This window comes from Pantherophis guttatus, chromosome 15, assembly GCF_059756535.1.
Source record: "Pantherophis guttatus breed Tessera chromosome 15, ASM5975653v1, whole genome shotgun sequence".
NCBI classification, from domain to species: domain Eukaryota; kingdom Metazoa; phylum Chordata; class Lepidosauria; order Squamata; family Colubridae; genus Pantherophis; species Pantherophis guttatus.
In genome coordinates this window covers 4,782,204-4,923,400 of record NC_142077.1, presented here as the reverse complement: position 1 = coordinate 4,923,400, position 141,197 = coordinate 4,782,204, and the positions used below count along the sequence as shown (strand labels likewise).

The following is a 141,197-nucleotide window of genomic DNA, read 5'->3' as shown; positions in this document are numbered from 1 at the left end:
ATATATATATATATTTACTCTTAGTGAAAAAAAACAAACTTGGTTTCTCAAAACAATGATAACACATCTTCGAATAATCCCTCTCCAACACAAAACCTAGTTTGCTTACAGTTCTCTTCAGTCACACACAGTCCCTCATCAGGAGATCAACCATCAAATAGCACGAGCAGGAGCTCCCGGGCTTCCTGTCTACTTGTATGGCTGCCTGATCATAGCACAGCCAATCATTCTTCTTATATCATTTAAAGTCACAAACATAGTTTTCTGTATTTTATTTTAATTTAATTTTATTTCATTTTTGAATTTGTATACCGCCCTTCTCCCTGAGGACTCAGGGCGGTGTACAGCCAAGTAAAAACATAAACTACAAACATTAAAATACAATTAAAAAGATATATATAAATTTGGCCCCATGGTTAAAAACAATAACAAACCAATTAAAAACATTTTAAAAAGTGTTAGGCCAGCCCGGCTTGCTGGAAAAAGAAGGTTTTAAGGGCACAGCGGAAGGCACCGAGGTCTTGGATTCTCCTTATCTCTGGGGGCAGCTGATTCCAGAGGGTAGGTGCCCCCACAGAGAAGGCCCTCCCCCTGGGGGTCACCAGCCTACATTGTTTGGCTGATGGCACCCCGAGGAGGCCCTCTCTGTGGGAGTGCACAGGTCGATGGGAGGCCGTCGGTAGCAGCAGGCGGTCTCGAAGATAACTAGGTCCTATGCCATGGAGTACTTTAAAGGTGATAACCAACATCTTGAAGCGCACCAGGAAGACCACCGGGAGCCAGTGCAGCTCGCACAGGAGAGGTGTTGTATGGGAGCGCCATGCAGCTCCCGTAACTACCCGCGCGGCCGCATTCTGGACCAGTTGGAGCCTCTGGGTGCCCTTCAAGGAGCCTCCGGGTGCCCTTCAAAATATTACCTACCCAACCGTAGGATAAATATCCAACACCCCACCCCGCCCCAAGCAGCAAGAGTGACCAACTCTCCGTCTCTCCCTCCTCCCTGCTGAAACGGGATCGCTCCTTCAGCTCCTTTTTCCCACGGCCTCCTCCTTGAAGGAAAGGACGGAGCCAAAGGTGCGCGGAGAGCCATGCTATGAAAATCCGAGCAGGGGTCAGGACAGTGGTGAAATCCAATTTTTTTCACGACCGGTTCTGTGGGCATGGCTTAGTGGGCGTGGTGTGGCTTGGTGGGCGTGGCAGGGGAAGGAAACTGCAAAATCTCCATTCCCTCCCCACTCAGGGGAAGGATACTGCAAAATCCCCATTCCCACCCCACTCTGGAGCCAGCCAGAGGTAGCATTTGCCGGTTCTCCAAACTACTCAAAATTTCCACTACCAGTTCTCCAGAACCTGTCGGCACCTGCTGGATTTCACCCCTGGGTCAGGAGGACTCCGATTCCAACCTGTGATTAAGCAAATGGCCTGTTTTGCTTAGGGCCAGGCGGGGGGCAAGGAATCTGGGCTCGATCGGTCCTGTTTAATCCAACCTTCTGTATTTCCTCCCCAAAATAATCATAATCATAATAATCGTGGGCCGCACCCAGCGAATAAACCAGGAAGAAAGTGGCTTTTTTTCACACACACCCCTCAACCCTTTTCTTTTCTTTCTGCGGAGCGAAACATTTTCTCTTCCTCTTTGTCCAGGCCTGTGCCGAAGCTCCCTTGATATTGAATTTTCAGGCGGTGAAAATATTTTTGAGCTTTAGGAAATAAAGGGGGGGCCCCACACAGGGAACCCCCCCCCCTTTGGAGAGCCGGAAAGATGCCGGTGTGATTCTAAAAGAGCTGAAAACGTCATTTATTCCAATCCCGAATGAGTCTTAAAAACAGCTCAAGAAACAGCGGGCTGCTCTCATGAGGCCAGAGAAGAAAGATCCTTGAGCTAATGGGGATTTGGGAAAGGAAAACTTGCGACGTCGATGTTAAGGAGTCCCCTCCAGCAGGTCAAAAAAGTCAAAATGGCAGCCACAATGGTGCAATCTAAGTGATTTGTGTTGTTTTTTTAAACAACTGGTCCAAAATGCGGCCACGCAGGTAGTCACGGGAGCTGCCTGGCGCTCCCATACAACACCTCTCCTGCGCAAGCTGCACTGGCTCCCGGTGGTCTTCTGGGTGCGCTTCAAGGTGTTGGTTATCACCTTTAAAGCGCTCCATGGCATAGGACCTAGTTATCTTCGAGACCGCCTGCTGCTACCGACGGCCTCCCACCGACCCGTGCGCTCCCACAGAGAGGGCCTCCTCGGGGTGCCATCAGCCAAACAATGTAGGCTGGTGACCCCCAGGGGGAGAGCCTTCTCTGTGGGGGCACCTACCCTCTGGAATCAGTTGCCCTCAGAGATAAGAAGAATCCAAGACCTTAGTGCCTTCCGCCGTGCCCTTAAAACTTTCTTTTTCCAGCAAGCCGGGCTGGCCTAACACTTTTTAAAATGTTTTTAATTGGTTTGTTAGTGCTTTTAACCATGGGGCCAAATTTATATATATATATCGTTTTAATTGTATTTTAATGTTTGTAGTTTATGTTTTTACTTGGCTGTACACCGCCCTGAGTCCTCAGGGAGAAGGGCGGTATACAAAGTCAAAAATACAATAAAATAAAATAAATAAATATGTGCATTGCAGGGGAGGTATTCAGCCAGTTCGGACCGGTTTGCCCGAACCGGTAGTGGAAATCGCAGGCGGGCCGGCCCACCTGCCCCGGCTCCATGCCATCCTATTTAGGCTGGACGCATGCGTGGACCAGTAGGGAAAGTGAGTACCACCTCTGGGTGCATTGCATACGTGTCACGCATTTAAAAAACTGGAAGAGCTTTGAATGCACCATTGTGGTGGCTGTTTTGACTTTTTGGAAGCTGCGGACACCCCTAGATGGTCCTTTGGCTGTGGTTCAGGTAGAGGCAGGAGCTTAAATCACCGTTCGCTGGGTTGGATTCCTAGCCATTTCCCTGACAAGCAGAAGGCAAGGAGTTAACCAAATGCAGGAAGCATTGAGCCTTTTTTTTTTCCCTCTCCCCTTGGTTTTGTCCTCCTGGAGGTGAATCATCCCTGTTCAAACAGTAAACCGATCTGTCTTTATTTGGGGGGGGGGAGAAAGAAAGAAAGAAAGAAAGAAAGAAAGAAAGAAAGAAAGAAAGAAAGAAAGAAAGAAAGAAAGGGAAAAGGTCGATCTGTACCAGTGTAAAGGCAGTTTTGAAACAAGGCTGACCCCCCACGTATTCTTCTTGTCTGCTTGCACGCCCACCCCTGCCCCTCACTGTTCGGAAATGGCACTCTCCACGTGGGATAGAGAGCGGTGAAAGGAACCCGGAAGCCCCAAGCCAAACCCTTTGCCCGCATTGGGCCTGTTGTGGTTTTTTTTAAAAGAAAAAAATAGGTTAAGCACCTGGAGGGGTTCAGGTTGCACCCAGTGAATGGGGCCCCCCCCAAACATCTCCCCGAAGCTCAGGTGAAAATGTTGGCAATATTTTTTCTTTATCTGCTAGCTAGGACCTCTTCTCTTCTCTTCTCTTCTCTTCTCTTCTCTTCTCTTCTCTTCTCTTCTCTTCTCTTCTCTTTTCTTCTCCTCTCCTCTCCTCTCCTCTCCTCTCCTCTCCTCTTCTCTCTTCCCCTCCCCTTCCCTCCTCTCCTCTCTTCCAATTTTCTTCCTTTATCTCCTGTTTCTTTTCTTTTTTCTGTTAAGATCTTTTCTTTTTATCTGCTAGGATTCTTTTCTTCTTTTCTCTTCTGTATTCTCTTCTATTTTGTATTCTCTTCTCTTCTATATTCTCTTCTCTTTTCTTCTCTTCTATACTCTCTTCTGTATTCTCTTCTCTTCTAAATTCTCTTCTCTTCTCGTCTCTTCTCTTCTCTTCTATATTCTCCTCTCCTCTCTTCCCCTCCCCTCCCCTCCTCTCCTCTCTTCCAACTTTCTTCCTTTATCTCCTGTTTCTTTTCTTTTTTCTGTTAAGATCTTTTCTTTTTATCTGCTAGGATTCTTCTCTTCTCTTCTCTTCTCTTCTCTTCTCTTCTCTTCTCTTCTCTTCTCTTCTCTTCTCCTCTCCTCTCCTCTCCTCTCCTCTCCTCTCCTCTTCTCTCTTCCCCTCCCCTTCCCTCCTCTCCTTTCTTCCAATTTTCTTCTTTTATCTCCTGTTTCTTTTCTTTTTTCTGTTAAGATCTTTTCTTTTTATCTGCTAGGATTCTTCTCTTCTCTTCTCTTCTCTTCTCTTCTCTTCTCTTCTCTTCTCTTCTCTTCTCCTCTCCTCTCCTCTCCTCTCCTCTCCTCTCCTCTCCTCTCCTCTTCTCTCTTCCCCTCCCCTTCCCTCCTCTCCTTTCTTCCAATTTTCTTCTTTTATCTCCTGTTTCTTTTCTTTTTTCTGTTAAGATCTTTTCTTTTTATCTGCTAGGATTCTTCTCTTCTTTTCTCTTCTGTATTCTCTTCTATTTTGTATTCTCTTCTCTTCTATATTCTCCTCTCCTCTCCTCTCCTCTCCTCTCTTCCCCTCCCCTCCCCTCCCCTCCCCTCCTCTCCTCTCCTCTCTTCCAACTTTCTTCCTTTATCTCCTGTTTCTTTTCTTTTTTCTGTTAAGATATTTTCTTTTTATCTGCTAGGATTCTTCTCTCCTCTCCCCTCCCCTCTCTTCTCCTCTTCTTTTCAAAGGAGCTAAAGCCAAGATCTCTTCCTGTTTGCTTCGGAGACATTGGGAGTTGGGAGGTCAGTCTACGAGATGGGGACTTCCTGGGCATAGCTTTTGATGCGGCTGGCTCAGATTGGATGCGCAGCCTGGAAGCTGAGGTGTCTCCGTGACCATCTGGACCTCGGTTCTCGGCTCCTAGCATTGTGCTCCAAGGGGCTGCAGATAGGCAGTGTTGGAGACCATCGGAAAAAGGATTTGGGGGGTTGGATAGAGTCCTCAGACACAGACACACCACAGGTTAAGGGCAGGGAGTCCATTTCTATTCACCCGGTGAAAGGAGGGAGCAGAGAACACAGAATGGGAAAAAGGAATGAAGGTGATTTTATCCTATGTATTCCTCAAAGAGCAACACAGGATAAAAATAATAAACAAAAAGAATTACTGGTATTCTTGGCAATTCCAGTTCAAGAACCTGGGAATTATTTATTTTTATTTTATTTTATTTATTTTAATTTGATTTATATGCCGCCCTTCTCCGGAGACTCAGGGCGGTTTACAATGCGCTAAGCAATATTAAGGAATTATCTGAGGAATGTTGTAACATTTAACCTAGGCCAGCAAAGTGTGTGTTTTTTTTTTTGTCCTGTAAAATCCATAGTTGCTTTCGCATGATTACGATCCTCTCTGGTTATTGCCGCATCTCCCAAAAGTTTACCCTTTTCAGTTTTCTTTTTCAAGGGATAGCCGGTGTGTTGCCTTCTTAGCTGCAATGGTTTCATTTGCAGAAACCCCATAAACGGTGAACTGGGTTTCTGCCACCTTGTCAGGGTTCTGCTCATTTGGGAACGTTTGGGAAATTATTGCTACTATCATGGTGATTTTGCTTCTCCGGGTCTCCCTGCTGCTTTGGAAGAAATACGCGGGAGAGCAGTTTAAAAACCGGAGTTAAGGAGAGCTGCCTGTCGAGCTGTGAGCTCGATAATATCAACAGGGGTGGGAAGTTAATCATGCACCAAGGTTTGGGTGGGTGAGAAAATTCTTCCATTCCCTGGTAAGGAATTAACTCTCAGTCCAGCCACTTCTAGTTCAAAGAGGGGGGGAAAATCTATGTCTTCCCAGGATTGTTTTTGCCCAACCTGCCATTTCTTTAGAAGGAAAATGTCCCAAGTGATTCCATGATGTAAAAATATAATTACAGTAGCGGCCAAAATTGTGGAAACCTTTCGGGGGAAATGTATTTTTGAGGTTTGATGGCTAATAACACCACTTTTTTTGGGGGGGGAGTAGTACCATAAAATTATATATCAACGGAAAAATAATTTAATCAAGAATGTAATGCTTTTCAACCTTTGTTTGAGAGATAAAAGTGGCTTTTTTTTCGTGGAATTCTAGATTTTAGGCCAAATTCCTGCAGTCTGCGCCGAACAGTCCTTGCACTCAACTTCACATTGCATTGCACCGTTTCATCTTGTATACACCCAGGTAATTTTCTTCCGTCACGTAGGCACAGTCTCCTAATTCTTCTATCATCACTTGCTGTTGTGCACCTTTTCCTGCCTTTACCGGTGAGGTTTTGTAGTGACTGAGTCTCGTTATACCTCTTCAAAAACTTAGAAATGCCACCTTTGGTTAAGTTTCCACCCATTTTTCTTCTAATCTCTTCATAACTGCAGCCTTGTTCACTTAATAATACTATTTTGCATCACTTTCTGGGTGACCAGTCAACTCTTTGTACCATTACTTTAATTTTACTATGTTTTACAAACTTACTAAATGAAAGAACACAAAAAAAACCCAACCAACTTGATAGCGATGACATAACACACTGACCAAATGTCCTCCTGTGAGCTTCAATACATGACATCAATACAGTAGTGGGATTCAGCCAGTTCGCACCACTTCGGGAGAATTGGTTGTTAACTTTCTGAGCAGTTTGGTGAACCGGTTGTTGGAAGAAATCATTAGGACAGAGAACCAGTTGTTAAATTATTTGAATCCCATCACTGCATCAATAACTGAATCCTACTGTGATCTGATTGGATCTCATTGCCAAAGCAAGATGACACCTGATTGGGTCTCTAAATACTCATGCTCATTGGCTATAATCAGATGAAGAAAAGCTACCTGATATCAACCTAAGCAAGTTGTGCTTCCTTTTTCTGGTTATCTGGCTATAACTTTTCATAGAATACAGATAATTGAACACACTTTGTTGCATTACATTCTTGATTAAATTATCTTTCCATTGATATATAATTTTATGGTATTACTCAAAAAAAAGTGGTGTTATTAGCCATCAAACCTCAAAAATACACTTTTCCCAAAAGGTTTCCACAATTTTGGCCACTACTGTATTCCCAAACTGAGTTGACTCCTGATGATCTGTGGAAATTGGGATCGTAGAAACACCCAGGAGCATAGAAGAGTCCAAAGGCAGATGCAAGAATAAATGTGATAAATGTATTTATTCATATAACAAAACATATTAACTATATACAAAGGCTGTCTTAATATCCATTAGGATGGGGGGCACACAGCGTGTGTGACCACCCCTATCAAAGATCATGTCTCATGGAGAACAAACGTAAAAGAGAGCTTGGTGGAAAGGTTAGAGGGGGTTTTATACTCAGTGTAAGCCCCTCCTCTCCACATAGGGGTGGGGGCACTTTCTGCCTCCACTAGTGTCTGTATGATATATGCGCCAATGGCTTGCAAATACTTGACATGATCCCATCAATACAAGTTTCTTGCCTCTGCTTTCTCCAAGGTTATTTGTCATTTATTTTCCAAAATACCAGAAGGCAAGACAAGAAACAATGGATGGAAACACATCAAGGAGAGAAACAACCTGGAATTAAGGAGCAACTTCCTAACAGGGAGGACAATTAACCAGTGGAACAGCTTGCCACCAGAAATTGTGGGCGCTCCGTCACTGGAGGTTTTTAAGAAGAAACTAAACAGCCACTTATCTGAAACAGTATAGGTTCTCCTGCTTGAGCAGGGGGCTGGACTAGAAGACCTCCCAGGTCCCTTCCAACTCTGTTATTCTGTCCTGGTGATGCCCTAGATCAGGGGTCAGCAACCCGCGGCTCTGGAGCCGCATGTGGCTCTTTCATCCCTCTGCTGCATCTCCCTGTTGCTGGTCGGCTCCACAATTGATAGGGCTTTCGGTTAGGATAGGTAGAGGAAAAAGGATGCCACGCTAGGAGGAGACCAGGGGTGAAATCCAGCAGGTTTTGACAGGTTCTGGAGAACCGGTAGCGGAAATTTTGAGCAGTTCAGAGAACCGGCAAATACCACCTCTGGCTGGCCCCAGAGTGCGGTGGGAATGGAGATTTTGCAATGTCCTTCCCCCAGGAGTGGGGAGGGAATGGGGATTTTGTAGTATCCTTCCCTGGTGTGGGGTGGGAATGGAGATTTTGCAGTATCCTTCCCCTGTCATGCCCACCAAGCCACGCCCACCAAGCCATACCATGCCCACCAAGCCACGTCCACAGAACCGGTAGTAAAAAAAAATAGGATTTCCCCACTGGAGGAGTCTCTATGGTAGGGGAACCGGACTTCCGGTCGGCTCCAGAATTGAACCGGGGGGGCTTCCGGTTAGGACCTTTGTGGCTCTTTGAGTGTTTAAGGTTGCCGACCCCTGGCTTAGACAAGAAATGACTACATTCAGCTGTGTTGAGTTCTGAAATATCTCATTAGGAGGCTCTTGACGTGGGTGGGTGTGTATGACAGTAGCTCCTTACAAATAAATATAAATTGAAGGAGGTGGGGGGAGTATTTTTAGAAAAACATTGCTTATAGTAGCAATATCTAGTTTCCCAGAAGTAAATAATAGGAACCTGGTCCCTATCTCTGCTTTTACCTAACTAATCATTTCCCCATAACCCTGGCTCCGTGTTGGACCCAAGCATTAAAATACCCCTGAAACCTTGTGGATTGTCACCAGTTCTGTGGGTGGTTTCCCAGTTTAGTCTGTCTTGGAAGCTGACGCCACCCAGCCTCAGAAAAATCCTTGAGAAGAGGTCTTTTGATACAGGCAGTCCTCTACTTACAACCGCAGTTGCGGTCAGTCGCTGGGCAAGACAGCCGTTAAGTTGAGTTTTGCCCCATTGCACAACCTTTCTTGCCCTCGCTGTTAAGCGACTCCCTGCAAGTTGTTAAGTCAAGGGTTGTTAAGTGAATCTTGGCTTCCCTCTCGACTTCGCTTGTCAGAAGGGGGGGGGGAAATCACATGATCCCCTTCGCACGCCGCAACCGTCATAAATACATGCCAGTTGCCGAGCCTCTGAATTTTGATCAGATGACCCCGTGGGGATCCTGCAAGAGTCGTTAAACTTCGGTGTCGTCGTCACTTCAAAGGGTCACGAAACGAAGGGTTGTAAGCCGAGGGCTGCCTGCCTTGGCAAATGAAAGCCGGCAGAGTCTTCCTTGTTTAAAGATCTCGAAGTTTCAATCACCGGCATGTTTTTTTGAAGACAAACAGTATGTTTGCCTCCTAAGGCCATGTGGTTTGCGTGCTTCCGCTAAGCTAAACATGGTTTGTTTGTCTCCGGTATGGCTTGAATCCCTCCACTGTGGTTTCGAAGCAGCTGGCTTTCAGCCAAGCGTGAGTCTCAGCCCGTTGCGGCGTCTTCGACACTCCACTGTTGAGCAAAACTAGGCCTTTGTTGTGATATCCTGAAGCCAAGTGTGCCTAAACGGACACGGATTTTTGCGTCGTTTGCAACCTGTTGATCTGGCTAACTGAGCAAAAGGCGACAAAGCCAGGTTGGGGGGGGACGACAGGGATGGGAGAGATGGATTTCCACTTTTATTTTTATTTTATTTATTTATTTTAATTTTACAAGCAAGACAGGTGTATGTAGGTATGCTCTAGGGGGAAGGACTACACAGCAAAGCAAATTGGCAAGAGGCGTCGCTGAGGTTAGCCGAGAAAACATTTCGTTCCTAAGAGGCTGCCTCTTTGGGGAACAGCCGGCGAGAAAAACAAATTATGGAAAGAAAAGCAAGGAGGCCAAGATGATGAAACAGGGCCCCCGGCTGGGTGGAAGGAAGGGAGTGTCAGAAGCCGAACTCGGCACTGGAAAGAAAAAACAAACCAACCAGTAGTACTATGTTGGTTTCAGTTCCAAAGATTGCGTTACGTGGGAGGGGGAAAAGAAAGGAAGTTGGAGGCATCATTAAAATGCAACCCCGATTTGGAATCAGCCTTGCATTTTAATGATGGACGGGATGGCTGAACAGCTCCCGAGTTCTCCCATCACGACACGCGAGGACGTTTTCCCCTTTGTTATATATATTCCTCACGCTTTAAGCCCAGCCAACACACGGTTTATAAATACACATGTGAGGATATCAAACAAGGTCCCTGGCACTTGCCAACACCTGTTTGTTTCAAACAGAGCGGCTGAGAATAGAAACTTGGGGGAAAAAATGAAAAGAGCTGTGGAAAATAAAGCTTTGCGGAGAGATTCGGTGGCATCGCAGCCTTCCCAATGCAGAGGACAAAGGAAAGAAAGACGCGTGTTTGTGTCACATTCTGAAATCGGCCCTCCCTCCCACTGCCAAATAGCACAACCAAAAGAATTTAGAAACAGCTTGGGTTTTTTTTTGCTTCCCCCCCCCCCCCGATTGTACACAACATAACAGCCCGAGAGAGAAATAAAAAGAAGCAGATGATTTTTCAAAGAGGTGCCAACGTTGAATATTAAAAGTTGTGGTTCAGTTGGGCCGGCGTCCTCTTAAAATTAAAACCGGAGAGCGGTTGATTTGCTGTCTGTTGCAAGCTACGTTTGCCGCTTTTTCCGACTGCAAGCCACTGTGCCAATTTCAAAATTTGCTCGCCGGTTAGAAATGTGCAATGTGAAAAATGCATTTTAATCACACACAAACAAACAGGATGAAAAGTGATGGGTATGCTTAGTGAAATAGACCTGCTTGTAAATATGCATAAAACGATGTCAAAAGATCTATGCAAATATTCTTGCAAATGTTGGTGCAGTTTCCCATCCTAAAACAGCGGAAATGGGGTGGATCATGATTAATTTCCTTCCTTCCTTCCTTCCTTCCTTCCTTCCTTCCTTCCTTCCTTCCTTTCTTCCTTCCTTTCTTTCTTTCTTTCTTTCTTTCTTTCCCCAATAAGATAAAATGGAAATAAGTGATCTCTACTCTTGCAATGCTTTTGATTTTTTTTAAAAAAAAACTTTGAATAGTAAATTTGATAAGGCCAACTCTCATTTTACCCATGTTAACATTAACGTATCCTGTTTGCAACTTCACCCATGAATCTTTAGTTTAATCAGCTTCCCAAAGGTGGAAATGAATGGGTTTGATCTATCTGCCATGGCGGCATGAGAGACATTTTGGAGAAGACACATCTGGGTTGTTAATCCATTTCCTCTTCATTTCTTGTTGCTCGGTTTCCCGTTCTCTCCTTCCTAAAATCCACTGTGGGAATGATCCCAGGCAATTGTCTTAGTGAATATAATAATGTGACTGACAGAGTCACAGACGCGGCATAGGAGCGAGTGAGTGTGTATGTCCTTGCACTTAAGCTATGGCTAAGCCTGGTTTATCTCTGACTCTGTCCATGAGGAACAGCTGGTTTCCAGAAGTTGTGGGTACTTCATCACTGGAGGTTTTTAAGAAGAGATTGGACCATCATTTTTCTGGAATGGTATAGAGCTTCCTGCTTCAGCAGCAGGGTAGACTAGAAGATCTCCAAGCTCCCTTCCAACTCTGTTATTCTGTTATCCTGCTACCCAGGTGTCTGATAGAAGCATGTCTAATCTCCAAGCTGTGGTTAAGCAGAGGCCTAAATCTAAATGACAGGGACTAGCAGCACAATCCCAGTTTTATCTCGGCAGGGATGGCCCTGTGCGTAGCTTGCAGAAATGTTTTTATCTAACTTGAGATATTTCATAGATCAACCTGAACCCCCATTGGGGAAGCAAATGCCAACTGTCAAACCCTGTTGTGTGTCAAGGCGGTGGGGGATTTGGGCACAGTGAGAGGGTCTCCCCACTTCCTAACCGAGTATCCTCTTTGAAGATCCCGTGAGTCTCCCTGCAGCTCTCAGCTTTCACCAGTCCTGGCCGGAGATGATGGCCATGGGGTGTCCATGCCATGTAGGAAGCTGCAACGTTTACGAGCCTCAAAGCAATGGTCAGATGTTCCACCCAAGCCTTCACCCCTCGCTGGGCCCACTGGATGCCAAGTGGCATCTTTGCCCTACCACCCCTCCATTCTTCCTTGCTGGCATGCACCAGCCAGGGCTTACTTTCTGATATTTATGACTTTTTTTGTTCAAGGTTGTTTTGGAGCCAGTAGTACGATGAGATCAATCCCTTGGAGGTCTTTTAATTGGGCTTCCAGCTAAACTTCCTCCCTCCCTCTCTCCCTCCCTCCCACCCACCACCCCGCCTTCTTCTCAGCCAGCTCTGCCCCCAGGTGCCTCTTCTTCTCTGGCTTCCCCTAGAGCGTGGAAACAAGACTTAGCTGTCAAACAAGTCTTTTTTTCCCCCTCGACCCATAACATCTTGCCCAACGAGCAAATCTCTCAGCAGAAAAAGCAGGTCAGGATGCTAAACCTAGCGGGGAAAGTAGTAATTTGTGCACCAGAAGTATTATAAGAAAGGGGCAACGTCTGTTGGTGTCTAAGGGGTCAGCGTAAGAGATAGGCCTGCTCCGGGGGGGCGGGGGGGACACAGAAGTCTAGGGGACCCCCTAGAGATGGATGAAAACAGGCCCTTACATTGGGATAGGGGGCCATTAGCTCCTGCTTTAGAAGCAGATGATTTCATAGAATAACAGAGTTGGAAGGGACTTTGGAGGTCTTCTAGTCCAACCCCCTGCTTAGGCAGGAAACCCTACACCACTTCAGACAAATGGTTATCCAACATCTTCTTTAAAACCTCCAATGTTGGAGCATTCACAACTTCTGGAGGCAAGTCGTTCCACTGGTTAATTGTTCTCACTGTCAGGAAATTTCTCCTTAGTTCTAAATTGCTTCTCTCCTTGATTGGTTTCCACCCATTGCTTCTTGTCCTGCCCTCAGGTGCTGTGGAGAATAGCTTGACTCCCTCTTCTTTGGGGCAGCCCCTGAGATATTGGAACACTGCTATCATGTCACCCCTAGTCCTTCTTTTCATCAAACTAGACATCCCCAGTTCCTGCAACTGTTCTTCATATGTTTTAGCCTCCAGTCCCCTAATCATCCTTATTGCTCTTCTCTGCACTCTTTCTAGAGTCTCCACATCTTTTTTACATCGTGGCGACCAAAACTGGATGCAGGATTCCAAGTGTGGCCTTATTACCAAGGCCTTATAAAGTGGTCTTAACACTTCACGTGATCTTGATTCTGTCCCTCTGTTTATGCAACCTAGAACTGTTTTGGCTTTTTTGACAGCTGCTGCAAACAGCTGGCTCGTATTTCAGATCCAGAATCCATGAAGGTTTGGGAAGAGTCCCACACTGGACATTCCGGAACCGGAAGGGACCTGCTGGTCATTGGTGGCCATGTTGGATCGATGCCTTCATTTAAACCAGATTTTTATTCAGAAACATAAGCTTCCTTAGGGGACACACACTGCTGATTGGATTGTCCAGAGGTCCCAATTCAGCTAGAGCTGAGAGTGAACTCACCGCTAACATAGACATTAAACTAGGTCAAGGATTGGCTTGCTTTGCACTTGGGGCACCTTCTGATCAAACCCCGCCCTCCCCTCCATTCCAAGCTCCGTATCTGAAGCCTGCCAGCCCCCCTCCCCACTGCCCCACTATTTTGGCCTCCCAAAAACTGGCTTTGTGAAGCTTCTTCCTGGTCCCTTGACCTCTCTTTCCTTCACTCTGTCTGATGCCTGCTTAGCAATCTAAGGATGGCGAATCCACACACACGCCCCCACTCCATCCAGAGACTACTCCCCATTTCAGGAAGGCCCCCTCATCACCAAGCCACCTTCTTCCTCCTCGTCATTCACGGCTCCTCTCCACAGCAGCAGATCCATTTCCTTCATCCGTCATCTTTTCAGAATAACAGGCAGCAGAAGAGCTATTACGCCAGATAGTTGTTTCTTGCCCTTGTCCTGGTCTCCTTATCCTCCCATTGATTTCAACAAAACGATTTGCATCCATGGGAAATCCACCTCTCCTGGAGCAGAGCTCTTGCTGAGACCTGTCTGTTATTCTTGGTCCTCCCCGTAAGGCTCAATCTCACAGCAGGTTTCAGGTTGGGTCGCTTTGGGTTTCAAGGTCCAGGCCAGGTGTGCGACAGCTACCTGACTCACCCCGCCTACTCAAACTGCCAAAACCGGTGAAGATCAACCTTTGGGAGAGCTGAGTCATCTCCACCATCCCTGACGCTGTGACCTTCCCTTTGGCCTTGGGTTTTCCCGAGCGTTTGTTGCAACCACACTCAACGCAGGGGACGTACGGAAGGTGTCCACGGTATCTGATTTTGCCTCACTCTCATCCGACCAAGGTTGGATCCCATACAAGAAATGAATCCGACTAGGCTTGAAGGCCACAGTTGACGGTTTCAGTGGCACCTTGCAAGGAGCACGAGGGGGATTCTTTCCCCCCCCAACCGCTTGTTTAAAAAAGGAAATATGCAGGTCATCCTTAACTTACAACAGTTGGTTTAGTGGCCATTCGAAGTAACAAGGCACCGAAAAAAGTGACCTATGAGCACTTTTCACACTTATGACCGTTGCAGCAGGTAATCAAAATTCTTGGCAACTGACTCGTATTTATGACGGGAGCAGTCTCCCAGGGTCACGTGATCCCCCCTTTCAATATATATTGAAATAGATCTATACTAGTCTCCCTTTATTTCTTTATCAGCAAAATATAAATTTGGTATTATATATATATGTAGAAAGTTAAAATCTCGGGTGTTTCCCGCGTCATTAAAAGTCTGTTAGTTGAAATGCTTAAAATCCTGGCTAAAATCCCAGCTTAAGATCCTCCAAAATCCCAACAAAACACTTTGGAAGGTCTTTTGAAACTCTGGCTAAAATCCTAACCAACACTTTAAAAGTTTTCTTTTTGGCAACGTTTCGACAAGCTCTCTAACTTGTCATCATCGGGCCCCTACTTTCAGTTTAGAAGCTGTGGGTATGCTGCGAGATTGGAGTTGTCGCCTTTCTGTGTTCGCTGCTGCTGACGTATGCTGGTTAGCCTGCAACTCTGTGTCCTGATTGGAGGGCAGCAGTTTTTTCTCCTGCTTCATTATCCTAGCTGCAGCCTGAGTGCGTGTTAAAGGCCCAGCTTTCTCTGGTTCCTTATTACTAACTGTCAACTGCAAAGAAGGAAGGATTCTGGTAGGCATCACAGCACTGCTGATTGCTTGTTGAGATCTCAACCTATCTTCTGGCTCGGTTCTCTCTCTCTCCCTATTGCTAGCTATCAACTGCAAAGAGGGAAGGACTCTGGCAGGCATTACAACACCACTGGTTGCCTATCCTCTGATGTTAAAACTCGAGTTTCCCTCAGTGCAGGTCGCTGGTGGCCGCCTTCAGGTGCGTGGACTTCAACTCCCAGAATTCCCCAGCCAGCAACGCTGAAAGTAGCCAGGTTTGACACACACCGACATAGATAACACTCAACTATGGTGATCCGTCATTGTATCCCGGTGGTGGAAATATTCCAGGTAACCTTTTCTCTCGTTTACTAGTCAGCAAATACAATTTATTTCTATTTGCATATTCCCTCCAATTGAACTTCTGGCAGGAATCCTGACATCGCTGACACTCACGAGTCGAGTTCTCAAGAGCCACGTTGCCCTGGGTTCCAAACAGATCATGCTGGAAAGTTGCAGAAGTATTTTCTTACACACACACACAGACACTGACGCACCCCCAGGAGACCGAAAGGCAAGTTTCTACTAACTGCAGCCAGGGGAGTTTTCAAATTGCTCCTGTTCCTTTGAAGCAGGGACTAGAAGGACATCACCAGAAAGCATACAAAAACACAGCTTCATTTCCAACCACTGCCTGAAACTCTGTTGGAAGAAATGTCCACCTGGGTTCGGTTCCAAGTGGGAAGAAAGACACTGGAAACATGGAGGCTCTTGGAAAGATGGTTTAATGGTGGACAGCAGGACCAGATGGGTTTTTTGGGTCCTGCTGTCCACATGGAGTGGAGAGAGGGATATATTTATACACTCTCTTGGACCCTGCCTTAAAGTTTCCTGTTCCTGTACAAAAAAATGTATCCCATTGGCTGTCAGACTCCCAGGGGGCAGGGGTCTTAGCTAACTTTGTACGCTGTAGGGTAACTTGAGTCCCAGGCCTGGTTGAATCTTGTTGGGTGATGATGTAATGAAAGAGCTTTGGGCAATTCCTATTATGGCTTAATGGCTTTATCCTGGTTTGGATCTTGAGTGAGGGCTAATCCTATCATGCCCTGAGGGCCATATCTTTTGTGTTGTAGATAAACTGGCCCAGCCTTTTGTCTTGGAAATAACCAAAGTATCTGCTGGGGGCAGGGAGCTAGGGCTGAGTTTCTGTCTGTCTTAAGATTTCTATTTCTCTTTTAGGGGAAAATATTCCGCCTTTTTAATATTTCCTAGAATATTTCATTTTTCTTGGAGAGGGGTGGGTGCTAACTTCCTACCACTCGAATCTGCTTCCCCGGGCCAGAGCTGATTTGATTTCCAAATGAATCCAGTTTGCAGCTACCCCGATTTGCATGACGCATGCAAAATAAATTGCTATTTCTTTTTTTTTTTTCTCGTCCTGCAGAGAGTCAACTTGCTTGTACTTTAGTGGGAATCCACACAGACTTTTCTTTCTCTTCCTTCTCTCTCCAGTCCTGGTATTTGCAAAATTAGTAACAAATTCACTCCCTCTCTCTCTCCCTCCCTCCCTCCCTCTCCCTCCCTCTCTCTCTCTTTCTCTCTCTCTCTCTCTCTCTCTCATGCTTTTTTTGCCTGCTTCCAAATGCTGCCTTTGAACAGGGCGGGGCAGTTAAGGGTCAAAAGCCGGTTTAAAAGTTTGTGAAAAATCAACACAGGAACGCACAGATTTTTATAAGGTTAGGGCTTTGCATGAAAAGGCGCTCGAAATATGCATTTTTAAATGCCTTCGGATTTTCGCCCAGGGTGTTTTTAATGCCTTCCTAAAATCCATACCACCACCCGTCTCACGCGTGTGACTCCGGTGGCGCACACGGTTAAAATCACCCCCAAATCAAACCATTTAAAAAAGCAACCATTAAATACGATGAAACAGATAAACCGCCCATAAAACTATAAACAATAAAACAAGAGGAAATCGACATGGATTTGGAAATTAATCCATACTTTTGCGCCCCCGGGAGAAGAGTCTTTCCAGGATCCAGGATCCACAAACTGGGAGTGTGAAAAGGAAAGGAAAGGAAAAAAAATAAATAAAATCAAAGCATCCGTTTGGAAAAGAGTATCGACTTATAAAACATGTCACAAATGTAACCTTTTTCAAATCACTTGAGATTAAAGTCAGGATTTGGCCTTGGGGTTTCAGACGCTTGTAGAGTTACCAGGTGGTGAGGGGTCTATCACCGTTGGAACATTTTGACCGTCTAAAAAGCATCTCCCCAATTAGCCACGTTTTTTAAAAGAGGAATTTTAAATAAGGCCGTGTCTCCTGCAGACCACGTTAAAAAACCCAGGGGGTCATTTTTCACTGGTTAATGGATTATTAAAAAGCTTTTTTTTTTTCCCTTCCCCTCTGCAAGAGCAAGCAGGACACCACTGAGCTCCCTGTACTTTCCTTGTTGGGAAGATTAGCCCTGAGAGGGAGGGTGGACTAGATGACCTCAACAACCCCTTCCCCCCCCCTCTCCCCACCATTCCCCAGCCTGCGGTTGATCCTATGAAAATCTAGAAACTGCATTTCCCAGGCAGCTTCTTTTGACTGCCAATTTTTGCAGCTTGGTCCCTTAACTACAGATAGTCCTCAACGTACGACCAGAATTGAGCCCCAAATCTCTGTTGCTCGGCGAGACAGTTGTTAAGTGAACTTGGCCCCATTTTACAACCACTGTTGCCACAGTTTAACAACCGTCGTAAGCAGTGGTGGGTTGCCCCCCGGTTCGGACCGGTTCTATAGAACCGGTAGTAAAACCAGAGGGAGGCTCCGCCCACTGGCCCTGACGTCATCAGAACGCTTCTGTGCATGCGCGCTCAGCCCCGTTGCAAACCGGTAGTAAAGGTAAGTAGAACCCACCCCTGGTTGTAAGCATGAAAAACTGTCATAGGTCATTTGTGCCACTGGTAACTTTGAATGGTCGCTAAATGATTTACTGTTGTAAATCAAGGACTACCTGTCACATATCCGATCTAGGAAGAATTGAACAGTCAGTCAGCCGCAATTCTTTTAATCGGGCAGTGTCTCTGAGCCTCAAGTCTACCTGTTCTGGCTGTTGTTTTTGAAGTTGATCTAAATGAAAGGGGGGAAGCATTATTTAGATCGTTCTCGACTTACAACGGTTCCTTTAAAGACCGTTTGGAGTTACAACAGCACTGGAAAAAAGTGATTTACGACCATTTTTCACACTCACGACCGTTGCAGCATTCCCCCCCCCCATGGTCACGTGATCAGAATTCGCACTCTTGGCAAACTGATTCATGTTTATGACTGGTCGCAATGTCCCTGGGGGGGTCACGCAATCTTATTTTGCGACCTTCTGACAAGCAAAGTCAACGGGGAAGCCAGATTCACTTAACAAACCAGGTTACGAACTTAAACAACTGCACTGATTCACTTAACGATTGTAGCAGGAAAGGTTGTAAAATGAGGCAAAACTCACTTAACAACTGTCTTGCTTAGCAACTTAAATTTTGGGCTGAATTGTGATCTTCAATCAAGGACTTAACTTGTAAGCAGGTCGCGTGTCCTGTATGGCATTTTATTCTGCTCCGCTAATTTTTTAAAATTTTTATTTTGGTTTTTTTTTTTTAAGTATTATTTCTTTTTTTTTTATTGAAAAAGTTTTTCAAATACAATTTCCCCCCCTTTTTTTCCCCGCTCCTCCCTAACCCCCCTCCCCCTCCCCTCCCCCTGTGACTTCTTCATAATAAAACCCAAATTCATAACAGATTATATAATACTTTACCATCCACTTACTCCATCCCCATATAAGGGGTATTATTAAGTATTATTTCTTTTCTTTCCCTCCTGCCCTCCCCTGTTTTTTTTCGCCCCTCCTGGCTTAAATTTGCAAAGGGAATCCATTCACGGGCGAAAATCCATGAATTCTCAGCTTGCAAATTCTCTCTTGTTTGCTGGCTAAGAAGCAGGTGTAGCGCTCTGCCTTTTGAAAATAGCCCTGCCAATTTATTTATTTTTTTGAGGTGGGAGGCAGTATATTTTAAGAAGCAGCTTTGCTTTGTTCTCCTTCCATTTTATTATTTTTTTTAAAAAAGCTCTCTTTTTTTAAAAGAGTTCATTTAGGGAAAGAAACATATTTGTGCCGTAAATGCAGTCGGGTTGAATTTAGTCAAACAAGCTGCACTGGTCGCATTGTTCTGGGTACACCTGCGCCAGGCAGTTGGTGCTGTTTGCCATCCTGTCCAGCCCTCTTTTCTTTGCCATTTGAGCCCCATAATCTCTCTCTCTCTCTCTACACACACACACATACACACACACACACACAGCAGGCCGGAGAGACAGAAAATTTGTAAATCTGGGAACGTAATCCTTTGGTTACTCCCTGTCTAAGCCTGCTTCTTCAACTTCTTCCTTTTTTTACTTTGGTTGCGAGTTCACAATTTTCAGGCGGTCCGCCTCCAAATCGAAACACCGCTCTGATTCCAAACCAGTTTTATCCGCCACGATGCCCAGCTCCATTTATTTTTGACTACTGGTCCTGTTTTTTGGCACTACTTTTAGATTTTGGCAGGGGTTTGCTCTCCACGCTTGTTTCAATTTAGTTTCTGAACGTTTCGTGACCGGACTAGGTAACGTCATCAGCAGTTGATGTCTTGTCCTATCCCTCTTTAGCTTATATATGTCTTGCGTCAGAGGTGGGTTTCAGGAGGTTTTGACCAGTTCTGGCGAACCGGTAGCGGAAATTTTGAGTAGTTCGGAGAACCGGTAGTAAAAATTCTGACTGGCCCTGCCCCCATCTATTCTCTGCCTCCCGAGTCCCAGCTGAACTGGAGGAAATGGGGATTTTGCAGTAACCTTCCCCTGGAGTAGGGTGAGAATGGAGATTTTGCAGTATCCTTCCCCTGGAGTGGTGTGGGAATGGAGATTTTACAGTATCCTTCCCCTGCCACACCCACCAAGCCACGCCCACCAAGCCACACTCACCGAACCGGTAGTAAAAGTTTTTGAAACCCACCACTGTCTTGTGTGGTGAGTTGGTCATGCGATTGGTTGTTCGTTTGGAGCTATATTTAAATTCTGAGCAGCTGATTGGTTCTCTTCAGAGGTGGTATTCAGCCGGTTCGGTCCAGTTCTGGCAAACTGGTAGCGGAGACTGCGGGTGGGAACATAACGCCGTCCTATTTAGCCACGTTTTTGAGGCCGAGCGCATGTGTGGAAGGCACATACGCGAGCAAAGCCCATGCGCAGAAGGCTGGGCGCATAGCAGAAGGCTCATGCACAAAGTGAGCGTGCGCACGAGGGACGAAACGGTGATAAGAATATGAGAAACCAACCTCTGGTTCTCTTCTGATTTGGTCCTTCAAATGGTCTCGTTTTTTTACATATTCCTATGCTGGCTCTAGAATCAATATGCTTTTTAATTGCTCCTTGGGTAGAATACTAAACTTCCATAAATTCACATGGGTGGCAGGTGTTGGCATGGCCAATGATTTGTGTTCCTTCCCAATCGAACTGGCGCCGCAGAGAATCAATCAGCTGCTCAGAATTTCAACATAGCGCCAAACGAACAACCGATCGCACGACCAATGAACCACGCAAGACATATCCGGACAAGAAAAACCCTGCTGGATGACGTTACCTAGTCCGGTCCCGAAACGTTCAGAAACTAAATTGAAAGGAGCCCCTGCCAAAATCTGAAACCCGAGCTACAAATATTTTCTACTACTTTTATTTCCTGGTTCCCCTGAAGCCCCTTTGTGACGGTTGATCTCTGATACAGAAAAAGGTTGGATTTTAGCTTAAACGGGGGAAATCACAGCCAGCGACCGGAGCATTAGCTGGGCCCTTCACTTCTGCCTGGGCTGCTTCGGAGATACTTACGCCTCCGTGCATCCACCCGCTCGAATAAAACTTTCCCCTAAATAAGTTTTGCCGTTAAAACTTCTTCCTTTTGTAGACACAATGGGCTGTTGGATGGGAAATCAGCTTTCCCTTTTAAAAAAAAAAATTTTTTTTTGCAAATCTTCAGGAAGTATGATCCTTGAATAAAGGGCGTGGATCAAAAAAAAATTCTTTTATTTGTTTGCTGGGATAAGGAGCGACATGTCGCAAGTCCAAAGGGCTGCGTTTCTCAGGGACGAGCCCGAAGGACTGAAAGCCGTGCGGGTTTCAGCTTCAAATTAGGGAAGTCGGTTAGGATCGATGGCCACTTGCCTAAAGTTCATCTCAATCCCATTTGGGAGGGATACCGTAAATGTTGCCAGAAGGTTTGGCTTTAGGAAAGCACTTCCTCTTAAGAGTTCCTAAAAAATATGACTATCTGGAAGAACTGGATAACAAAGATCTTGCAAACGCTTTGAAATTTATTAAGAGAAGAGAAAAAGTCAAAGCCTTTCAATACAATTTGATTGTACCCAGGGGTGAAATCCAGCAGGTTCTGACAGGTTCTGGAGAACCGGTAGCGGAAATTTTGAACAGTTCGGAGAACCGGTAGGGGAAATTTTGAGTAGTTTGGAGAACCGGCAAATACCACCTCTTGCTGGCCTCAGAGTGGGGTGGGAATGGAGATTTTGCAGTATCCTTCCCCCAGGAGTGGGGAGGGAATGGGGATTTTGTAGTATCCTTCCCCTGCCATGCCCACCAAGCCACACCATGCCCACCAAGCCATGCCCACAGAACCGGTAGTAAAAAAATTTGGATTTCACCACTGATTGTACCCCATTCCAGTTTTTTAACTTCCCAACCTAGCCTGCGCCTCTGACATTTCCCAGTGGTCTCTTTTCCAAGTCCAACATATACCTCCAAAACCTACGTATCTTTTTCGTAGCGCAGCCAAAACCATCCAGATGGCCACCACTGCTCCTCCCAGGAACATTGCACCACGTTCTCCTCTGAAAGCGACGTCAAGAAATAATCAATTCCCTTTGGAAAAAATCCTGCAGAACTTCTTTGCTTGACCAAAGGGCAAAAGAATCCTCTGAATTCATCTGGGCTGCAATATTTGCCTCCTCCCATTTCGGGACTCCGTGTTCAAGTCTTGTGGCAGGGAGTTCCAAAGATCTCCTTTACCAACCTATGCCCTGAATTGCTCAGCCCGTCTCTTTCCTTGGACAACCCGCCTCCTCCATACGTAGTCCTTAACTTAACGACCGCAGCTGGGGCCAAAATTTCTGTTGCTAAGCGAGACAGTTTGTTAAGGCGAGTTTTGCCTCATTTTACGACTTTTCTTGCCCCCGTGAAGTGAATAACGGCGGTTGTGAAATGCTTAACCCCGTTGTGAAGTGAACCTGGCTTCCCCATTGACTTTGCTTGGTTGCAAAAGGGGATCGCGTGATCCCGGGACAACTGCGACCGTCATAAATACGAATCAATTGCCAAGCGTCTCAATATTATTCACGTGACCATGGAGATCCTGCAACGGTCCGATTCAGTGGTGCTATTCACTTAACTTTGCTACCGGTTCGCAAATGTGAGCGCTCGCATGCGCAGAGCGTCAAAAACGGGACGTGATGACATCCGGGCGGGTGGTTGGAGTGTCTCACCGCCACCGCTACCGATTCTCCCGAACCGGTTAGAGCCAGCAGAATACCACCACTGATCCGAATTGAAAAATGGCCCCAAGTCCCTTTTTCCACTGCTGTTCTAACTTCGAACGGTCACTAAACGAACTATTGTAAAGAAACAAACGAGGGGAAGACCGACTCCGCCGTGCAAGGCCCGAAGAAGGCCTTCCTCTTGAGTCATTTTCCATCCCTTCCAGCACCCATCAAGCCTGGAGCTGGGACCTTGGAAGGCTTCCCGGGTAGCCGAACCGGTGGGACGACTCTCTCGGCTTCCTCCTTCCTCGCTGCTCGGCCGGCGTTGAGGATAACAGGAAGGGATTTTTATTTTTTTTTGCAGAGTCACGCCGCAACGGTACTCGCTCCCCATCCCCTTTGTCTCGTCCCCCAAAATGTGCCAGACACGCTGATGATGACGACTTTCGGAGAAGCTTTTTTGAGGCTCTCCTGCCCGACCAGATCTTCAAAGATCCTGCAGCCCAGCTGCTGCCAACTTTGGGGGGGGGTGTCCCATCGAGGCCGCTAAAGTGCTTTTTTGGGATGTTCAGAAGCTCCCACTAGATCCCCAGAAGATATTCAGTCCTCCCCAGATCCTCTCCCAAGATCCAGGCCCATTTCAACTTTTTATTTTGTTTTTACATTTTATTTACTGATTCAATTTCTAATTCGATTGTCTCTGGTCTCGTTCGCTCTTCAAATCATCTCGGTTGGTGGCCACCTTCATATCCGATCGGCGGCAAAGCCTCTCGCTTGAGTTATCCGCTCCGATCAGCCTGGCTCAGGGCGATGGGCTCTGTAGTCTGACTGCCGTTTCCCCACGTATGTGGAAGAGAGAGCAGTGCAAAGAAGCCGGGCGTTTTCTTTTCACAGCTTCTTTTTTTTGGGGGGGGGGGAAAGCGGCCTTTTGGATCCAGAAATCCCAGCTTGATTCTTTTATAGAGCCCGCGCCCCACAGGGTTGGATTTGATGGCCTCAAGGGGCCCTTCCACCTCCTTCACCCCTTAACAATGTCGGTTAAGAAGTCAGTTGAGGCCTTTTGTTTAAAAGATTTGAATTTCGGTTAGGTTTAGCAGGCTGTGCTGATTGGGCGGGGCCATCTCCACATGGGCAGGGACTCTCTTGTTGACACAGATTAGGGAGTGGGTTCGAAACAGGTGTCTGGCCTGGGCTAAACTTCAGTGAACTTTCTCTCCCTCCCTCCCTCCCTCCCTCCTTCTCTCCCTCCCTCCTTCTCTCTTTTTTTTTTCTCTCTCTCTTTCCTTCCTTCCCTCCCTCTTCTCTCCCTCTCTCTTTCTCTCTCCCTCTCTCTCACTGCTCCCTCTACCTTTCCCTTTCCCTCTCCACTCTCTCTCTCCTTCTCTCCCTCTCTCCTCCTCTCTCCCTCTCTCTCTCTCCCTCTCTCTCCCTCTCTCCTTCCCTCTTCCTCTCCCTCCCTCTCTCTCCCTCTCTCTCTCTCTTCCTCTCTCTCCCTCTCCCTCTCTCTTCCTCTCTCTCCCTCCCTCTCTCTCTCTTCCTCTTTCTCCCTCTCTCTTTCTCTCTCTCCCTCTCTCCTCTCTCCTTCCCCCTCTCCTTCCCTCTCCCTCTCTCTCACCGCTCCCTCTCTCCCCCCTCTCTTCCTCTCTCCCTCTCTCTTTCTCTCTCTGTCTCTCTCCTCCTTGCTGCTAATCTCTCCCCATCTTTTGTGGTCCGGAAACGGAGCTGAGCTGGCGAGAAGGAAGAGGGTGAAATAAAGAGGTGGAGGTGGGATGTTCTAAGCCAGGCAACACCTGCTCGCAGGTACAGCCTCTGGGGGAGGAACAAAGGCCACTGGGCCTCCAGGAGCGAGTCTGCTCTTGGCACCGCTGCCTTACAGGTTTTGGCGGGTGGGGGGGAGGGGGGAGGCATGGAGGGCAGTAGGTGCCAAGGAGCTGAGTCAAAGCAGAAGCTACCGCAGCTTGTTCACCTTGACTAGGGGAAAGGGCGGCCAGACAGGAGTGGCCCAGGGAATAGGTGTGGAGAGGCTTGGATGGAGCCCAGGGAACTGATGGAGCACCTTCTAGAAAACACCTTCCCTTCCCTCCTTCTCCTTCTCCTTCTCCTTCTCCTTCTCCTTCTCCTTCTCCTTCTCCTTCTCCTTCTCCTTCTCCTTCTCCTTCTCCTTTCCTTCCCTTTCCTTTCCTTTCCTTTCCTTCCCTTCCCTTCCCTTCCCTTCCCTTCCCTTTCCTTTTTCCCTTTCTTTTCTTTTCCTTTCCTTTCCTTCCCTTCCCTTCCCTCCTTCTCCTTCTCCTTCTCCTTTCCTTTCCTTCCCTTCCCTTCCCTTCCCTTCCCTTCCCTTCCTTTCCCTCTTCTCCTTTCCTTTCCTTTCCTTTTCCCCTTCCCTTCCCTCTTTCCTTTCCTTTCCTTCTCTTCCCTCCCCTCTCCTCTCCTTCCCTTCCCTTTTCTCCTTCCCTTCCCTTCTTTCCCTCTTCTTTCCTTTCCTTCCCTTCCCTTCCCTCTTCCTCCTTCCCTTCCCTTCCCTCTTCCTCCTTTCCTTCCCTCCCCTCCTCCCCCCTCCCCTCCCCCTCCCCTCCCCTTCCATCCAACAGTGTGTGTGTTGAGTATTTTTCTCTGTTTGTATGTGTGCATTTTTATTGTTGCTGCATGCCATCGGTTGCCCAGAAACCAGGCCTGAGGGAACTGGAGAAACCAATTTCTTTCCCTTTCGGCAGAGCTGTCTCTTCTAGCCACGATGAGGACTAGCGTCCCTCATCGCTCGAAAGGAAAGCAAAAAAATGGGGGAAGCAATCGAACAATTTTAACTGCTCAGTTCTTGGGCAGGGTGAAATTTCAGGAATTGAAATATATATATATATATACTCCATCGTTTTTCAAATCTTGTCTCGCTCTCTCCTTCCACCCAAGTTGTTTAATGCGCTAAGACACGGGATAACCATCGACGGCAGCTTTGAGTTCTTACCCACCGAGGGCAGGTGCGGCTTGGAGCCGAACTTTGCCCCTATAAAAAACACCGCTAAAGCTTTACTACATCTTAACATCCCAGGGACACAAGCAATAATTCCTGGAAATCCAGAGTAACTCATTTTTGCCCTTTTAGAAAAAGGTGAGCCAGGAGTTCTGGCCCAATGCGCTTTGCCTCAGTGGCTCCTTGCAATGTGCAAACCTTCCCAAATCCTTCCCCCCCCACTCCAGCTTTCATCTCTTATCCCATGCTAGCTCATCCCTGCCTCTCTCCAGGCCTGATCCACCATTGATCCCCTCCAATATCAGTTCCTGGATCTGTGGGTGCCAACTCCTCCGAGGAAATCAACCAGGTCTTCCCCATGGCAAAGAGAGAGAGAGAGAGAGAGAGAGGGAGGGAGGGAGGGAGAGAGAGACGTTTTTTGGTCGTGAGTCAGAGCACCCTGTCATCCCTTCCGAAGGTCAGCGTGACCCGACGTCTTTTTCCCTCCAACAAAGCCAGGCATTTGCTGCCCTAGGCATCACAAGGGGCCCCGAAGCTCTCGGTTCAAAGCATCTCGGTGCCAAAAAGAAACAGGCCAAAGCAGAAAGACCAACCAGGAAAAGCAGAGATGGCCGAGATAAAACCTTGGCATCTCTCCACTGAAAATACTTCCAGAATTCCTTTCGGATGGACTTGATGGTTTTTTTTTCCCGTTCAGAGCATCGTGTTATGAATACAGAATAACAAGAGTTGGAAGCGACCTCGGAAGTCTTGTAGTCTAACCCCCCCCCCCCCCGTTCAAGCGGGAGATCCTACACGAGGATGGGGCAACTAGGCAGCTCAGTGGCGAAATCCAAATCATGTGACTGGTAGAAGTGAGTGACATCGAGTCGGCCACGCCCACCCAGGTTTTGTGGCTCCCGGTGTTTTCTTTTCTGTGGGAAACGGGTCCAAATGGCTCTTTCGAGTATTTAAAGAGTATTTAAAGAGTGGCCTTAATTAAGACCACACTTGGAATCCTGCATTCAGTTCTGTTCACCATAATATATAAAAAAAAAAGATGTGGAGACTCTGGAAAGAGCGCAGAGAAGAGCAACGAAGATGATTAAGGGGCTGGAGGCTAAATTATACAAAGAACGGTTGCAGGAACTGGGTAGGCCTAGTTTGATGAAAAGAAGGACTAGCAGTGTGCCAGTATCTCAGGGGCTGCCCCAAAGAAGAGGGAGTCAAGCTATTCTCCAAAGCACCTGACGTCAGGACAAGAAGCAAAGGGTGGAAACTAACCGAGGAGAGAAGCAACCTAGAAATTTCCTGACAGTGAGAATCATTAATCAGTGGAACAACTTTGCCTCCAGAAGTTGTGGCTGCTCCATCACTGGAGGCTTTCAAAAAGAGAGTGGACAACCATTTGCCTGAAATGCTCTAAGAACTCCTGCTTGAGCAAGGGGTTGGACTAGAAGACCTCCAAGGTCCCTTCCAAATCTAATATTCTATGTTCTGCGGGATGGGCTACTTAATATCCCGCTCGCCTGTTGTTGAAAACCCCCCATGGGCCTAGATCTTCATGTCATCATAAGCAGACGGACAGTGAGTTTATATGACGATGCGCAAAACGTTATGAGCTGTCCCTTGATACCACTAGGCGAGATCGCTAGGGCTCGCTGCCTTAGAAGAGTGAGGAAAATCCTCAGGGACGACTCACACCCTGGTCAGCACTTCTTTACCTTCCTACCATCAGGAAGGAGATGCAGAAGCATCGGCAGCCGCACGAACAGGCTGAAGAACAGTTTTTAATCCGTGGGCTGTCAGACTCCAGAATGCAAAATAACATCGTAACTACGTAGTACGATGGACTTGCAGGGCCGGTGCAACGTGTAACACGCTCACACGGATGCAATATTGATCGCGCGGTTTTGTTCATATGATTTATTGGGTTAGGGATTTTCTGTCTTCACTGTGAGTTGTATTGTGTTGGGGGGGGGTGCACAACCGAGGGAGCTCAACCGATCTCATCGTACGTATGTTGTGCACTGACAATTTGAATGTTGAATTTGAATTTGAAGGCCAGACTGCCGCCGAGTCGCCGTGAGAGCGGCATCCGAGGACCATAGGATAGATAGTAAGCAGCTGTAACGAATTCTTGTGCTAAGAGCTGAGGAATGGAGGATGGATTGATTTGCACACTGGGATCACATAGGAAAATTATCCAAATGGGTAGGGCCGGTGGTGAAATTCAAATTTTTTTACTACCGGTTCTGTGGGCGTGGCTTGGAGGGCGTGGTGTGACTTGGTGGGCGTGGCTTGGGCGTGGCAGGGGAAGGATACTGCAAAATCCCCATTCCCTCCCCACTCTGGGGCCAGCCAGAGGTGGCATTTGCCGGTTCTCCGAACTACTCAAAATTTCCGCTGCTGGTTCTCCAGAACCTGTCAGAACCTGCTGGATTTCACCCCTGGGTAGGGCCATATTACGCAACAAGGCTAATATCCCCAGGTCTGAATTTTCTGGCAATTTTAAATTTCATTTCACCCGCCACGACTCACAGCTTGAGGTTCCGGCGACTTGACTTTCTAACTTGGCTCTCAGCATTTCTGTCTCTCCCCTCTTCTGCAGGAGAGAAAACCAGCAAGGAAAGGGTTGTGGGTTTCGTGGCGGCGCGGTGGTGGCAACTGGGGGTTTACCTCTTCCCGGGTTACATCCTTTGGGAATCTTTTTTTTTTTTTTTCAGATGCCTGGATCTAATTACCGCGATAATTGGTCATTTCATTAAGCGACACCTTGTGCGCAAAGCTGGGGACCCTGTTTTTGGGAAAAACAAGTCTTAAAAAAAACAAAGCTGTTGCACGGAGGCTGTCGTTCCATTGTGGGGTTGGATTTATTGAAAATATAATAAGTCCATTTTGCATTGCTGAATCTGCACTGTAGGCCTGCATTTGCATACGAGTAAAAATAAAATATGTTGGTCCTCACCAACTAACTCTCTCTCTCTCCCACTCCCTCCCTCCCTCCCTCTCTGCCTTTTCTAAAAAGACGATTGTAATTTAAACGAATCCTTCTGATTTATTTTCACAATAATCTTTCATTCGTTGGGGTGAGACTTCAGTCCTTCTTGCCAAATCTATAGGTGTCTCATGAAAAATTCAAGGGAATTCTTTGGGGGGAGGGAAGAAAGGTGGCAATAGAGAAGTCCTACAGCCATGTTGGTTTGCAATGTGGGGGGATTGCGAGCCCCTCAAAAGGCCCGTCAAAGCTTGAAATTTGCTCCAGCATTTGCTGCCGGAGAGGCTACCAGCGCAGTCTCAGGCTCACGATTTCTAATGGCTGGAGACGTTTTGTAGCCTCTACATCCGGCCCGTCTTCCTGCTTTGCTTTGTGACTTTAATGTCTCTTCACAGAGAGACGATCCCAATCGTTCCCGGATCCCTAATTTCTACAAATTAGACCAGACGCCAGAATGCGACCCACTGCAGATTCAACTACCACCCTTTTCTTCATCAGCACATTGCCGCCTATTATGACGCTGGCAAAAAAGCAGAATATATACCTGTTTATTGCGTGAGGTTACCTGTACCTTGGTCTATCCACACACTATTCCTCCGCATGATTTATTTCAGAAGTGTTGCTTGATTTCCAGGCAGTAGACCCAGAAGTGGGTTTCAGCAGGTTCTGACCGGTTCTGGAGAACCGGTAGCGGAAATTTTGAGTAGTTCGGAGAACCGGTAGTAAAAATTCTGACTGGCCCCGCCCCCATCTATTCTCTGCCGCCCGAGTCCCAGCTGATCGGGAGGAAATGGGGATTTTGCAGTAACCTTCCCCTGGATTGGGGAGGGAATGGAGATTTTGCAGTATCCTTCCCCTGGGGAGGCGTGGGAATGGAGATTTTGCAGTATCCTTCCCCTAACACGCCCACCAAGCCAAGCCACGCCCACCAAGCCACACCCACAGAACCAGTAGTAAAAAATTTTGAAACCCACCACTGCCCAAGAAGACCATTTCATTTAGAGACACACCAGGCGGCCTCCTCTAACAACTGAACTGCCTGCGTGCTTCTGTGCTGGTGAACAATGGAAGACAGGTAATCCTCGATTTACGACCACAACGGAGCCCAAATTTTTCTGTTCCTAAGCAAGAAAGTTACTAAAGCGAGTTTGGTCCCATGTCACGACCTTTTTTGCCCCTTTTTAAGTGAATCTCTGCAGTGGTTAAGTTAGTAAGATGGTCGTTAAGTGAATCTGGCTTGGCTTGTCCGAGGGTCGCCAAAGGGGAATCACATGACCCCGGGACCTTGCAACCGTCATAAATATGAGTCAGTTGCCAAGCCTCTGAATTTTGGCCACGTGACCGTGCAAGGGTCGTGAGTGTGAAAAAAAGTCACTTGGACTGCTGTTGTAACTTGGAATGGTCACTAAACGAGCTCTCGTAAGCCGAGGACTGCCTGTCATATCGGAGGGTATAATGCAGAGACGTGACTGAATGACAGGCTCGTCTTGTCAAAGGGGGCAAGACGGGAGGCAAATCCAGAGCAGAAACTCGTGCAGGGAAGAACAGGTTACCTCTCCAAGCTCAGCTCAGCCCTAAAAGAAGCTGCACTCACTCCAGTTATTTTTCTTGCGATCGTAAACGTGGCTCTTTTTCTGCGTTGGGTCGTGGCAGCCCAAGTGGATCTCCTGAAGCATCAGTTCCGCCGTCTGCCTCCTGTGCTCGAAATACCGACACCCACAGTGCCTCTGTGTGTGCGGTGTGTATTTTAAAAAAACCCACACACAAATGGCAGTTGAGACCCCCAACCCTTAGGCCTCCCATCACCACCCTTATGATGGTTGAACTCCAGCAGCCATCTTGCCTTTTCTGACCTCTTTCTCCCCAGAAACCCCCACTGTTTACATTCTGGCCCCCCCCAGCCCCCCCAAAATTATTTCTTGGGCTCCGCCAGCGTTGTCCCACGAACGTTTCAGCATTTCTTGCAATTGACGTCTTAGCAGCCCCTTACTAGCTCTTGAAGGGGCTCCTCTCTCAGCTTGGGGAAAAAGTTTGGCCCAACTGCCTCAAAATGCTATGAAACCAAGGCATCTTCTAGCCTGTTGTAGCCACGGCGGTCCAAGCCGACGCTTTGCAATATCTGGATATTTGCCGTTAAAATGGTACGGCGAGGGCTGCATTCTTCGAAACCGGAATCGACCACGAAACTGTCTTCAGGGAACAGCGGGCGCACCCGCCACTGAATGGATGGCCCCGTTTTTCTACACAGCTTCCAGTTTGCGGCAAGGATGTTGGCTGGCTGGGATGAGAATTTGATTTCTCCCCCACTGCAAAAAAAAAATTAAAAAATGGTTTTGCCCAAAGGTTGCACCCAGGTTGCAAAAAAAAAACCATTTAACCTGCTTTTTTTAAAAAAGCAAATAAAAGGGAATTGCACTTGTGACTCACACGGGATTTGTGGGCACAAAAGTCACCCATTTCGACCCAGGATAAATTTCCTTTTTTTTTTTTTTCCTCCCAGGGCTGGAACAGAGCCCCCTTTGTGGTGGGCAGGTTTCAAAGCCGCCGTAGGGTCCTCCGTTAGATCATATCAGACCCTTCCCCCATCCCAATCCTATCCCAAGATGGCAGGACACACCTGTTTATGGCTAGAGGCAAAGAGATTGGTCGGGCGCGGAAAATCCACCTGCCCAGGGAGGGGTCGAGGAGCTACATGTAAGTGGAGCTGTTAGACTTTCTCTGTCTTTCTCCTATTCCAGCTTAAACAAGCCAGACACGCCAAGCTCCGACAAGCACCCCACGATGCCGCGCCTCTCTTCGCTTATTTTTTTTTTTTTTTTAATTTTTAAAAAATTTATTTATTTTTAAGGATTCGATTTTTCTTTCCTGGTCTGTCGTTTCAAGTCCACCGAGCTCCTTCCACCATCTTGCGGGCTTGGCGAAGGCCCGGCTGTCCCGCCACGACGACGACGATGTGTCCTCCCCACGCTTTCGCGCCCACGAAAACCCCGCATCGGCAGTGTCGCGGAGTGGAAAGCTTCGAAGCCGAAGTCGCTCGCCAGAGGCCTGCCTCGACTCGCTTGGCTCATGTATTTATTGGTTTCCCATGCTTGGGTGGGGGAAAAAATTTTTTTTCCTGTTGCCTGACACCCAAATCATTTCAGTGGCGATGCTGCCTTTGTTAGCGTCTTTCCTGCAAGAAGTCTGCCGTCGTATGTCGGATCAGCATAAAATGGGAGCTTAAGTGGTGTTGCGGTTGGCTGGTACATACATGTCTCATCTAGGTGTGTTGACTTCTTCTCCTTCTTCTTCTTCTTCTTCTTCTTCTTCTTCTTCTTCTTCTTCTTCTTCTTCTTCTTCTTCTTCTTCTCCTTCTCCTTCTCCTTCTCCTTCTCCTTCTCCTTCTCCTTCTCCTCCCTCTTTTCTCCTCTCTTCTTTCTTCTTTCTTTTTTCTTCTTTCTTCCTTCTTCCTTCTTTCTTCGGCTCTTTTCTTTCCCCAGGTTAAACTGGAGGAAGTTCCGTAGAAGCGGATCAGGTTTTTGTCTACTTAGAGATGGGAGGCAGGGTGGGTGAGGGGTAGGCTAAAATTTCATGAATTCAAACATTCACCTTACAACTAGCCAAACCAGTCGGGGCAGGTAGAGGCATAGAAACAGGTAATCCAATCTGAGGCAGCCAATGGGAGAAAAGGTAAGCGTCTCTCTTGATCTCGACAAAGAAGGCAGGTTTGCGGGGATCGCGGGCGAATGCGGGGGGCGAAAAACCATTTGTGGGGGGACAAGGAGGTGACAAGGAAGCCAGAGGCCTGGGTTTGTAACGGTTGTTGGGTTCGAAATGCCTTTTCTTTTTCTCGGATTGCGGCTTTTCCATTCTTGGCTGGTTTTTTTTTTTTTTTTGGTTCGGTCTTTTCCGTAGAAACTCTGTTGGCCTGATCCCCGATTATTGGGAGAAGGGAGTAATTAATCGGGACAATCCTTCTTCCCATCGATACTGGGGTGATCTTGGGGGACTCTCCGAGCTGTAGATCAGAATCTGTAGATGATGGGGAAAAAAATAAAGAGATTTTGGGCGGAACCAATGCCACAAGTGAACCTTTTCCAGGGTTGTGGCAGCCTGGAAGGGGCCATTTTGAACTGATCTTCTCCTTCTTCTCCTTCTTTCTCTCTTGGACCTTTTGCAACTCCTGCTTGGAGGGAACGTAATGGAGGCTCTTCCTTCCTGTTCGCGCTTGGCCGAGAGCCCTTTCTCTGCCAAACTCCACCTGCCTCTGCTTGCGGGATCTGGTTGGCCTCTGAGAAGGAGACCTCGATAGGAGCAGGTTTGAAGCCTCCCCCCCACTCCCCGACCTTCACCCCATCACCAGGTGGGATTTTGAGCTCTTCCCGCTCTTCTGCTCGTCGGGAGGAACGTGGCCGACCAATATGGCCGTTTTCTGGCGGCACCTGAATTTTGGCCTTGGGTCAAGGACCGTTGGGGTTGGGCGAGGGACTAAGCAGGAAGCGGTGGGTTGACTTTAGGAGAAGTTGTCCTTTGCTTAGCCTCCACCTGGCCATAACGTAGTTCCTTGAACATTTTCTCGCTGGTCTTTCCTTTTTTTTTTTTTTTTTTTAAAAAAAGCCATTTTTGTTTCCCTGTTCTGCTGCGTGGGTGGGAGGCTGTGCTTTGCTTCTTTAAAAATTGTTATTTTTTTGGGAATGGGAAGATGCTGTTCGGATGGGGGTTTTGCAACCCTGAAGTGGGCCGACAAATAATTAGAAGAAAAAGGTGTTTTCCACATCATTGGAAACTCTTGAATAAGATTTATCTGTCCTTCTGGCCACTGACTCCACCAACAGAAGCCACAATTGCTGGCACAGTTTTGAGTTAGCGAAGTTTTTGTTAGGGGGACTTGCATTGTGCAGCTGTTCACAAGTCCAGATGTGCCCCCAGCTAGGAGAATTACAGAGGTCAGTATGAGTGGCCTCAAATCACGTCGAGAGCCAAATTTTTCCTCGTTTAAAAAAAAAAGTTAATTTTAATTGCCCTCTTGAGCTTCAGACTCAACATGAATCTGCCTTTCGGATTATTTTTTTTAAAAAAATAACTTTTCTTAAAATAAACAAAAAAAACCCAAGTAAACTCATAAATAAACAGATCTTTCAGACTTCCCCAGTTTACTTAACAAACAGAAAGGCAACTCAGACGCAGGTTGCCGTCTTTTCAAAGCGTTTTGAGAATAGTGGCTGTTAAAAAGAGAAATTAAGCAGAAAAATAAATGTTAGCAATTAAGAGAGGAGGATTGAGGGGCAAAATAAGATTTACAAGACCCTTGAAATTTAATGCTCCTTAGCCAGTCATTTCAGCCAGGCCTCCGAAGTGAACAGTGTTTGTTTGTTTGTTTGATCGAAACGAGAGAGATGTCTGGTTTATGTACCTCCTTACGGGTTTTATGTGCCCTTATGCGCCCTATTTATCGTTTTACTGGGTGATCCGGGACTTTGTGCAACTTATTCAATGGTGGCTTGTAATATTGGTGAACCAGTAAAGATTTGAATGTGTGCCAGGCACGTTTCCATCTTGATGTCTTCCCTTAATTTTTTTTTTTTTTTAATTTGATTTATATGCCGCCCTTCTCCGGAGACTCAGGGTGGCTTACAATGCATTAAGCAATAGCCTTCATCCTTTTGTATATATTTATACAAAGTCAGTTTATTGCCCCCACAAACTGGGTCCTCATTTCACCTACCTTAGAAAGGATGGAAGGCTGAGTCAACCTTGAGCCTTGGCGAGATTCGAACCTGCAGTAATTGCAGGCAGCTGGTCTTAATAACCAGCTTAATAATAGGGTGCCTTAGACCACTGTACTACCAAGGCTCTTAATAATTTTTATCAAGCGGTTTGGATGGTGCCCACACTATTAATTCTCCCTTCCAGATGTTCTCGGCATTTGGAATAAAACTAATATCGAATCCGAACCTCTTGGCTTCTGCGAGGTCTTCAGGACCGTTGAGCGCAGCCACTCCTCCCCAAGCCACCAGAAAGGAGGAAATTCTTCCATATATTCATTGGATTATAAGAATCCTTGGGGTTTTTTTTTTTTCTGTCCTGCCTCTGCTCGTTTCCTTGTTGAAAAAGTTTGAGCAACCTACCCTAAAAATGAGAAGTAAAATTAAGCATGTAAGCCAATCCCTGCAGGATCGGTTGCTGGATGGATTTCGCCCCGTATTTTCTGTATTTAATGGGGAAAATCTTTTTTATCGCCTGGGTTAGATTTGCCCTCCGGGTTCACTTCTCCCAACCAAACAGACAACTTCAGGAAGCTGTTAAAAAAAGCGGCAACTTTTGCCAGGCCGATCCCCATCTTGTTTAGGAGGTTTATGTTTAGGTCCTCTGGCACGAAACCCGGTTTCGTGCCAAGCAGGTGCCGAGGAAAAAATGGCAGGTTTTTTAAGACTCCAAAGCCGAGACTTGCTCTGTTTAAAAAAAAAAAAAAGGAAAACTTACTTTGCCAGTAAGTAAGTCAACCGAGCGGTCGCCATTCAAAAGAAACTTTGAAATGGAATCATAATTTTAAAAAGAGAGAGAGAGGGAGAGAGAGAGAGAGGGAGGCAATGATAAAAAAAAGTCAGTTTTGTCTCCTTGCTGACCAAAGTGCTCCCCAATTGTTTGAAGGGCCGAATGAAGTCTGCGAAAGACCTCTGACGGGCTCCATACGTTGGTTTTAGAACTTTTTCTTCTTAAAGTCCCCAGTCTGTTCCGTGAAGGGCCTTGTTTCATGAAGTTTGAAAGAAGAAGAAGAAAAAAAAAGGCAACCGCCAAGCCCAAATTGGTAGGCTTAAATTTGGAGCCTCACGCTAGACACGGCAGCAAAAGTAGTTAATAAGAAGTTTGGGGAAGAATTTGAGGGATATAGGAAAGCCGCAGGAGTTTTATGATTTTTTTAGGGAGGGGGGGGTTCATCTGTATCTTGTTGATACAAAATACAGAAAAGAAGAGGCTTGGTTTTTTAACCTCTTCAGTGCTCAAGGAGAGTCTCCCAGAAAGGCTTCGAGAGGTCATTGAAATTTCCACCCCTTCCCTTTCTCAATAAAGCTTTTTTTTTTTTGTAAATCTAAACGGGCAAAGATGCTATCACCGAAGCATGCATCAGCAAGGGGGAAAGAGCTTTCAGCTCCCCCCTCAAAACCACAAGCAAACAAGGCCAACCTGTCCCTTTCTACTCCAGAAGCTATTTATTTGATGACGCTTCCAGATAAGAGGTTTCTTTTCTCATTCTTTGTTCTTCTTGGCCTCTTTGGCTATTGATTAAGACTTAGCCGGGCAGGTTAACTAACAAGTTAGAAGTGAGTGGTGAGGTTTTTTTTGTGTGTGTGTTTTTCGTTTCCCTTTCCTAGCCTCTTGGCTCACATTCCTTTCGAGGCCTGGAGCAACCTGGATCAGAAACCAGTAGCACAGCATTCCCAGTTTGGAAGATTATGGATATATGTCTTTGTAAGAGCCACTGGGAACGCGGTGTGTGTGCTACTCCAGAAAAGGGGGCTCAGAACAGGAGGGAGGGAGGAAGGAAGATAGAGAAGGAGGGAGGGAGGGAGGAAATTAGAGAAGGAGGAAGGGGAGAGAGGGAGGAAAGAAGGAGAAAAAGGTAGGGAAGGAAGGAAGGAAGGAAGGAAGGAAGGAAGGAAGGAAGGAAGGAAGGAAGGAAGGAAAATAGAGAAGGAGGGAGGGGAGGGAGGGAGGGAAGAAGGAAGAAAGGCAGGAAAGAGAAAGAAAGAGGGAGGGAGGGAGGGAGGGAGGAAGATAAAGAAGGAGGGAGGGAGGAAATTAGAGAAGGAGGAAGGGGAGAGAGGGAAGAAGGAAGGAGAAAAAGGGAGGGAAGAAGGAACGAACGAAGGAAGGAAGGAAATAGAGAAGGAGGGAGGGGAGGGTGGGAGGAAGGGTGTGAGGGAAGAAGGAAGGAAGAAAGGCAGGAAAGAAAGAAGGAGGGAGGGAGGGAGGGAGGAAGGAAGATAGAGAAGGCGGGAGGAAAATAGAGAAGGAGGAAGGGGACAGAGGAAGGAAGGAAGGAGAAAAAGGGAAGGAAGAAGGAAGGAAGGAAGGCCGGAAAGAAAGAAAGAAAGAAAGAAAGAAAGAAAGAAAGAAAGAAAGAAAGAAAAGGATGGAAGATAGAGAAGGAGGGAGGGAGGAAAATAGAGAAGGAGGAAGGAGAGAGAGGGAGGAAGGAAGGATGGAGAAAAAGGGAGGGAGGAAGGGAGGAGAAAAAATAGAGGAAAATAGAGAAGGAGAAAAAGGGAGGTAAGAAGGAAGGAAGGAAAGAAAGAAAGAAAGAGAAAGAAAGAAAGAAAGAAAAAGAAAGAAAGAAAGAAAGAAAGAAAGAAAGAAAGAAAGAAAGAAAGAGAAGTTACCCCCTCTTCTCAATCTTTTCATTGTCTGCTCCCACTTCCCTTTTGCCTCCTTGCCTCCGGCTCAAGCATTGGCCCAAAGGGGTGATGATTAACCAAAGACTCGTCACCTGGACAACAGTGCAGGTAGATTTGATTCTGTGGCTAACTTAATGTCTGGAAATTATGTGCTTCCAGAACGCTGGCAAAAAAAAGGGGGGGGGGCGTTCTTTGTTGGCTTAAAAAAAAAAGCAAACAAAGACAACCCCCCCCCTTTTTTGTCAACGTTTGTTACCTGCAACAAAGGCAGGGTGCTGTTTCCTTGCCTTGCTGGGGGCGTGATTCCAACCCACCCTTCCTTCCTTCCTTCCTTCCTTCCTTCCTTCCTTCCTTCCTTCCTTCCTTTCTTTCTTTCTTTCTTTTTTCCCCCTTTGCCTCTGCAGAAGGGCCAACTTTAAGAAAGTGGGGCCCCCGTTTGAACTTTAGGAGAAAATTGAGGCCGGAGCATTTCTTAAAGGGGCTCCCCGGTTGCCACTTTGCTTTAAAGAGGGGTTTTTTGTTTTTTTGTTTTTTCTGCCTTCCCACCGGCAGCCCCTTTGAGCAGTAACTATGTGGGTGTTTTTTTTTTAATGGCTCATGAGCCTGTTGGCGGTTCAGGAAACGGCCTCCAGAGTACATGCTTTGGAACGTGGCGTTCCTCCCGCTGGTAATCTCGGCCCAAGAGAGTTGTAACATGGAAAAGCTGGTTTAATGTTCCCTTTGCCCTTGGGGTGGGAGAGTCTGTGGGCCCTGTGGGCAGAAGTTAAGAGAAACAACAATGGCGGAGATCTGAATGATGGGTGGTTTAATAGAAGAACAGAGTTGGGAGGGACCCTGGAGGTCTTCTAGTCCAACCCCCTGCTCAGGCAGGAGGACCTGATACCATTCCAGACATGTGACAATCTCTTCTTATAAAAGCCTCCAGTGATGGAGCATTCACAACTCCCGGAGGCAAGTTGCTCTACTTAGCAACGGAAATTCTGATGGTCGTAAGGCGAGGACTACCTGTGAATGTAGAAGTTGCAGGTCCTTAACTTCTGAAGACAAGTCCTTCCACTGGTTAATAGTTCTAACTGGCAGGAACTTTATTCTTAGTTCTAGGTTGCTTCTCTCCTTGATTGCTTCTTGTCCTGCCTTCAGGTGCTTTGGAGAATAGCTTGACTCCCTCTTCTTTGTGGCCGCCCCTGAGAGATCGGAAGACTGCTATCTTATTTTAACTCAGGCTTACGGGTCCGAATGTGTTGGTAAAGAGGAGGACCCATGTGGGAAGATGGTTGTGGGGTGCTGAAGAGGGATCCAAACAAGCCAATCAAAATACAGAATGATCCCCCCCCCAAAAAAAGATCTTTGAGAAAAGTGATAGAAATGGTGTTGTCATATGGTAGAAGCTGGCTGATTTCTTGTCAAATTGTGCTTTTTGCCACCTGTGGAATGATAAATAGCGGAGGCGTGTTTACTTTGAGCACCCAAATGCTACCTTTTGTGAACTTCCTAATAGCATGTGGCGGAAGGAAGGAAGGAAGGAAGGAAGGAAGGAAGGAAGGAAGGAAGGAAGGAGAGAGGAGGGAGGGAAGAGAAAAGATACAAAGGGAAGAAGTTATAGGGAAGAAGGAAAGAGGGAAGGAAGGGAGGGAGGGAGGGAGAAGGGAGAAGGGAGGGAAGAGAAAAGAAACAAAGGGAAGAAGTTATATGGAAGAAGGAAAGAGGAAAGGAAGGAAGGAAGGAAGGAAGGAAGGAAGGAAGGAAGGAAAAAGGGAGAGAGAAGGAAGAGGAAACAAAGTGAAGAAGTTATAGGGAATAAGGAAAGGGGAAGGAAGGAAGGAAGGTGGGAGGGAGGGAGAGGGAAGAGAAAAGAAACAAAGGGAAGAAGTTATAGGGAAGAAGGAAAGAGGGAAGGAAGGAAGGAAGAAAAAAGGGAGAGAGAGAAGGAAGAGGAAACAAAGTGAAGAAGTTATAGGGAATAAGGAAAGGGGAAGGAAGGAAGGAGGGAGGGAGGGAGAGGGAAGAGAAAAGAAACAAAGGGAAGAAGTTATAGGGAATAAGGAAAGAGGGAAGGAAGGAAGGAAGGAAGGAAGATCACAGTTTACATGGAAATTATTCAAAACCTTTAATATTAATCTCTGCAAATAGAAGTTGGGAGAACTATTCCCCAATCATATTGGCATAGATCGTTTAAAGCCAAACATTATGAAAATTAGCCATCATTTTGTAATCAAAATCGGTAGGAAGTTTGCATCCCAAGCTTTGGATAATCAGCAAAGGTCTTTTTCAAGAGCGAGCAATCCTATAAAACCTCCATCGGCTTTTCCCTTGGATTGAAAGGCAAAAAACTCCTTCCAGCTTATCCAAATCTGAGATTTTTGACTCTTGGCGTCTTTTCCATTTGCCCCATGCAGAAAAAAAGGGGTCCCTTATCTAAGGGGCAAAAGCCTTTTGGATTTGGTCTTTAACTTTTGTTATCCGAAGGCACAAAATCACAACTGAGAACGCAGTCCCAGAGATTTCTCCAGCTCTTGCATTCAGAGCTCAGACTCTTTGATGGAGAAACAAACAAACAAACAAAAAGGCCTTAATTTGGAAAGTAGGGGGGGGTCCTTTCTGCAGCCATGGGGGGACCAGTTTGATGAGAAATGCCCCCCCTCCAAATTGCAAACAGGCCCACCTGCCCAGAAAAGCAACATCTGGGGTAGAGTCAGTTTTCAGAAACAGATTCCCCCCCCACCCCTTCCTTAATGGTATCCCAAATCATTCTGATCTGCTTACTTTAGAAAGGTAGGGGTGTGGCTTAGGGAGAAGGGGTGGAGCTTCCAGGTAACCTTGTCCTCCAGACTCCGCCCTTTGGAAAGGCAAATCCTGGCCCATTCTGCTTAAAAGTCTGGAAACAAAGGCGCCAATTCAGAGATTTAGTCTCTGGCAATGCAATTATTTGCCACCGTCTTCTGGGCTTTGTCTAAATCGTTTTTTGTTTTGTTTTTTTGCTGCTTTCCATTGCAGACTTTCAGAAGATCACTGGCAACAAAAACAAAACAAGCTGTTAAAATAGAGATTTTTTTTTCCTTTTTTTAAAAAAAGCCAGAAAACAGCCATTGGTTTAAACCCCTCATTATTTCTGTTTTTCTTTCTTTTGCAATCCACAAATGCTGGTTTGGCAGGGAACAGTTCAGGCGTGGGAGATAAAAAGGCAACAGTTTATTTTGTATGGATTAAATGAAAGCTTCCTGGTTTGTCAACTGGATTCAATTTCTTTTCTTTCTTTCTTTCTTTCTTTCTTTCTTTCTTTCTTTCTTTCTTTCTTTCTTTCTTCCTTTCTTTCTTTCTTCCTTTCTTCCTTTCTTTTTTTTTGACAGCTACCTAATAATCAGAGGGGAAAGAAGTAGAGATGGCCCCAATTAGTTGTCAGCAAAGAAAATATCCTGGTGGCCAAATAAATGCACAAAGAGAGAATTTCCTTCTTCCTTATGTATCTTAATGTAGGCATTATCTAGACCTCTTTTTAGGATTTGGGAAATGTTTTCTGGATCCCTGCAAATCAAAGGAATAGAGAGGTAAAACCGAGTAGTCACAAAGATTGCAAAGACGGCTTTGCACCTGTCCAAATTTTGCAAACCCCCACCGTGCCGATTTTGAAATGAGCTTCCGAATGCTTGCTTAGAGAGCGAGAGCGAGAGAGAAAGTGCATTTTAAACCCGCTGCTTGGAAAGGAAAGGCATTCAAAATAGAAAATTTACTTGGGTATTTTCATGCAAACGAAGCATTGTTATCATCCTAGGCTCCGGTTTGCCAGAATTGGCTCTCGATCTGAGTTTTGATCTGACATTTATTGAAGCGGTCACGTAAAAAAAGACTGAATGGGTCCCTTTGTATGAAGGTGGGCTGAGAAGAAGAAATGGAACAATCGTGGTTTAGCAACAATAAAAGGAAAATATCGCTAGGCCCCGCTGACATAGAAGGGCTGTTGAGCAATCGCAAAGGAGGCAGTTTAGTTTCCTTTGTCCTTTTTTTTTTCCAGGAAGTAATCTCTATTACTCAGTAGGATTTACACCTTGAAGGGCTCTACTGGTCAACCCAGCAGAGACTTCTGAATAATAGCCACCGCCTAATAATAATTCTTCCCCTAGCACTAAAAGTTCCCATGCCTGAAAGCAACAGATTTGGAAGAATGCTAATTACCCTGTTTCCCCGAAAATAGGACCCAACTGGAAAATAAATCCTAGCATGATTTTTTCCAGGATACTCGTAATATAAGCCCTACCCCCAAAATAAGCCCCAGTTAAGATTGTCAGCTAGATGGGTGCATTTAGTACTGTATTTCCCCCCAAAATAAGACCTAACCAGAAAATAAGTCCTAGCATGATTTTTCAGGATATTCGTAATATAAGCCCTACCCCCAAAATAAGCCCCAGTTAAGATTCAGCCAGATGGATGCATTTAGTACCGTATTTTCCCCCAAATAAGACCAAACCAGAAAATAAGGTTATAATAAGGTCATTTGGAGCAAAAAAATAATAATATAAGAACCCGGTCTTATTTTTGGGAAAACACGGTATGGAATTGGCCCATTTCTCAGGGTTTTTTTTTTTTTTTTTTTGCCAAAGTGGTCAGTCAGCACGCTAGTTGCCGACCAAGGATTTGGTTTCAATTGGAGATCCTGCCCACTTTAATGCTATCAAATGGGGCATCTTTCTTCCTTGGAGGGACCGTATACAAAGAATGATGATGATGATGATGATGATGATAAGAATAGGAATAGGAATAGGAATAGGAATAGGAATAGGAACAACAGCAGTAATGATAATATAAGGAAAGGATCCTTGATGGGCAGCCCAGAGCCAGTTCTCAAATGCAGAATTTTAAGAATTTAGATGCCCCTTGGAAGCATGTGTCCAAATTACATTATTACCAACATTTTACATGTTCAGAGGCAGAGATTGATTGTTCCTGGCTCCCATAGTTGAATAAATTTAGCTTTTGCTAAGTCTTGTAGTTGGAGAGGAAAAAAAAAAAATCTGGCGGATTTTGGTGTCTTTTGAGTTTCGGTTTGTATTTTGGGGTTTCCTGCCCTCTGTCAGGATGAGTCCACGAAGAGCCAAAGGCAGTCCTCGACTTACCACATTTCATCTAGTGACCCTTGTGGAAGTTACAACGGCACTGAAAAAAAATGACCATTTTTCACGCTTAACGACCGTTGCAGCATCCCCCGTAGTCGCGTGATTTACATTGGGATGTTTGACCCCCTGACTCACATTTACGACGGTCGCAGCGTCCCCGAGTCACGCGATCCGGTTTGGCGAAATTCTAACCAGCGAAGTCAAATGGGGAAACCAGATTCACTCAACCACCGGGTTACTCGTTTTAAGAACCGCGGTGATTCGCTTAAGAAATGCGGGGAGAGAAAAGTCGTAAAACGGGGCCAAACTCACCCTTCACCAATTTCTCACTTAACAAACATCAATTTGTGGGGGATCCATTGTGGTTGTAAGCTGAGGATTGCCTGTCATTTGTCGAAATAATTTTCCCTCGGCTGCGGAAGTCTCTTTAATTCCTTTTAAGACAATGCGGGAATTTTTCTCTTGTGATCTGGGTTTCTGAAAGCAAATAGACACTCCTTCAGGCAAACTTTGAAAAAAGTGGAGTTTAATCGCTTAAAAAGAGAGAGAGAGAGAAAACCACCTTTCTTCCTTCCAGTGACTAATCTAGCAGAAGTATTTGTGACCTTAACTAATGTAAAATTAATTTACATTACATTACACACAAACACACACCTGCAAAGGGAGAGAAAAAGGGAGAGAAATATTGGAATCAGACTTCAAAACCTTGCCTGTGTAATTTGTCCACTCGACACGGCAATTTGTTTTTCCAAAAATCTTGCCAAGCGGAGAGAGAAACTTCGTAATGGCTTGGTCTCTGCTCCTTTTTTTTTTTTTTAAAAAGATGGACCTTTAGGCCAATTGCTCTGTTTGATTTTGGGGGTTTTTCCCCTCCTATTTTTCCTTCTACTGGAAGCGAAGACCAGCACTGGCTCCATCAGGAGAGAGCCGGGAAGGAGAAAAGGGAGGGTGGCGAGAGAAACAGAAATTAAAAATTGACCTTGTGTAATAAAGTTAGCAGCGTAAATTCCTATTATTGCAAAGCGCAATTTTTTAACGGGATGAATCTCTTGCGTGGGTTTTCCGTCGATTTGCAACCGGGTTTGCAAATGATGCAGGGTGTGTGTGTGTGTGTGTGTGTGTGTTTGTGGGTTTTTTTCCTCCCCAAAATCGTACGTTTTGCATTTCGAAGAGCGAGCTTTGCTGTGCCAGCTCCGGCTGAAGGAGCCCTCTCTTGCTTTGGCGTTTTTCCCTGGCCTCCAATGCGTGGTAGCGATGGAAATAAAAACCAATAGATTTTCTCCCCCCTCTCCCCCCTCAAAAAAAGAAAAGCTGGCAGTGCTTCATTTGAGCTGAACTGAGTTTTATTGGTCCAGTTTCAAGCTTTTGGCGTAATCAACCTCTCGTTCAGATATCACAATGAACTAGAACGTAGTTTGTTTGTTTTTTCCCCCCCCTCAAAGGCCTGTCTTAGCTCTGGAGCCACTGTAGCTTGTAAATCCTGGTTTAGCAGTTTAACATCTTGGGCTATCTATCCTTTTGGATTTTAAACTAGGATTACGCAAACTCCCATCTGGAAGAGCGCGCAAACCAGGTGTAGTTTAAAAATTCGGGTTTTGGGCTCCGACTACCCAATGAAACCTACATGGCTTGTGATCGAAAAGTAGGATTCCACCCCGAATATTTTCAGGTTTGCTGCCGTTTCTTTCTACTTCCCTACAGCTTCGCTTGGCGCCTACCCTGGTATCAAACCAGGGAGAGGAAGAGGGGGAAATTCCCACCCTCTGGCTGATATTTTGGAAATATTTTCTTCTTGCCTGCCTGCCTTCCTTCCTTCCTTCCTTCCTTCCTTCCTTCCTTCCTTCCAGCCAGCCAGCCAGCCAGCCAGCCAGCCAGCATATCCATTTTGAGAAGCCATTGGCATCTTACTGGGCAGCGTTGGATGTTTTATCTGTTTCTAATACTGCCTGGTAAAGATGTTGATGCCGTCTCGCCTTCAACGTGGACCCCGCTTTGGGAGAGAGAGGAAAAAACGGATCCGTTTGTGGCCAAAACTGGAGAAGAAGGAGAGGAAACAGGCAAGGAAATGGTGCGGATTCAGGAAGAAGAAAAAAATATATTCTTTTCTTTTTCTCTCTAAAGACGTGGTGTTTGGAGCGAGAACGTAATCTTTGAGCCAAGATTTGAAGCTCTCGCCATCTTTAGGATGTAGTCCCTATGAAGAATCCCCTTGGTGGGGTTTACTTCGGTGTAAAGCTGCCCCACACAATTGGCTTTCCTTTCTCAACTCAGGCGGCCAACTGATGCTCTGCACTAGCATGTTAGCAAGCGGAGCAACCCCAAATTTTGGGAACGTGCCTGCATCAGCTGCCTAATAACCACGTTCCCATCCGTATCTTTTCAGCTTAGCTGTGCCCACAAGATATTTCAGTATTATAGGGGTGTTTGCACATACCTGGCAGATACTAAAGAAAGAGGGCTCTTGCTGAAAAGTGGCCCATCTATTTTTATACATATTTGTACCCACAGAACACACACAGATGCACACCCCTTGCTTAAGCTGCTTACTGTTCACAACAGCTTAATTTGGCCAAAAATGTCTCCTGAAATTTTCTCCAGAAACCAGGCCACCTCCCGAACAACCTTGATGGGGAAGATTCGTTAAATGTTGAAACCCACCGCCCCGAATCTGCATTGCAGATTTCGTCTTGATTTTGTTTTCTTCGAAATCCTTCCCTTTGTTACTCGAACCCCGCCTCTCTTGAGTCTTCCACCTGTTCTTCCTTTACTGTCTCGGACGAATCGATATGAATTTTTTTACAGCTGTAAAGGAAGGCGCCGTGGAACGCTGGCGTTTTACGAGCAACTGACTTTTTCCTCTCCAACTCGTTCCTCCGACAACTACCGGATCGTGGTCCTCTGTGGACATCTTACTAGACAGTGCTGGATTTTGTCAGTGTACTCTAACACTGTCTGGTAACGATGTTTAAAGAGCGAGCCAAACTACTTCGTTCCCCGGAAGTCTTCAAAGTGCCAGAATCCGAATCGAGGCTGGCGAAAAAGTAAGATGGGTGTAAATTGGTACAGAGGCTGGCGAGAGGCACGGAGCCTAATTTCTCTGAGGTCGAACTGTTGCTCTAGGCCAGGTGTCAGCAACCTGCGGCTCTGGAGCTGCATGCGGCTCTTTGGGACCTCTGCTGTGGCTCCCTGTTAGGTGATCCCACCACTGGCTGGGCCCGCCCCTCGCCCTCCCCTCACTCCTCGCCTGGCCTGAAAAGGTAAGGGCAACGGCGGGGGATGGAGAAGCGGCTGGGGCAGAGACAGAGAGATACAGAGAGAGCGGGAGAGAGAGACAGAGAGATACAGAGAGAGCGGGAGAGAGAGAGAGACACAGAGATACAGAGAGAGCGGGAGAGAGAGAGAGAGACAGAGAGATACAGAGAGAGCGGGAGAGAGAGAGAGACACAGAGAGATACAGAGAGAGCGGGAGAAAGAGAGACACAGAGAGATATAGAGAGAGCAGGAGAGAGAGACAGAGAGATACAGAGAGAGCGGGAGAGAGAGAGAGACACAGATACAGAGAGAGCGGGAGAGAGAGAGACACACACAGAGATACAGAGAGCGCGGGAGAGAGAGAGAGAGACAGAGATACAGAGAGAGCAGGAGAGAGAGAGAGAGAGATACAGAGAGAGCAGGAGAGAGAGAGAGAGACAGAGAGATACAGAGAGAGCAGGAGAGAGAGACACAGAGATACAGAGAGAGCGGGAGAGAGAGAGACACACACAGAGATACAGAGAGCGCGGGAGAGAGAGAGAGAGACAGAGAGATACAGAGAGAGCAGGAGAGAGAGAGAGAGAGATACAGAGAGAGCGGGAGAGAGAGAGACACACAGAGAGATACAGAGAGAGCGGGAGAGAGAGAGAGAGACAGAGAGATACAGAGAGAGCAGGAGAGAGAGAGAGAGAGATACAGAGAGAGCGGGAGAGAGAGAGACACACAGAGAGAGCAGGAGAGAGAGAGAGAGACAGAGAGATACAGAGAGAGCAGGAGAGAGAGACACAGAGATACAGAGAGAGCGGGAGAGAGAGAGACACACACAGAGATACAGAGAGCGCGGGAGAGAGAGAGAGAGACAGAGAGATACAGAGAGAGCAGGAGAGAGAGAGAGAGAGATACAGAGAGAGCGGGAGAGAGAGAGACACACAGAGAGATACAGAGAGAGCGGGAGAGAGAGAGAGAGACAGAGAGATACAGAGAGAGCAGGAGAGAGAGAGAGAGAGATACAGAGAGAGCGGGAGAGAGAGAGAGACACGGAGATACAGAGAGGGAGTCATGTGACTGGTGGAAGTGAGCGACGTCGAGTTGGCCACGCCCACCCAAGTTTTGTGGCTCCCGGTGTTTTCTTTTCTGTGGGAAACGGGTCCAAATGGCTCTTTGAGCGTTTAAGGCTGCAGAGCCCTGCTCTAGGACAGCCATGGCGAACCTTTTCAGCACCGAGTGCCCAAACAGGGACGTGCGTGCATGTATGCACGCCAGAAACCTGCGCACATGCCTGTTTTGGGGCCATTTTCAGGCCATTTTTCGGGCTGTTTTCCGGCACTCCAGCGCCCCTAAAGACCAGCTGGCCGGTGCAGATGTGCACGCCAGAAACCAGAAGAGCAGCTGCCGACGGCATGCGTGCCCACAGAGCGGGCTCTGCGTGCCACCTCTGGCAGGCGTGCCCTAGGTTCGCCATCGCGGCTCTAGGCGGTGCTTTTCAACCTCGGCAGCATTAAGATGCGTGGACTTCAACTCCCACAATTCCCCAGCCAGCCGGGGAATTCTGGGAGTTGAAGTCCAGGCATCTTTCAATTGCTGTGGTTGATTCTGGGGGGGTAAATAAATTGCATTGCCCATTGGGAGGAGGTGAAGGATAGAATTGGAAAAGGGGCTCAGGGTTGCTGGGTCTTCTTCTTCTTCTTCTTCTTCTTCTTCTTCTTCTTCTTCTCCTTCTCCTTCTCCTTCTCCTTCTCCTTCTCCTTCTCCTTCTCCTTCTCCTTCTCCTTCTTCTTCTTCTTCTTCTTCTTCTTCTTCTTCTTCTTCCCTGGTTTGATATGCAGCTTGGCTCGCTTACGTGAGACGCCTGGTGCCGGGGGAGCTTCAATGCTCTTCCCGCTTGCATTCTCGCCCCATCTTTGACTCATTGAAATGGAGGGAAGGGAATCTGATGCACGGATTCTCCTTCTGGCCCCTCAGAATAGTGGGGGGTGAGGGGTGGGAAGAGATAAAGGGGACTGAATAAAAGACTTTGGGTGAAAAAGAACGTATAAAGATCAAAAGTAAAAGGAATGCCCTCGAGAAGGAGCTCGGCAAAAGGAACGGAAAGTTTTAGGTGGCCAAAACGCCAGCAGGGTCTTAAAACTTGTGGATGATGGGGGAGAAAAATCAGAATTGTTGGTTGGAAGCCACACAGATCGCTGAATTTATATCGAGCTATTATTATATTTATTACCGGGGGTGGGGGGGGAGAAAATCTGGTGTAATCCAATCATCATTCTTGGCTCAGGCAACCTTACAAGGGATTATTTTGAAGATTAAAAAAAAAAAGAAAAGAAATGAGACTCTTCTCTATAGACCCTTGGGTGATGGGTGTTGTTGTTTTGTTGTTTTCCGAGGAACGGAGTCACCGCAATCGCACACATTCTTATAACAATCGTTGACGTTCACCCGGCTTGCCCTGCTGCTGCTCTCCCCCTCAAAGGGAGGGGAGGTTTTGCCCTACCCTTGTTTAATTTTGGAGGCGAAGGGATGACTTGCACGCAGCACCAGCTTGAGCTCAGCGGCCCAGTGAGTCATCTCAGGTCGCGCCCAAGTAGATTTCTCCAGAACTTGGCTCTTTTTCAACCTTTCCACCCTGGAGTTTTCAGAAAGGCTTAGCTTGAATCCGGGTACGGGGTTTCTGGAACAGAGACAGCCGTTTGGGATGGGGCACATGGGCTACGTGCTTCCCGTCCTTGACCTCAGAGCAACATGGCCCATCTCTCTCTCTCTTCCTCTCTCCCTCTTTCTCTCCCTTTCTCTCTCTCTCTCTCTCTCTCTCATTCTTCCTCTCTCTCCCTCTCCCTCTTTCTCTCCCTCTCCCTCTCTCATTCTTCCCCTCTCTCTCTCTTCCTCTCTCCCTCTTTCTCTCCCTTTCTCTCTCCTTCTCCTTCCTTCTTTCTCTTCCTCTCTCTCTCTTTCTCTCCCTTCCTCTCTCTCTCTCACACACACATTCTTCCTCTCTCTCTCCCTCTCCCTCTTTCTCTCTCCCTCTCTCATTCTTCCCCCCCTCTCTCTCTTCCTCTCTCCCTCTTCCTCTCCTTTTCTCTCTCCCTCTCTCATTCTTCCTCTCTCTCTCTTTCTCTCTCCCTATTTCTCTCTCTCTCCCTCTCTCATTCTTCCTCTCTCTCTCTCCCTCTCTCATTCTTCCTCTCTCTTTCTCTCCCTTTTTCTCTCCCTCTCTCATTCTTCCTCTCTCTCTCTCTTCCTCTCTCCCTCTTTCTCTCCCTTTCTCTCTCTCTCCCTCTCTCATTCTTCCTCTCTCTCTCTCTCTCTCTCTCCCTCTCTCCCTTTCTCTCTCTCCCTCTCTCCCCCTCCCTCTCTCTCTCCCCCCCTTTCTCTGCCTCAAAATACAGGGTGGGTGGGTAGTTTTCCACCCTGTCAGATTCAAGCTAAGCCTGGGAGGATCTCAGCCAAGCTTGTCCTGGCCAGACCTAGCCAAGGGGGTTCCCTTTCTCGACCTAGAACACAGAACGTAGAACCTCTTGGTGGGACTTCTTCTCCTGCTTTGGTTTTTTTCCCACCCCGTGGCTGTTTCGTAGAGCCCTCCAACCTTGGGAAGGGATTCTGCATTTCTCATACGTCATTGGGGGGTGATGAAGCCCATCCAGATTGGCTTCACTTTTCATCGGTGGCCCGGTCCAAGAACCAGTGAATGGGGTAAACCAGGCCAAGCCATCCATCCTCCACTTGGACCTTTCCAACTGAAACAGAGTTGAAAGAGCAAGCGGAGAAGATCTAGAACCCCCAGCCCTCCAGCGTTCCGTCATCTAGATTTACAATCTGGATCCCGGTCAATACGACTCGCGTGGCTCCGTTTTGCGTGGCTCCGTTTTGGGGAAACCGCAATATCGATACGCCATTAATTATCAGCAATGATGATGTTCATGATGGTAGCTTTTTCTTCAGAATTATTTGTCGATTGTTTTTACGCTCTGTCTCCCATTGCAGGGAGAACGGCATCGAAAAACGACAATCGTAATCTTTCTCTTTGCTTACGGGGAGGCCGGATCCGGATAAAAGCGTTTGAGGAACTCTTCCCGTTATTGGGGGAGGGGGAAATTCTTCGGTTCCCCCCACCCTTGAGGCTTTTTAAGCGGACGCAAGTCGGAATATTGACGCGAACGCTTGAATGCTCCACGGTTTTGCCGGCCGACCAAAACTGGTTTCCCTCTTCCTCCTTCTTTAGATTTATTATCTCGATCATCACCATTCCAAGGAGTGGGAGACGGGGGATGTGGGGTTACTGATTAACCAGGCAGAAACCCAGTTGAGGAAATGCGGAACGACTCCCCGCCAAAATTGACTTTTGGCGGTGGGGGCTGCGAGTGGGAGCTCCTCAGGCGGAGCAATGTTTGCTTTGGAAAGCGGGTGGGAAATAAAAAAACCCCCAGGCATTGCTATCTTGTACATGTTTGACAAACTAATAAATAAAATAAAATAAAATAAAATAGATTTTGGAGGGGGAGATCTCCTCCTGAGAATCTCTCCTTTTCCTCCTCTCCTGCGCTTGGCGTTTCCTTGCTTTGTCGCTGGGAGTTTGGACGTTCCCAAGCCCAAGGGCCCAGTTCCAATTTTGCACCCGAAAAGTTCATCATCTTAGGGGTCCCGACGTTCCCCAGAGAGTTTGAGCCATGGTGGCGCGGTGGATAGAATGCAGTATTGCAGGCTGATTCTGCCGACTGCCGGCAGTTCGATCCTGAACCCCGGTTCAAGGTTGACTCAGCCTTCCATCCTTCCGAGGTCGGTAAAACGAGGACCCAGATTGTTGGGGGGCAAAAGGCTGACTCCGTAAAACTGTTTAGAGAGGGCTGTAAAAGCACTGCGAAGCGGTATATAAGTCTGAGAGCTATGGCTATTGTCTTCCATGCTGGTGACCAGGCCAGGGGAAAGTTGTATGAATTGGGTGGGGTGGGTGCAGAAGGAGAAGGGGAGGGAGGGAAAGTGACCTTCATTTAAGATTGGCCTTGGAGCTTCAAAGAGCAGAAGAGCCTTCAAGAGGTCCGGTCAGTTGGCAGCCCTATAAAACAGAAAAAAAACCCGTCTCTCTCTTCCCTCTTTCTTTCTTTCTCTCTCTTTCTCTCTCTTTCTCTCCCCCTCTCTCTTTCTCCCCCTCTCCCTTTCCCTCCTTCTCTCTCTCTCTCTCCCCCTCTCTCTTTCTCCTTCCCTCTCTCTCTACCCCTTTCTCTCTTTGTCTTTGTCTTTCTCCCTCTCTCTCTCTTCCTTCCCCCCTCTCTCTCTCCCTCCCTCCCTCTTTCTCTCTTCCTCTTTCTTTCTCTCTTTCTCTTTCTCTCTCCCTCTCCCTTTCCCCCTCTCTCTTTCTCTCTCTTTCTCTCTCCCTCTTTCTGTCTTCCTCTTTCTTTCTCTCTTTTTCTTTCTCTCCCCACTCTCCCTTTCCCCCTCTCTCTTTCTCTCTCTTTCTCTCTCCCTCTTTCTCTCTTCCTCTTTCTTTCTCTCTTTCTCTTTCTCTTTCTCTCCCCACTCTCCCTTTCCCCACTCTCTCTTTCTCTCTCTTTCTCTCCCTCTTTCTCTCTCCCTTTCTCTCTCTTCCCCTCTCTTTCTCCATCCCTCTCTCTCTACCCCTTTCTCTCTTTCTCTCTCTTTCTCTCCCCCTCTCCCTCTCCCCCCTCTCTCTTTCTCTCTCTTTCTCTCTCCCTCTTTCTCTCTCTCCCTTTCTCTCTCTCCCCTCCCTCTCTCTTAAAGATTCTCTTGCAGTTACTGCTAAAACTCACAACCTGCTGAACATTCTGTGTGTGTGTGTGTGTGTGTGTGTGTGTGTGTGTATTGTGCTTCATTAATCAACCATGTTGCCATAGGAATGAACATTTTCATTCAACATTTTCAAGTTGAGCAAAGTTTTGGGCAGAGAAAGGTGTTTTTTTTTTTTTAATGCAGGTTCCAAACACACCAGTCCTGCAAATGCCAGGAATTGAATTGTGGAGAATTGTGGAAATTCTTAATTTTCTGCCATCAAATGATGGCCTCTTTTAACCAGATCCTTCTCACTAAAGCCAGATAAAGTGAGATGAAATTCAGAAGACTCAGCCAGGGGATACATCAGGCAGCCATCCATCCAGCCATCCCCAAAGCAAATTATTTCAACCCTGCTCAAAGCCCTCGGATTCGAGCACCTGCCGTTTTTTATTTTCTAAGAAGGGGCATTTCGCTAAAATAAAACATTTTCCTTTTTCTAACTCTTTTTTTTTTTTAATGAAAACTAAATTGCGTTCAGTGAGCACGTGAGAACCCCTGAACTGAAGTTGTCTTTTGGAGGGGCTCAGAAACACGGGAGGGAGAAGAGAGAAAGGGAATGACCAGGACTTAAGCCGCTAGTCCTTTCCGTCTTTCCCCCCCCCCCCCGTCCCGTCGACGGTTGAGCCAGATGGTGATCCTGCGGGGCCCAGCGCCCGCCTGCCTGCATTCCTGCCTGCCTGCCTACCTGCCGGCCGATCGCTGTCTTACCAGACAAATTTAGATCTTAATCTATCGCTGTCTAATACTGTCTGGTAATGCCGTCGATTTGCACTGGCATTGTCTTCACCCCACGGAGGGGGAAAAAACTCAAAATGGCCTCTCTGCGCTAAAGCCCTAAGGTTCACTGACGGGGCTGGGTATCTGGGGTGCGGCCCGAGCGCCTGTTTGGCTCTATCCGGGTTCAAAGTCTTGCTTTTATCGCCGTGAGGTTGGGCTTAATATAGAGAAGGAATCAACCTTGATAAGCCGCGCGGGTTTAACCACCTGTCCGGATTGCCGCTGCTGTGCCCACGTAACCCTGCAAAATTTAGCTGTGTCAACAACACGGCCACGCTGAGCTTGGTTCCTGGTTTCCTCCTTGGGGACGTTTAAGAGGGATGGCCAACAGCCAAGCAGTCCCTTAACCAAACAGCAAAGCACCTTCTTTTCATGCAGGAGATCTCAGGTGGAACATCCAACATCTCCAAGTAGAGCTGGGAACAAGGGTGAAGGCCATCTGAGGAGGCTTTTATGGGTCAAAAGTAGTGGCCTCGTCGTGGACCATATCTGGCCTACATGGGTAGCACTCGACTGACAAGCATTCATTTAGCGACCACGTTAACCACGGCACTGACAAAAATGACCCGTGACTGTTTTTCACGCTTACGAGCGTTTGCAAGCATCCCCCGCGGCCACAGGCTCAAAATTTGGGTGTTGGCAACCAACGTGTATTTATTTATGATGGTTGCAGCATCTCCATTTCTGACCTTGACCCGGCTGTCTTCCAACGAGAGAGATCAATGGGGTAAACTGGATTTCCTTGGGGTTCACTCAGCTGCAGCCATTCGCTTAACAACCGTGGCAAACAGGGTCATTAAAACCAGGCAGGGCTCACTCAATAACGGAATAACAGAGTCTGAAGGGACCTGGGAGGTCTTCTAGTCCATCCCCGCTGCTCAGGCCTACAGTACCATTTCGGACAGTTTGGCTGTCCAATCTCTTCTTAAAAACCTCCAGCGTTGGAGCATTCACAACTTCTGGAGACAAGTTGCTCCACTTAGCAACGGAAATTCGGGCGCCTCGTGGTGGTCGTAAGGCGAGGACTATCTGTGAATGTAGAAGCCGCAGGTCCTTAACCTAGTGCCATGATGGCGAACCTATGGCACACGTGCCACAGATGGCACGTGAAGCCATATCTGTGGACACGCGAGCGTTAGCCTAGCTCCAGCGTGCACGCATGCACCAGCCACCTGGTTTTCGGGCCTTCCGGACCCACCGGACGTCTGGGAGTGGGCCGTTTCCGGCCTCCAGAGGGCCTCTGGGAGTGGTGGGGAAGGCAGTTTTCACCCTCCCCAGGCGCCAAGAAAGTCTCTGGAGCCTGGGGAGGGCGAAAAACAGGCCTACCGGGCCCACCGCTAACCTTTTTGCCATCGTGTGCCAAAAGTGGTGGGAGCGTGGGGGGGCCACATGCATGCGTGGGGGGATGGGGCACGCCCCCACATGCTCCCCCCGCTTTTGGCACGCAGCGGCAAAAAGATAAGCCATCACTGACCTAGTGGGTCCTGAATGAGCCTTTGGTCTGTTGCCTCATCCACAGAGAACGCAACGGGCCATTTTTAATGCCTGCAACCGTTGGGCTGCCCAACTGTTGAATTGTGAAGTAGTGTGCAGGGCAGGGAAGACGCCTTCCTTCCCTTCCTTCAAATTTAGGTGGAAATTAAAGCCTGTGCCCCCCTCCCTCCCTCCCTCCACTCCAAGCAGGAGCCCATGCAGGAGGGGGAGGCCGAGTTTTGTGATCTTTGCATACAGGTCTCATCCCCGTATACATGGCACATCAGACAAAAGAGACGTCTGCCATTATCCTGGGAACAAAGGCAGCTTGTGAGCCATTTCCCGGCATTTCTCTCTGGGGTGGGGTTGCTTTGGCCTGAGAGAAATGAGTGATTCAAACTTGTCCTGCTTTCTCCCCCCCCATACACACACACCCCACACGCACACTCCCCACTCCCAGGCTAAAACCTCAAGCATTTTTGAGCGTGTATGGGCACCCCAGACAGCGAGGAGCAGCTGAACAAAAGCATGCCATCCCCTGAATGAGAGAGCCAAAAAGGGGTTACTGAAGATCTTTGAAATCAATTCAGGATTGTGTACTTAATCAGGAGGAAGAGGAAAAGAGGGAGGAGACCAGGAGGAGTGACGGAAGGCAGGAAAGAAGAAGGAAAAAGGAGGAGGAAGAGGAGGAGGAGGGATGAAGAAAGACAAGAGAAGGAAAAGAAAGAGGAAGAGGAGGAGCAGGAAGAGACAAGGAGAAGTGATGGAAGGCAGGAAAGAAGAAGGAAAAAGAAGGAAGAGAAGGAGGGATGAAAGAGAAGATAAGGAGGAAGAGGAGAAATAGGAGCAGGAAGAGACAGGAGTGATGGTGGAGGAGGAGGAGGAGATGAGTGACAGGGCAGGAAAGAAGAAGGAAAAAGAAGGAAGAGAAGGAGGGATGAAGAAAGAAGAAAAGAAGGAGGAAGAGGAGAAATAAGAGCAGGAAGAGACAGGAGTGATGGTGGAGGAGGAGGAGATGAGGAGTGACAGAGGGCAGGAAAGAAGAAGGAAAAAGAGAAGGAGGAGGAAGAGGAGGAGGAGGGATGAAGAAAGAAAAGGAAAAGAAGGAAAAGAAGGAGGAAGAGGAGGAGCAGGAAGAGACAAGAGGAGTGATAGTGGTGGAGGAAACATGGAGTGATGGAGGACAGGAAAGAAGAAGGAAAAAGAGGAGGAGGTGAGAGAGGAGGAGGAGGAGGCATGGGAACCATCCAGATTGGACTCCAAATTCCCAGGGCCCATAGTCCCCACTTAGCATGAGAACCATCTAAGTGAAGAAGATAGCAGGAAGTGAGTCAGCAGCTCTTGAACTCAAGCCCCAGAGGCTGGACTGACGTAACACACAAAGCCAAGTCCTCAAAATCATTCTTGGTTCGCCATCGCTGACCTACGTCCTTTGTCACTGTTAAGGAATTCGCAGAGTAACCCTTGAGTAGCAATTGAGAGTAGTTACGAATAAACACAGTCAACACACAGATACACTGAGTTGTGTTTACTTTCAGGAAATAGTAAGGCACAGTCCAATAAACAGTCCAGGTCATACACATATAAAGCAGGAGATAGCCAAAACGACAGTCCAGGGATAATCCAATAACAAAGTCTTCTTACCAGTCGTCATAGTCATTCACAATAATCAGTTCTTCTGGATTTGCAAACAGTAGCATACAGAGATATCAGAGAGCAAGAACAGCAAAGAGAAACAAACCATGTTTCTAGCTCCCTCTTAAGGAGATTGGCTACAGAGCTAACCAATCAGGACACAGTATGATGCAATACAGCAGCCTTAAAGCTACATTGCCAACCCAACAAGGTAGGTAATACTCATTTCCTAACAGTCACTCACACCACTTTGGAAAAGGCCCACATCATTCTCTCTCTCTCACACACACACATACGCACACACACGTACACACACACTTATTTAATCCCTGGGAACCTCTGGAGAAGTTGCTCTGTGGATCCCGGCAAGTAGGGTTTCCTGCCTAAGCAGGGGGCTGGACTAGAAGACCTCCAAGGTCCCTCCCAACGCTTGTTATTCTATCCTATTCTAAATTTGCTGCCTAGCCTAACATTATTTCTTCTCCGTGTGCGTTACCTTAAAGAACCTCCACCGTCCCGGTTCACGCGACGACGACGACGGTGACTCATGAAAACCTTTCTGGCCCAACCAGTTTGGGAAAGTCAGATGGAGGAAGCATTTTGGGATTATTAAAAAAAAAAAAAAATCATGCCTGTTTCCTTTTTGTGTCTTTGCTCACAATTAATTGCCACCCTTCGTATGGATGGCTGCAGCGTGGTGCCACCCAGAGATCCCCGAACAATATTTTACCATCCCTCCTCTGCCAGGCTGCACAAATCAAACATGTCAGCCCCGAATTACATTCCTGGCAGAAATGCGGTAAAATTGTTGGGGTTTTTTTTTTCTTTCTCCCTTCAATCCCCCTCTTCCTCCTCCTCCTCGTCCTCCTCCTCCTCCTCCTCTTCCTCTTCCTCCTCCTCCTCCTCCTCCTCCTCCTCCTCCTCCTCCTCCTCCTCCTCCTCCTCCTCCTTTCTTGATTTAGATCTGCGCGGAAAATGCTCCCGTTTCTTGTTTCTATGATGTTAATAAAAAGACGTGGATTTCTAATTTGGTTCTGAATTATTTATTTATACACATGCAGAACAAACAAACAGGGAAAAATAATAATAATCCTCCGCATAAAAAGCTGTTTTCCTTCTTGTCAGGAGCGTAGAGATGATGACGATTGGCAGAAGTAGCGTAATACAATGCCGTCGGGCGTGTCCGTCCCCATAATTTTTCATTTGTACTTCAGATCACACGTGTTGATGCTTTTTTTTTTTTTAAAGCATTCATGTTCTACCTTTTCTCTCAGAGCTCCAGATATCACATGGGGAGTTCCCTCTTTTTTCCCCTTCGAAACAACAACCCTGTGGGGTAGGCCAGACCAAGAGGTAACGACTTGGCCAGAATTGACCACGGAGGACCCTGCTCGAATGGCAGTTTGAACCTGGGACTTACTGATCTCCTTCTAACTACTGCATCACTGGCCTGGTTTTTCATATAGGTAGTCCTCAACTTATAACGATTTGTTTAGAGACCGCTCGAAGTTTCAACAGCACTGAAAGAAAGTGACATATGACCATTTTTCCCACTTTAGGACCATTATAGCACCCTCTCCTCCCTCCCCCCCCAGTCATGTGAATCAAAATTCAGATGCTTGGCAACTGACTCATATTTATGACAATCACACGATCCCCTTTTGCGACCTTCTGACCAGCAAAGTCAATGGGGGAAGCCAGATTCACTTAACAACCACGTTACTAACTGAACTGCAGTTGTTCATTTAGCAACTGCTGCAAGTAAGGTCGTAAAATGGGGCAAAATTCACTTAACAACTACCTCACTTCTGCAACACCAACCAACTGCGATTGAGACACCCTTGGATTCAAAACCAAGGGGAACCAGAGGAATTTGCAACCCCCTCAAATGGACCGGCCTTCCTGGATCATCCGTGGGCCCCAAAAAAGTTAACCAGGAAGTCGGATTTCAACCCCAGCAGACAACCCCCCCCCCACCTCCCTTGAACTCATCACCATTGTGGCTTCATCCCAATGGCCCTTTTTGTTGTTGTTGTTAGTTGCAAAGTCATGTCCGACCCATCGCGACCCCATGGACCACGTTCCTCCAGGCCTTCCTGTCCTCTACCATCCTCTGGAGTCCATTTAAGCTCACGCCGACTGCTTCAGAGACTCCATCCAGCCACCTCGTTCTCTCTTGTCCCCTTCTTCTTTTGCTCTCCATCGTTCCCAGCATTTGGCTCTCTTCTCCAGGGAGTCCTTCCTTCTCATTAGGTGGCCAAAGGATTTGAGTTTCCTCTTCAGGATCTGGCCTTCTAAAGAGCAGTCAGGGTTGATCTCCTCTAGGACTGACCGGTTGGATCACCTTGCAGTCCAAGGGACTCGCAGGAGTCTTCTCCAGCACCAGAGTTCAAAGGCCTCCATTCTTTGGCGCTCAGCCTTCCTTATGGTCCAACTTTCACAGCCATCCATTGCAACTGGGAAAACCTTCGCCTTGGCTATACGCTCTTTTGTTGGCAGGGTGATGTCTCTGCTTTTTAGTACACTGTCTAGATTTGCCATGGCCCTTGTTTCGTGCCAAACGGAGCGTTCTTTGTCACACTCCGTTCTCCAGGTGCCTTGCCTTGACCTCTGGTGCCCTGATTGCAAACTCTGGGACCTGTCTGTGTGGGAACCTGACCCCTTGAGGCTTCTGCAAACAAAACTGTGATCATGGGTGATGATGATGCCAGCAAATAATTCACACCCAGGTGTTTCCCAGCCTGGCCTGAGATCGAATGGGGGGCGGAGGGGGGGGTTTGCTTGCCCAGAAAAGCGACTCTCATCCATTCCAGGCCGAAATCAAAAACTGGATTATTTCTCCAACAGCAGGTAACTCTCCCTCCCTCCCTGTAGCTTTGCAAAGAATGGTGGCTGCTTTTTGTAAACCGAGATGGGAAGGAAAGTTAAGGGACTTCCCGCTAAAGGCTCCTCAGTGGGAAGAAGGGAAACCAGCCTGGGAAACTGAGACCAGGTCTCCGGGGAGAAACATTAAACCACTGTTACAGGAGAGGTCAGGGAGAGAAGTCTTCGCCAACGCTCCAAGACCTGTTAATTTCATTTACAAGCCAGCCGTCTGCTTTTAAGTCAACACCGGCTGGCAATTAGTTATTAACCACTGAGGACTGTGGGAAACTCTCCATCCTGCTTCAGGACCCAAACCCAAAGGCAGCCCAGAGCTTCAAAGCCCAGCATCCCATCATCCCCAGATCCTTTCCCCTTGCAAGTTTTTCTCTCTCCCTGCCGGTGCAGCGGAAAAGGATTTTTTTAAAAAGCCTCTCTCTGCTGAAGGCCCTTGTTGACGCAGATGGCTCCAGATGGCTGAGCTTACTTTCCCCCCCAAAAAACAGCCCGAGATGAAGTTCGCAAGCAGCGGTCTTTGGCCAAGGGCTTTTCATCGAGAGATTAATAAACCCCGGAGGGGTGGGGGGGAAAAAAACGGGCCATCCCTCTACCTTTCATTCTTTTCCAACGTATCAGTGATGGCCTGCTGGTAATCCAAACTCAGCCGTGCCAATGATTTACTTTAAGGAATGCCAACCGGGCCTTTTTTTAAAGAATGACGCCATTCCTCATCTGCCTCCCTGTTTTCACCTTTGCTATTTAATTCGGCTTTCCGGGCCGACAACGTCTGTGCTAGTTGCATTGGTGGAGATCCGTCTCTCTTTCTTTCTTTTTTTTTTAATTGAAAAAGTTTTTCAAATACAGATTTTTCCCCCTTTTTCCCCCCCTCCCCCCTAGCCCCGCCCTAACCCTAACCCTCCCCTCCCCCCATGGCTTCTTCAAGATAAAATCATTGATATCAAATTAAATAATACTTTACCATCCTTTTACACCACCCCCCACATGCTAACCATTTCTTTCTAGCATTGTTATTATATCCCCCTTATACTATACATTTCAAAGCAACCTTCAGCTATAAAACTATATAATAAATCCTAATATAGCATTTATTCAACTCAAAATCTACCCATTTCCTCCACCCCCATACATATATCTCTTAATTCGAATTTTTTATGTATATTAATATCTGAACCTAACATCCCTTTTCCTAAACTAAACAATCAGTAACCTAACCTAGGTGGAGATCTGCCTCTCTTCGCTTCCACTCGTTTGTTTGTTTTTTTCTCCCCCCCTGTAAATATTTATTTTCTCCTGCTTGCCAACTTCAGAGTTAATGTTGTCAAGATTGCCCCGGTGTTGGCAGATAATAATAACTAACGCTCACAAACTGATCTTGGCTGTTTTAACCGGAGAGCTACCAGAGCCAGGCAAGGCTCTAGATCTCATGATTTGGAACGAAGAAGTGGATAGGATAAGCTGCTGCTTTACATTAGCCTTGTCTGCACCAACTTTTTTTAAATTTTTCTTCCTATGGACCATTTCCTTCTCTCTCTTTCTCCCTCCCACCCTCTTTTCACTTCTGGTTTGTGAATCTATTTCACCTCCAGCAAGTTAAAAATCATGGCATGTGAAAGGGAGGCATTCCCCCTCCCCAAATTCCGTGCCCATCCATTTTCTCTTTCGTGCTGTGCCGTTTCAAGGCTGATCACTGATCGGTGGCAATTGTTTTGGAAAACCACGTTTTAAGCAATGGCCCCCTCCACTTAAACCTTTCCTCCCACACCTCTTTGACTTAACTAGGAAACGTGGTACCTTCCTCAAATAAGACCCTGTCTTATTTTATTTATTTTTTTTGAACCCTGAAGTAAGCGCTTGGCCTTATTACCAGGCGCTCAAAAGCCCGATTGGGCTTATTCTCAGGGGATGTCTTATTTTGAGGGAAACAGGGTAGTAACTGTGAGAGGGATTTTGGAGTCCTGGTGGACAATCACTTAAATATGAGCCAAAAACATGAACAGCTGCCGAAAGAAGCCAACACAGTTCTGGGCTGCATCAACAGAGGGATAGAATCAAGATCACGGGAAGTGTTAATATCACTTTATAAAGCCTTGGTAAGGCCACACTTGGAATACGGCATTCAGTTTTGGTCGCCACGATGTAAAAGAGATGCTGAGACTCTAGAAAGAGTGCAGAGAAGAGCAACCAGGATGATTTTTTTAAAAAAAATTGATTTATATGTCGCCCTTCTCCAGAGACTCAGGGCGGCTTACAATGCGTTAAGCAATAGCCTTCCTACTTTTGTATATTTTATACAAAGTCAGCTTATTGCCCCCACAATCTGGGTCCTCATTTTACCTACCTTAGAAAGGATGGAAGGCTGAGTCAACCTTGAGCCTGGTGAGATTTGAACTTGCAGTAATTGCAGGCAGCTGATGTTAATAACAGTGCTTTAGTCTGCCGCGCCACCAAGGCTCTGTGGGGACTGGATTAGGGGACTGGAGGCTAAAACATACGAAGAACGGTTGCAAGAACTGGGAATGTCTAGTTTAATGAAGAGAAGGAGTAGGGAAGACATGATAGCAGTGTTCTGATATCTCAGGGGCTGCCCCAAAGAAGAGGGAGTCAAGCTATTCTCCAAAGCACCTGAGGGCAGGACAAGAAGCAACGGCTGGAAACGAATCAAGGAGAGAAGCAACCTAGAACTAAGGAGAAACTTCCTGACAGTGAGAACAATTAATCGGTGGAACAACTTGCCTCCAGAAGTTGCGAATGCTCCAACACTGGAAGTTTTTAAGAAGAGGTTAGATAACCATTTGTCTGAAGTGGTGTAGGGTTTCCTGCCTAAGCAGGGGGTTGGACTAGAAGACCTCCAAGGTCCCTTCCAACTCTTGTTATTCTATTCTATATCCCTCAGAAGGGCCAATCCATATTTTCAAATTCAGTCTTCTGGGAGACGAACACACCCACAGCCCAGCCCTACTGCAAAGTCAATAAATGATTCACCGCTCTTATAAACCTCTCTACCCGTTTCTCCCAAAAAAGAACTCCAGTTTCCGCCTTTTGCAAGCAGCTGGACTCTGGGCAGGAACGCAAGCAAGCTCGTGCCCGTTTCTTGGGCTTCTTGAGGGCATCTGGGATGAGGTCAGGCTGGGGAGAGTGGCCCCACCCAAGATTGCGGCTGGCTAGAAAGAGAGAGAAGCAGCGATGGGAATTCTTTTCCTCATTCTTCCTGCTGTCGGTAATCGCAGAGCCACATTTTTGTGTTTGTTCTAAGGTCCCGCTGAAAAAATGCCAGGCACCAGACACAGATCATTAATTCCTGCCTGGAAACTCAGTCCTCAATAAGACTTTGTTCAGGTTTCTCACTTCTAACCCCTTTGCAATCAATACCTAATCCATAAAAACTAGGTTAAGGATAGATCCCCAGGGAGAAAATCCGTCTTATCTGCCTGCTAACAGTCAACATCGAACTGATGGGCACCTAATTATGTATCCGACACGTCTAACGGGTTTTTATGGGACATTTTTTTCCTCTTCCCTCCTCATCCTCATTCCTATGCTGTTACGACAAGAGGCCGCGTTTCAAAAGCAAGTTCCTTTGCCACCGGCAAGGCTAGCACAGGTGTTCAAAAACATGTCCACCAAATGTTGGAAATGCAATCAGATACCGGGCTCGTACTATCATATGTGGTGGACATACCCAAAGGCCAAAAATATATATATATACTGGTCGAAAATACATAACATGGTTAGAGAAAACGATATAGATCTTAAAGCCAGAGATATTTCTGTTAGGTATATTACCAGAAAAATATGACAAAAGGGTTGTATATATAATATTACATGTGTTGACAGCGGCAAGAATTGTATTTGCACAATATTGGGAAAAGGAGGAAATTCCTACAGATGAAAACATAATTTAAAAAATTTTAAGTGTGCGGAAATGGATAGGTTAACGTTAAAAGGATAAAGAAGATACAGAATATTTTTTAACATGGGACTTGTTTTACAAATGGTTAGATAATAAAGGTAGAAATTAGAAGTTGGAGGAATACTGCTATATACAAGTAACTATTGTTACTATTATTGATATTATGTATAAGTACTATTCAATTACTATTAATCTTCTCATCGTTCCTATCACCCATCTCCTCCCACTAATGACTGTATGACTGTAACTTGTTGCTGTATCCTTATGATTTATATTGATTGTTTCCTAGTATGATTTCATTGCTTATTTGTACCTTATGACTATCATTAAGTGTTGTACCTTATGATTCTTGACGAACGTATCTTGTCTTTTTATGTACACTAAGAGCATATGCACCAAAGACAAATTCCTTGTGTGTCCAATCACACTTGGCCAATAAAGAATTCTATCTATCTATCTATCTATCTATCTATCTATCTATCTATCTATCTATCTATCTATCTGATTGTTTCCTAGTATCATTCGATTGCTTATTTGTACCCTATGACTATCATTAAGTGTTGTACCTTATGATTCTTGATGAACGTATCTTTTCTTTTATGTACATGAGAGCAGATGCACCAAAGACAAATTCCTTGTGTGTCCAATCACACTTGGCCAATAAAGAATTCTAATCTAATCTAATTAAATTGACCCAGACAATGCACTGTTTATTAAGCAGTCATTTATGTTAAAGAAAAATGTACAAATAAAATGTATATTTAAAAAAAAATAAGCAAGTTTCTTTTTCCCATCCTTCCCTTTGGCTGTAGGAGGAATTCAGGCGACGGGCCAGGTGGAAAGAAGCGCTGGCTCAAAGGCTGCAGCAACCCAGTGATAGGTGGCAACTTCGCATGAAGTTCCTCCGGCAGGCACAGAGCTACATTGGCACGCCGTACGCCAAGAAATACCATCAGCCTGGAAGTAAGAACCATATTCCAGAGCCGACAGGCAAAAGATGACGCCCGTAACATGGGCACAATTGGGCGGGGATCTCCATCTCACTTAACCAATGTTTCATTTAGCAACATAAATTTCGGGCTCTACTGCGGTCGTAACTATATTTTGCTATTTTTCTCCATAGCTAAAAGATGAATAGAAGCAATTCCTCCTTTGGTTTTTTTTTATTCTTTGCTCAATCACCCCAGAGCCAGAGGTGGGCTGCTGGAGGTTCGCAAGGGTTCGGGAGAACCTCTAGCTAAGATTCTGTGCAGTTCAGAGAACCCCCAAATCCCACTCCTGGCTGGCCCCACCCATCCCTCCCCTCCCCTCCCAGGAGTCCCCACACAGCCCATTTTGGATGCAAGTAAGTGCAGGGCACACACGGAGGCTCGGGGAGGGTGAAAAACGGGCCTACCGGAAGTTCACACCTGTTTTCAGCCTCCAGAGGGCCTCCAGAGCCTGGGGAGGCCTTTTTCGCCCTCCCGGAGGCTCAAGGAAAGCCTCCGGAGCCTGGGGAGGGCAGAAACGTGTCCCCCCTCCCTGCAGGAGTCTGACTAGGCCACACGCACTATGGCCACACCCACCCAGCAACTGGCCACGGTTTGTTAAACGAATCACCAAGCCAACCCATCTTTTCCCCCTCTTGACTTTGCTTGTCAGAAGCCAGCTAGGGAGTTTGCAAAGGATGCTGCGTCCATCCCTACAGGTGGGTTGCCAAGCGCCCGCATTTTGATCACGTGACTTGAGGATGCCGGGATGATCAAAAGCATGAGAAGCGTTGATCAGTGCCATTTTAACTGTGTTTTTAATCCTCGTCTTTGCAGCCACCCAAACACAAGGATATTCTGATCTTTGGGATGGTACCAGTGGTGAAGTCCAATTTTTTTTTACTACCGGTTCTGTAGGCGTGGCTTGGTGGGCGTGGTGTGGCTTGGTGGGTGTGGCAGGGAAAGGATATTGCAAAATCTCCATTCCCACCCCACTCTGGGGCCAGCCAGAGGTGGTATTTGCCGGTTCTCCGAACTACTCAAAATTTCCGCTACCGGTTCTCCGAACTGCTCAAAATTTCCACTACCAGTTCTCCAGAACCTGTCAGAACCTGCTGGATTTCACCCCTGGATGGTACTGATGCCCAAATTTCTGATGACTTCCCCCTCCCCATTTAATTTTCGCATGTTCCAGGTCCTGAATACGAATCTCCCCTTTTCCTGGATTGTTGTGGGCTCATCCGGAGAGCAGTGCAAGATTTGGCGGACGATTTTGGCTTCTACATGGGCTCGGGCAACCAAGCCTATCAGTATGACACTCTTCCTCTGACGCTACCCAGCAAGGAGCATTTGAAGCCCGGCGATCTCATCTTCATCTCGGGAGTTTATTTTGATCCACAACGTAAGTGTCTTCCGTGGGACCCGCTTCCTTCCCTGCTCTCCCGTTCTCCCGTCTGCCTCTCCTTTACGGAAAACAGATCACAAATTCTCCCGAGGTCTCCCGGTTTGATTGAAGAAAAGGTTGGGGTATGGATTTACAGAAACCCAGGACTTAGTTGGGGTATCCAATGATGTAGCTGGATCTGTGATCCGGTTGGGCAAGATCCGGTGCTAAAAAGATCTTGGAGACACTTCCAGATTTCCAAGCTGGGTAACGTCATCAGCGCTGCCTGCCCAGGTGTTACTTTGCTCCCTTCTTTGCAGGTAAGAGGCAACCCCACGACATCGTCCATGTGGAAATCTGGTTGGGGGACGGAGAAAGCAGTCTGGGGGCCAGGAGGAAGCACGGCCGAGCCCAGGTCTTTGATTCCTACAGGTTCGTCTCCAGCTCCTACGGAGACATGAAATACCACTTCAAGTCCATTGAGACGTGGCTGCAAGGCATTTGTGTTAGGTAAGCATCTCTCAGGAGGCGTCTTGCCATCCGATCTCTCTGTAACGTTTTTTTTTTTTTTTAATGGTGGGGCTCCACATCCAGCCAGGCGAATTATTGAGTGCCAATTTCCAGATTTTATTTATTTATTTTTTTTAAATTTATATGCCGCCCGTCTCGCCTAGAGATATCTATCAACCGGGTAGGATGGAGAACAGCTTACCCTCCATCATTTAAATATGAGCCAGCCGTGTGCAGCAGCTGCCAAAAAAGCCAACCCAGTTCTAGGCTGCATCAACAGAGGGATGGAATCAAGATCACCTGAAGTGTTGATACCACTTTATAAGGCCTTGGTAAGGCCACACTTGGAATCCTGCATCCAGTTTTGGTCGCCATATTATAAAAAAGATGTGGAGACTCTAGAAAGAGTGCAGAGAAGAGCAACAAAGAGGATTAGGGGACTGGAGGCTAAAACATATGAAGAACGGTTACAGGAACTGGGTTTTGTCTAGTTTAATGAAAAGAAGGACTAGGGGAGACATGATAGCAGTCTTCCAATATCTCAGGGGCTGCCCCAAAGAAGGAGGAGTCAAACTATTCTCCAAAGCACTTGAAGGCAGGACGAGAAGCAACGGGTGGAAACTGATCAAGGAGAGAAGCAACTTAGAACTAAGGAGAAATTTCCTGACAGTGAGAACAATTAACCAGTGGAACAACTTGCCACCAGAAGTTGTGAATGCTCCAACACTGGATGTTTTTAAGAAGAGGTTGGATAACCATTTGTCTGAAGTGGTGTAGGGTTTCCTGCCTAAGCAGGGGGTTGGACTAGAAGACCTCCAAGGTCCCTTCCAACTCTGTTATTCCATTCTTTTCTATGGCCCTAATCCATCTTCTTTCATCCCGGAATTTCTCAAAACAGGTGGATTACCAAGCCCAGAATTCCCAGCTGCCTGGGTAATTCTGGGAATGGACCCCCATGGATCTGGGCTCTTCTGACCAAGGAGCGAAATCTTATAGCAAGGAGTAGACGGAGGAAGCAATCAAAAACTGGCTTTACGTATAATTATTATTTAAAGGCAGGGCTTTTTAAAAAAAACTTCCATCCTTAACTCATCGCAGACCGTTATGCTAAAAATTCATTGAATTCACATACCTGAGAATAGAATTGAAAGAGTGTACTTTTGTATGTGTGTCTCCGTGAGCGTGTGTGTACAGACGCATCCCTTTGAAAGTCACTATTGTCATTCTTTTGGCATCCCCGCACCATATAATTCTCCTCTACTGGCACCTCTGGGAATGTTTGACACCCACCATTGTTCCTGGCAATTTGAGATGTGCCAGTCCTCGTCCTGCCTCCCTTCTCCTCCGCCAGGCCTTCATCTGCAGCTTGAAATCCAAAGGTGTCATTACAATTTCAAAGGCCTCGCCTGAACAGCCGTTTAGCACTTGCCACTCACAAAGGCAGCAGTGAATAATGATCGGGTTGGTTGGAGTCAGGCGGGTGAGATTCAGGCACGGAACACTTTACAAACAGAATATCTGCAAGCCAGATTATCTATCTATCTATCTATCTCTATCATCTCTCTCTATCATTATCATCACTTCTATCATCTATTTAATTTACCTCTCTGTATCATCTATCTGTCTGTCTATCTACCTATTTATCATACCTCTATCTATCTATCTATCTATCTATCTATCTATCTATCTATCTATCTATCATCATCATCTATCTATCATCTATCTATCTATCTATCTATCTATCTATCTATCTATCTATCTATCTATCTGTCATCATCTATCTATCATCTGTCTGTGTCTGTCTAGCCATCCAGCCATCCAGCCATCCAGCCATCTATCATCATTATCTATCTATCATCTATCTATCTTCTATCTATCTATCATCTATGTATCTATCATCATTATCTATCTATCATCTATCTATCATCAATCTATCTATCTATCTATCTTCTATCTATCTATCTATCTATCTATCTATCTATCTATCATCATTATCTATTATCTATCTTCTATCTATCATCTATCTATCATCTATCTATCTATCTATCTATCTATCTATCTATCTATCTATCTATCTATCTTCTATCTATCTATCTATCTATCTATCTATCTATCTATCATCATTATCTATCTATCTATCTATCTATCTATCTATCTATCTATCTATCTATCTATCTATCTACTTACCTACCTACCTACCATCTTTCACCAGGAAAGAAAAAAAATCACTTGGAACAGATCAGTTATCTGGCATTTTTAAAACTGAAGTCAATATTTTTTTCACATCAAGGGAGTTCCAAACAGGAAGCAATACTCCTTCCTTCCTAAGGTGCCTTTTTTCCCACCTATATTTCCTCCTGGTCTTATTTTATAGCACACCTGAACAACAGTCCTGCGAGGACAACCTACCCAATCCCCCTTCCTTTTCCAAAAGATTTGGTCTGCAGTTCACTTCCCTGGAATTCTAGCTTAAATGGACACCTGTCAGCTCAAGCCAGGGATTAAAAATCCCACCCCGAGTCACTAGATATCAGATAGCACATAAATATAATTCTATAAATAAAAATAAAGCAAAATAACCAGATGGAAAAGATGCACGTGATGCCAGGGGTTGTTTTACACACCCTACCTCCTTAGATCGTACAGTCAAGGCGATGGTTTTCCCAGTTGCAATGTATGGCTGTGAAAGTTGGACCGTAAGGAAGGCTGAGGGCCAAAGAATGGAGGCCTTTGAACTCTGGTGCTGGAGAAGACTCCTGCGAGTCCCTTGGACCACAAGGCCATCCAACCGGTCGGTCCTAGAGGAGATCAACCCTGACTGCTCTTTAGAAGGCCAGATCCTGAGGATGAAACTCAAATCCTTTGGCCACCTAATGAGAAGGAAGGACTCCCTGGAGAAGAGCCGAATGCTGGGAACGATGGAGGGCAAAAAGAAGAAGGGAAAGGCAGAGAAGAAGGTCGCTGGATGGAGTCACTGAAGCAGTCGGTGTGAGCTTAAATGGACTCCAGAGGATGGTAGAGGACAGGAAGGCCAGGAGGAACGTTGTCCATGGAGTCGCGATGGGTCGGACACGACTTTGCAACTAACAACAACAGCTTCCTTAGAGATACAAGAATTCATGGCTCATTCAGAAGCTGAGCATCACTAGAGCCCTGCCCTGCTTTTGATCTCCCACAATGCCCCTGATAGCCACAGAGCGGGGCATTGTGGGAAAGCCCAACCGACAGGCAGAGACACACCCCACACAGGATCAGATGCGGGACTGGAGCCAAAGGGAGAGCCAGAGAAGGACTTTGCTCTCTTTCTCCGGCCGCTTCAAGGGGAAGGTTCACACACCTCCACCTGGCCGGCCTCCGACTTCCCCGGCGGGAATTTCTCCCGGCACCAGCAACGGTTCCTAAGCAGCTGTTGCTAGGAAACAGGCTCTTGTTGACAGCACCCAAGGCTGCCTGCACCCTCACCTGGGGGGGGGGCGGGAAACGCAGCTGTCTGAATTTGGATGCTTGGAGATCCGGCCCAGGGGACGAGAGAGCATTGCTGTGGAAGCCCTGTCGAATTTCATCATGGCTGATCGGAAAAACACGCTCTCTAGAGCAGTCTCTGAGCATGTAGGGCACGCCAAAGCAAGGTTAGACTTCGGTTATTCCTCTTTTTCTCCTTGCTCCTTGTCAAAACAACCTCCCCAAAGAGCATCTGGTGGCAGCTGGTGCTTTCAAGAAATCCAAAAAGCTTTAACGGAATAACAGAGTAGGAAGGGACCTTAGTGGTCTTCTAGTCCAACTCCCGGGGACACAGTGGCTCAGTGGCTAAGACGCTGAGCTTGTCGATCGAAAGTTCGGCAGTTCGAATCCCTAGTGCTACAGAACGGGGTGAGCTCCCGTGACTTCTCCCAGCTTCTGCCAACCTAGTAGTTGGAAAGCACGTAATAAACGCAAGTAGAAAAATAGGGACCACCTTTGGTGGGAAGGTAAGAGCGATCCGTGCGCCTTTGGCGTTGAGTCATGCCGGCCACATGACCACGGAGACGTCTTTGGACAGCGCTGGCTCTTTGGCTTTGAAACAGAGATGAGCACCGCCCCCTAGAGTCAGGAACGACTAGCACATATGTGCGAGGGGAACCTTTACCTTTACCTTTAGTCCAACCCCCATCTTAAGCAGGAGACCCTAGAGCATTCTGGACAAATCACTTCTTAAAAAATCTCCAGTGTTGGAGCACCTATAACTTCTGGTGGCAAGCTGTTCCACTGGTTAATTGTTCTAACTCTCAGGAAATTTCTCCTTAGTTCTAAGTTGCTTCTCTCCTTGATGAGTTTCCACCCATTGCTTCTTGTCCTGCCCTCAGGTGCTTTGGAGAATAGCTTGACTGCCTCTTCTTTGGGGCAGCCCCTGAGATATTGGAAGACTGCTATCATGTCTCCCCTGGTCCTTTCTCTGTTAGCCTAGACATACCCACTTCCTGCAATCTTTCATCATATGTTTTAGCCTCCTGCACCTTCGTTATCTTTGTTGCTCTTCTCTGCACTCTTTCTAGGGTTCCCAACATCTTTTTTTTTTTTTTTTTTTGTATTGTGATAAAAACTGGATGCAGTATTCCATGCGTGGTCTTACCCCAAGGCATTATAAAGTGGTATTAACACTTCCCTTGATCTTGATTCTGTCCCTCTGGTGATGCAGCCTAAGACTGCATTGGCTTTTTTGGCAGCTGAAGCTGAACCCCAAAAAATACCAAACAAACTCCGATGTAAACTCAGCTTTAAACTCAAATTTGAACTCGGTCAAAAATCTATCTGTTGCTGAAGTTCCGAATCATGCTTGCTTAGAATAGAATAGAATAGAATAGAATAGAATAGAATAGAATAGAATAGAATAGAATAGAATAGAATAGAATAGAATAGAATAGAATAGAATAGAATAGAATAGAAAATATGGAATGGGATAGGATAGGATAGGATAGGATAGGATAGGATAGGATAGGATAGGATAGGATAGGATAGGATAGGATAGGATAGATAGGATAGGATAGAATTCTTTATTGGCCAAGTGTGATTGGACGCACAAGGAATTGGTCTTTGGTGCATATGCTCTCAGTGTACATAAAAAGAAAAGATACATTCATCAAGAGTCATAAGGTACAACACTTAATGATAGTCATAGGGTACAAATAAGCAATCAAATCATATTAGGAAACAGTCAATATAAATCGTAAGGATACAAGCAACAAAGTTACAGTCATACAGTCATAAGTGGGAGGAGATGGGTGATGGGAACGATGAGAAGATTAACAGTAGTGCAGACGTAGTGAATCGTTTCACAGTGTTGAGGGAATTATTTGTTGAGCAGAGTGATGGCATTCGGGGAAAAACCTGTCCTTGTGTCTGGTTGTTCTGGTGTGCAGTGCTCTATGCTGTCATGTTGAGAGTAGGAGTTGAAACAGTTTATGTCCAGGATGAGAGGGGTCTGTCGATATTTTCCCAGCCCTCTTTTTGACTCGTGCAGTATACAAGTCCTGAATAGATGGTTAGTAGTAATTGTTTTACCTAACCCTAACCCTAACCTTAGTTAAAAGCCGCCTTAAAACCAGGTTCATTCCCAATTGGCTAAATCTCTTGCAAGTCTGAAACTTGGCGATGCCCCAATCCAGACACTCCAATCCCGAAAGACCAGGTTTCCCCTGGAGGACTCGAAAAGTTGGCTAGAGAAATTGGGAGAAATCTTGAATTAAATACCAGTTCCCGTTGCTTTTTCCCCCCCCTGCAGCCATTGTCCAGAACACAAATGGGCTTCAGCGAGGGATGATGTGGAGAAAAAATCTATTTTCTACCCGCCGAGCGAGCAAGATGAACCCACAGAAGAGGACGCCGGCCCTTCCCAAAGCCGGCCTCCCTCGCAACCCGCAGATGAAGGAACGCTAGTAAGGTTGGCATCCATCCCCGGATCTCTCAGTACCTGTGGACCAAGCGGTAGCGAGCAGGCGGGAGCCCTGGATCTTCAGGTGCGCTCCAGGTTGGGCTCGGAGCTCCCTGAGATAACCTTGGAGAAAACGGATGAAGATGTAGAGTCCGTCCGAGGTCGGGAGGAAGCCCTGAGCTCCAACGAAGCAGGTGGTGAGGCTGTGGCAGGAGGAGAACAGGCCCAGAGAGAAGGGGGCGAGGCAGATCCTGCGAAGACCCTCCCAGAAGATCAAGGCCGGGACACTCCTGACTCAGACAGCGACTTGGCCCGGACTTCCAGTTGCAAGGTAAAGTCCATCGGGATCTTAACGGGCCACGTCGGAAAAGGGAAAAAGGACCCGAAGTCCAGAACTCGAGACGTTCTGTGCCCTGACGGACCTCCACCGCTGGCCTCAGGTGAATCAGACGGCCTTCCTGCCAGCTAGGAGAAGGCTTGGCTTGACTTGTGGGCCTGCTGCCCACAAAAACCCAGCTCCTCTCCATATTTGAGAAATAAAGACGCTTTCCCTTCCTTCCTTCCTTCCTTCCTTCCAAGTTGTTGCCTTCCTATTTTCCTCAATGCCGTAGAGCAGGGGTCTCCAACCTTAGCAACTTTAAGCCTGGTGGACTTCAACTCCCAGAATTCTGGCTGGGGAATTCTGGGAGTTGAAGTCCTCCAGGCTTAAAGTTGTCAAGGTTGGAGACCTCTGCCCTAGAGCAGGGGTGTCAAACACAAGGCCCGTGGGCCGGATCTGGCTCGTGGGGCCAGCCTAGAAAACGTAAGGGGCTGGCCTGCGTTGCTTCAGCCCGGTCTACTCCAATGCGAAAAGGAAACATGCCAGCAGTTAGGGGAGTGGTGTCAAGCTGGCCATGCCTACCCAGTTGGCCACCCCCACCCAATTGGCCACACCCACCCAGCCCCCCCGAGGTCAACCACATCCTCAATACGGCCTTCAATGAATTGAGTTTGACACCCTTGCCCTAGAATAATGCAATGTGGCATTCTGGGGAAAATGAAGAGGGGCAGCTTCTAGGAAGGAAGCCTCGACAAGGGGCAGGATCCTCTGAGAACTATTGACAACTGTGATCACTAAGGTGGACCTGTCTGAGCCTCCAGATGTTGCCCAACTACAACTCCCAGCATCCCCATCTACTGTACGCTCCATTTACGAGGGGCTGCTGGGAGCTGTAGTTCACTTCTGGCTCATCTCAATACTGTATGGGACCTAACGTTCAATGAGTTCTTCTTTTGCTCTCATGTCCAACGGCAGAAAAAACCCACCTGGTTGGAAAGTCTATTTGGAGATTCTCATTCATCCAGGTCACAGTTGTCCCAAAGGTGCTTTTTCCAAGAGGCAACTGGACTTTCTTTCTTTTTTCTCTTTTTGAAGACGTTTCGTTTCTCATCCAAGAAGCTTCTTCAGCTCTGAAGAAACGTCTTCAAAGAAAAAGAAGAGCCTGGTGGTGCAGCAGACTAATAGCCTGTTATTATCATCCAGCTGCCTGCAATTACTGCTAGTTCGAATCTCGCCAAGGCTCAAGGTCGACTCAGCCTTCCATCCTTTCTAAGGTAGGTAAATTGAGGACCCAGTTTGTGGGGGCAATAAGCTGACTTTGTATAAAAATATACAAAAGGATGAAGGCTATTGCTTAACGCACTGTAAGCCGCCCTGAGTCTCCGGAGAAGGGCGGCATATAAATCAAATTAAAACAAAAAAAACACCCAGAAAGTCCAGTTGCCTCTTGGAAAAAGCACCTTTGGGACGACATGATAGGAAAATTAACCAACTCTGATTTTTCCCTGGCTACTACGTTTTAGCCTGACGACTAGAGGTGGTATTCAGCCGGTTCGCACCGGTTCGGGAGAACTGGTAGCAGCAATCACGGGTGCACCCGCCCATCCGCCCTGGCTCCAAGTCGTGCAATTTAGGCATGTTTTTGAGTCCGGGCACATGCGTGGAGAGTGAGTGAGCAAAGTGCATGTGTGGAAGACTGGGCGCATGCGTGGACAGCGTGCATGCGCGGGGCGAACCAGTGGTAAAGATAAGTGAAACCCACCCCTGCTGACGACACCTGCCTTTTTCCCTTCCTACACATCTGGTAGACAGATTGTCTCCTGACCCCTCCCCATCAGTGGTGGGTTTCAAAACTTTTTACTACCGGTTCTGTGGGTGTGGCTTGGTGCGCGTGGCAAGGGAAGGATATTGCAAAATCTCCATTCCCTCCCCACTCCAGGGGAAAGATACTGTAAAATCTCCATTCCCACCCCACTCCTGGGAGAAGGATACTGCAAAATCTCCATTCCCTCCCCACTCCAGGGGAAAGATACTGCAAAATCTCCATTCCCACCCCACTCCTGGGAGAAGGATACTGTAAAATCTCCATTCCCACCCCACTCCAGGGGAAAGGATACTGCAAAATCTCCATTCCCACCCCACTCCAGGGGAAGGATACTGCAAAATCTCCATTCCCTCCCCACTCCTGGGAGAAGGATACTGTAAAATCCCCATTCCCTTCCTACTCCAGGGGAAAGATACTGTAAAATCTCCATTCCCACCCCACTCCTGGGAGACGGATACTGCAAAAATCTCCATTCCCACCCCACTCCAGGGGAAGGATACTGCAAAATCTCCATTCCCACCCCACTCCTGGGAGAAGGATACTGCAAAATCCCCATTCCCTCCCCACTCCAGGGGAAGGATACTGCAAAATCTCCATTCCCACCCCACTCCTGGGAGAAGGATACTGCAAAATCCCCATTCCCTCCCCACTCCAGGGGAAGGATACTGCAAAATCTCCATTCCCACCCCACTCCTGGGAGAAGGATACTGCAAAATCCCCATTCCCTCCCCACTCCAGGGGAAGGATACTGCAAAATCTCCATTCCCTCCCCACTCCTGGGAGAAGGATACTGCAAAATCTCCATTCCCACCCCACTCCAGGGGAAGGATACTGCAAAATCTCCATTCCCTCCCCACTCCTGGGAGACGGATACTGCAAAAATCTCCATTCCCACCCCACTCCAGGGGAAGGATACTGCAAAATCTCCATTCCCACCCCACTCCAGGGGAAGGATACTGCAAAATCTCCATTCCCTCCCCACTCCTGGGAGACGGATACTGCAAAAATCTCCATTCCCACCCCACTCCAGGGGAAGGATACTGCAAAATCTCCATTCCCACCCCACTCCAGGGGAAGGATACTGCAAAATCTCCATTCCCTCCCCACTCCTGGGAGACGGATACTGCAAAAATCTCCATTCCCACCCCACTCCAGGGGAAGGATACTGCAAAATCTCCATTCCCTCCCCACTCCAGGGGAAGGATACTGCAAAATCTCCATTCCCTCCCCACTCCTGGGAGACGGATACTGCAAAAATCTCCATTCCCACCCCACTCCAGGGGAAGGATACTGCAAAATCTCCATTCCCACCCCACTCCTGGGAGAAGGATACTGCAAAATCCCCATTCCCTCCCCACTCCAGGGGAAGGATACTGCAAAATCTCCATTCCCACCCCACTCCTGGGAGAAGGATACTGCAAAATCCCCATTCCCTCCCCACTCCAGGGGAAGGATACTGCAAAATCTCCATTCCCACCCCACTCCTGGGAGAAGGATACTGCAAAATCCCCATTCCCTCCCCACTCCAGGGGAAGGATACTGCAAAATCTCCATTCCCTCCCCACTCCTGGGAGAAGGATACTGCAAAATCTCCATTCCCACCCCACTCCAGGAAAAGGATACTGCAAAATCTCCATTCCCTCCCCAATTCCAGGGGAAGGATACTGCAAAATCCCCATTTCCTCCCGATCAGCTGGGACCCGGGAGGCAGAGAATAGATGTGGGTGGGGCCAATCAGAATTTTTACTACCGGTTCTCCGAACTAACTCAAAATTTCCGCTACCGGTTCGCTAGAACTGGTTAGAACCTGCTGAAACCCCCCTCTGCTCCCCATGCCTTTGCAATCTGGTTGTGCCAGCCACTTCGACAATCCTGCCGGGTGCTTAGTCCTCTTTGAAAACAGTCTGGGGTGAAAAGAAAAAAAAACAAACTTCCCCTTACCTTCCGACTTCATGCAAAACTCACCGTTTTCTCCCTGCCGTTCTTGGCTTAGCCGTCTCCGTAAACCCACGTGGTATTTTGAGCCCCACCGTTTGTCCCGCTGGGGGAATTTTGAGAACAATAAGCATGGCGGCTGAAAGGAATACGGGAAGTACCAGGCAGATATCTCTTTATTCGTATCAACTCTTCTTAGGTGCCCCGGGATTTTTAGAAATAACCTCGTCCGCTGGATCATTTCTTTAAAACAAACAAAAATTAAATTTAAGGTCAGCCCCAATTATTTCACCTGGGTAGTCCTTGACTTACAACAGTTCACTTAGGGACCGCTTCAAGTTACAACGGCACTTGAAAAAAAAGTGACTTAACGATTGTTTCTCACGCTTTCGACCGCCGGAGCATCCCCATGGTCGTGCGATCAAAATTCAGAGGCTTGGCAACTGGTTCATACTTATGACCGTTGCCGTCGTCAGGGGTCACGGGATCGCTCCTTTTGCGACCTTTTGACAAGCAAAGTCAATGGGGAAGCCAGCTATTAACTTAACCACTGCAGCGACTGCAGTGGCAAGAAACGTCGTAAAATGGGGCAAAACTCACTGAACCAATGCCTCCCTTAACAACAGAAACGTTGGACTCCATTGTCGTCGTAAGTCAAGGACCGCCTGTATTTCAAAGGTATTTGATTCGGCAGCACAGCCGAACAAATCTCTTGTTCGGCTGTGCTCTCTCTCTCTCTCTCTCTCTCTTGCCCCCTCTCTCTCTCTTGCAAGCATGTGATTAAAGTGAAATCATCCTGGAGAATCTCATAAAAAGAAGAAATTAGGGAAAGGAAAAACCTATAAAACCTGGCTCCCCTTAGCAGGCAATTTGGCTGGAGGCAAAACTGTTGCATAAATAAGAGCAAATTAAGAGGAAGGTTAAACACACACAGACACACACACAAATATTTGTATGCTATAAAAATATGAGCTAGAGGTAGGGGAATATCCTGTGATTTTTTGTTCAGCTGGCATTGCCAATGGTTAATTGTCCCACTGCAGCTCTAAACAATCAATTTGAGATGGCAAAAACAGGCAGTAGATACGGAGCAGAGCTGAGGTTTGAATAAAAGGATGGGATTTCAAAATATCTGGCAACGGATGGATATCTGGAGTAGCATTACATCAGCCCTCAATTTTCTCCCTAATTTCTGATCAGGTCCGCTCTTCATGCTCCAACACTGGAAGTTTTTAAGAAGAGGTTGGATAACCATTTGTCTCAAGTGGTGTAGGGTTTCCTGCCTAAGCAGGGGGCTGGACTAGAAGACCTCCAAGGTCCCTTCCAACTCTGCTATTCTATTCTATTCTATTCTATTCTATTCTATTCTATTCTATTCTATTCTATTCTATTCATTCTGTATTCTATTCTCTCCTATTCTACTCTACTCTACTCTACTCTACTCTACTCTACTCTACTCTACTCTACTCTACTCTACTCTACTCTACTCCTATTCTGTTTTGTTCTGTTCTGTTCTGTTCTGTTCTATTCATTCTGTATTCTATTCTCTCCTACTCTACTCTACTCTCTACTCTCTACTCTACTCTACTCTACTCTACTCTACTCTACTCTACTCTATTCTATTGTATTCTATTCTATTCTATTCTATTCTATTCTATTCATTCTGTATTCTATTCTCTCCTACTCTACTCTACTCTACTCTACTCTACTCTACTCTACTCTACTCTACTCTACTCTACTCTACTCTACTCCTATTCTGTTTTGTTCTGTTCTGTTCTGTTCTATTCTATTAATTCTGTATTCTATTCTCTCCTACTCTACTCTACTCTCTACTCTACTCTACTCTACTCTACTCTATTCTATTCTATTCATTCCGTATTTACTCTATTCTATTCTATTCTATTCTATTCTATTCTATTCTATTCTATTCTATTCATTCTGTATTCTATTCTGTCCTACTCTACTCTATTCTACTCTACTCTATTCTCTATTCTATTCTATTCTATTCTATTCTATTCTATTCTATTCTTTCATTCTGTATTCTGTTCTACTCTACTCTACTCTACTCTACTCTACTCTATTCTCTATTCTATTCTATTCTATTCTATTCTTTCATTCTGTATTCTATTCTATTCTATTCTACTCTACTCTACTCTACTCTACTCTACTCTACTCTACTCTACTCTACTCTACTCTATTCTATTCTATTCTATTCTATTCTATTCTATTCTATTCTATTCTATTCTTCAGTGCTTTTCCTGGGTACAGGGCACTTAAATTTGCAAAAACAGAGTCTAAAATTGTAGCGCGTTTCCCTCCTTTTGAAAAAAAAAAAAAAAGAGAGTACAGGCATACAGGAACGTTGGTTCCCAATGACGCCCACAACTGAGCCCAAAATTTCTGTTGCAAAGTGAAACAGTCATTAAGTGAATTTTGCCCCATTTTTACGACCTTTCTCACCGTTCTTAAGCGAATCGCTGCAGTTGTTAAGTTAGTGACAAAGTTGTTAACTGAATCTGGCTTCCCCCCTCCCCCCATTGACTTTTGCTTGTCAGAAGGTCGCAAAAAGGGGATCGATCCCCTGACCCCGGGACACTGCGACCCGTCATAAATATGAGTCGGCTGCCAAGCGTCGGGATTGTGATCACATGACCACGGAGATGCTGCGATGGACGTAAGTGTGAAAAACGGTCATGCGTCCCTTTTTTTCAGTGCCGTTGTAACTTTGAACAGTCACCGAACTGTTGCAAGTCGAGGACTACCTATAAAATAAATGCAACTCACCTTTTTAAACTCCATAAGCTACCAGCCCTTGAAAACAATCAATGAAAAGAATGAAATTCTCACCCACAATCCTCCTATTCCTCTTCTCCTGGGACGCCCGTCTGCCAAAATAATAATTTTGACAAATGAAAATCAGCTAAATCAAAAGCTTACTTGTTTTGGAAGGGGCCGATTATCCTTAAAACCCTCCAGCAATGCCCTTTGGTAGCCCATCAAAAGGTTAAATGCTCATCTTTATATCTTGCGACAGTTCAGTTCCTTCCCCATTGGTATCTTCCATCGTAAAGCCACTTTTCTACCAGCCTCCTCTCACAAACTTCATTTCTTTTCTTTTCCTGGAAGTTGGAGAGTTGTTCGATTTAGCAGGGCAGAATTAGCAAGCATTTTTAGCCTTTTCAAACGGGGTGGGGAAAAAATCCAGCTTTCCCAAATCTCAAAACAATCTAAAAACGCACACTGAAATAGCCAAAGAAGCAATATTAAATTCAATAAGATTAAGATGCCTGTTTACACATTTAAATACCCAACAGAGTTGGTAGCCGATTCCTTAAAATGTTTTTTGGAGATGCTTGGCTGCAAACGGACTTCATCGGTTCCACAACGATCTCTTCCTGATATTTTATCCTTCTTGACATTCAAGTCCACGGAGGGAAAGAAACAACTCCAGAAAATGATAATTTTTTATTCCTTCCACAACGGCATGGAAAAGGGCCTCGATGCTTCTGCTCCGCTGTCAAGGATTTGATCTTGAAACTGGAGCTTTTTAATTTTTTATTCAATCTCTGTCCACACATGCCAGCCACACCGGTTTTTTCGAAAAGCAACTATTCAGTCAAAGCCCCAGCCGAGCCCTGTGCAAGTCAAGAATTCTAATCTGAACGCCGACTCTGTTCCATCGGAAGACCAAGAGAGAAAGATCTTAGAAAGCGAGCCAAACTCGCGTCGAAAGTGGCTGTTTCTTTTGACACCTGGGGTCACATTTCCAGCTTTAAAAAAAGGAGTCGAATCGGTCCTTGGAGTCTGGCAGAATTGAAAGAAACAGTCGGGAGATTACGTTGGTAGGCAAACAACGCATAACTTCAGCTCTTCTGTTTTACAAATTCGGGATCCGGTGATCTTTTTTTCCTGGTGCCACCCAAACCTATTTGCTTTTGGCTATTGAATCTGAAGGCCTCCCTCCCGCCAAGCCTCTGCTTCACCTGTTGAGCTACCTAATGAGCCCCTGCTCTGTAGCTGTTGGCCAACTGACCTGGAGTGTCGAAACGTGACATCACAGCCTCTCCATTGTGACCCGGGCGTAAGTCATCTTCCAGCAGTATGGCTTCAGAGCAGGAAGTAGTTTCTACACCGACTCGCTGGGAACCAAGGATCTGCAAGAAGAAACTCCTTAGCTTCCCGCCCCGTTTGACTCTCCGAAGACCTCTGTGCTTCTCAGGTGCCCCTCTCTTAACTTATGCGGGAAAGAGGTTGCGGGCGCGCGGGGCCAGCGTGCAAAAATCGGACGAGGGAGTTACGAGAAAACCAGAGACGGGGGACTTGCGGGGAATTTAGGAGGAACTGTTAACGCTTGGAGGGATGCCTGGGGGAGTGACAGTCAACAGGTGTCTGACGTTGTGCCAAGGGACAACCGGGGTAGGGATCAAGTGGGGCTAAAGAGCTCCTCCTATCTCAGGACGGTTGTAAAGTCCATTGGAAGGGCAGACTGGACGACACCCAACCCCACTTCCCAAAAACTACTTAAAGAGGGCATGAGGAATTCCGAAGAGGCCTTATTATATTTTAACTAATTTTGCTCCGACTGATGGAAGTTGCTTAGACGAGCAACGAAACCTCTCCGATTCACCAAGTTTGGTCCAGTTTTGCCAGGATCCAACCTTTAGACACCTTTCGTCTTCGTTGACGTCTTGCGTTTTCTCATTTGGGGCTGCCAGTCGCCTCTCCGGCATACCTGAGATCTAACTGTCTTCCCCCTCCCATCCTCACCCCTGACTGTCCTTTGTGCCTTTCCCAAAGAACCACTTCTCCATATGGAGAAGACGGACCACGCGCAGTTGATTTTAGAATCCAGTTCCAGATTCCCTCCGTCGTAGGTGCTGCTGTCGAGCTGGTTCCTCTCGGCCGCAACCGATTTAAAATCTGGTCCCCTGTTAACTGACCGAAGCTGGTCTGGTTTTTAGGATGGATGAACGAAAGACCGCTGGATGGCAATGAAAGAGCAGCTGCCCTGCGTTTAGGCTTCCGTTGGTTCCCATACTACAACGAAGCAGGTGAGCCCCACCGGGTGACAAAGCTGCCCAAAAGACGCCCGGGACAGATTCATCCAAGGGTTCAAAGCAGCGCAACCCATCAACAAGTAGGTGAGACTGAGTATTATTATTTTTTTTCTTCAGCAAAGCAGAAGAAGGCATTGTGGAGTGGTTGTAAACTAACCTAGTTAATGTGAGCTGATAACATGAGCGTGTTTTTGGGGTAGATTCAGAAAAAGGGAACTGGATAAGCTGGAGTGAAATCCCCACATCGAAAGAGAGGACAAATAGCCCAACACTGAGCTTGTCGATCAGAAAGGTCGGCAGTTCGGCGGTTCGAATCCCCAGAACGGGTCTCCTGCGTGAGCAGGGGGTTGGACTAGATGACCTCCAAGGTCCCTTCGAACTCTGTTTCTGTTACCGTTAAACCAGGGGTCCCCAATACCGGGCGGTGGCCCATTCAGACTGTAGAAAGTTAGCACCCACCCCTCTCCTAGAAGAATGAAATGCTTTGAGAAATATTAAAAAAGGCAAAATATTATATTTCCCCGGATGATAAAAGAAGAAACATGTTTTAAAGACAGAGGGCAGCTCCCTGCCCCCAGCAGACATTTGGAGCCCATTGAGAAAGACTAGGCCAGCTGATCCACAAGACAAAAAGACCTCCAGTTCCAGGGTGATGGGATTAAGACATAACCCTTCAGGACATAATAGGATTAACCCAGGAGTGGGTTCTACTTACCTTTACTACTGGTTCGCAACGGGATCGCATGCGCGCAGATTACCGATGACTCCATCCTGGGCAGTGGGTGGAGCCTTCCGCTGGTTTTACTACCGGTTCTTGCGAACCGGTCCGAACCGGGAGCAACCCACCATTGGATTAACCCATCTAGCAGCAGAGCTCACCACATGGCACAATTTATTTATTTATTTTTATTTTATTAAATTTCTAAACCACCCTTCTCCCGAAGGACTCAGGGCGGTGAACAGCCAGAAGATAAAACACAGAAATACAAAAATTTAAAATAGATTAAAAACGGATTAAATAATTTGGCTGAATTTAAAATACCCCATAATTTAAACAGATTAAAATTTGTATTTAAAATTTAAATTTAAAAGGGGAGAAGATTTAGGCCAGGCCAGCTTGATGAAATAAAAAAGTTTTAAGCGCGCGGCGGAAGGTGCGCAGATCCGGGATCCTCTGTATGTCCGGGGGGAGCTCGTTCCAGATTGTAGGTGCCCCCACAGAGAAGGCTCTCCCCCTAGGGGCCGCCAGTTGACATTGTTTGGCCAACGGCACCCAGAGGAGCCCCTCTCTATGGGAGTGTACTGGCCGGTGGGAGGCTACTGGTGGCAGAAGGCGGTCCCGTAGATAATCACCTGGGGACGTTGCATCACCCAGCAAACTTCAACCAAACCCCGGACTCAGACAACCTACAGAGTTAGCTATGATCCCCACAGCAGCCAATAGAATACATGTTCTTGCACAGGAACAGGAAGCTCAAGTGCAAAGCCCAAGAATAGATATAAATACCTCCCCACTCTCAACTCCATGTGATCAGCTGTCCAGAACCACCCATGTGCTTCTGCTTCCCCATTAAACCATCTTTCCAATCAGCCTCCATGTTTCCAGTGTCTTTCTCCCGGCTTGGAACTGAACCCAGATGGATATTATTCCCAACGGGGCCCAGGCTGCAGAAGTGGTAGGCGAGCACGCACGAAGCTCCATTCACACAAGCAGCTGGCACACCCTGTCCGGCGCTTGTGCAAATGGGGCTGTGCATGCACACGCACTTACCCTTCCCCCTCTCTGCCCCTCCCCACCGGTCCGCAAAGCTAGAAAGATTGGGGACCGCTGGTTGAGACGGTTCGAAGTTACAACGGCCCTGAAAAAAAGTGACTTGCGACAGTTTTTTCACACTTAATGTCCATCGCAGGTGATCCAAAATTCGGGAGCTTGGCAACCGACTCATATTTGCGACAGTCGCCGCGTTCCAGGGTCGCGTCATCCCCTTTTGCGACCTTCCGACAAGCCAAGTCAAATGGGGAAGCCCGATTCCCTTAACAACCACGTTACTGACTTAACAACTGCGGTGATTCACTTAACAACATGGCAAGAAAAGTCATAAAATGGGGCAAAACCCCACTTAACGACTGTCTCACTTAGCAACATACATTTTTGGGGTTCGATTGTAGTCGTAAATTGAGGACAGCCTGTAGCAAGTTTTCCTTCCTTCTCTTCGTTATTTCCAGCTTCAAAAATTCAAATCGCTAAAATTCTAGTCCACCACTGGTTGGACTAGAGGACCTCTTGGGACCTCCCTGTTGTAGGATTCTCTGATTGGTTTTCTCCTTTTTGACCGACCGCACGAGAAACCCAGGGAAGCCCCCTGGCGGGACCCTAATCTTCTTCTCTTCGACAGATCCCAAGGTCGTAGAAAACAAGAAGCAGAAATACAGAGCTCTTTTTCCAAGCCAGGCCCTGAAGCAGTGGAAGACATACAAGCAAAGCGGTAGGAATTCGGTGCATCCCACCCACCCACCTCCTTCCACCCCACTTCTGATTCCAAAATCTCTCCAGTCTGGCACTAAATGCAGCTTTGGGGAGGAAAAGAGCCCCCCCCCACACTCGAATTTCAAGGAGGGGTGAGCAGTGCTTTAGTGGGCTGCTGGCCCCACTTAATGTTTGGGGGAAAGGGTGGGCTGCGTTGATGTAATGGTATGTGAGAATGACCTTGGGAAGCTGGAGAAAGAGATGCTGCCTAGGGAACGGTCAGATAAGAGACAGCGTAGCCCTCAGCTGCATAGTGGGTGGAGCAAGGGCAGTTGTGTCCTCCACTTTATACCTGCCAGCTGTACCACACCCCCAATTACATCTTTGATCTATTATGGATCCAAGGATCCATAATCCCTTGCGTCTCCCATATTTGCACATCTAGTTTTGGTCACCACTATATTAAAAAGAGAGGGGGGGGAGGAAGGAAGGGAGGAAGGAAGGAAGGAAGGAAGGAAGGAAGGAAAGAAGGAAGGAAGGAAGGAAGGAAGGAAATAGAGAAGGAGGGAGGGGAGGGTGGGAGGAAGGGTGTGAGGGAGGGAAGGAAGGAAGGAAGGAAGGAAGGAAGGAAGGAAGGAAGGAAGGAAGGAGGGAAGGAGCCTTGGTGGCGCAGTGGCTAAAGTGCTGTTAAAGTAAAGCCAGCTGCCTGCAATTACTGCAAGTTCAAATCTCACCAGGCTCAAGGTTGACTCAGCCTTCCATCCTTTCGAGGTAGGTAAAATGAGGACCCGGATTGTAGGGGCAATAAGCTGACTTTGTATAAAAAAGAACACCGTTTGGGGTGGGGGGGGAAAGCCCTACTAAGCAGGTATGTACAAAAGTATGAAGGCTATTGCTTAACGCATTGTAAGCTGCCCTGAGTCTCCGGAGAAGGGCGGCATATAAATCAAACCAATAAATCGAACCAATAAAGGAAGGAAGGAAGGAAGGAAGGAAGGAAGGAAGGAAGGAAGGAAGGAAGGAAGGAAGAAAAAAGGGAGAGAGAGGGGGGAAGAGAAAGGAAACAAAGGGAAGAAGTTATAGGGAATAAGGAAAGAGGGAGGGAGGAAGGAAGAAGATTACACTGTAAATGGAAATTTATTCAAAATGTTTAATATTAATCTCTGCAAAAAGAAGTTGGGAGAACTATTCCCCAATCATTGCAATATCACATTTAGTTTTGGTCACCACTATATTAAAAAGAGAGAGAGAAAGGGACGGAGGGAAGGAAGGAAGGAAAAGGAAGGAAGGAGAAAGAAGAAAGAAAGTAAAGGGAAGGAAGGAAGGAAGGAAGGAATATGAATTGGGGACTGGAGACTAAAACATACGATGAACGGTTGCAGGAACTGGGCACGGCTAGTCTAGTGAAGGGAAGGACCAGGGGAGACATGATAGCAGTCTTCCAATATTTGAAGGGCTGCCCCAGAGAGGAGGAAGGAGGTCAAGCTATTTTCCAGAGCACCCGAAGGCCAGATAAGGAACAATGGATGGAAACTGAATAAGGAGAGGTTCAACCTGGAAATAAGGAGAAAGTTATTGGCAGTGAGAACCATCAACCGGTGGAACAGAAGTTGCCTCCGGAAGTTTTGGGAGCTTCATCACTGGAGGCTTTCAAGAAAAGATTGGACTGCCATTTGTCAGAAATGGTGTAGGGTCTCCTGCTCGAGTGGGGTGGGGGGGTTGGACTAGATGACCTACAAGGTCCCTTCCAACTCTGTTAATCTGTAATCTGTCCCCTCTTGAACCCTTCCGGTGGCCTAGCTGGACCCAAGAGCGTTTACGCCTCCTCCTCCTCCTCCTCATTCCAGGGGTTCCCAGAGTCGCCAGAGGGAGATTCACATATGAATTCAGCTCAAAGAAGCCCAGAACCCTCCTGAATGCGGCTCTCCGAATGAGTCACCTGGAAGAGAGAAGAAATGAAGAAGGCCCAGGATCGGGGCCGTTCTTTTACATCGGCGGAGCAAATGGGGTGGAAATGTAAGGAGAAAGCCCTGGGTACCCCCCCTAACCCTTGAGGGAGGAATGCTACATCAGGGAGGGGGGTCGCACTAGATCCGCGGTCGCCAACTGGTGGTCCGTGAGAAAATTTGGGTGGTCCGCAGAAAAATTATTTGCATTTTTTAATATTGCACTAAATCAGGGGTCCTCAAACTACGGCCCCTGGGACAGATACGTGCAATGAAGGTTTGTGTTGCTGCAGAGAGTCTTCCCCCTTCGGGGTCTTTTTGTGTGGGTCCGAGGGGGATAGAAATTCTGATTTGGGGGTCTGCTTTGTGGGGCTTTGGGCGAAGGTTGGAAGGAAGCACCGCTGATGGCGAAGAGCCGGAGAGCCTCGTTCCAGTGGGACTGCCTCATGGCCTGGAACTGGCTGAGCATCTCAGCCTGCTGAGCCTCCAGGCGCCGGTACCTGGCCTTGCACTCCCGCAGGTCTTCCCTCTGCTTGGAAAGCCTATGCTCCTAGTCCTCAGTGAGGTGCTTCTGCTGAGCCTCCTTCTTGGCCAGATCCAATTTGAACTGAGCTGTTTTGCCAACTCTTTCTCGTGGAGGCTGCTTAGCTCCAACAGCTGCTTCCTGTTGGGGCCCTAAGGAGCCCGGGTGGGGGAGGGGAGGAGTGTCTGGGAGGGGAGGGGCGAGTAGAGGCCGGCGAGTCTCCCCTCAACGTGAGTGACATCGAGTTGGCCCCGCCCACCCAGTCACATGACTACCTAGCCATGCCCACCCAGCTGGTCATTAGGCAGATCGTATTAGTGGTACGCGAGATTTAAAATTATGAATTTAGTGGTCCCTGAGGTCCGAAAGGTTGGGGACCCCTGGACTAGATGGCCTTTGCGGAGCCCTCTCAGCTATAGGACTCTGAGCTTAGGAAGCGAAAGGATTTGGGAGCGACTGGCTATTACAGGTAGTCCTTGGCTTACAGCCAATTTGTTTAGTGACGGAAGTTACAATGGCACCGAAAAAGTGACCAATCACCTAATTATCGTTGCAGCGACATCCTCCTGTGCTGAATTTTAAATCATGTGATCTAAAACTGAATTTTAGATCATGTGATCTAAATTTAGGCACTTGGCAGCTGGTCGTGTATTTATGACGGTTGCACCGTCCCAGGGTTATGAGATTTTCCCCCTTTTGCGACCTTCCCAGCCGGTTTCCAACAAGCGAAGGCGATGGGAGAAGCCAGATTCGCTTAACGACTGCAGGTTTCACTTAATGACCACAGCAATTCGCTTAACAACGGTGGCAAAAAAAAAAAAAGGTTGCGAAGTGGGAATGAATAACTGCCTTGCTTAGCCGTGGAAATTTGGGGATTCCGTTGCGGTCGTAAGTTTGAGGACTGCCTGTACTTCTAGAGGGTTATCTTTTCACCTTGCCTCTTTGTTTCTCTCACACAGCCTGAGTAATTACTGCAAAAGTAAAGGGTGGCAACGGATTTATGACAACCGGAGGGAAGACTACGCCTTGAAATGGTGCGAGACCAAGTTTCGGGACACCTATTGCAACTTCCGAGAAGGTATGGGCCAGGTTTCCGGTCAAGAGAAGCTGGAAGAAACAAGGGCAGATTCAGAATTTTGGGAGGTCCAGGAGCAGAGTACGGATAGAAAGAAAGAAAAAAAAAATTGTAGCTCAGAGTTGAACTGTGGGGTCCTTGGTGCTCTCTGAGCTGGGTTGTTTTGCTGCAGATGTTTCATTACCAAACTAGGTAACATTATCAAGGCTAGAAGGGAATGGGGAGGAGAAGGATTGTAGGGTCCTTGGTGTCTTTGAGCTTGGCTGTTTCAAGATGTTTCATTACCCAACTAGGTAACATCAGCAGGGCTAGAAGGGGGTGGGGGGAGGAGGAGGACTGTGAGATCCTTGGTGCTCTCTGAGCTTGGTTGCTTTCTTGCAGACGTTTCATGACCCAACTACATAACATCATCAGTACTAGAAGGGAGTGGGATTTTCAGGGAGGAGGATTATGGGGTCCTTGATTATTTTCTTGCAGACATTTCCTTACCAAACTAGATAATGTCATCCCTCCTAGAAGGGAGTGGGGTTTGAGGAGTGGAGGAAGAGGTGGAGGAGGCCTGTGCAGTCCTTGGTGCTCTCTGAGCTCGGTGGTTTTTCTCGCAGGTGTTTCATTACCCAACTAGGTAACCTCTTCAGTTCAGAGCACATCAGTCCGTCGTAACTTGGAACGGTCATTAAGCGACCGGTCGTTAAGCCAGGGCTGCCTGTAATGCCTTCTTCATCTCCTCTGCTGCCTGAGCCCTTGTTTTTTTTGTTCCCCTGCCCATTCAGGAGAGCAGCTTCTTTACCAGATCCCAAACAACAAGATCCTGACGACAAAGATCGGCCTGTTGATGAATCTCCGGGAATATGAACGGGTGATGAGGAAGGTCGGCCAGACAGCCAAGTAAGCCCCTCACTCGCTTAACCTTACGGGTATTTCTCTCTCTTGAAAAGGTTCACGGCTCGTTTTCTCCTGGGAAGCCCACTGACCTCCATATCATTCATTCCAGAGTTCTTGGAGGTCAAAGGGGGTTTAGCAGGGGTGAAATGCTACCGGTTCGCACCGGTTCGGGGGAACCGATAGTGCTGAAAGCTACCGGATCGGGCAAAGTGGTAGAAAGGATTTCCTGGTAGAAAGGATTTCCTGCTTTCTACCGATTTTAAATCGTGCTCCACAGCTGATCGTCAGAAATACCGATTCGAACAAACCCGTAGCTTTTTTTTTACTATTGGTAGTTTTTATCACTATCGGTTCGCCAGACCCGGTGCAAACTGGTAGCATTTCCTCGCTGGGCCCGACTACTAACTGCCAGTGATTCACTTTAACAGGTGTTGCAAAGTGGGGCAAAACTCACTTAGCAACCGAAATTTTAGGCTCAATTGTGCTTGCAAACCGAGGACTGCCTGTACAAGGCTTGGTTGGCTTGGTTAAAATTTGGATGGGAGACCACCCAGAGATGTAGGCTAGAATTGAAAATCCTCCTGGTTGAAAAAAGCGATTTTGCATCATTTTGGAACTGCCAAGAACATCGCCATCCGATGTTCATTTTCAAACAGAAAAGTTTGAAAAACTTTTTAAAGTTCTATGCATGTTTCCCTAATGTCTGGTAGCCGGTGATGTATTGGCATGGCTGTTATTGACAGTGACATAAAATAACTGAAACAATTCCAACTCAATAATCCACACGGCGAGAATAAACAAGATTCCTAACGAAGGGCAAAACGTTGTATTGAAATTATGTCCAATTATGTCCTAAACATTATATTGATATTATGTCCACCAGCAATGGATGGGAAATAATCAAGGAGAGAAACAACTTAGAATTAAGGAGATATTTCCTGAGAACAATGAACAACTTGCCTTCAGAAGTTGTAGGTGCTTCATCACCGGAGGTTTTTCAAAAGAGGACAGCCATTTGTCTGGAATGCTATAGAGTCTCCTGCTTGAGCAGGGGGTGGACTAGAGGACCTCCAAGGTCCCCGCCAACTCTGTTATTCTGTTTTTCTTTATATATCAACATTGTAGTTCAAAAGGCAAACAACAGCCTTCTTCTCTTTCTAAACTGTGAATCAGCCATTTTTGGGCTAGCTGAGCTGAGATTATAGGCAGCTCTCAGCAGAAAAAACAAAGCTGTCTCTCGCAAACCGAAATTCGATTGAGAAAGAATACTAGTCCATATGAAGGAGTCATGGGGAACTCTAGTGCGTATGACAGAAATGATGGCTGGCCTCTGGCAAGATTGATTGGGGCACTGGAGGTAAAAACTTATGAAGAACGGTTGCAGGAACAGGGCATGGCTAGACTAGTGAAGAGAAGGACTAAGGGAGGCATGATAGCAGGGTTCCAATATCTCAGGGGCTGCCCCAAAGAAGAGGGAGTCAAGCTCTTCTCCAAAGCACCTGAGGGCAGGACAAGAAGCAACGGGTGGAAAATAATGAAGGAGAGAAGCAATTTAGAACTAAGGAGAAATTTCCTGACAGTGAGAACAATTAATCCGTGGAACAACTTGCCACCAGAAGTTGTGAATGCTCCAACACTGGACGTTTTTAAGAAGATGTTGGATACCCATTTGTCTGAAGTGGTGTAGGGTTTCCTGCCTAAGCAGGGGGTTGGACTAGAAGACCTCCAAGGTCCCTTCCGACTCTGTTATTCTATTCTATTCTATCCCATTCCATATTTTCTATTCTATTCTATTCTATTCTATTCTATTCTATTCTATTCTATTTCTATTTCTATTTCTATTTCTATTTCTATGAATTCTTTAAAACACGTCTGTGTGTGAGCTTATTAATATTCAATTTTTTCCCCCCGCTCTCCCTTTTCTCGCAGATTGTTAAAAATGGAAGATTTTTTCCCGGAGACTTTTCGTCTGGACACCAAAGACGAGAGAGAAGTCTTCTTTGAAATATATAAAGGTGAACACCAAAGCAACGATTCTGTCCCCCCCCTTTTCAAGACCATTAATATATTTCAAACGGTGGGTTCTAACAAGAAAAGACAGGGGCGGGTTGAGATTTTGGTCTTCAAATATGCCAAATCGAGCAAGTGACATCATCTGCCTTGTGATGTCCTTTGCTTGATGATGTCACGATTCCTGTGATGTCACAGGCGTTCCTCACGGGTGGAAAGGTACAGCTGGCCCTGTTTTGCTCCCCACCAACGTGAACTAACAGGTGGAAAGAATATACAGGTAGTCTTCGACTTACAGCCATTCGCTTAGTGACCGTCCAAAGTTACAACTGCATTGAAAAAAAGGAGACTTTTTCTCACTTAACGACCGTTGCAGCATCCCCATAGTCTCGTGATCAAAATTCAGGCGCTTGGCCCCTGGCTCGTATTTACGACAGTCGTGTGGTCCACTTTGGTGTGATTTTTCTCACAAACAAAATTGACGGGGAAAGCCAGATTCACTTAACAAATGTGTGATTATTAACTTAACGAGTGTGGCGAGTCGCTTAAACAACCGTGGCTAGAAAGGTCGTAAAATGGGACAGGACTCACCGAGCCACTGTCTCGCTTAGCAACATAAATTTGGGGCTCTGTTAGTGGTCGTAAGCCGAGGATTACCTGTCTTTTGGATCGGTTTCTGCTCCAGAATGTGAAAAATTGAGTCGGTCGATAGATCTTTTGGGGTGGTAAGTGGCAAAAAAAAAAAAACATCCTGCTTTGAAGTCATCGAAATCTGAAAAATCAAGAGACTGACCTCCTTTGATCCCTGCCAGGACTTCAGTGGTGTGGGTGCATCTTCCATCTTGACTTTTTTGACCACCCCTGGGAGACCTCTATACAAAGCTGGGTCTTCCCCTGCCGAATTTAACGTCCAAAGAACAACCTCATTGCTCTCTGACTAGGCTGGGTGGCTGCCCCTTTTTCCCAGAGTGATCCTGCAAGGTTCTCGGGCTCTATAAACCAGGGACTAGCAACTCAAGCAGCTTTCTCCTTCTCCTTTCTCCGCAGAGCCTCACATTTGGATCTGCAAGCCCACCAGCTCCAACCAAGGCCGAGGCATCTTCCTCCTGAAAAGCCAAGCCGAGGTCCGAAGCTTGCAAGCCAAACTCCAAAGCGTGGAGGACGAGTCGACGTATAAGAAGCTCCCTTACAAACTGCCTCAGGCACGAATCGTCCAAAGGTAGAGAATCCGCCATGCAGCTGTCCAGCTATCCAGCTCTCGGCTGGTGAGCGACATCGGAGCCCTTCTCGGACTTGAGCTAAAACCCAGAGCGGGGAGCGGGGGGTACGGGGGATTCAGGCAGAGACACGACACAGCGCTCTCCCTGGGCATCCTAGCCCATCGGTGGGGGAAAGATGTCACCGAATGGGGCCCCGTGGGATGAGCCTTTATTTCGTTTACTTTATTGTCATTGCACCTCGTACAACGAAATTAAATGCCATCTTCAGTGTACATCATACGTAAGAAAACTATAAAAAAAATAAAACAAAAACACACACCCTTCCCATTCTATATACAATTGAATTGAAAACTCCTGATATTGCATTAACATTGCACTATACAGCAGAATTCAATCTAGTTACTGCCCTGGGATAGAAGCTGTTTTTCAGCCTATTTGTCCTTATCTTTATTGTCCTGTACCGGCTTCCAGATGGTAATAGTTCAAAAAAAAAAGGATGAGATGGATCTTTAAGAATGTTAAGGCAGCGGGAGCTATCAAGCTCTTCCAAAGAGGGGAGAGGGCAACCCATGATCCTCTGGGCAATGACGTTGATCCTCTGGAGCGCCGTCCTATCTGCCACTGTGCAATTGGCAAACCAGACACCGGTGCAGTAAGTTAAAATGCTCTCTGTGAAGACCACCAGCAGTTTTTCATTCAGTTGTTGTTTCCTGAGAAGTCTCAGGTAGTAAAATCTCTGCTGGGCCCTTTTGACCAGGGCTGCAATGTGAGCGCCCCAGGTCAGGTCCTCTTTTTATGGTAACAACCCAGAAACTTAAAACTAGCCCCTTGCTCCACTCGGTCTCCGTCGATAAGCAAGGGCTGGGTGTCTGATCTATTCCTTCTATAGTCCACTATAAGCTCCCTTGGTCTTATTGGTTTCAAGGACCAAATTATTGTCTCCACACCACGAAAGCAACCGGTCCAGCTCATCTCGATAGGCAGACTCATTCCCCCCCCCACCCAGTGGGATTCAGCCAGTTTGGGTGAATCGGTAGTTAAAATGCTGGCTGGCCCCTCCCCTCCCCACTCCTTCCAGGAGTCCCCATGCGCCCCATTTTCACTCAGGGAGGCTTCCTAGGCCCAAATGGGGTGCAGGGGGTTGGCGTGCCCCCCCCATGGCCCATTTTCGCTCCCAAGAGGCTGCAGGGAGGCATACTAGGCCCAAAATGGGGCATAGGGAGAGGGAGGCGCGTCCCCCCCCATGGCCTGTTTTTGCTTCCGTGGGGGGGGTGCAGGAGGCCGAGTACTGCCGGTTATACCCCCTGGCCACACCCACCATGGCCACGCCCACCCATCCGGTCATTAGGGCAGAGAACCGGTTGTTAAATTATCTGAATCCCACCACCGGTCCCACTGCTGCAAATTTAATAATAGCATTACTGGCGTGAGAGGGGAAAGGCAGGGAGAGAAAAGCGGGAGATTTCGAAAGATAATTTCCGCCTGGGAAGTCGAAGGAGGGCTTCAAAGAGGCCAGCGGGCCCGCGTTGTGCGAATTGAACGCGGCAGGAACAGCTGCCTCGAACCTTTTTGGATTCAGGAGCTATTTTGGTATTCCAGAGAGAGCCTTTTTTTTAAATGGTTATTTATAGCTTTCAGAAAGGATATTCAGGGTTGCATCGGAGAGAGGGATGACGGAAAAAAAAAAAAAGACCACAAATCCTTTGGCGTCGCTGGAGTGGAAAAATTACAAATTACACCCTGTGGAAAAGCCGCACGGGGACCCTGACCCCAACCATGGTGGGGCTTCCGGCACCAAGAACAGCCCCATGGGGGTTGTAGTCCTGCACGATCCAGAGGTTTAAGTGCCCAGGTGACTTAGAAGCACCTGTTTTGTTTTCAGCCAGCTCACCTGCCCTTCCTTCGCCCTCAGGTACATCGACCGCCCGCTGCTGCTGGAGGGGAAAAAATTTGACGTCCGCTCTTACCTGCTGATCGCCTGCACGGTGCCGTACATGGTCTTTTTCGGCCACGGTTACGTCCGCCTCACCTGCCTCAACTACGACCCCAAATCCAATGATCTCACTTCTCATCTGACCAACCAGGTGGGAATTGCCTTGCGCCCAACCGGGGAATCTCACCATTTTAGAACAGAACAGAGCAGAGCAGAGCAGAACATAGAATACAACGGAACAGAATGGAGAATAGGAATGGAATGGAATGGAGTGAAGTGGAGTGGGGTAGGGTAGGGTAGGGTAGGGTAGGGTAGGGTAGGGTAGGGTAGGGTAGGGTGGAATGGAATGGAATGGAATGGAATGGAATGGAATGGAATGGAATAGAAAAAATGGAATGGAATGGAACAGAATAGAACAGGACAGGACAGGACTAGAATAGAATGGAATGGAATGGAATGGAATGGAATGGAATAGAATAATAGAATGAATTAGAATTAGAAGAATGGAATGGAATAGAAGAGAAGAGTGAATAGAAGAGAAAATAGAATAGAATAGAATAGAATAGAATAGAATAGAATAGAATAGAATAGAATAGACTAACAGAGTTGGAAGGAATAGAATAGAATAGAATAGAATAGAATAGAATAGAATAGAATAGAATAGAATAACAGAGTTGGAAGGAATAGAATAGAATAGAATAGAATAGAATAGAATAGACTAACAGAGTTGGAAGGAATAGAATAGAATAGAATAGAATAGAATAGAATAGAATAGAATAATAGAATAGAATAGAATAGAATAGAATAGAATAGAATAGAATAGAATAGAATAGAATAGAATAGACTAACAGAGTTGGAAGGAATAGAATAGAATAGAATAGAATAGAATAGAATAGAATAGAATAGAATAACAGAGTTGGAAGGAATAGAATAGAATAGAATAGAATAGAATAGAATAGAATAGAATAGAATAGACTAACAGAGTTGGAAGGAATAGAATAGAATAGAATAGAATAGAATAGAATAGAATAGAATAGAATAGAATAACAGAGTTGGAAGGAATAGAATAGAATAGAATAGAATAGAATAGAATAGAATAGAATAGAATAGAATAGAATAGACTAACAGAGTTGGAAGGAATAGAATAGAATAGAATAGAATAGAATAGAATAGAATAGAATAGAATAGAATAGAATAGAATAACAGAGTTGGAAGGAATAGAATAGAATAGAATAGAATAGAATAGAATAGAATAGAATAGAATAACAGAGTTGGAAGGAATAGAATAGAATAGAATAGAATAGAATACAATAGAATAGAATAGAATAGAATAGAATAGCAGAGTTGGAAGGAATAGAATAGAATAGAATAGAATAGAATAGAATAGAATAGAATAGAATAGACTAACAGTTGGAAGGAATAGAATAGAATAGAATAGAATAGAATAGAATAGAATAGAATAGAATAGAATAGAATAGAATAGCAGTTGGAAAGAATGGAATGGAATGGAATGGAATGGAATAGAATAATAGAATGAATTAGAATTAGAAGAATGGAATGGAATAGAAGAGAAGAGCGAATAGAAGAGAAAATAGAATAGAATAGAATGGAATGGAATGGAATGGAATGGAATGGAATGGAATGGAATGGAATGGAATGGAATGGAATGGAATAGAATAGAAAAAATGGAATGGAACGGAACGGAACAGAACAGAACAGAATAGAACAGAATAGTTGGAAGGGACCTTAGAATAGACTAGGACAGGACAGGACAGGACAGGACAGGACAGAATGCAGGACAGGATAGGTTTGGGGTGAGGGAAATCAAAGGTCCTAAAATGGGGCATGACTCCCTTAACAACAGGAAATTTGTTTGCAGTCGTAAGCCGAGGGCCACCTGTGCCTAGATTCTCTTCCCCACTCCCCCTCCCCCCCAATTCTTCTTCTTGAAGGGTCCAGGTGCTGACAAAAGAGACGTCTCTGGCAAACAGAGCCCTGAGGAGCAGGTGTGGATTGTCTCTGGGCACATGATGCAGTGGGCAAGCTATTGCCTTTGTGTTGCCTGATTCAGACGTCTTGTTTGGCTTTGCGTTAAAGACAGCCGTTGGCAGCGGATGCTCCGCAGAGACTCCTGGCCAAAAAAAAAAGATGTCAACGTTATTACGGGGTTTTATTTTGTCTTTTTTGTTTTATTTTCAAGAGACCGAGTTATCTCCTGGAATCCAGCAGGGTTTGAAATCTTGCCGAAGCGGCTGAAAAAACTCTGTATTCCCCCCTCCCCCTCCCTCCATCCCTTTTCTCGTCCCTGCAATTGGATCCTGCTTCTCTTTTCTTAGGCCGAATGCTTTGCCCAGGGAAGTGGAAATGGATTTGGAAAGCAAAATGCTGGGGTTTTGTGTTTTTTTTTTTTTGTTTTTTTTTTTGCTTCCGCTTTTTGTCCTCTGCAGAATTTAGCAAAGCGGTCTAAGCAAGAGGCAAAAAATTTTGCCTCATTTAACTCAAATAGTTAATAAGATTAAATGCAGCTAGTTGAAGAAATCTCGCTCCCTCTCTCCCTCTATCCACCCACCCACCATCCATCCATCCATCCATCTATCTATCTATCTATCTATCTATCTATCTATCTATCTATCTATATATCTATCTATCTATCTATCATCTATCTATCTATCTATCTATCTATCTATCTATCTCTATCATCTCTCTCTATATATATTTCTATCTTCCCCCTCTCTCAATCTCTCCCTCTCTTCCTCTATCCACCCACCCACCCACCCACCCACCCATTCATCCATCCATCCATCCATCCATCCATCCATCCATCCATCCATCTATCTATCTATCTATCTATCTATCTATCTCTCCCTCTCTCAATCTTTCTTTCTTTTGCAAGAGCTGAGATTTTAAATCATCTTCATTTAACTCAAATTAAATAGTTAATAAGATTAAATGCAGCTAGTTGAAGAAATCTCACTTCCTCTCTCCACCCACCCACCCACCCACCCACCCACCCACCCATCTATCTATCTATCTATCTATCTATCTATCTATCTATCTATCTATCTAATCTACTTATCTATCTCTATCATCTCTCTATATATCTCTCTCTCTATTCCCCCTCTCTCAATCTCTCCCTCTCTTCCTCTATCCACCCACCTATCTATCTATCTATCTATCTATCTATCTATCTATCTATCTATCATCTATCATCTATCTATCTTTCCATCTATCTCTATATCATCTCTACCTATCTCTCTCTCTCTCTCTTCCCACCTCTCTCAATCTCTCTCTCTTTTTTGCAAGAGCTGACATTTTAAAATCACCTTCCCCCAGCTTATCATTCCTTGGTTTCTAGCCTGACTGTTAGCCAAACTCTCCCCAGGAAGCCTCAAAAAAAAAAAAAAAAAAACAGCATTTGAAATTCATGTAATTTTATCAAATGTCCAGGCAGAGATCCAAAGTAAATAGAACCCTCTTTCTTGCTGTGTTGTGGCTCCTCCGCCTGGAATCAAGGAACGGAAGCAAAATAAGAGAAAGGGAAAATAAATTTCTTTAAGCCAGCAAGCGAAGCGATGCTCAGGCCATACTGTATATACAAAGGAATGGATAGCAGAAAAGGGGAAAACGCGGAGTCTATTTAGGCCTGAGCCTTGATCTCCGCAGCCCACCTAAGCTCACCTCTCCGAGCCACGTTTTCATACTGCCCAGTCTTGGGAATGCTTTTTTTTTTTTTTTTAAATTTCTCCCTCACCCAACTCTCAGTACGTGCAAAAGAAGAGTCCTATCTACACCCACGTCAAGGAGGAGACCGTATGGCTGATGGAGCGCTTCAACAACTACGTCAACGAGAAGTACAGACAAGCCAAAGGACTCCCTAGAGACTGGGTCTTAAACAGCTTTACCGTAAGTTTTTCATTTCATTAAATCCATCCTTACTTCTCCCCTCCACCCTTTGGGCTGCTTGCTAGGTCAGTAGCGAGAGAGGCCATCTCCTTGACATAGCACACAAGGAAAGGTAGCTGGGGAGGGAAGAGGAAAAAGGCAGGTGCATCCGTTCTTTCCTAGAATGCCTAATGGGATGAGAGCTTAGTTTAGGTAGGTAGAATTAGGAGGGAAATCAGACTAAATAGAAGATCTAGGCATGATTATTTCCTGAGAGTGTCAACAGCGGATTGCCGCAGGCTGAACTTGTCTGGCCTAATAATAATAATTACTTTATTGTCATTGTACATGTACACACAGTATACCCATACAACGAAATTCACGTAACACCCAAAGACCAGGTCCAACACGCATAACAATCCCCAAACACCCACCCACCCACCACAAATTCCCCACCCCTAAACCACCCAAACATCCACACAGCAGACCAAGTCATGCTGTCCAACAGCTCACTGATGGTGGCCCTTTAGTTCATTGTCGAGTGCAATTATAGCTCTGGGATCAAAACTATTCCGAAAACGTGCGGTCTGAGTTTTAATCGTTCTGTATCTTCTGCCAGAAGGCAACAGTCCAAAAAGATTATAAGCAGATTGTAAGAATCTGAGAATCTCATACTTGAAAAGTAGACCACCAGAAAAGGCCAGATCTGTAAACTAGACTGTGGAGGCAAAAAAATAATAATTGAGGGGCAGGGGTGGGATTGAAAATTTTAGCAACTGTTTCCCTGCCCGGTTGCTCGGTAGGTGTGGCCATGTGGGCGTGGCCTAGTCGGCCTCCCGCACCATGGCGGGGGGGCATTTTTGCCCTCCCCAGGTTCCGGAGATTTTCCTCGAGCCTCGGGGAGGGCGAAAATGGCCTCCCCGAAGGTCCGGAGGCCCTCCAGAGGCCGGAAATGCGCCCGTTTCCAGGACTTCTGGGAGGCCCATTTTTCGCCCTCCCAGAGCCTCCGCATGGGTCCTGTACTTACCTCACATCCAAAACCGGCCGCGTGGAGACTCCTGAGAAAGGTGGGGCAGGGCCTTGCAGCAACCAGTTCGGTGAACCAGATTAAAATTAGCATCCAATTGTCCCGAACCAGCTGAATCCCACCCATGCTTAAGGGGGTGGGGGGGGAAGCATAAAATCACTCCCAGATTTTTCCTGAGAAAGGGGGTGTACCTCTAAAATTACAAAGTGAAGCAGGGTTATTTCTACCGTTTTATTTGTAGAGGATATTGAAATCTGTATTTCATCCTCCCCTCTATGAATGTTTTCCAGGGGCGGATGGGGTGGGGAAATCAACGGAACAGACAGTTTGAGAGAAATATTTTCCAAACTTGGCAAAATGTCAAACGTGTGGATTTTCATGCTGGCTGGGGAATTCTGGGAGTTGAAGTCCACCCATCCTAAAGTTGGAAAAACACTATCTCGATATCTTGCAGTTTGGGGTTGTTGTTTTTTTCAACCCTTAGCAATGTATTTGCCGCTAAAGAGATCTTGGATATTATGTTTTCTTCAAAAAGGGGGGGCTCTATTTTTTTGGGAGACCACCCCCTCCAATATTTGTCCCCTATGCTTTGCAGAAGAGAATGAAAGAAATCATGTTACAGTGTTTTCTCTCCGTCAAATCCAAGCTGGAATGCAAACTGGGCTTCTTTGACCTCATTGGCTGCGACTTCCTGATTGATGAAGATTTCAAGGTATCCGTCTGCGATCTGGGGAAGGGAAGAGCCCCCGCTCCCATCCCTTCCCTGACAATTTCTCTACCCCTTCAAATATATAAAACTGAATTGTATTAGCTAGATTTTATCTCCCAGGTGGTTAATTAATCGCTTTGCAAGCTCCCCAGAGAGTCGATCCATCTCTTTTACAGTCCCTCTTTCCCCCTACTCCCTATTAGCAATCGTAGATCTCCTTGTTATTCTGGATTAATTGCCTACCGATGATAAAGCGCCGTTTAATTTTAGCCGAGTTGCAAACTCATTACACTTTGTGGGTAAAGGTGCCTGCTTGCATTGCATCCACCCACTCACTCCTAGTTGTGGCTTTTGCGTGTGGTGCAAATCCAGGAAAATATGTCCATTCTGTGACCATCTTAAGTTGGTCCTACGGGGACATTTTGGGGGACGAAGGATGAGGTTTCCCGAAGACACCACCTGCAAAGATCATCATCTCACTTTTATTTTTTCCCCTCCCACTTTAACCTCTTGCTAGTCAAAGGAACAAACTTTGCAGAAAACCGGAGTGGAATTCCAGCGTCACCCAGTGGCAAAAACACAAAATATTTTCAGGGGAGATTTAAAAGCTGGGAGATTCAAACCGGCTGTAAAAATACAAATTGCTTTATTTGATATAAGAAACGGGGAAAATTTGAATTTGATAGAATGGAGAGGATCTAGTAGCCTCTGAGATTCAAGCCTAGCTACAGTACAACTTTGTTATTCAATACTGGAATAAAACATGAATTTGTGGCTCTGGGGTGTCTTGCAAAGCCAGCCAGAGCATATGGCTCAGAAATAGGGGTGATGCAAACATGGATTGACAATTGTGTGAACAGTCCCTATGTTGGAGGCTGTAGTGGAGCAAGGCAGGGCTGAAATTCAGCAGGTTCTGGAGAACCGGTAGCGGAAATTTTGAACAGTTCAGAGAACCAGCAGCGGAAATTTTGAGTAGTTCGGCAAACTGGCAAATACCTCCTCTGGCTGGCCCCAGAGTGGGATGGGAATGGAGATTTTGCAATATCCTTCCCCCCAGGAGTGGGGAGGGAATGGGGATTTTGCAGTATCCTTCCTCTGGAGTGGGGTGGGAATGGAGATTTTGCAATATCCTTCCCCCAGGACTGGGGAGGGAATGGGGATTTTGCAGTATCCTTCCTCTGGAGTGGGGAGGGAAAGGAGATTTTGCAGTATCCTTCCCCTGCCACGCCCACCAAGCCACACCACGCCCACAAAACCGGTAGTAAAAAATTTTGAATTTCACCACTGGGGCAAGGGGCTTGTCCAAAAGTAGAGACCCCCGCTCCCAAATGGAAACAAATTGGACAAGGAAAGGGGAAAGTATATAAACACGATTCTGGTTTAAAAATATGCTGGTGGCTTTTTTTTTTTAACTCAACCTGTTTTTTTTCTTATTTTTCCTTTTAGAATTATTTCTCTGAGCATGTGCGATATTTAATTTGGACTTGAGAAATAATTTGTGGGGGGGCCCAAAAGAACAAAGCCAAAGAAAACATGTTTAGTTACAGGCTTCAGAAGGATTTAGGAGGGATGTTTTGGAAGTTTCAATGTAACCGGTGTTACCCAAAGGTGCTTTTTTTCAAGAGGCAACTGGACTTTCGGGGTGGGGTGGGGTGTTTGAAGACGTTTCGCTTCTTCACCGAGAAGCTTCTTCAGCTCTGACTGGATGGTCAGAGTTTCCCCACCATCCAGTTAGAGCTGAAGAAGCTTCTCGGAGAAGAGGCGAAACATCTTCATAGAAAATACCAGAAAGGCCTCTTGAAAAGAGCACCTTTGACCTGGATGACGGAGAATCTCCATAGACATAACGTGTGTTACCTTCACAGGTGTGGCTCTTGGAAATGAACGCCAACCCTGCACTGCACAGCAACTGCACAGCCTTGAGGACCGTGATTCCCACGGTGGTGAATGAGACGCTGGGTAAGTTGCGGTGACAAACCCTAATACGGGTAAGTCCTCGACTTAAGGATCACAATTGAGTCCAAAATTTCCTTTGCTAAGCGAGACAGTCGTTAACTTGAGTTTTGCCCCATTGCACAACCTCTTCTTGCCACCGTTCTTAAGTGAATCGCTGTGGTGGTGAAGTCAGTAATGCAGTTGTTAAGGGAATCCGGCTTCCCCGTTGACCTTGCTTGTCGGAGGATCGCAAAAGGGGGATCGCGCGATCCTGGGACTGTGCAACCAGTTGCCGAGCGTCCACATTTTGATCACATGACCCCCAAGGATGCTGCAACGGTCATAAGTGTGAGAAAGGGTCATAAGTCCTTTCTTTCATTGCCGTTGTAACTTCAAACGGTCCCTAAATGAGTTGTTGTACGTCGAGGACTATCTGCAGCTGGTCTCTCTATCTTGACGTTACGCAGACACATTTAAGCATATCTTTGAGCAAATAAGTTAAGTCTCAATGCGGTGAGGGAATTCTGGGAGTTGAAGTCCCTGTATCTTAAAGTTGCCAAACACTAGATTAGAGTCTTTGCAAGCCACTTTAGACCATTGCCGACTCTCTTTGCTCCAATCTTCTTCCTTTTAGGCCACCTCTGTTGAGTTTTTTATGGATTCCCCCCCCCCCATCCCTGGCAAGACTGAGCCCCATGTCAAATGTTCAGTTAGCAAGCCCCAAACAAGGAAATGATCTCGGGAGAATTGAATTCCCAAAAGTAAAACTTTATTGGATCCACCATGTTGGTACTGAAGAATCGAAACCAGCTCTGGTTTCCCACGCAAATGCTTGCCCTGTTAAACAATCCTTTCTCCTTCTCCCCATCCCTGGTTGATCAAATCTGGCATCCAGTTTTGGTCGCCACGATGTAAAAAAGTTGTTGAGGCTCAGGAAAGAGTGCAGAGAAGAGCCACAAAGATGATTATAGGGGACTGGAGGCTAAAACATAGGAAGAACGGTTGCAGGAACTGGGTATGTCTAGTTTAATGAAAAGAAGGACTAGGGGAGACAGGATAGCAGTCTTCCAATATCTTAGGGCTGCCCCAAAGAAGAGGGAGTCAAGCTATTCTCCAAAGCACCTGAGGGCAGGACAAGAAGCAATGGGTGGAAACTAACCAAGGAGAGAAGCAACTTAGAACTAAGGAGAAATTTCCTGAGAGTTAGAACAATTAATCCATGGAATGACTTGCCTCCAGAAGTTGCGAATGCTCCAACACTGGAAGTTTTTAAGAAGAGGTTGGATAACCATTTGTCTGAAGTGGTGGAGGGTTTCCTGTCTAAGCAGGGAGTTGGACTAGAAGACCTCCAAGGTCCCTTCCAACTCTGTTAGTCTATTCTAAATTGCCCAATTATGAGACAGTCTTTTGTTATGAGAAGGATCCATCTCTTCTCGAGCATGATCTCCGCATACATTCTCCACATTCCTTTTCCCTCCTTTCCACCCCCCCCCCCAAGTGCCTTGGCAAGTCAAAAAGCATTAGATTTGAAAGAAGCGAAGCAAAGGTCCAATCTTGACACCACCCCCTCTTGATTTCCTTCCTTGCCGCTTTCAGATCTGACCATCGAGATCTTCACCAAGGCTCAGAAGACCCAAAGCATCCTCCCTCTGGAATCCCTCTGCCATTTCGTCCTCCTCTACAACGGGACGGCATCTAACAACGGGCTCCCACAGACAGCCAAGAGCAAAACATCTCTCTGTTCCTTAAAGATCCCCCGGATAAGTCTGGAGAAAGCCAGCAGCAGCAGCAACCCCGGGCTGCCCACCCTTCCGCCAGACAAACAGCCGCCCCCCAAAATCCCTGAGAAGGTGCCGAAGGCGGACAGCAGAGGAGACAGCAAGGGAGAGTCCTCTGGCGCTCCTGAAGGTCTGGCTGTGGCCCCCAGCAAAGGCGTCCGGCGAGACCCACTCCCCATGCCTCAGATCCAAATCTCCATCGTCCCCAGCCTGACCTGCTGCCCTTCCGTCAAAGCCATCCTTCGGGGACATCATGTCTGCACCAGTGGCAACCAGTACATCATCAAACCCGTTCCGGCCACCCCGGACAAGGCCGAGGGCCCCGAGGATCAAGCCAAGTCCCTCAACCTGCCCCGCGGGAACTCCAAAGATAAGTCCTACACAACCTGGTTCCAGCAAACTTTTGGGACCAAGGTGCCACCGGCCAGCGACAACAGCGGCGCGGAGAATGCCTTGACCAGCTCGCAGATGCTCTCCCTCCATCTTCAATCTAACTTGCCACCCAATGGCCTGCTTCTTCCGGAATTCCCCAAGTCCTCCCCAGTCGTAGTCAAGAGGCCGCCGGCGGCCGAGAGCAAGCCCAGGGCCGTAGCTGTCAGCCCCAGTTGCCGGGAATCTCTCCCAGAGGAGAAAAAGATCTCCCACCGGGGCTCTTAAAACGCTGGACGCTGGTGTATTTCCAAAGTCCTCGTGCTCTTTTTCTTATAAAGAACAAAACCAAGGAAGAAAAAGAAGACCAGAGAAACACCCTTCTTTCTGATGTGTTCCAGCATCTTTCTTGGCACAGGGGTGGGTGGGCTCGGCGTCTGTGTTTTATCTCTCCGGGTCTCTTAAATATTTCCCACAGGGCGAAATACTGTATTTGCTAAAAGCCAATAGCTATTTTTTTTTTAATCTTTTGAGCCTCGGAGAGCTTTCTGGGTTCTGCTTTTCTTCTCCTTTAGCATTATTCCGCCCCCCCCCAAAGACTTATAACCACACAAATGGGCTGGACTACAATTTCCATCCTCCCAAGGTAGTGCAAAATAATGGGTGGTGTAAGGCCCTGCCTCTCCTCCTTTCCCAAGAAAGTATTAGACTTCTGAAATGTAGTAGTTCAAAAGGAACCTTTGATTGAGAAGAAGTGATAGCAGGACAAAGGCAAAGCAGACTCTAAATTCCCTCCCAAACTATACAGTTAGAAATAGGACTTTAGAACCCCTCCCTTCAGTCCGATGCGGATTCAGCCAATCCACAGGTGTGAATGTTATTGTAATGGCCATCCTGAGAAACATAAGGAGCCGTTCCCAGGGTCGTTTTCCGCTTCCAGCAAACTGAAACAACGCACATGGCCCTTCCTCCTTTACATTCCAAAAAAGGTGAGAATACTGCAGGGCGCTTAGGTGCCAGGATAAAGGTTATGAAATACAGCTTGTCCCTATGCTCCCCTCCCCTCCCTCCATTTGAATGACAGTATCACGTTAGGGTAGTTTCAAAGATTTGATTGGACTAGATGATCTCTCTGGAGCCCTTTCCAAGTCTCCGGTTCTGGATTTGAGACATTCCAAAGGTACCAGATTGAGGTCTTTTGGTAAATGAGGATGATGCGTTGCGAGGAAATCACGCCACACACCGAGACCATTATGGATGAATAATATACAGCCCGTAATAATAATAATAATAATAATATACTGCATCCTAAACTGGGGTCAAAATGCCCAGAATCCAGTTTATTTCAGTAGGCCATTTGCCCATCCCATGGCCACAACCGTGTGCTTCATTAAGTGGGTCGGAAGGCCGGCATGTGGGATGACCCATCAACAGGACAAACATTGTCTTCTGATTCTTGGCTGTTTTCTTTCCGTGCTACTGACAAAGTGGCTTCCGTTTTTCTGCCTCATTCTCAGCTCCACCTCCACCAAAAAGGTTTTCAGGCCAGCTTTTCAAAAGGCTCCAGCCCGCCCTGCAGAATTGGACGTAGGTTGGGTTTTCGTGTTTTGTAGCGTGGGACCTACTACACGTGGATGGGCCACCCTCGTCACTGCTGGTGCAAAATGAGTTACCCTGTTTCCCCGAAAATAAGACCCAACCAGAAAATAAGCCCTAGCATGATTTTTCAGGATGCTCGTAATATAAGCCCCAGTTAAGATTGTCAGCCGGATGGGTGCATTTTATACCGTATTTCCCCCAAAATAAGACCCAACCAGAAAATAAGCCCTAGCATGATTTTTCAGGATGTTCGTAATATAAGCCCCAGTTAAGATTGTCAGCCGGATGGGTGCATTTTATACCGTATTTCCCCCAAAATAAGACCCAACCAGAAAATAAGCCCTAGCATGATTTTTCAGGATGCTCGTAATATAAGCCCCAGTTAAGATTGTCAGCTAGATGGGTGCATTTTATACCGTATTTCCCCCAAAATAAGACCCAACCAGAAAATAAGCCCTAGCATGATTTTTCAGGATGCTCGTAATATAAGCCCCAGTTAAGATTGTCAGCCGGATGGGTGCATTTTATACCGTATTTCCCCCAAAATAAGACCCAACCAGAAAATAAGCCCTAGCATGGTTTTTCAGGATGCTCGTAATATAAGCCCCAGTTAAGATTGTCAGCCAGATGGGTGCATTTTATACCGTATTTCCCCCAAAATAAGACCCAACCAGAAAATAAGCCCTAGCATGGTTTTTCAGGATGCTCGTAATATAAGCCCCAGTTAAGATTGTCAGCCAGATGGGTGCATTTTATACCGTATTTCCCCCAAAATAAGATCCAACCAGAAAATAAGCCCTAGCATGGTTTTTCAGGATGCTCGTAATATAAGCCCCAGTTAAGATTGTCAGCCAGATGGGTGCATTTTATACCGTATTTCCCCCAAAATAAGACCCAACCAGAAAATAAGCCCTAGCATGATTTTTCAGGATGCTCGTAATATAAGCCCCAGTTAAGATTGTCAGCTAGATGGGTGCATTTTATACCGTATTTCCCCCAAAATAAGACCCAACCAGAAAATAAGCCCTAGCATGATTTTTCAGGATGCTCGTAATATAAGCCCCAGTTAAGATTGTCAGCCGGATGGGTGCATTTTATACCGTATTTCCCCCAAAATAAGACCCAACCAGAAAATAAGCCCTAGCATGGTTTTTCAGGATGCTCGTAATATAAGCCCCAGTTAAGATTGTCAGCCAGATGGGTGCATTTTATACCGTATTTCCCCCAAAATAAGACCCAACCAGAAAATAAGCCCTAGCATGGTTTTTCAGGATGCTCGTAATATAAGCCCCAGTTAAGATTGTCAGCCAGATGGGTGCATTTTATACCGTATTTCCCCCAAAATAAGACCCAACCAGAAAATAAGCCCTAGCATGGTTTTTCAGGATGCTCGTAATATAAGCCCCAGTTAAGATTGTCAGCCAGATGGGTGCATTTTATACCGTATTTCCCCCAAAATAAGACCCAACCAGAAAATAAGCCCTAGCATGGTTTTTCAGGATGCTCGTAATATAAGCCCCAGTTAAGATTGTCAGCCAGATGGGTGCATTTTATACCGTATTTCCCCCAAAATAAGATCCAACCAGAAAATAAGCCCTAGCATGGTTTTTCAGGATGCTCGTAATATAAACCCTACCCCAAAAATAAGCCCCAGTTAAGATTGTCAACCAGATGGGTGCATTTAGTACCATATTTCCCCCAAAATAAGACGTAACCAGAAAATAAGCCCTAATGCCTCTTTTGGAGCAAAAATTAATATAAGACCTGGTCTTATTTTTGGGGAAACATGGTAGGAATGGAAGAAGTTAAAAATAATAATCTAGTATAATCAATTAAAGGTAGCCCTTCACTTATGACCACAACCGAGCCCAAAATCTATGTTGTTAAGTGAGAAATGTGGGTTTTTCTTAAATCAAGTTTTATTGTTTCCCCCCCCCCCCACAAATGAATGTGGGGGGGAGTGAGAAATGTGTTGAGTTTTGTCCCATTTTACGACTTCCCTCGCCAGCTCCTAGTCAGATCAGAAGCTGCCCAGCTAAACCAAAACTGAAGGATGGGAAACTCGTATCTAAATTGGTGGGTGGTTAAAAGAAAATGGTATACATGGTTAGAAAAAACGTTAAAGCTGCATATATTATAGATTATAAGTCAGATTTTTGGTCGCAAGCCGAGGACTGCCTCCATTGGCAAAACGAAAGCCGGCATTGCAAGGCAGATTCTTAAGTTTCAACAGCTCCCGGCAGATTTCCGAGACAGTTTTGAAGACAAACATCGTTGTAAGACAAGGAATTACCTATTCTTCCCAACCCCTAGAATTTCCTTGGTCTTATCCTAAGCAGAACCTGGATTCTTTCAGACGTGAAGAGCTGAGCTAGGATAAACTTGGAACTAAGATTTCCCGAACGAATCTGGATTAGAACAGCATAATTGAGTTTGCAAGCATCAGCAGCTTTGAATGGGGAAGTCCCTCTCCCTCCCTCCCTCCCTCCCTCCCTCCCTCTCTCTCTCATGACAATGAATTATGAAAACGGATACGTGCAAAACACCGATGCCACAGCTATTTCTGGATCTGCAAAGGTTCTTTCATATGCAGATTTTATGCAGATTTTTCTGAGATTATTTTTGCTTGGCCTCTGAAAAGGAGTCAGGTGGTACGATGCGAAGATTGTCTGTTACTTCATGATTTTGTGTGGGAGGAGTGAAAGGGGCTGTGAAAATTGTTGGAAACAGAGAGAGAGGGAGGGAGAGAGAGTAAGAGAGAGGGAGGGGGAGAAAGAGAGAGAAAGATTAGGGAGATGAGAAAGAAAGGGCGAGAGAGAGAAAGAAAGAGGGAGAAAGAGGGAAAGAAAGACAAAGGGAGAAAGAAAGGGAAAGAGGGAGAGAAAGAGAAAGGGAGAGAAAGAGACAAAGGGAGAAAGAGTGAGAGAAAGGGAAATGTGGACAGAGAGAAAGGGAGAGAAAGAGGAAAAGGGAGAGAGAAAGAGGGAGAGAGAGAAAGAGAGAAAGAGAGGGAAGGGGAGAGAGAGAAAGGGAGAGAGAGAGAAAGAAGGAGAAAGAGGGAGGGAGGGGGAGAGAGAGAGAGAACTCCCCTATCTTCTTCAATATATATTCCACTTTTGATTGTTTTGACATTTCAAAATATTCTTTTCCGATTTGTACAGAATAGCATGCTCGAAGGGAACATTACATTTAAAAAAAAAAAAAAAGGAAGAAGGGAAAATTGTTATAAAATAGGAAAATGGGCCATCAGATTTCAAGGAAGCTTTGTGGCAATTGTCAGAAATGAAAGGGTTGGATGATTCTTACCTTCTTTTAAAGGGAGAAATGGCCTTTTGAAATTTAGGTTGAAGAAGTCAGAACTCAAGGATTGGGAAAGGAAACGAGCATCTTTTTCATTTCTGTAGATTCCTTCCTTCCTTCCTTCCTTCCTTCCTTTTTTCATTTTCTTTCTCTTCCTTCCCTTCTTTGTGTCTGTCTCTACTCCCTCCCTCCCTCCTTTGTTTTCTTTCTCTCTTCTTTCCCTTTGTTTCTTTTTCTTTGTCTCTACTCCTTCCTTCCTTCCTTCCTTCCTTCCTTCCTTTCCTTCTTCCTTCCTTCCCTTCCTTCTTCCTTCCTTTCCTTCTTCCTTCCTTCCCTTCCTTCCTTCCCTTCCTTCCCTTCCTTCCTTTCCTTTCCTTTCCTTTCCTTTCCTTTCCTTTCCTTTCCTTTCCTTTCCTTTCCTTTCCTTTCCTTTCCTTTCCTTTCCTTTCCTTTCCTTTCCTTTCCTTTCGAATCTTGGTAGAGGAAAACAGATTGACAGGGAGAATGTGGAGGCATTTTTCCCTCTGGCTTATCTTTGAATCCTACTCTGCTCATCCTCTGAAGTTAGATTTAGGCCAGTCCACAATTTCATGTCTTTTTTTAAACCCAAGTTACCTTATGGAACTCCCAGCCACCAGATGAGTTTCAAAAACTGAGGACCCAGTTTGTGGGGGCAATAAGCTGACTTTGTATAAATATACAAAAGAATGAAGGCTATTGCTTAACACTTTGTAAGCCGCCCTGAGTCTCCGGAGAAGGGCGGCATATAAATCAATTTTTTTAAAAAAAAACCCGGCTAAATTCCCATCTTGGGCATCTTGACATGAAGACTATCTAGTAACGTTTCTCAACCTTGGCAACTTTAAGATGTGTGGATTTCAACTTTACTTTACTTTACTTTTATTAGACTTCTATACCGCCCTTCTCCCGAAGGACTCAGGGCGGTGTACAGCCAAATTAAAACACATAAAATTTACAAAATTTAAAAACCATTAAAATCAAATATACAAAAATTGGGCCCACAAATTAAAAACTCCCAGAATTCCCCAGCCAGCGGGGGCTGTAAGAGCTTAAAGCTAAACAAACCAGAGGCAGGTTTGCTAAAGGCAGGGATGGCCGGAGGCCATTATCTGTCCCAAGAATTTGGGGAAGCCAATTTCTTCAATCACAGGGGTTGGACTAGATGACCTCTGAGGTCATTTCCCAACGCTAGGATTGCTTGGAGCGTTTCTAGAAGCAAAATGGAAATCGGATGATCCGTGAAAAGAAGATTTGCTTTAGCCAAAGTGCCAAATAACCTTTATTTAAGGAAACACAGAAAATTCTACTTAGTTTACATCTTGTATTTATTATTTTTACAAATCATTTCAGGGCGACGAACATATCCAGCGCACCTTCCTCTCCCTATTTTCCCCACCACAACAGCCTTGTGGGGTAGGCTGGGCTGAGAGAGGGGGGGTGAGAAGTCTGGCCCAAAGTTACCCTGCCATGCGTAAGGCGGGATTTGAACTCACAGTCTCCTGCTTTCGAGTCCAAACCTCAGAAGAATGTTCATTTGGTGACATTTTCATCCTGTTTTTTCGCTGTGCTTTGGCCGCCCCTACAAGTCTGACTTGCCCAAAAAAAATTATTCAAAAGCAAAAAGGTGCTTTATGAAGACCTCCATAATGTCAAAATTCAGACAGTATAGCATCAAAATCACCCATGTATATTCTTTCCTGTTGATTCCAAAAGCCAAATTTTCAGTTTTTTACTGTCTGTCTGTCTACTATCTATCTATCTATCTATCTATCTATCTATCTATCTATCTATCTATTCTGTCATTTCTCTCACACACATCTATCTATCATCTATCTATCTATCTGTCATCTACCTATCATCTATTCTGTCATTTCTCTCTCGCACATCTCTCTCTCTCTTTACTGTATCTATTGATCTATCTATCTATCATCTATTATTTCTCTCACACACATCTATCATCTATTCTGTCATTTCTCTCATATCTCTCTCTCTCTTTACCGTATCTATCTATCTATCTATCTATCTATCTATCTATCTATCTATCTATCTATCCTGTCATTTCTCTCACACACATCTATCTATCATCTATCTATCTATCTGTCATCTATCTATCATCTATTCTGTCATTTCTCTCTCACACATCTCTCTCTCTCTCTCTATCCTATCTATCTATCTATCTATCTATCTATCTATCTATCTATCTATCTATCCTGTCATTTCTCTCACACACATCTATCATCTATCTATCTATCTATCTGTCATCTATCTATCATCTATTCTGTCATTTCTCTCTCACACATCTCTCTCTCTCTCTCTATCCTATCTATCTATCTATCTATCTATCTATCTATCTATCTATCATCATCATCATTATCTATCATCTCTATCTATCTATCTATCTATCTATCTATCTATCTATCTATCTATCTATCTATCTATCTATCTACCTACGTCTCTGGCTGCCTGTCTACCTAATCTGTCTTATCTCTTTAACTCTATTTCTCGATCCATCTATCGACCAATCGACCCATCATCTATCATCTCTACCTAGCTATTTCCTTACAAAAAGTTACAAAGCTTTAAGACAGGGGCCCTCAAATGTGGCAGCTTTAAGACTTGTGGACTTCAACTCCCCGAATTCTGGGAATTGAAGTCCACAAGTCTTAAAGCTGCCAAGTTTGAAGACCTCTGCTTTAAGAAGTGACTGGGCAGCCCCTTGTCTGGAATGGCACAGGGACTCCTGCTTGAGAAGGGGGTAGGACTAGAAGACCTCCAAGGTCCCTTCCGGCTCTGTTATTCTGTTAAAAGCATAGCCAAAAACAAACCAACAGACCCGAAAAGCGTTCGTAGGATTTTACAAGGGAACGGCATTTACAGATCAACAGTATGCAATCAAAAAGAAAATACTATTTTTACATCAGGTCTCAGCCAGTGGTGAAATCCAAATTTTTTTACTACCGGTTCTGTGGGCGTGGCTTCGGCGTGGTGTGGCAGGGGAAGGATACTGCAAAATCCCCATTCCCTCCCCACTCCTGGGGGAAGGATACTGCAAAATCCCCATTCCCTCCTCACTCCTGGGGGAAGGATATTGCAAAATCTCCATTCCCACCCCACTCTGGGGCCAGCCAGAGGTGGTATTTGCCGGTTCTCTGAACTACTCAAAATTTCCGCTACCAGTTCTCCAGAACCTGTCAGAACCTGCTGGATTTCACCCCTGGTCTTAGCCCTCCTCCTCCTCCTCCTCCTCTCCAAAATGTTGAGGAAGGCCAGGAGAATAATCGAAGGAGATCCCAACATTTCATATCATCAAGATGGGGATGGATTTTTAAAAAAAGGATCGGCCGAACCTCAAAATTGGCCACTCAAAACAGCCATTTCAAAATCAGATCCCTTTCAAAGTCATACTTAAAGCCATTGGGAGAGGCAATGAATTGTAGGAATGCTCCTTATTTGTGAACTGTACAAATTTCCTGGGTGGGTTTGTCCTATGTTGGAAAACTTTCTCTGTTCTTAGTTTTGACCAAAGAGCCTGGCAGATCCCATTTTAATTTTGATTTTTTTAAAAAAAAAAAACCAAACCCCTCTTTTACCATTTCACCCACAGGTAAAACGGTCTTTTGCAAGATCAAACCCCAATCTTTTATTGTTACAACCCCTGGCATTTTTTAAAAAAATCCCCTGAATAGCCATGGGAATCCAGTGGATCTAATTGAGGATTTACATCGATATAGTTATGCCTATCAGGCTCCCTCTTTGGGACTAAAGTTAACGTTTCTTCAAGAAACAGAGAGAAAAGTTGAAGGGTTTTCAACTTTAAAAAAAAAAATACAACACTGCATATATTGCTTTTATAAAAGTAGATATCTGTTGCCAGTTTCTCTTTTCAAAGTAATTTATCTTCAAAGCTTGTTTGGCTTTAACTTTAATTCTGTTGCATTCCGCAACGTACCGTAAATTGAAAAATAACTCTTGCTTGCTCTTATTTTGCAGCCTGAATTATTAGAAGCTGAACAGCAAATATTAATAATTAACTGTTATTACATTCTTGTAATAATTATACCAATTATATTAATATCAGCTGAGCCCATCTTCCTTCCTTGTTATAATTCTTAGGTTTCTGGTTATAAATACCTCAAGTTTCCTAAGAAATCAAGGATGAAGATGGGGTTACTTTAGTTCTTCCTGTTATCGTTGGATGAATAAAAAAAAAAGAATAAAATGATGCACAAGCACCTTTTCACATCCTTTTTTTAGAACAAAGAAGGCTGTGAAAAATAATATATGCAAATTCGGGCAAATACTTCAAAAGAAACCACAAGAAGAAGAAGAAAATAATAAACCCCGAAACAATATCAGGGAGGAGAAATAGGGGGAGGGAGGGAGATACGGAAAAAAGATATGCAAAAGATACGCTGATTCATTCAGAATAAAAAAGAATCGGTTGAAAAATAAACTCAGATAAACTCTATTTCTGATTCAGAAGTCCAAATTCGGGGGATTTTTTTGTTTTTTTGTTCTTGTTTCTTTTGGTAGGTCAGCCCTGTACAAAATCGGATTTAACGCCGACTTCTTGTTCTTGGATTGGCAATCGATAATCGTTCTCTTTGCCTAAAAGAAGAGGGGGGGGGAAATTACATTTCAAAGAAGGCAGCTCAAAAGGTGGTACGCAAATTGCAATTAAAGCATAATCTTTAACGACGCATTTCTTAGCTTGCAACGAAGCTACAGGTAGTTCTTGACTTAGAAATCGTTTGTTTAGCAACCGCCAGAAGTTACAACAGCCCTGAAAAGTGTGACTTACGACCAGTCCTTGTACCTATGCTTTTTGTTGATTATCGTAATTTTTGGAGTATAAAATGCACCTTTTTCCCCAAAAAAAGAGGGTGAAAATCTGGGTGCGTCTTATACTCCGAATGTAGCCCTGCTCAGCTTCTCAAACAGAGATTTCAGAGGCTGAAAAAAGCATCAGAAACGAAGCATCAGAAAAAAAAGCCTCCAAACAGAGCTTCAGAAAAAAAGCCTCCAGAGCTTCAGAAAAAAAGCCTCCAAACAGAGCTTCAGAAAAGAAGCCCCCAAACAGAGCTTCAGAGGCTTTTTTTCTGAAGCTCTGTTTCGGAGGCTTTCAGAGGCAGGAAAAGAAGTTTTTGCTGAAACAGAGTTTCAGATGTTTCAAGGGCAGAAAAAAAAGCAAAAAAAAAGCAAGGCACAGAGCTCACAACCAAGGAACCTGTTGCTAAAATTCACCTCTGGGAACAGCTGATTGGGGGTATTCCGTGCGTCTTATACTCCGCAAAATACGGTAGTTTATAATATAAAATACAACAAAAGAAAAGAGTAGGAAAAATAGGGGAGGGAGAAGGGAAGGAAAGAGTGTAGAAAAGAGGGGAAGAAAGAAAGAAAAGGCTGTTTCCGACTCCCTTGGGGGGCAGCAGAATAAGATAATAACATCAAACCTCAACTTTTTCACTTTTACATAATAGTATAAACCAGCCATTACTATAACAACAAATCTATCTAATCCGTAAAGCCTAAAATCAAAAGTTTTCATTTCTTTTCCCACCCCAAGCACAAAGTCCAGAAACGGTTTCCAAGCAGAAGCAAAAGTAATTGTATTTCCCCCCCCCCCCCTTTAACCAAAGCGGTCCGTTTAGCCATTTTCTGCTAACTCCGTCAACTTTTGCAGCTGACGTTCGTTGGAAATGCAAATGCAAAGAAGGGACTTTTTAATCGTCTGACAAAGCAAAGAAATATCGGAGTAGGAGTCGCATCTTGATACAGAAAATTCTCAAAGTGAATATAAAGATAAAACCAGAAACTTTTTTCTTTTGGGTTTCACGGAAAAAGACTTGAAAAAAAAAAATTGGAGTTTTGATGATGTACGTTGACGGCAGGAAGACTACATTATGCACAAAAATGGAAGGGCACTTTGATTCCAAGAATGGACGAATGACTGGGGCGGTCCTCGCACTTGCGTCGTGTTATGTAAATTCAAGGATCAAGCCCAATAACTCATAGAAGTCATTCCTTTTCTAATAAATATATTTATTGTTTCTATTAAACATCTTAACAGGTATCATGATAGGAGAGAGCACACAAGATGAAGGAGCGGGATGGGGCTTATATACTAAGGAGGCGGAGTAAAGGTAAGGAGGAGTTATAAGGGGGTGGTTATTGGAAAAGGGAATTAATATTTACATCCTTTTGATATATACATCAATCAATCACATTAGTTAGTGATCAAAATGTGGGCATTTAGTAATTGGCATGGGTTTACAATGGTTAGAGCATCACTTGTCCTCCATTGGTGACTTTTCTAGCTAGTTCTGACTAACAAAAGTCAAATGAGGAAACCGGGATTTGCTTAACGACAGATTTTACGCGTGGCTCGCTTAAGAATTGCAGTGATTTGCCTAACAACCATGGCAAAAAAAGGGTCTTAAAGGTGGGTGTGACTCACTTAACAACTGCCAGGTCCCAATTGGAGTCGTACATTGAGGACCTCTCGTCATATGGCAGGAATTGCAACGAATTTCACTTGAAAACAATTAGCCAACTACACAGTGGTGGGATGCAGCCGGTTTAATGCGCGCTTGCGCACAGCGTTCAAAATACAGCAATTTGAAGCTCAGCTGCTTACCTTCTAAGGCAGCCCCGGTAAATAGGACAGCGGAGGCGCGGAAATCAGCTGTGCCGCACGAATCAGCTGAGCCAGAAAGAAGGAACTATAGGACAGGATAGGGCGGGGCCCGGTGGGCGGGGTCAGCTGATCGTCAGAACTACTGAACCAGTCTGAACTGGCCCGAACCGGCTGAATCCTACCTCTGCAACTGCAGTAAAACACCCCCCTCCTCCTCATATTAATAATATAAAAAGGGGAAATCCGTTTTTAAATCAGAAAGGATGTAATTCATCAGCTTATATTCAGCCCCATTCGCTGGGAAAGGAGCCCCTCAAAGCCCACAAAATCACATTTTAAATCATTTTTTTGGCAGCAGCCCCAAACTCGCACTTACAGGGGAGAGCATAAATTTCAGTGCACAAAATGTCGAATTTCTTTTTCTTCGTCCTGCGATAAAAGAACAGAAATACCAAGATTCCAGCTCCGGTCATCAGGAGGACAATGGTGATCAAAATCCATACAAATCCTAAAAAAAAAAAAAAAAAACCAGAAGAGGAAAGTCCGATGAAACTTTTATTCCTGTTGCTTTTCCCAATTTCTTGGCAAGCTAGAAAGGCAAGCTAGAAAGAAGCAATGGATGGAAGCTAATCAAGGAGAGAAATTTCCTGGTCAGGGAGAACAATTAGCCAGTGGAACGGCTTGCCACCAGAAGTTGTGGGTGCTGGAACTTTTTAAGAAGAGACTGGACAACTGTTAGCCTGGAATAGTATACGGCAGTGATGGCTAACCTTTTTGCCATCGCGTGACAAAAGCGGGGGAGAGTGCTGAGTGGTCGCGTGCGTGCGTGCCTACACCGATAATTCTATGTGCCCGGCCCCCCCTGCACATGCGCGTGACCCCCTCCATGCTCCCCCTGCTTTAGGCATGTGATGGCACGGTGGACCCAGTAGGCCTGTTTTTCGCCCTCCCCAGGCTCCAGAGGCTTTCTAGGCGCCTGGGGAGGGCTAAAACAGCCTTCCCCACTCCCCAGAGGAGGGGAGGAGACAGGGGAGGCCGGAAACAGCCCGTTTGCTGACTTCTGGTGGGCTCAGAAGGCCCGAAAATCAGCTGGCCAGCGCAAGCATGCGTCCTGGAGCTGAGCTAGGGCAACGCTCGCGTGCCCACCAATATGGCTCCGCATGCCACTTATGGCACGCGTGTCATAGGTTCGCCATCATGGGTATAGGGTCTCCTGCTTGAGCAAGGGGTTGGACTAGATGACCTCCAAGGCCCCTTCCAACTCTGTTATTCTAGAAAGGACTCACTTCTCCTGTTTCCCCCCTGCAGACTTTCTAAAATTTAAGGATAAAACTTTCTTACCCCTTCACACGTGCTGGATAATTTACCTGGATTTGTAGGCACAACACTCGGAGATAAATCCAGGTTCATGGTGAAGACACCGGTCTCCTTTGGAAAGGGAGTGGGATGCATGATAGTGCGCTGGGTGGGAATCTTGCTGGACGGCTTTTCACAAATCGCATCCGTGTCTTGCTTCCCAGGGTGTTGGATTTTCCTGCCGCTGGCTGTGCAACTATGAAATAGAAACGTAACAATAATTTGCAGCCGGGTTTCAAGACAATAGGATGGGGCGCCGTTACTGAACAAAAAAATAAAAAAATAAAAATGACCCTTTGCAGAAATTGCTCCTCACTCTGCCTTGTACCGATTTTTAAATCAGTCTCAACTATGTCAAAACCTGTGGACTTCAACTCCCAGAATTCCCCAGCCAGCATTGATATTCTGGGAGTTGAAGTCCACAGGTCTTACAGTCGCCAAGATTTTAAAAAATCAAACGGTTGAAATCTCTTCCTTTACACTTCTCGCTTTCCTAGAGCTTGAGGTTTCGTTCACCCTCTCATTTCAAATGTCAGCTGTCCAGTTGGCAAAATCCAGAAAAAGAAACTCCCGGGGACATTATTTTCCAAGAGTATAAAACTTTACTGAATAAATCCACCTCGGCACCGAAGAAGCAAAACCAGCTCTGAGCATCTCACGCAAAAGCACGGAGAGTTCATTTCCCCTTTTCCCACGGGCCATCCACAGTCCATTACGTCCACCAATCACTTCCGTTCAGTTTGTTTTGGGAACCAGCCGGCCACGCTGTGGCACCTGCTCAGGGTGTCCTTGAAGGGGGAGCAACGTCTCACGGGAACCGATGATGCTTGGATGCCATTCTCCTCACCCTCTTGCATTCCAATCCACCCCTCCTCCTTTTTTTTTTTTGTCAAGCAAAAAGGAATATAGGGGAACGTTTGAATCCATCTTGTGTTCACCTTATTTCAGCCTCTTTTTGCAGTCGGGCAACAAGCAAAATATCTCTAAACCCATAAGGAGCAACTGCACCCAACAGCATTTCCTCCTCACCATTCAAACTTCCATTTAAACCAAGCCAAGATGCATTTCTGAACAAGCCCCACCAAGCCAAGGATGCATCAAAACAACCAACTCCAATTGCGGTTGTCAGAGTGCTTACAGATGTGACTACTATTTTGAGGAGCAAAATGCAGGACACAGAGGTTTTGTCTTTACAAACGGTGGTTTATATACAAGTTATATGCAGTATTTATACATACACGTGCCAAGCAAGGCCAGGCAAGCAATCAGTCTTCTTCACCTCTACACAGAGAACTACAATGCAAATTCACGAGGAGAGAGAGAGAGACGCCCTCTAATGGCCTCCTTTATATAAACAGCTTCTTAAAGGGCAATAACCCTGCTGACTTATCCTCAGTCTTAAAGGGGCTAGTCAGCTTTAAATCTTCATTTAAGGGGTGATTTTTTATGAGGCAGTGGCTCACTTAGCCCTGGGGATCTGGGCTGACCCCCACACCTTTTCCATTCAATTCCCCGTTTCATGCAAGGTACATTTAAGAAAATACATACTTGGTCCAAGGACGACATTTCTCGTTCCCTCCGAGGGAAAAATACCCGCTGGGACAGGGTTTGCATCCTGCAAAATGACACAGACAAGTTTTGTTGGTGTGTGTGTGTGTGTGTGTGTACGTGTGTTTGATGTATATCCCAGCCTTCTTACACACCACCAAGAATCCCTTCTAATTGGGCCAGGATATCCATCTAATTGAACAGAGACTCCGAGGGCTGGAAGGGGGTCTTCTAGGCCAACCCCAGGGGTGGGCTTCAAAAATTTTAGCAAGGGGTTCTCTGCCTGGTTGCTAGGTGGGTGTGGCCATGGTGGGCGTGGCCTAGCCATCCTCCTGCAACATGGTGGGGGGCTCCGCAGGCTTTCCTTGAGCCTCCGGGAGGGCAAAAACGGCCTCCCCAGGCTCTGGAGGCCCTCTGGAGGCCGGAAACTTTCCAGTCTTCCCGAACTTCCAGTAGGCCGTTTTCGCCCTCCCCGAGCCTCTGTTGCTCTTCTCTGCACACTTTCTAGGGTAAATAAACGATCCCCATACCAAGGGAAGAAAATAACCAATCAATAAGCCGTCTACTGTGTTTCTCCGAAAATAAGACCCTGTTTTATTTTATTTTTTGCCACCAAAAAAGGCACCAGGTCTTATTTTCGGGGGAATGTCATCCACTGAGTAACCTCACTTGCATGCGTCACCTCCGGCCTCCTTTTCATTGTCAGAGGCCTTCAGGAACTTCTGTGGCCGGCAAGGGTTTCCTGAAGGCCTCTGTAGCTGATAACAATGCTCCGGATCGATCCGGAGCTGGCGAGGCAGGTGTTGGGGTATGCAAGGCCTGGCTACAACTGTCCAAAGGTAAGTAGTAGGGCAGCTCCACCCATCCCCATCCCAGCTTAATTTTTACCCGTGCACTCTGGAGTGGATGGGATCTTAATTAGGGCTTATTTTGTGGGTAGGCTTATATTGGGCGCACGTGTAAAAATCAAGCTAGGACTTACTTTCAGGGTAGGTCATATTTTCAGGGAAACAGGGTTTTGGGACGAATTTGAGAAAAAAAAACCCTCTCTTTTTCCAAAAAAGAACACCCCGCAGAACATTCGATGTATCTCAGTAGGTTTGATTTTGGATCGTGGACCCATCTCTCAATTCCCTGAAATCCATCTTTGGCCCTTACTTTTCTCCTCTGGGCTTTCTTCAGGAGCGTGGCCGGGAAGGCAGGCGCAGACGGTATTCGAAGTCGTCCGGCACGGTGTTTTCTCCTGGAGTCCTCGCTCTACGAGAAATAAAAGATCGATTCCGGGCTGCAAAAAGCGAAATTTGTGGCACGTGCCATTTCTAGCAGGTCTTTGTGGAAACCGACGGGGAAAAATTGAGTGTGGTTTTGATACCCTCAGCAACCAACATTTCACGACCGATCTCTTCATATATCTATTGATATATTTTAGATTTATAACACCGGAAAAAACCATTCAAAACCAACCAGACAAGTCGCTGTTGTGAAACCACAAAACAACACTTTTTCCTGCGAAGGAAGCCAGGAAAGGAGGTTGCAGTGATCTTACTTTTGCCCACCAGGCTTACCGGCGTTACAATCTGTGCAACGATTACACGTCGAGTGGGTATGTTTGTCGTTGTAGTAATTCTCATCGCACGGTTCGCACACGGTCGGGGATGAGCCCGTGCAACGTTTCGCCAGCTCTTTTCCTAAAGAATGCAAGAAGATGTTCGCGGATGGAAACCGAGCCTCATTTCTGCGACAGTCCCCGCCCCCCAAATGACAGGCCATCCATCCTCCAGGAAGCCCAGTTTCCTTCTCCGTGTCACCCTCCAAACAACCCTGCGAGGTAGGTTGAGGAGTGGCCATCAACCTTCCTTTGAGGAGAGATTAGAACTCGGGGCTCTCTTCAGCTAAGCTGGACATTTCGACTAACAGGGAAAGTACCGTGTTTCCCCGAAAATAAGACCCTGTCTTATATTTTTTTGAACCCTGAAATAAGCGCTTGGCCTTATTTTCAGGGAGGTCTTATTATATTGGGGCGCGTGGAGCAAGACGGGGCTCCTCTTGCCGTGTTACCCGATTTCCAGCTGTGTGTTTAAGTATTTTCGGGGAGGGCTTATTTTAACGCATGCACTCAAAAGCCCGATTGGGCTTATTATCAGGGGCTGTCTTATTTTCGGAGAAACAAGATATTTGGCCATGCCATCTGCCGAAGACCTGTCAGCTATCATGGTCAAGGAGGATGGGAATTGTAATCCACAGCCCAGTGGTCTCTCTCTCTCTCTCTCACCCACCCACCCACGCACACACACATAAGTGTCAAACTCAAAATGAGACTTCACATATTCATGAGGACAGAACAGTGAAGGTTCACCGGGGGAAAAAAATGGAGAAATTTAGCCTCTCCTTGATTTTATGGGGTCTCACAAGGGGGTTTGACCTGCCTGGAGTTTCTGCCCCCCCCCAATGAGATACGTACCCCTTCACTGAAACTTTCAGAAGTGATCAACGATCAACTTCAAACCACACCCGCCCGATTATTAAAGAAAGAGACCGCATCTAATTAATTGGGACCATTCCCCACACTGCAATCTAGAGTCTCTTCGGATGGGAGGCCACCAGGAGTTTCTAACACAGTAAGCTAGACTGGGAGGGCTGAGAAACATCCAGGAGAGTGTCAGGGGGCAAAAGCAAAATAACGGCAGAGTCAGCACTTAAAATTAATTATTTTAAAATTAATTTTTTTTAAAAAAAGCGATAGGAAATCAAGGACACCTCCAGAAAAACAGAGAACCCGATAGAGGATCATGGAGTCACTTCCCAGCCAGATAAGACAAGGTCCCATCCCCTCACATCCCAGTTAGAAAAATCTTGATTTTTTTCCCCCCTCCAGAAAAATCTGAATTTTTCTTCCCTTTGCAAACCATTGAAAACGATTTTGGATGGAGCAGCCCCAGAGTGCAAAGGATGAAAATAAATAAATAAATAAATAAACCCTAGGTAGCTCCTAAAGTGACCGAGAAGCCATAAATGTAGAAACGGAGGATTAAAACAAGATCTGCATTCAAATGCTCCCCCACACCTTCAGCGTCACTAACCTGGAGGACATAATTTGCAGCATTTCGTTTCGGAGAGGGGATATTCGTTGTCTTTACACCTCAGCCCCCAACCCGGCGAGGACCAGAGAGACACAGCCAGTGAAATCAAGCCCAAACTCCGCTTCATGTCCCGTCGTGCCACGGACTCACAGACGCCGCTGCGCTCGAAGGGGGAGAGAAAAAAAAACCCCACAATCCTGTGTAAGGCAGGATCTACTCTGACTTTCGTGAGCCTGTGGGAAATTTCAGCGATCTGAGAGCTCTTTGAAGATCTGGTGTTTTACCATAGAAGTTTGCATCAGTTCGGCACCTCCCCTAATGCGGAGCTTGTAAAGCACTAACGGAGAGCTACTAATAGTGCAGGCTCCTTCTGCTGACTGCCAGGTGCCGGCAGTTCGATTCTCACCGGCTCAAGGTCGGTACTCAGCCTTCCATCTTTCCGAGGTCATTAAAACGAGGACCTAGATTGTTGGCGGGCAATAGGGCTGACTCTGTAAACCGCGGTATATAAGTCTTAAGTACTATTGCTATCTTCCTTCCTTCCTTCCCTCCCAGTGGTTAGAATGCAGTATTGCAGACTAACTCTGCCCACTGCCAGCAGTTCGATCCTGACCCGACTGGCTCAAGATTGACTCAGCCTTCCATCCTTCCGAGGTCAGTAAAACGAGGACCCAGATTGTTGGGGGCCAAGAGACTGACTCTATAAACCGCTTAGAGAGGGCTGTAAAAGCCCTGTGAAGTGCTATATAAGTCTTAAGTACTATTGCTATCTTCCTTCCTTCCTTCCCTCCCAGTGGTTAGAATGCAGTATTGCAGGCTAACTCTGCCCACTGCCAGCAGTTCGATCCTGACCCGACTGGCTCAAGGTTGACTCAGCCTTCCCTCCTTCCGAGGTCGGTAAAACGAGGACCCAGATTGTTGGGGGCCAAGAGGCTGACTCTGTAAACCGCTTAGAGAGGGATGTAAAAGCACTACGAAGCGGTATATAAGTCTTAAGTACCACGGCTATTGTTAAACTGGCAATGCTTGGCAATTCAGCCCAGGATCTTTTCCAAACTAAACATCCTCTCGACAATCACGGTAATCTTTGCAAACAGAAAGAAAACTGAGGAAAAGGGAGAGGGGCAGAGACACAATAGTAACGCAATACTTTTTTTTGGCAGCAGCTAAAAAAAAAGCCCATGCAATCCTAGGCTGCATTAACAGAGGGATAGAATCGAGATCCCGTGAAGCTTTAGTAGCACTTTACAAAGCCTTAGTAAGCCCACACCTGGAATACTACATCCAGTTCTGGTCACAATATATAAAAAAAAAATGTCGAGATTCTGGAAAGGGCGCAGAGAAGAGCAAGAAAGGGGAGTAGGGGGCGGGAATTGGGTATGTCCAGTTTAATGAAACAAACGACATGATAGCAGTCTTCCAGTATTTCAGGGGCTGCCACAAAGTGTTACGAGATGGTCTTTGTAGTCCCTGCCAGGTTGAAATATCCCAAATGGCCACCGGAGGGCACTGTTTTCATATGCTGTGCTAAAGATGGACTTCCTACTCCCTGGGCACTTTTGTCGTTGCCTTGTGCTACTGGATGGTCTTTGCAGTCCCTGCCTGGCTGAAATATCCCAGATGGCCACTGGAGGGTACTTTTGTCATGCACTGTGCTAGAGATGGTCTTTGTAGTACCTGCTGAAAGATCCCGAATGGCCAACGGAGGGCACTCTTTTCATTCCCTGTGTTATAGATGGCCTTTTTAGCCGCTGCCATGCTGAAATATCCCAAACGACCACTGGAGGGCACTCTTTTCATATCCTATGCTATATAGAGCACGGGTGTCAAACTCGATCGCGTTATATGACATATCGCTAAGTATTGCGACTTTTTTTGCATTTGCGAAGCCGGAGTGGGCCTGGCCTGCGCGTGACGCATCCGGGCTGCCAGTTTTACCCCCCGGCGTGAAGATGGCCTGAGTTATCCCTTGGAGGCTGCACTCCCCAAGATCGCCAGGAGATGGCAGGTTTTGCCGGAGATTTGCTTTTGATTGTTCTATTAATTATTAAATAATTATGAATTATTTAACTATGGCTCTAACTTATCCTCCCTCCTCCAAGTTACGCCCATCATACTTTTCCCACGTTCATATTCTGGATGCTTGGCAACTGGCTTGTCTTTACGAGTCCCAGACCCCTTCTGCCATGTGCTCATCATTGGCATCCTTTCCAGGACATCAATGGGCGAAACCGGATTCGTTTAATGGCTGTTTGACTCGCTTAATGGCCATGCCCAATAAAGGCTATGGGATACCTCCCTTTATGACCCTTGCTGCCTAACAACAATTTTTACGGTTCCAAATTGGAGACTACCGGTAACCTTCCTCGGTGGTACCCTCGGGTCGCACCCAAAATAGCCACCACAGTTTGAGCAGTTTCCAGTGAATCGATGTTTTCCCTAAACATTCTTTTTCAAGCGATCACAAGAGCTACACAACCGCACCATGATTTTAACTTGATGTAAAATGAACATATTCCCCTTTTCTCCCTCCCGTCGGTGGTTTTTCCCCCCCGATTAAAAAAAAAAAAATCAGATCGTGGGATCTTCAATTCTGTTCAACCGGCACCGCAAATCAAGAACGTGTCCAGATTTTATCCCTGGCGAGTTCAGAGTGAAAAAAAAACACATTTGGCTTTTAATGTACGCGGACGGGCTTTTGAAAGGAAAAAGTCCAGAAAAAACCACCACAACTGTATATGCACAGAACACAGACCCAGCGGCAAAAAAGGAAACGCGTGTCGTGTTTGGGGAAAACGAGGCGGCGCGACGGGGCGGACAAAGGGCTCCAGCGCGCCTTCAGAATTCCTCGTGGACGTTCCGTGCGTAATCCATCAGCTTGCTGCCGGTGAAATACTCGCTGTATTTTAAGATCTCCTCCAGCTCCAGGTGGTGGTTTTGATTCTCATCCGCCACGGCGATCATCTGCTTGGCTTCGTTCAAGGCGTTGTACTCGTTCATGGGGTCCATGTACTCCTAGGAGGAAAGCAAAGGGAAGGAATAAAGGAACGCCCTTTATTTATTAAATAATAAGGAAGACTCGGAATATTGCTTAACTTGGGATAATTGGTATCAATGGATAGAAATTAAAGATAAGGAATGTATAGAACAAAATGAGATATAAAATGTGATTAAATATGTCGATTAAGTAGGAATATGTGGGAATAGATGAAGAAAGTTAAGAATTAAGTACTGTGAGAAATATGTTGAATTGTTTAAGTATTATTACGGATGTATTTTTGTTATAGAGGTATTTTAACTTGTATTTTTGGATTTTAAGTGTTAATAAAGGTTTTTTTTTAGAAAAAGGAACGCCCACAATCAGCAATTCAAGCCGAAGTATCTTACAGGGGGGTGAATCTCAGCCTTCGGCCATCCCCTCCATCCTCAATAGAATAGAATTCTTTTATTGGCCAAGTGTGATTGGACACCCAAGGAATTTGTCTTTGGTGCATACGCTCTCAGTGTCCATAAGGAGAATAAAATACATTCTACGAGAATGAAAAGATACAGCACTTGGTGCTAGTCATAGGTTACTAATAAGCTATCAAATCGTACTAGGAAACAAGTAAAAACAATATAATTGAAAGATACAAGCAACATGGATATAGTCATAAGTGGGAAGAGATAGATACTAGCAAGGAAGAGAAGAAGAATAGTAATACAGTCTTAGTAAATTATTTGACAGTGATGCGGGAATTAGTTGTTTAGCAGAGTGATGGCGTTCGGGAAAAAACTGTCTTTGTGTCTAGTTGTTCTGGTGCGCAGTGCCCTATAGTGTTGTTTTGAGGGTAGGAGTTGAAACAATTTATGTCCAGGATGTTAATAACCATTCAGGGAATAGCTTTCAATGTCAAGCTGGCCTTATTTATTTAGTTTATTATTAAACAGAATAGAAGATAGAATAACAGAGTTGGAAGGGACCTTGGAGGTCTTCTAGTCCAACCCCCTGCTGAGGCAGGAAACCCTACACCACTTCAGACAAATGGCTGTCCAATCTCTTCTTAAAAACTCCCAGTGTTGGAGCATTCACTACTTCTGGTGGCAAGTTGTTCCACTGGTTAAATGTTCTCACTGTCAGGAAATTTCTCCTTAGTTCTAAGCTGCTTCTCTCCTTGATTAGTTAAATTTATATACCATCCATGTTTCTGTCTGAGTCCACTGTGGGCTCTAGCAACCTAGGATTTAACCAGTATCTCCTTTTCTCTGTTTAATCCAGGAGTTTATTCCATCCTGTGGAATAAGAGAGAACAGCACTGAACAGATTTTAATTTTATTTACATTCCACCTATAACTCAAGGTGAAGAACATACCTAACGCATACCTGCCTCCTATTTTCCATACGACAACAATCCTGTGAGGTGGGCTGGACTGAACGGGAGAAACTGGTCCAAAGTCACAAATCCAGCTGGCTTTTGATTCCCAAGGCGGGATTAGAATTTAAAGAGTTTCCTCCGCCTTCTAGTCTGGTGCCTCTTAACCACTAGACCAGACTGATTCTACGAAAAACCTCATTGTTTTTTCACCTGGCTGACGGCATCCGTTTCCCCGCATCTCTTTTCAAAGAAACTGAATTCCCAGCGCTATTTCTGGCGCTCTGTTTTAACTCCATTTTTAAGTCTGGTGGTGCCCCGAAATGAGTGCCCAACCCTCCAAAGTAAGATCGGGTGAGCAGTGATGAAGGGACTCAAGGTGGCTCAGTGGCTAAGACGCTGAGCTTGTCGATCGAAAGGTCGGCAGTTCAGCGGTTCGAATCCCTGGTGCTGCGTAACGGGGTGAGCTCCCGTGACTTGTCTCAGCTTCGGCCAACCTAGCAGTTTGAAAACGCGTAAAAAATGCAAGTAGAAAAATAGGGACCCCCTTTGGTGGGAAGGGATCAGCGTTCCGTGCTCCTTTGGCGTTGAGTCATGCCGGCCACATGACCACGGAGACGTCTTTGGACAGCGCTGGCTCTTCGGCTTTGAAATGGAGAGGAGCACCGCCCCCTAGAATCAGGAACAACTAGCACATATGTGTGAGGGGAACCTTTACCTTTACACATCAGACACTTCACTTCTCATTGAACGCGCTTTTCTGGATTTACTCAAGAGTTGCTTTAACGCGGCTCAATGAAGCATAAAGAAAATCTCGCAGGCCATTTTGGCCGTCTCCAGAAAATTGGAAAGATTATACAATGGAGAATGAAAGATGGAAGAAAAATTTCGCAGGTGTCCTGAATCCTTAACATACAATCCTTAACTCTTTCTGTACCTCAGTACCCCGGGGTAAAGTTGGAGCTATTAAAAACGCAACAAGGGATCATTCTTGTAGCGCCAATTCATTTGTGTAATTAAATTTCGATTAGAAGAAGAAGGAGAAGGAGGAGGAGGAGGAGGAGGAGAGGAAGAGGAAGAGGAAGAGGAAGAGGAAGAAGAAGAAGAAGAAGAAGAAGAAGAAGAAGAAGAAGAAGAAGAAGAAGGGGGAAGGAGGATTCAAGTGAAAAAGGAGCAACTGAACAGATGCAATTAAATGCAGGAGAAGGGAAAAGCTGCTCCTCCAACAGGAAGGCACGTGAAAACATTAGCACCCTAATTCCTTGGTGAAGGATGAGAAGGGGGATTAATTCTGGGATAGAACGCTGCTAACGAGATTAGATAGATAGATAGATAGATAGATAGATAGATAGATAGATAGATAGATAGAGATAGATAGATAGATAGATAGATAGATAGATAGAGATAGATGAGATAGATAGATAGATTCCGTGAGAAAGTGGAAAGCTGTCTCGCCCGCTCTTCCTTTTGATAACTTGGAAGTCAGAAAAAGCTGAAACTGCAAACCAACTTCACAGAAGAATGCTGTGCCCACACATCCGTTTGGCTCACCTGCCCTTAAAAAAGCTGAGCGTGGGAGGGGGGGGAAATTTAAACAGTAATGCAGTCTGGGTTTGGGGTTTTCCCCCCCCCCTTTCTTTCTTCAAAGTTTGGACCGTTTCGAGAGAATTGCCAGCTCGATCTAGCAGGCATCAGCTTGTTTCAAGAACTACTGGCCTGGTACTTACGACACTACACCGCAGCGGGCGTGGAGGTGTGGGAAATGCATGTAATTTGGGGCAGGGAGAATTAAGAAATTAAGCCACGATTTGGTTACCTCCAGCTCTTCCATGGTAACGATGCCATCATGGTTGGCGTCGATGACGTCTTCGAACTCTTTCTTTCGGTCTTTCACCCAGTCGTCATCCACATCCTGGGCTTGTTGGTTTTCAACTGTGCCAACCGGCAAGGAAATGAACTCCGAAAGGGTCAGCTTCTTATCGCCGTCCTGATCTGAGAGGGGGAGAGACATGGCGGGATGATTGAGAGAGAGATAAATCAAATCAAACAAGCCGCACGTGGAAAAGATTGAAATCTTCTCGATTCTACTTTTTGCCTCCGCCGGGGGCACGTCTTCTAGCCCAGCTGCGTCGGCTTGGCGTTACAAGCACAGGTCGTCCTTGACTTGCGACGGTTCGTTTAGTGTCCGTTCAAAGTTACAACGGCACTGGGGGAAAAAAATGACTTGGGACCAGTTTTTCACGCTTATGACCAATGCAGCATCCCCTCCAGGGTCATTGTCATTCAGATGCTTCGACAACTGGTTCGTATTTACGATGGTTGCATCGTCCCTGGGATCATGCGACTCCTTTTTTGCAACCTTCCGGCATGCACAATCTAATTGAACAACTGCAGTGATTCACTGAACAGGTGTGGTGAAAATAGTCGTAAAATGGGGGCAAACTCACTTGGCAACATAAATGTTGGGGTGTCAATTGTGGTCGTAAGTCGAGGCGTTTCTGTAGTTCTCGACTTAATGAACCTTCATTTAGTGACTGTTACAACAGGGCTGAAAAAAGTGACTTAAAGGTCCTTGCAATTATGACCATTACAGCATCCCAAGGGTCATGTGATCAAAATCTGGGCACTCGGCAAGCATTTAAGGGAGACTAGTATAGATCTATTTCAAGCTATTTAGTTCTCATCAGCTAGCCAGACCCTTACTCGGATTCGAACTTGGGCTGCCTGCATGTTAGGCAGTTGTATTAATCTCTGAGCCACAAGTTCTCCTCCCTTCATTAGCTTGAGCCAGGAGAAGAGATTAAGTGTTTTTCTATGGAGACACCTGGTCTACCCCAGCATATGGGAGGGAGCATCCTGCATCCCTTTCACCTTTCAGCTCCAATCCAGGAGCCCTCAAGCAGTCACATTCACGACAACTGCCTAACATGCAGGCAGCCCAAGTTCGAATCCGAGTAAGGGTATGTCTAGCTGATGAGAGCTAAATAGCTTGAAATAGATCTATACTAGTCTCCCTTTATTTCTTTATCAGCAAAATATAAATTTGGTATAAAATGGTTTGTTGTGAATGCGACTGCTTGAGGGCTCCTGGATTGCAGCTGAAAGGCGAAAGGGATGCAGGATGCTCCCTCCCATATGCTAGGGTAGACCAGGTGCTTTGACAGAAAAACACTTTATATGCATGTGCGTGCGTGTATATGTGTGTGTTCGTGTGTATAATATATAAGTATGTGTGTGTCTGTGTGTATTATGCGTATCTATAAAATATATTTTAAAGGGGTAATTCCAATAAAATATAACAGGAATCAATATTGAGGTTTCACAGCTGGAGTGAAACAAGCTTGTCTCCCCTTTCAATTGGATAAAGGTCTAATTTTTTTTTTTACTCCCGGCACGAATCTCAGGTTTTAGACTGCAAGTCTTCGCAATCAAATGTGAGTTCAGAGCACGCCGTCCTGGGCACCAAAATCCCAGCCATTCAGAGTTGGGCTGAGAAGCATCAGGCCAGCTCAGTTCCTACAGCCAACCCCTGGTGGGAACATCTGAACTCAAAAAAAGTGTTTTTCAAACCAGATGTTGGGACTTCAACTCCCAGAATTCCCCAGCCGGCATTCATTCACCCCCTCCCAACTCCAGCCCGGGTGACCATCAAAGGATACCCAGCCACTGTGCCATCTTATCTGCCGGGACGATCGGAGTTTTGAAGAACGTACCCAAATCCCGGACGATTTCCTTGACCATAAATTTCAGCATTCCCCTGCTGTGCTCCGGATGAAGGAAAGACAGAAATTCTTCCTCGTTCAACAACAGATCGGCCGGAGGGTTGTCGGCTTGATACCAGCGATCTTTCAAATTATCGAGGACTTCCTGGGCTGTGGGGGTAGAGAAGATTAAAAAAAAAGAGGTTTTTCAAAAACGGCAAACGCCGAAGTTAAAAGGCACAAATGTCTTTTTACCCTCCTGGTTAAAACTGACAAGAAGAGAACTCGGCTGGAGATTTCGGCCAATGAAGATACAGCTTGTTATTGTTGTTTTTTGTTTCACCACCACAAGTGACTTTTAAAAGAGATTTCAGAATTTGTGAGGCCGGGAGTTTTGGAAACCACCTCTGCTAGTGGCTCCTGTGGGGTTTGTTTCCTCTTCAGAACCCATTCGAAAGAACCACGGTTCTGTTGAACGCGGCTTGTTGCGTCGGCAAAGTCAGGAAAAGCAGTGGAAGAGTGTCTCTAAACCCCTGAGAAGTGAGGAGGGCTTTGAACACAACGCACAATGATTGATATTGTTTCCCAATTGCTTATTTGTACCCTATGACTATCATTAAGTGTTGTACCTTATGATTCTTGACGAACGTATCTTTTCTTTTATGTACACTGAGAGCATATGCACCAGAGACAAATTCCTTGTGTGTCCAATCACCCTTGGCCAATAAAGTATTCTATCTATCTATCTATCTATCTATCTATCTATCTATCTATCTATCTATCTATTTTATCCATCCATCCATCCATCCATCCATCCATCCATCCATCCATCTATCTATCTATCTATCTATCTTGAGGAAAGACACACAAAAGCTTCCTTTATCCCAGTTGTGTGACTTACATTAAACTAATCCCTCCGAGGTTAAAATAATAGCAGCGATATAGTGGCTGTGGTGAAGGGAAGGGAGGGACGTGCGCGACTCGGTACACTGCGCCAAGCGAGAATTAGGAAACCTTCCTTGGAAAACCAGGAGAAAATTGTGATTGTAATTTTTTAAAAAAAAAAAAAAAATTTCACAGGGAAGATCCCCAGCCTGGGCTTCCAGGTTCAGGGAAAGAAAGACACTCACTCTCTTCGTCGATCTTCAGCTCTTCGTTGTTCTTAATCTTTTCCGCCACCTCCTTCTCGTTCATGCCTTTGCTTGCCAGAAACTTGATTTTATATTCATCCCAGGACACGTGGCCTGAAAGGAAAGGAAAGAAGCCTCAGCAATCTTCACGCAGCCGATCGTAACTTTAGGCAGATTCTTCTCCCCCATGGCTGCCATCCGACTTAAGGCCAAGGCTGCCCCCCTTTGCTGCCTCCCCCCTTTCTCTTACCATCGCCGTCAGGGTCCACGGCCCGGAAATGCATCTTGTTTTCTTCCACGGCCTCTTGGAAGTGCTCCTCAGTCTTCTCCATGATCCAGCGCTGCATCTCCTTGGCGCTGATTTTCTTGTCGCGGTTGATGTCAACCCTGCAAAGTCCGGCGGGAAAGAAAAGCGCCGCGTTAGAGGATTCCCAATCCCCAGTGTCCGACGAAAGGGGAAAAATCCTCCCTCTTTGCTCAACCAACAAACAACCAGCCTACAAGCTCAGGTGATCCAAGGATGGAGGAAGGAAGGCCACCATAGAGTCTCAACCAGGGGTGGGCCGCTAGGGGTTTCGCAGGGATTCAGGAGGACCTCTAGCTAAGATTCTGTGCAGTTCAGAGAACCCCCAAATCCCACTCCTGGCTGGCCCAGCCCATCCCAGCCCACCCCTCCCAAGAGTCCCCACGCAGCCCATTTTGGATGCAGGTAAGTGCAGGGCGCGCATGGAGGCTCGGGGAGGGCGAAAAATGAGCCTACCGGAAGTTCGGGAAGACCAGAAACGGGCCCGTTTCCAGCCTCCAGAAGGCCTTCAGAGCCTGAGGAGGCAGTTTTCGCCCTCCTGGAGGATTGAGAAAAGCCTGCGGAGGCTGGGGAGGCCAAAATCGTGCCCCCTTCCCCCATCGTGGTCTGAGCTTTCCCCAGCCCCCAGGACTGGCCCATGTTCCTCCTCAATATCTTCACTTTCCGACTCTGCTGCCAGCTCTGCTGGCCGCCAGTGGGCCACAACAGAGAACTGTCTAAAATTCTTAGAACGATCATAGCTCTAAAATATGGAGGGAAGCCATAATCAAGTTTTCTCCCGCACATACCAATGCTGGCCTTCCTATATTCCAGGATGGCTAATCTTTTTGCCGTCGTGTGCCAAAAGCAGGAGCAGTGCGGGAGGTCACACCCGTGCTTGCCCACACCCATAATTCAGTGCGCTCTGCCCCCCTGCACGCAACAACCCTGCGCTCCCACTTTTGGCACATGATGGCACAGTGGGCCCGGTAGGCCCGTTTTTCACCCTCCCCAGGCTCCAGACGATTTCTTGGAATCTGGGGAGGGCAAAAACAGCCTTCCCTAACCCCCGGAGGTCCTCCAGAGGCCAGAAACGGCCCGTTTCTCGACTTCCGGTGGGACCAGAAGGCCCATTTTTCGCTCTCCCCAGGCTCCAGAGCCTTTCTAGGAGCCTGGGGAGGGAAAAATGGCCTTCCCAAACCCCCCCCAGGCCCTTCAGAGGCTGGAAACAGCCTGTTCCCCAACTTTTGGTGGGCCCGGAAGGCCCGAAATCAGAGGTGAACTAGGGCAATGCTCACGTGCCCACCGATATGGCTCCATGTGCCACCTGTGCCATAGGTTTGCCATCACGGCTATATTCCCTCCTTCCCTCTATTTTAGGAGAACAGCAGCAAATTTTCAAGTTAAAGCCAGATGGGGCTCACTTTGAGAAAATCACCACCAGTTTCTTCCGGTTTCTCCGCGGTTCCGAATCTTCCTCAAACTCCTCCATCTCTTTCCCCAGGAAAACCTCCTGGTGGAACTCTTTGTTGAGATGTCCGTCCAGCTCCATCTTGACCCCGTTCAGGTGGTCCGGAGGGAGGATCTCGTTTTCGTCTTTGTCGACGGCCGCTTTCTCTTTGAGGATGGAGCTGTTGGCGGGCCGAGCGTAAACGTCCATGAGCAAAAAGACGAAGAGGAGGGATAAATAGATGGAGCCCAGGCTGCAGATGAAGACGCGTTTGGAAACCATGGCTCCTGTCCTTCAGGAGGTCAAGCAGGACGAAGGGTCAGTATGGTGTCTGGATAACCTAGAGGTGGCAATGGGTCAAACCATTAGCATTAGAATAGAATTCTTTATTCGCCAAGTGTTGATTGGACACACAAGGAATTTGTCTTTGGTGCATACGCTCTCGGTGTACACAAAAAGACAAGATACGTTCGTCAAGAATCTTAAGGGACAACACTTAATGATAGTCATAGGGAAACAGTCAATATAAATCTTAAGGATACCAGCAACAAGGTTACAGTCATACAGTCGTAAGTGGGAGGAGAAGAAAGGAAAGAAGGAAGGGAAGGGAGGGAGGGATGGAAGGAAGAGAAGGAAGGAAGGAAGGAATAGAATAGAATTCTTTATTGGCCAAGTGTGATTGGACACACAAGGAATTTGTCTTTATAGAAAATCCCTCTATATTCAGATAGTTTTTAGGAAGAAAGATCCTTCCTCTTTTTGATTAAAAGAGTAGAAGCTGCTCCTCGGTTCCACCGAAGCGAAAATCAGTCTGCACGTTCTCAGAGGAACTCGGTTTATTCCACAGAAATAAAAAGAAACCCCCAGGCAGACAAGCCAATACAGGCAGTCCTCGGCTTACAACGGTTCCACTGAGTGACCGAAGTTACAACGGCACTGAAAAAAAGCGATTTAGGACCCTTTTTTCACACTTAGGACCGCTGCGGCGCGGTCACGCGGTCAACATTCAGATGCTTGGCCGCCGTTTCCTATTTATGACGGTCGCGGCGTCACACACGATCCCCTTTTGCGTCCTTCTGACAAGCACAGTGAATTGGGGCGGGGGGGGTGGAGGAGCCGGATTCACTTAACGACCTTGTTACTAACTGAACTGCAGTGGTTCACTTAGCAACGGTGGGCAAGAAAAGGTCGTAAAACGGGGCAAAACACACTCGGGGAGATTAAAGGCAAGGGCCGGGCGGCGGTCGTTAAGTCGAGGACTTCCCGCCCTGGCCCAAAGGATCCAACCTGGCTCCCCAGATGTGATCCAGTATCCTCGGGTGGATCCGGCTTGCTCGATCCCCCCGGCAGAAAAGCCCCCCAGGGACCTCCCCGAGGTGAAAAGGGACATTCAAAGGGCGGCACTCTGCACATGCCCAGAGGAACCGTCGCCCGAAACACCAAGGAAAGCGCTCTCTTCGGGGGCTTAGGCCCTCTGCACGTGCTCAGAGGCGGCCTTTCCTCCCCCGTCTTCCCATCCAAGGGTCTGACCTTCCCGGTCGGCCGCCCAGCTTCCTCATGCCCGACTCAGCGACGGGGGCAGCGGCGGCCTTTCTTCCCCTTCGGACCGGAAGCCGGAAGCTTCACTCCGGGCTGGGAGGACCGGCGAAGCCCCGCCTCTTCCGCCCCCCCAGTGATTGAGCCTGTCAATCGCCCGCCCGTCCCGAGGAACCGACTCCCAGCAGGATTCGGTTTTATTTTCCCCCCACTCCCACTTACTAAATAAAATATGAAATAAAAATAAAATACACATAAAAAATACGAAAGGTTTTATCTTTTCAATTGATAATATTTACGAAACGAGCAGGCGCTCAGTTAGACACCTCGATGCTTGAAGGCGAATGGGGGGTGGGCGGAGCTTCGCTGTTGGAAAGCGGTCCTTTTGCGACAAGAGAACCCGAGGCAGCCATCTTTGTTTCGGGCACAGCTCCACTATCCTTCCTGGCAGGCATGAACTGCGTCGCAGAAGAAATCCCCGCCCCCGCCCAAGACCTTCCTATGTTGCCCTAATTCATCATGGCGGGGCAGCCTGCCCTCAAAGATGGCGCCGGACGTCAGCCTCACTTGCCCTGAGACGGGATGGCGGGAGGAGGCGTCGCAGGGGAACGAGGGGGAAAAAAAAGCGGTCACGTGGTTGCTATAGCGCGCTCGGCCCCCACCTCCGTCGCTCTTTCGCGTTTTTCTCTCCGCCTCAAAGAAGCGGCCGGGCCTTTCCAAGAACGGTCTCGCGGGCCCCCTGGCGTCAGGAAACCCGAGCGCGCATGCGCCGCGGGCGAGGAAAAAAAAAAAAAACCCGCTTCGCCGGGGCTCCTTGAACCCGAAGCAGGAGAAGACAATGAACCTTCCGCTGGAGGAGACCCAGCAGGCATCCGGCGAAATCTCCGAACGCGGACCGAGGAGGTGTGTCCCAACCCGCCGTCCGTAGCCGTGGGGGGGAGGAGAGAAAATATTCCCGCCAAAACCTGAGGCAAAACTGCCAGGGGGGGGGAGGGAAAGAGGGGGGGGACTAGTCACCGCTAAAAGAAGAGTTGGGCCTGGCCGAGAGGGGAGTGGCCAAACCCACGCCCCGCCCCGCAGCAACGGTGGGCGGGAACTCGCCTCTTTAACCAATCGGCACCCCGTTGGGCGACCGGTCGCCGAGGGATTGGATCTTTTCCCGCGGAGAGGCGGGGCCGAGCCTTGAAGAGTTGGAGGGAGGAGCCATTTTTAGCACCTCCCCCGAGGCTGGAAAAAGAGCCGTGGCCGTTCGTCCCGCCCGCTAGAGGGCGCTGAGGGGGGACCATGAAGCTGGTGCGCCTCCTCTGTCGCCACAAGACCCTGCTGGCAGGGCTGTCCCTCTTTGGGATGGTGCTGCTCTACCTGGCCAAGTGCACCTCGGAGGGCCTTAAGTCCTCCCCGGGGTGGGGGCTGCCCCACCAGCAGCAGCCCCCTGCCCGGGGAGGGCCTCTGGGTGGCCCTCACCCCCCTGCGGCGGCCCCTCCGCCCCCTCCGGAGGAAGCCACCTTCCTGGCTGTGCTGGTGGTCAGCGGCCCCAAGTACACCGAGCGGCGGAGCATCATCCGAAGCACCTGGCTCTCGGTGGCCGGGCGGGTGCCCCGCAGCGACCTGTGGTGCCGGTTCGTTGTGGGCACCGGCGGGCTGACCGGAGAGGAGCTGCACAGCCTGGAGTTGGAGCAGAGCCGCCACCACGACCTCCTCCTCCTCCCCGACCTGCGGGATTCCTACGAGAACCTGACGGCCAAAGTCTTAGCCATGTACGTCTGGCTGGACCAGCACCTGGACTTCCGCTTCGTCCTGAAGGCCGACGACGACACCTTCGTCCGCCTGGACATCCTGGCGGAAGAGCTGCGGTCCAAGGAGCCACGCCGCCTCTACTGGGGCTTCTTCTCGGGCCGTGGGCGCGTGAAGTCGGGCGGCAAGTGGAAAGAAAACGCCTGGCTCCTGTGTGACTACTACCTGCCTTATGCCCTGGGCGGTGGCTACGTCATCTCGTCCGACCTGGTGCGCTACCTGCGCCTGAGCCAAGACTATCTCAACCTCTGGCAGAGCGAGGACGTCTCCTTGGGGGCCTGGCTGGCTCCCGTGGATGTCAAGAGGATTCACGACCCTCGCTTTGACACCGAGTACAAATCACGTGGTTGCAACAATAAGTACGTGGTGACGCACAAGCAGAGCCTGGAAGACATGCTGGAGAAGCATCAGACTCTGGCTAAAGAAGGAAAGCTTTGCAAGGAGGAAGTGAAACTCCGACTCTCGTACGTGTATGACTGGAACGTGCCTCCTTCCCAGTGCTGCCAGAGGAAAGACGGCATACCCTGAAACCCATGGACTGGAAGGGAGGAAGGGAAGCCGAACTGTTGCAAGGGACGGACAGGTGTCAGAACTTTCACCCAGAATGCCTAATCGTACTTCATCGTTTTTAAACTTTCAGAGTAATCCTATTTTCATTTGACGGAAGAACACGGAGCCTTCTGCGTTTCTCCGAAACTTAGGACCCTAAATTATACATTCATAAAGGGGACGTCACTCTGTGGGATGTGAAACGTTTAAAAAACAGTGTTCCAAAACAACTGTGTTAAGTGACACAGCCATTCTCCATGACAGTAAATGTACATTTTGGGCAAATGCCAGTACTGGTGACCGTTTCTCCCCTATCCCTTACTTCAAAAGGATGTAGACTTTTTCCCCCCCTAAGGCTGTTGATGGGTTAAAAGAGTCCCATATCAGGAGAGCAATTAAAACATGAACCCCAATGGAATTACAAATTAAGGTGCTGCCAATCATTGTCATTTCTGAACTGAAGTGGCAACTTCTGTCGGAGATTCACATGCTGACATTTTTTTAAAAATGGAATATCCTTGACTTGACGCTTCTGTTTCACTTGGATAATTTCTCGAATGTCCGTTATTACAACATCTTCCACTTCCCGATTGCTATCGTCTGCTCTTTGAATCACCTTTCCCTTTACTCAAAATGGGGATGTTTTAATCTAAGAACAACATTTCAGGGTGATTCACATGATCGGATGCTGGAGCTATCATTGTGGCCTATTGGATGGCTGGGGAAGATCAGCTATTTTTAAGAGGCGGCTTAATTGCGGAAGAAGACAGCTTCATTTTGACGGAAAAATCCACACCATCCCTGAGGGAATTGGATGTTTTTAAAATTGTGGCTGTTACTTTTTTCAAATATACTGTTGATGATTAAAACAGGATTACATCCTTTTCTTAGGGACCAGTATTTGAGCTATAACTCTAGATTACAATGAGCCGAAATGAGAGATGCTAAATTGGATGCCTTCCTTGATCAATTTCTTTATTTAAGAGAACTATTTGAGAGCAAATAGGTTGCAAATAACGATAATCTCATTTGCACACCCTGGTTGTTTACACCAGGCCTAGTTTTGACAAGGGGGGGCTTAATTCACTCAGAATTTATGTGCTGTCACTGCCTTTCTGGTGATGATAGTACATAGGCTTCAGTCAAAGTCACCTCAAAAACCTTTATTGTGGCCATGATGCCCAAGGTGTTAAAAGAGTTCTGGACCAAAGGATTTTCAGAAAGATCTTATAGATGGATGGAATTGTTTCTTTTTAAGGATGAATTGTGCCCTGTTGGATGGAGGGACTCATAATTTTTATATTGTTGCGGGGGGGGGGGCTGTTAACCATGTTTGTTTTTCCTGGCATCTAGAATAATCCTGGCTCTAAATATTTACATTTTTCCATAGATATTTGAACTTTTCCCCCCCTTAGGGCTTAATCTGCTTTTCATTCAGAAAGCACTCATAGCAGAGAATCTGAGATACATATCTATTTAATGCTTAGATCGAATCAAGAGAAAATTATGATCCAACCATGTTTTAAAGAAAGAGTTGTCAAATTACATTTTTATTTATTTTTTCCTGGTGGTCTCCCATGAGAGTTCTATCAAGACCGACTGTAATTCGCTTTTTCTGAGATTACTTGAGGCCGGGCAGTAGCTGCTACTTTGCTACAGGAGCAAAATTAGTTTGTTTTAACGATGGACTTTTGGCCATGTTCGGCAGCTCATCAGTTGTCCTAGCTTCCTTTGAGAAATTAGTTACCAGAAACAATTGAAAATATTTGTCCCCTCCAAGGGCAGTTAGTATTGTATGTAAAATTACGTGCTTATAATAATAGTGATAATTTATTTATAAATACTGTAAATGTACTGTGTATAGTTTCAGGCCTGAGGAAAATGGTTGAATGTCTTAGTCATTTTAATTTATTAAAGGAATGTGTTGGAAGCTCAGAACAGTCCTTTATCAAATGCCATTGTTTTCTGCTGCACGTTTTTTAATTTAAAATTCTCTGGTGCTGCCTTTTAATTCAGAATCGGTCGCGTTTATCTCCTGGAGCTTGCATGAAAGACTGTATAGATTGATCCTTCCGGTTGAAACGTTACTGCTTCTGAAAGCTGTTTAAATATTTTGCTGATTCTGACTTATATAAAAGGCCCTGTTCTCCATATATCTGCACACAGTGGCCTGCGCACCACTATCTAATTCTTCTATGGTGATTGGATTTTTTTAAGCATCGGGGGGGGGGGGGGAAGGAAAAGATACAAATGAAATATGACAGTGGGATTATAGGGCTTTTTATTAACCACAGCTGGAAAGCAGACCTCTCATTCTGGGCATAAGCGCTTATGAAAGTGCGAGTAGAGATTTGCCATATTTGACTTGATACTTCAAAGGTGCTTTTTCAAAAGGCAACTGGACTGTGGTTTTTTTTTCCCCTTGAGGAAGAAAAAGAAGACATTTCGCTTCTCATCCAAGAAGCTTCATCGGGTTCTGAACGGATGAAGCTCCTTGGATGAGAAGCGAAACATCTCCAGTTTTTGTCCTTGAAGAAGTTTTGAAAAAGCACCTTTGAGACAACGAAGACTTGGATGACTGAGAATCTCCACAGACGTTGACTCGATATCGAATCTGCCGCGATGCCTGTTCAAAACATCTTTTTTGATCTTATTGTACTTTAAAGTACAATAAAGTACAATATTGTACTTTAAAGGTTTTTTCTTTTTTGGGGGGGAGAACTTTTCTTCGGAGTTGCAAATGTAACGTACGCCCGAACCTGGAGGAGTGTAAGTCCCAGCCAAGTGCATCCTTGCAAGCCATCGATACCCTGAGGCTGGGAAGAGCAGGGACGAAAACCAATATCTTTGATTTCCTCTCGATGTTTGGCCGCTGATGAAAGCCTGGTCCCTTCCCCGAATCCTTTTTTTCTCAACCTCTTTTCAGGAAACCAAGGTTAGAGGAAGGAGAAAGGAGTCGGTTTTCCAAATCTGCTCACCGCATCTCCTTCCTGGGCGAGGCGTGTCCATTTCAATTTGTATTTTTAAAAGAGAGGCTTTGCTAGAAGGCAGAATGAATAATGCATGAGGACCTTGCTTTCCCGCCTCCCATTACCACTGGGGAGCCTGGCCGATCGTAGCTTCCTTCTTTTATTAGGCTGCAGGGATACAGGGACAGTTAGGAAGGGCCTGGGTGCTTCCTCTGAGACCCCCCCCCCCAGTAATGAGAGGATGAGTTGGAAAATATCTCCAGTTTCTCCCAATCCTCATGGACAACGCACTGCACAAGGCCAAGCCTTAGATGGCTTCTAACTCTCATCATAACCTGCTCTGACATTCCTCTGTTCAAGTCCATCCTTCAAAGTGATGGGCTGTTCCAGCTTAACTGTGGTTTGCAGAAAACTCTTAAGAGACAACAGAGGGCTTAAAAATGTCCACATGTATTTATTATACACATAGTGTTGTGGCCCGCCAGCGGAGCTGGTGGCAGACTCAGACAGTGAGGAGATTGGAGAAGAACATGGGCCAGTCCTGGAGTCAGGGGAAGGCTCTGACGAGGGCTCTGCGTCGGAGGCAGAGAGGGGGCTGGGTGCTCTGGATTCCACGCATAACTCCCAGATGGCCCTGGCCCCATCTCTGCCTCTGACGCAGAGCCCTCATCCTTCCCCAGACTCCAGGACTGGCCCATGTTCCTCTCCAGCCTCCTCACTGTCCGACTCAGCTGCCAACTCCGTAGGCTGCTGGCGGACCACAACATATTGAAGGCAAATGTGGTCCAGGCAGAAGAAAAACATCATGGCTTCAAAATCTTAAGGGACCGGTTTGGAGAAAATTCAACAGCACTTTTTCGCGTGGCTGTTGATAAAAATAGGATGGCCAACATGATCGCCAACATCCGATGACGGATATAGAACACGAAGTAGAAGGAGATTATACCGGTTATACTTCTATATTGTTCCTTCTTAACTGAAATCACATGAATTAATTACAATATGAATCACTGGACAAACCCTCATAGCATATCTTGAGTTCAGTCATAACTGAGCCCAAGTTACACAATGATGTCTTGGTGTACAAACAAATGCAATTGTTTCAGAATCGTGGACATGGGTATTTATGGCAGACTACCAAGGCCCTAGTTTGCAGTACTTTGAATGTGTGTACGCCGTCCTATAAATGTTTGATAAGACCAATATTTTCCAGACAGTAAATATTGTAAATCAAGGTAAGTCCTTGAAAGGTTAAATGTTTTGAACCATTTGTCTGCCCACTTGCTTTTAATATGCAAATACTTCTGCTGATCGCCGGCCGCCAGCAGTTTGGCAGATCAAATCTCACCGGGCTCAAGGTTGACTCGGCTTCCATCCTTCCGAGGTCGGTAAAATGAGGACCCAGATTGTTAGGGGCAAGAGGCTGATTCAGTAAACAGTGGGTAAAATGAATCCTTCCTTCCTTCCTTCCTCCCTCCCTCCCTCCCAGTGGTTAGTATGCAGTATTGCAGGCTAATTCTGCCCACTGCCAGCAGTTCGATGCTGACCAACTTGCTCAAGGTTGACTCTGTAAAACCGCTTAGAGAGGGCTATGAAGCGGTATATAAGCCTAACTGCTGTTGCTATAACAGATTTGGAAGGGACCTTGGAGGTTGTCTAGTCCAACCCCCTGCTCAAGCAGGAAACCCTATACCATCCATTTCAGTAGTCCAATCTCGTAAAAACCTCTAATGTTGAAGCACCCACAACTTTTGGAGGGAAGTTGTTCCACTGATGGTTATTTTTTTAAACAAAAAAAAAAGTTTATAATAGTTTTTAGGTTCTTACAACTCAACTTGTGAATTCTCTCCCCTTCTCCAAGGGCCTTGGAGGCTAGATAGAAGTGAAAACCTTGGCAGTCTGAAGCATTAGTTAAATAAATTGTCTATGTTTTCTACCTTCTCTTGTCTGATTGAATGGAGCTCGCCTTGAGGATTTTAGCATAAACAAACTAATCTGCATTAAGCAGCAGCGGCAGCGCTCCTGGGATACCCAAATTCGAAATCTCTCCAAATACGTGAAGAGCAAAAACCCCCCAGAATGGAGGAATAAGGAACAATGCCTTGGGACTTTATAATAATGCAACATTGTCCCAACGTCTGCAGGCCATCGCCCGCTGAGCTTCGCAATTGTACCAGTTATGAGATCAGCATTCCATTTGCTTCAATAATTCAGCGGGAGATTAAATTTTAATTCCATCCTCTGCGGCAGCTGGCAGAGCTGGGCGTCCAATTTATTCATTAATCTTGACAATTACAATTGGTTTTTAATTAAACACGCCTCCCATCCCATTTTTGCAGAGAGCGGGAAAAGGCCCTTTCTCGGTGCCGCTGCGTTTTCACGAATTAAGCGATTCTGAGCGATAGTGGCAGGGGTGGGCTGCTGGGGGTTTGGGAGGACCTCTAGCTAAGATTCTGTGCAGTTTGGAAAACCCCCAAATCCCACTCCTGGCTGGCCCCTCCCCCCCTGCCCCTCTCCCCCAGGAGTCCCCACGCGGCCCCTTTTAGATGCAGGTAAGTGCAGGGGAACAACTTGCCTCTAGAAATTGTGGATGCTACAACACTGGAAGTTTATAAGAAGAGATTGGATAACCATTTGTCTGAAGTGGTGTAGGGTTTCCTGCCTGAGCAGGGGGTTGGACTAGGACCGGGATGGCGAACCTATGGCACGCGTGCCACAGGTGGCACGCGGAGTCATATCTGTGGGCATGCGAGTGTTGCCCCAGCTCAGCTCCAGCATGCATGCATGTGCCGGCCAGCTGATTTTTGGGCCCACCGGAAGTCAGGAAATGGACCATTTCCGGCCTCCAGGATGTGTGTGTGAGGAAGGCTGTTTTAGCCCTCCCCAGGCTCCTAGAAAATCTCTGGAGCCTGGGGAGGGCAAAAAGCAGGCCTATCGGACCCACTGCGCCATCACGTGCCAAAAGCGGGGGAGCATGGGGGGGTCATGCATGCACGGGGGCGGGGTGCATTGAATTATGGGTGTGGGCATACACGCACGCGACCCTCCTGCGGTCTCCCCCACTTTTGGCACGCGACGGCAAAAAGGTTAGCCATCACTGGACTAGAAGACCTCCAAAGTCCCTTTCAACTCTATTATTCTATTCTATTCTATTCTATTCTATTCTATTCTATTCTATTCTATTCTATTCTATTCTATTCTATTCTATTCTATTCTATTCTATTCCATTCCATTCCATTCCATTCCATTCCATTCCATTCCATTATATTATATTCATACCTATCTACATGGCTCAAAACATTAAATCTTTCCAGAACGTACCTTGATTTACATTGCAGTTCGTTAAGAAATTAACCTTTTGGTTCTGATTGGTTGACCTCTTAAAATAATCACAAAGGAGACGTTTGCTGTCATTGGCTGAACTGCTGGGATCCTAAAAAACATCAATCAACCCATTTCACTTCCTCCTTCATTTATTTTAACGTTAAATTCTAGTTCATGTTAAATTCTGTGGAGATTTGGATGAGAAAATAATACGTCTGGGCCTGGATTTCATGGGAAACAAAAAAGTATTTTAATGGCAAGATCTACTTTTTTGGAGCAGAAATGTGCTTTGTATAATAATATATTTCTATGGCTAGGAATACATTTGTTTGGATCTCTAACAGAGACTTCACAGTTATATTGCCAATTTGGTCTAGTGGTTAAGGCACCAATCTAGAAAGCAAGGAGACTGAGTTTAAATCCCAGCCATGAAAATAAATAAATATATATATATATATATATATATATATATATATATATATATATTTACCATTTTTATGATACTGATAGATCTGTTTCATTTTAAACAGCAGTCTCCCTCTTGTGGCTGTTGCTTCTTTTTGTGCACACATGCTGACTTTGAGATGGGAGCGGGGGAAGCATATAGGCAACATGAATGGAGCAATTAAAATAAATTAAAATAAGAGTACCCAATAATGAGGGATGTTTCTTTCTGTATCCAACTATTTGCCTCGGATGTGGGCACTGACTTGGAGCGCCACAAACTTTTGGCAATAATACATTTGTACTTTTGTGGAAGCTTAATTGCAACCTTAGTAATTATGCCCAGAAATGTGAGGGTTTTATGCAGGGAGCAATCGAAGAGAGATTGTGGTGCTTTGCTACAACATATTTGGTGGGATTTTATAGCTCAGCATTGTCTAGTGCAGTGTTTTTCAGACTAAGTCAACTGTTAAGATGCGTGGATTTTTTTCACTCTCAGAATTCCCCAGCTAGCATAGGGAATTCTGGGAGTCAAAGTCCACACAACTTAAGGTTTGTCTTGTCTGAAAAACACTACACTAACCCACCCCAGATCCTTCAACCATTCCTCCTGGTTTCGATGGGGTTCCCTTAAATTTGTTCCAGTTTGACCTTTTTTGAACTGGGGTGCCCAGAACAAAACCTAGGACTCTGAACCAGGGTAGAGAAAATGAGGGCAATCTGATTTGGTGCGTGTCTCCTCCACTTCTTAGCTCAGCGCCTACAATTGCAAAGAAGACAAATCAGCATTCCCTCTCTTGAACTCACGCTATCCCGATCTGCAGAAATTGAAATCACCACCAGATGGCGGCAAAGAGACCCTATGAGA

At 46.4% G+C, this 141,197-nt stretch overlaps 4 protein-coding genes and 1 long non-coding RNA gene across 11 annotated transcripts; 2 read left to right on the top strand and 3 right to left on the bottom strand.

The window, feature by feature from the left end:
* Nucleotides 1-39,949: 39,949 nt before the first annotated feature.
* LOC148111866 (uncharacterized) lies at nt 39,950-77,466 on the bottom strand. The gene is made up of 4 exons (XR_015729928.1): nt 77,378-77,466; nt 74,471-74,683; nt 42,196-42,360; nt 39,950-40,126 (listed from the first exon to the last, which is right to left on the bottom strand). It is a non-coding gene; the product is annotated as an uncharacterized LOC148111866 (long non-coding RNA).
* Nucleotides 67,997-101,618, top strand: TTLL10 (tubulin tyrosine ligase like 10). Of its 5 annotated transcripts, none has more exons than XM_087878870.1 (13): nt 67,997-68,082; nt 70,212-70,692; nt 81,894-81,983; nt 83,812-83,980; nt 85,393-85,511; nt 86,282-86,396; nt 88,323-88,408; nt 89,451-89,622; nt 91,536-91,707; nt 95,319-95,459; nt 97,061-97,177; nt 99,040-99,133; nt 100,706-101,618. In XM_087878870.1, the coding sequence occupies exons 4-13, from the start codon at nt 83,895-83,897 to the stop codon at nt 101,542-101,544; spliced, it is 1,941 nt and encodes a 646-aa protein (XP_087734996.1). In that variant the 5' UTR covers nt 67,997-68,082; nt 70,212-70,692; nt 81,894-81,983; nt 83,812-83,894; the 3' UTR covers nt 101,545-101,618. The 5 variants fall into 5 exon arrangements, with proteins under 5 accessions (XP_087734996.1, XP_087734997.1, XP_087734994.1 ...); XM_087878868.1 differs by lacking the exons at nt 67,997-68,082; nt 70,212-70,692 and adding exons at nt 78,114-78,659; nt 79,402-79,491; XM_087878867.1 differs by lacking the exons at nt 67,997-68,082; nt 70,212-70,692 and adding exons at nt 78,447-78,659; nt 79,402-79,581.
* Nucleotides 101,619-110,699: 9,081 nt separating this feature from the next.
* On the bottom strand, nt 110,700-120,053 carry LOC117675863 (tumor necrosis factor receptor superfamily member 4). Of its 2 annotated transcripts, XM_034434909.3 has the most exons (7): nt 118,798-120,053; nt 117,283-117,405; nt 116,876-116,974; nt 115,718-115,784; nt 114,181-114,365; nt 113,190-113,321; nt 110,700-110,784 (listed from the first exon to the last, which is right to left on the bottom strand). In XM_034434909.3, the coding sequence occupies exons 1-7, from the start codon at nt 118,922-118,924 to the stop codon at nt 110,711-110,713; spliced, it is 807 nt and encodes a 268-aa protein (XP_034290800.1). In that variant the 5' UTR covers nt 118,925-120,053; the 3' UTR covers nt 110,700-110,710. The 2 variants fall into 2 exon arrangements, with proteins under 2 accessions (XP_034290800.1, XP_034290799.1); XM_034434908.2 differs by lacking the exon at nt 118,798-120,053 and having other exon boundaries at nt 117,283-118,797.
* A 1,151-nt stretch (nt 120,054-121,204) lies between these two features.
* SDF4 (stromal cell derived factor 4) lies at nt 121,205-132,288 on the bottom strand. 2 transcript variants are annotated; one of them, XM_087878872.1, is made up of 7 exons: nt 131,912-132,288; nt 129,688-130,053; nt 128,231-128,367; nt 127,981-128,094; nt 126,863-127,021; nt 124,966-125,141; nt 121,205-121,812 (listed from the first exon to the last, which is right to left on the bottom strand). In XM_087878872.1, the coding sequence occupies exons 2-7, from the start codon at nt 129,993-129,995 to the stop codon at nt 121,636-121,638; spliced, it is 1,071 nt and encodes a 356-aa protein (XP_087734998.1). In that variant the 5' UTR covers nt 129,996-130,053; nt 131,912-132,288; the 3' UTR covers nt 121,205-121,635. The 2 variants fall into 2 exon arrangements, with proteins under 2 accessions (XP_087734998.1, XP_034290794.2); XM_034434903.2 differs by lacking the exon at nt 131,912-132,288 and adding an exon at nt 131,244-131,385.
* Nucleotides 132,289-132,361: 73 nt separating this feature from the next.
* Nucleotides 132,362-135,527, top strand: B3GALT6 (beta-1,3-galactosyltransferase 6). The gene has a single exon (XM_034434904.3). It carries the CDS (start codon nt 132,534-132,536, stop codon nt 133,569-133,571), a length of 1,038 nt encoding a protein of 345 aa, XP_034290795.2. The 5' UTR covers nt 132,362-132,533; the 3' UTR covers nt 133,572-135,527.
* Nucleotides 135,528-141,197: the final 5,670 nt, after the last annotated feature.

Coding starts and splice junctions, on each gene's coding strand:
- SDF4 (XM_087878872.1), bottom strand. CDS start 129,995: ATGGTTTCCAAACGCGTCTTCATCTGCAGCCTGGGCTCCATCTATTTA. Junction 127,022..127,980: donor GCTGAAGATCGACGAAGAGA/GTGAGTGTCTTT, acceptor CTACCCCCACAG/CCCAGGAAGTCCTCGATAAT. Junction 125,142..126,862: donor GGAAATCGTCCGGGATTTGG/GTACGTTCTTCA, acceptor TCCCCCTCTCAG/ATCAGGACGGCGATAAGAAG.
- B3GALT6 (XM_034434904.3), top strand. CDS start 132,534: ATGAAGCTGGTGCGCCTCCTCTGTCGCCACAAGACCCTGCTGGCAGGG.
- LOC117675863 (XM_034434908.2), bottom strand. CDS start 117,565: ATGGCCACTCCTCAACCTACCTCGCAGGGTTGTTTGGAGGGTGACACG. Junction 115,785..116,875: donor AGAAAGCCCAGAGGAGAAAA/GTAAGGGCCAAA, acceptor GTCATTTTGCAG/GATGCAAACCCTGTCCCAGC. Junction 114,366..115,717: donor AAATGTCGTCCTTGGACCAA/GTATGTATTTTC, acceptor TCTATTTCATAG/TTGCACAGCCAGCGGCAGGA.
- TTLL10 (XM_087878867.1), top strand. CDS start 78,542: ATGGCTTCAGAGCAGGAAGTAGTTTCTACACCGACTCGCTGGGAACCA. Junction 91,708..95,318: donor CTTCTCATCTGACCAACCAG/GTGGGAATTGCC, acceptor CCCAACTCTCAG/TACGTGCAAAAGAAGAGTCC. Junction 99,134..100,705: donor GGTGGTGAATGAGACGCTGG/GTAAGTTGCGGT, acceptor TGCCGCTTTCAG/ATCTGACCATCGAGATCTTC.